This window comes from Anolis carolinensis, chromosome 1 (assembly GCF_035594765.1).
Source record: "Anolis carolinensis isolate JA03-04 chromosome 1, rAnoCar3.1.pri, whole genome shotgun sequence".
Taxonomy (NCBI): domain Eukaryota; kingdom Metazoa; phylum Chordata; class Lepidosauria; order Squamata; family Dactyloidae; genus Anolis; species Anolis carolinensis.
Genome location: NC_085841.1, coordinates 316,995,429 through 317,139,607, shown reverse-complemented (window position 1 = coordinate 317,139,607; position 144,179 = coordinate 316,995,429). Strand labels below are relative to the sequence as shown.

Genomic DNA, 144,179 nt, shown 5'->3' with positions numbered 1-144,179 from the left:
TAGCCAAAAAGTTAATGTAAATGTTAAACAAAGACGGCGCTAGCACACAACCTTGTCTTACACCTGCATGTGTTGGAATGGTCTTGGTCAAGTGGCCTACCCTGTTATATCTCACTTTCAAGCATGTTTTCACATAAAGGCTATGAATCAAAATCAACAGGCACCTGTCAATATTAGTTATCTCCCATTTCTACCACAACCTGTCTTGGGGAATCATATCAAATGCAGACTTAAAGTCAATGAACACTGTATAAAGTGCTCCCTTGTTCCTGGATGAATATTTACCGATAAGATGGTGTAAAACTATACCATAATCTCCAGTAGAGCATCCCAGTCTAAACATTGTGTTCTTTCCTATCATAACTAAATTAATGAATATTTACATTACTAGTATCCAACAAAGGTATACACAGTTACACAGGCAGCCCATTGCATTCTCTGGGGACCACTTATAAAAGTAAAAAATCATGAATTAGAAATAGATTTTTTTTTACTTGAGATGACAGCTCTTATTTTTAGGTTCTCCAACACAGACTTGATGGTCAACGTCTGCTGGAAGCTGATCATAGAATTGCACTAGAAATTCTTAGAAAGATGTTCTTTCCCCATTGTGACCAGGGAGGGGGTTAATCATGGAGTTGCCCTGGAAAACCAAGAGCGTCTTTTAAATTGTATATTTATTATTATTTTCAACAACTTAAGTATTATAATACAATGTACAAAGAGAAAATCTCCCCCATGTGATCTATATTGCTATATACATAAATTAAAACTAGTTTCCCTCACCTGCCACATTGGAAAACAATAATCAAAATAATAATAAAAGATTAAATTGGACTTCTCACTTCCCACCTCAAAGACACACAGTGAAAATATTGTTATAATCCTGCCAGTCTATCAAAAGCAAGAAATGAAGCTACCATCACCACGAGGCCAGCAAGCAACACTTGCTGCTCCAGAGGCTGGAACATAAAAAGGACCACGTCTGCAGGGCCTCAGCCAAAAGCAAGAAGTGAAGGTACCATCACCAGGGGCTTTGAGGGAAGGGGCAGTGTTTGTTTCCCTTGCTGCCCCTGGCCCAGCTCCTGGGGACTCACTCTGGCTGCTTGGTGCTGCCAGACTCCATCTTGAGCAGCCTCATTTCGGCATCCTGGGGTCAGCACAGAGATACCAGCATTTGTTTCTTTCGGCCATGGTCCTTGATTCACCTGGGCCCTCTCGAGTGAACGCTGCCACCATGACCCCAGTTTGTGTCTGATTCCTCCCCTGATGGAACATCTGCTCCATTAAAACTATGTTTTAATCTGTTTTATTGCATTTATATGTTTAAATTGTTTTATAATTTGATATGTTATATTTACTATTTGTTGTATAATGCGGCATTGAATTTTGCCATAATCTGTAAGCCACTCTGAGTCCCCTTCGGGGTTGAGAAGAGCAGGATATAAATATAGTAAATAAATAAATTATGCATTTTCTTCATTCTGTGTTACTATCTTATTTTTTATTCAATTTTCAAAACCTGCCAGTGTTTTGTCATTTCCTTTTTTCTTTATGAATGATATAAATAGTTCCCATTCCTTTAAAAATTCATCAGTTGACATCTACTTTATCAAGCATGATAACTTGTCCATTTGTGACAATTCTAAAACTTTTGTAATCCAATTTTCAATGGTTCTTTAGTCTTCCATTTTTGTGCATAGAGTAGTCTTGCTCCAGTTGCAATGTACTGACTTGAAATTCATTGTTTTTACAACCAAAGGATTCTTAAAGAGAATATTTTTTATCAAATCTGTGAATAGTCAAAAGTCAATCCCCCAAATGTGGAGAGCCACCTGTACACAGAAGAAGTGCTTGATGAGACTGAACTTGCCAAAGCAGAGAATCATGTTCCCCCAGCAACAAACCAAGTTGAATAGAACAGTCTGATATTTCCTGAAACCAATGTGTTAAGGAGTATGACTTCAATGCTTTAAAAAACCCCTCTGCATACGCCTTTCGATAAAGCCAGAGGTTGTAATCCTTTACATTGTCAGTCTACTTAAATTCAACCGAAGTCAATGAGTTTAAGTTGCCTCATTGTACTTTGGATTGCAGCCAATGAATGCCATTCTCGCTAGTTTGGATGTGCCTTTCTTGGCATGCACATAAAAACACCTCTGGTTCATGAGGTGTGCATGTTTTATCCTTTGCTCTCTATAAATTACACTCTGTGTGTATACATATAAGCTGCAGTAATTTAGTTATTTACTGTGTGCTACAAACACCATAAAATGCCACTTTCCAGGAATACAGAGGAGGCTTAAGTCAGCACTTTTATGATATCATCTGTACTGGCAAAACATTAAAGGCTCAATATTTAATAAACATAATAAACATCCCCATGAAACAAATTGTTCATAAACTACCTGTTTAATTTTTCAGAGTTCCTGAACCACATATTTTCTTATTAGTCGTGAGCCTGCTGGGTTACAGGATAGATAGGGCCTGTCAAGGATTGAATATAATGTAGTGATTTTATGAATTATTTCTGTGAGGAAAAGCCTATTACAGCTGACAAGAGGATGATATTAGCCCATCATCATTCCGATGGCACCCCCATCCCCACCCCCCTTTTTTTTCATCCATCAGGTCTCTTCTACAGGAGCTGAGAGCCAGGCGGTTTTTGCATAGCCAACACAAAGACAAATACTTCTCTCTTTTCGGAGTCCATGAAACATTTAGTATTTCATTTCGAATCATGGCAGATGACAGTAACAAATGGCCTAATGAATCTCGCTCATTGTCCCTGGTGAATCTGAAGATGAGAGAAAAGTAAAATCTCTTTCCTCGGGTTAGATGCGCTTGTTTGTGGTTTACATACTTTGCCTGCACGAAAAGGGTTTCTGCAAGATTTTAAAATAAATCCCTGGGTTGCCTGCAATTAGCAAGCATCAAATAGGGGAAGCAAAGATCTGCAATGGGCTCTGACCCTCTCCCTTTTCTGACTGTATCAGAGAGCACAATTATATTGGGAATGCATTTATGTTAGCGTTAGGACTGAATTTTAAGGGCATTGAAAAGTATCAAAGGTGTAAAGAGAGGGGGAAAGTGCAAAAACAATAATACAGCAATATAATGAAGCTGCATGTTAGATCCTGGTAGTAATATGTTGTGGATGTGCTATCATGAATTATAAACTTCCTTTTATTGCCTTTTTGTTTTATTTAAAGGGAAACTGCATTAACAGGGCTTGAATTTTTCAGCAAGGATGTAGCCAAGTTATACAAGTTTTATGTAAGATTGTTTTCTAAATGTGGTTTTCAAAGGAAGAGGTCCCTAGCAGATGTGTGAAGGAAGGTATTATTCCCATAGTAACGCTGCACTGTAAAGCAGTGCTGAGCTGAGACATTTTCCCACTTGAAGCAGCCGCACTACATAAGTTTCCACCAAAGGAAGAGTGAACATTCCAGTTAACTTCCTTATTTAAAGTTATAGTTTACCAAAACCTGAAAAATCTAGATGTAAAAGAAAGAAAAAACATAACATTTACTCATTCCCTAGAGATAAGGGAAGGCTTCATTTCAGCTCTTTTTTCAGTATTTACCAAAATGTCTGTGTAGATGGGCCTCTATATTCAAATGTGAGAAAAATTACAACTGATAAATGTTGCCACCCAACAACAGGGATGATATATTGCACCAGGTCTCACCCTTTGCTCTGTTCTGTATCTACCCTCTGGCTAGGTGCAAGTATCCTAGGGACCATCTGCATGGGCTACAAACCCTGAATTGTGCCAGAAGTCACTCCTGGGCATCCAGATGACATCCAGGGACTTCCAAACTCTGATGCAGGATAAAACTTGATAACCTTATTTTCCTTCAGCTTACAGAAGTCAGTGAATGGTCTAGAGCAGGGGTTCCCAAACTTTTTCAGCTGTGTAGCCCTTTTTGAAGCAAAAGTTTCCCATGGAGTCCCAAGAAATGTTTATATATTTTATTATATATAATGTATATACATCAGGCATGGGAAAACTTTTGAAGAACAGACATAATATTAACAGTATTTCAGTGGACGATCACAGGGGGCATACCGTTCAACCCCCCCTTCTGCCCTGCAGGAAAAGCACAATCAAAGCACGCCCAACAGATGGCCATCCAGCCTTTGTAATAATAATAATAGGTGCAACCCAGAGGCCATCCAGTCCAACCCTCTTCTGCCATGCAGGAAAAGCACAATCAAAGCACTCCTGAGCAGTTGGAGGCAAAAAGGTTTTTGGCAGCAAAGGAGGCAGGGGGAGGGGGAGAGGGAGGGGGAGGAAAGAGGATGAAAAGTTTGGAGGAGGAGGAGGAGGAGGAGGAGGAGGAGGAGGAGGGAAGCACCGAGCTCCTCAGTATGCTTCGCAGAACCCCAAGGGCTCCAAGGAGCACACTTTGAGAACTGCTGCTCTAGAGTTACCCCATAACTCTAGAAGAGCCCCATAATTTGGAGTTGATGTGAATCGATGGGCCAGTTCTAATTTGAAACAGCCCCACTGTTACTATGTTCCAGTGCCACCATTTTATTTTCCCTACATGCTGCAACACAGGGAAAATGGGATGACACTTACATTTTGCATTGTTTGTCACAGAGCCACTGCTATGACCATAAATCATTCACTACTCTCTCCAAGTCATGTGGGTGCCTTTGCTGACATCAACAAAGGGACCTGGCAATGACCACAAGGTCTATGAAGCTCCTTAGCCACTATTGTGGCAACAAACAATGCAAAAAGGTAAGAATCACTGCTCAGCAAGGCTGATCTGGGTTTGGCCTGACTGGACAGTCAGGAATCTGCTCCCACCACTATCACAGTTTAAGAGCCTCCAGTAAAAGAGGATTAATTCAAGACAAAGCATGAAAGCCCTGCTTTATCCCAAATTAATTAGATAGTCCATTAGACCCATGCCTTTGTGAAAAACCTGGGTTTGATAGGCTATCGGTCCTGTATGGACAGGCCCACAGGGAGTCCTGGGACTTCTCTGGAGCCTGTCCATACACCCATCTCACATCTTCTGGGCTCCTGGAGATCCAGAGATGCAAGATGGACCCCACCCCTTTCCCAACCCCAACCCCCCAAAAAGCCTTTAAAAAAGAAATAACTTACCAGTCAGCATTATGTTCTGTGTGCATCCTTGAATTAAAAGCTGTGAGCAACTATCATTACTGCATTATGCATCAAGCTTAATGATATCGCCAGATCTCTAGATCTCAGTTGGTAACCAGGGAACTTCATGGCCTGGGACGATCATGAACAGGCAATCCCACTACGAAAAGACAGCAAAGAAGGCGTACGACTAATATTGTTGCAGAATTTTTCTGCAGGATTCAGCCCTGATAAACCATGTTCATGGCACAGAGATAGCCATCTGTTCTACAGGCTTAAAACCAACAGAAGGATAACACTTATGTTTATTCTTTGGTGAAAGATATTTTTCCCCTTAAATTTCCTCTTTTAGTATCAGTCTCTGAAACAACTTGATAGACTCTCTTTTGAGCATTCTCTTTTCCACATCATCACTGCGTCTCCTCCTCTCCAAAACACACATACACTCACACTTCCTTCTCTCACATACCACATGGTACTTTTCTGGCTAAATGACTATCAATTTTGAACATTTTTGCTTTTTGATGAAGACTCAATAAAGCAGCTTAGTTTATGTGCAACAAATCTTGAACAGCATTTGCTGGACTCAATTAATACTTGGATCCTGCACATTAATGCACTGTTCTGTCTGATATTACATGTTCATCCCATGGTCCTGGCTTTGTGATGCTTGTGTAGGAAGGGCCTCATGAAACTATCCAGTCGATAAAATGCAGAGCCTTTCAACATTAGAAATAGAACAAAGCAACTCGAATAATTGATGGACAGCAACTTCTCAGTGAGGTTATGGCTGGGGTCTTTTTAAATTGGGTGGTGGAGTAAGTGGCAGCATGACAAAGAGATATAAACTATGCATAGAGTGGAGAAATTGGGCAGGGAGAGTTTTCTCCCTTTCTTCTAATACTAAAGCTTGGGTATCATCCAGGGAAACTGAAAGATGGAAGATTCAGAACATACTGAAGGATTTACCTCTTCACACATCACATTGTTGGTTTAGATTTGCATTAAGCAGAGGTACTAATGGCCTCCAACCGGCACAATTTTAAAATGAGATTGAACAAATTCCATGAGGATGAGGCTATTAATGGATATTACAATGTATTGCAATATACTTTGTCCAAAATCAAAAGCAGTATACTTGTCAGTATCAATTCTTGACAGTAAGAGTTGCTGGGCAATGGGATAGACTGCCTTGGAAGAGAATAGCTATCCTCTTTTGGGGATTTTAAGCAATGATTGGGTGGCCATCTTTTGGGTGTGCTTGGAAGGGGATTGGATTCCATTGCCCTTTAGGCTCTTTCTAGCTTTGTGATCCCTTATTCCTGATATATGTGCTGAGTTCTACTATCAGCTACAATTAAGCTGTTGGGGGAGAACCTGCCATGAAGTCAGAACATTTCTAAAAACTTCCAATCAAATCAGATGCTACAAAAAGCACAGTTTCTTGTAAAGGATTGTCAAAGACTTCATGTGTGTATAACTTCATATGGGTGTGTAGTTGCAACATATGCTTTGTCTTTCACCTATAATCATAATCTCCCTTGTGAAATGCTTGTAGAGAGAACAGGTAAAGGATATAGTATACAATATTAAAGAAATAACCTTGATGGAAATATTATTCCTACAGCAGGAGTTGATTTCCTTCTCTATGAAATATCTTGGGTTCTCCATATTGCTTTCCTTTTTCTCTTTATACTTAAACGTCTATGTATGGAAAGAAGGTGCTAGGAGTTCTGGGTTGAGTGAAGACATGGTATTGTCTGACCATGTCCATGTGCTATTTTTTCCTGGGTTTTGGACATCACTACACAGTGTCATGATCAGTGACTGGTGGCAGAGTTAATAGGGTTCGTCTTTACAAGATGACCTACTCCACACAGATATGCATATTTAATCTACAGAAGCCAATTGAACAAGCAGTTTTATCTTCATCCAGTACAAATGATGAGATAGCATCTGCCATGGCGCCTTGCACAGCAGGTTACTTTTTGGGATACTCCCAACCCTTTGATGAAAATAACATCCAACTAGTGTCCATTGACTACTGTAAGCACTCACCAGCCATGCAAATGAATGCTGCAGTGGCAGGCCTGGAATGCATTTCATGCTAACAAAAGACCATTTTTTGAATTTCTTGAGAAATGTCTCCTTTGTGTCTTATACATTTTATTGAATGATTCACATTTTTTACTCTCTATGCATTGCATAACCATATGTTGTGGAGTATAGGGGCTGCATTGGCTCTCTCTTTTATTAATGACTTTCTGAACAGTATTCTCTGTCACTACCTACACAAGGCAGCCCACCTTGTCCAGCAGTGAGCATACATCACCACTTCTAAGCACTGATTCAAAAGATAATAGTAGCAGTAGTTGTGAAGACAGCTGTGAGGGAGGTTCAAGACTTAAGTATCCCTTTCATGCTTCTTCAGGTATAATGTCAGAGCAATACAGGAAATCTGGACCAGTAACACCCAATCTCTTCTTATATTATCAAGTGTTCTAATCCAGATCAGGGCTGTTGTTTTCTGCTGAAAAAAATCTATTCCTAAGGTGCTTTTCATCCTAACCGATAAAATATACTTCCACAAAGATCCACATTGTTGCCTCACTGGGGTAAAGCAGCCTATTCAAACTCCCCACTATATACCACTACAGCTACATCCTATGGAAACCTGTTTTTTCAAAGTTTGGTGAAGACCTACAGTCCACTGGCAGATAATTCTATATGCTTCTCCCTAAATTGCAAATCTTAGGAATCAATGGGACACTGCCATGGCAGGTAAGCTGGAATATAGCACTATAATTGGATAGTATGAATGGGCCCAAGATGTAAGGATATGCCAGTAGAGTGCAAGCTCTGGCAGATTCTACTAAGTTAGTAAATGAAATTCCAGTGCCAACTGAGTTCAGCCCTGATGACATCTGAGGATCAGCTTAACTATTAGGCATGTGCGATCCAGGAAAAAATGGTTTTAAACTCTCTTTGAAAGCAGGGTGCACTGGTGCTTTTTTTCTAAAGTAATTTCCAAATTTTGAAGCTAAAAATTTGAAACTTTCTGAAACTTCCAAACATTTGTAATTAATTCGTTAATGGCGGATGTGCATGTGGAATAGCAAAAAACAGCACTGGGGGAGAAATTTAGGGGATTCTCCCGCCCTCATTTTATGAGCTATCCTGATCAAACATGCTACAGTGATAGAATACATTTACCACTGTTAGCTCACCAAATTTCTGAACGTTTCCCTTATCCTCTGATTTTTGGCTAATTTTCATAGCTTTTATAATAAACATTTTTAATAATTACAGAAATCTGTTCCTAGTTTGAAAGTCTTATTTCCTGTTTCATTGGATTTTCTTTACTTTGAAAACAATTGTTCTACTTCAGAAACTTTGTTTTTGTGGTTGAAACTGTTAAATTGGTGGACAGGACACTCAGCAAACCATAATGTGCTATTTATAGGACAATGTCACTTGTGCAAAGACAAAGTTTTGGCAGTGTAATAAAGTTTTGCCATGTTTTTGTGACAGAACCAATTAAGAAATGACATTTATCAGCCAGGAACAGAAATCATAGCACACCATCAAACCACTCCCGACAGATGCCCATCAGCCTCAGAATAAGGAAATCTGTTCTTGGTTTGAAAGTGTTATTTCCTGTTTCATTGGGTTGTCTTTACTTTGAAAGTCATTGTTCTACTTCAGAAACTTTGTTTTTGTGGCTGAAACTCATAATGAAATTCATAATGTTTCACTTATCCACTGAATTTTAGGGAATTATTACAGCTTTTTAAATCCGCTTTTTTAAAAGATCCTCTCTGCCTCCCCCTTGGAATGATGGGACATGGAGTGCTTTGAGGATGCCAAACAAACAAAGAGAGGGCATTGAACCCAGAGAATTCAGCTATGTAACATTTGCTGCCTTTCCCGAGACACCAAGGAGGACAGTACACCACCAGCAGAGAGGGTTTTTGGAAATGATTGGACACGTAGTACTTCGAGGAGGCCAAACAAACAAACAGAGGGCCTTGAACCTTGAAGATTTAGCTATGTAGTGTCACTGGGCTCCCCAGACTTAGGGAATCCAGCAGAGAGGGTTTTCGGAAATGATGGAACATGCAGTGCTTTGAGGAGGCCAAACAAACAAACACACAGAGGGCCTTGAACCCGGAAGATTCAGCCATGTAGTGTCGCTGAGCTCCCCAGACTTAGGGAATCCAGCAGAGAGGGGTTTTGGAAATGATGGAACATGCAGTGCTTCGAGGAGGCCAAACAAACAAACAAACAGAGGGCCTTGGACCCAGAGGATTCAGCTATGTAACATTAGCTACCTCTCCCCAGACACAAGGAGGGCAGTACACCACCAGCAGAGAGGGTTTTTGGAACTGATGGGACACACAGTGCTTTGCAGAGGCTTAGGCCAAACAAACAAACAAACCCAGATTTTTAAAATAAGCCCTTTCCCCTCCCCAAACTACCACCAACCCCCACTTTTGTCTCAAAAAATAAATGCTTCTTCTTTTACTCCTTTATTTCAGATTTTTAAAACAAAAAACAACCCCTTTCCCACCCCACCCCCAAAAATGCCTTCTCTCCTTGGTAAAGAGTCGACTCCTTTTTTTTCAATGGCTGCCCCAGTGCCTCTAGGTCCCCCTCCGATAACAACAAGCCAGGCAGGCAGGCACAGGCAGCAGGAAAAGACCAGCCACCCTCCAGCCACCCTCCTCGCTCCAGCTTCCAAGCCAGAATGAGCCTTGTGGCATGCAGCAGACGCTTTTAAAGGAGGACATCCAAACTCCTCCCCGTACATGAACATCCACATCGACTGGGCAGAGAGGCAAAACCAGGCTAGGCTGCTCCTCCCTGCAAACAAGTTTGGTTGCTTAAAAATGCTTGCTCACATATCCAATGTAAATTACGAGCCCATTAAATGAATGGGCTCCGGCACTTCGAAATCGAGGGTTAATTCCAACGTGCTAATGCGCATCGGAACCCCATTCGCAAATCGGAATAGATATGATTTTATTCCAATTTACGACGATTCTGAGGAATTCACCCATGCCTATTAACTATGCATGACGGGTATCATCACCAATAGGCCAATCATCGTGTGATGCAATAACCATAGCAAGTATGAACAAAATGATGGCATAGAACAATCTGCATCACTGAAAAGGATTGTGTGCACCAATCATGGAACTTTAAAATATTCAAGGCATGTTTCACTGAAAACTCCACAAATGTGTTAGGTAATATTTTATTCCTAAGTTAGACTGTGATGTTGCTTGAGTTAATTCTGAAATAAATATATATAATTTTCATAGTTAATTCTTACTTTTACAAATGGCTCTGTTGCTTGCACTTATAAAGATATTAACACTTTTAATTCATTCTTGTTTTTTTCTCCCCAGAAGGATTTACCGTACATTATTTTACAAAAAGGTGCTGCACATTTTTAGAAAGTTCCTGTAGGCTCAGTAAACACATGTGAGGCATTCTAAAAATTGCCCAGAATCTCTATGTGTTAATAATGTCTTTGAATCTCCAATCCATCTTAAAAAATAGAATGGAGCAGAAAGCTTTTGTTAAAAGTAGCATTTTGAAATGCTGTCAGTAACTATCATAAATATTTGAGAAGTTAATATTTTAATCTTCAGCAATCACACTGAAAATATTTTTAGTGACAGACAGTGCTTCATTAATAGAGTTCTGTATGTCTAATTGCTTTAGGCAATGAGAGATGCATTATTTTGACACATGACATGCAATTAGTACATGGTCACACGGCTAAAGGGAGATTTTACACCTTTTTTCCTTCTACATTCAGAGTGAATAATTAGCATATTTTTTCTGCTGAGAATAATCATCAGAGCCTTAGATCAGAAATTGTCTAATGAGGTAAAACTCTAGTTGTTGACATTAATACTTGTGGCTTTTTTTACTGTTATATAAAAAAACCTGCAGCTCCACCGTTCCATTTTGTTCATCTCCTTCTAAGATGTTCAGAAAACGTAGAAGTATTTTCTTGCTATGAGAGAATTGCATGCACTTTTTAAAAAGAAGTAAGCAAACATCGCTGGTAGATCTACTGTAGTGTTCACTGAGTTAGTGATAATTCAAAAAAGATGTACAGGATATTATTTTGTTTGTTGTAACACAGATCTCAGGCAACTATCATGATATTAATATATTATCTGGGTGTGGGGTTCATGTATTCTTATTTATAAGGGTATGCATACTTTTGTTACTTACCTTTTCTTATGTTAAGAAGCCCACCTCACATATAAAATGTGTTCGTGTGCACATAAGGTTTTCAGTGGAAATATGGTTTGATTATATTGTTAAATAACTTGTTTGGTATAATGCAATTGAATTGATCTGACCTGATCTAGTTGAACTGAATGCAGGTAGCTTACCATAATTTTACCACCTGATAATTTGAATAAAATCAGTTATTAAAACACATTTTAGCTAGTGTTTACTGAGAAAAGTGCTTGACTAATTTGGATACACTTTTAACAAACCTTCCTTTTAACTGCTGTTAATTGAAAACCTTCTGTGAACCTTTATACCAAGATCTGAATGTTCAAAGAAAGTGCATTAAGAAATCTGTGAAAAGTAAACATGATAATGTCAGCATTTTACTGGGGGGGGGGGGTGGATTCAGTATTTGTAAACTTTTTCTAGATGGTAACTTTGAATTCTTGATGTCAAGTTCCTTTTAGCAGACTCCAGGCCTTAGTTCATGTCTCCAACTTTTATCTTCCTTGGAAAAAGTACATTTTTTCCCTTTGACTTGAATGTTAAAACATACATATATTAAAGTAACCCACACTCCCAAAGCATAATTTTGATGTCAGAAAAGACCACATTGTGTGCTTCCATGGTGAAAAAGACACTCAAATTTGTAGTCTAAATTCATAGTGATATTTCAGTCAGTGGGAGACTCTTTCAAGAAATACATCAAACATTTAGTGTCCTTGTAACAAAGGGCTGACTTAAGACTGAACATAGTAAAACACACTTCTATTAATATTCAAGATCTTTCTGTTCATTTGCATTAATGTGTGAGTAAATTTAATTTGTGAGTGGTATAATTTATACTCCTGTCTTAGAATACATACTGGACATTCACAAAGATTTGTAAACCTCATGTCTCAGTGTGGATTCTTGAATTTTGATTTGCATGTGTGAGCATGACTTTGTAAAAAAAAATTCTGGAGGCTTTTCATTTTCACTGTACCCTCCCTCACTGAAGGCATTCACACAAGGAAAATGTGTATCGACCTTTGTTTCTTTTTAATATTTACATTTATAAGCATTATGAGATACAAAAACCTAAACAGCAATAATTTCTAGAGTCTACTTATTTTTATTTATCTTGACTGGAATCCTGTATGGGTTTGTGTATACATTAGCTCTGTCATTCCTATATTACTTATTGAGTCCAAGACCCAGGGGCGGTTCAACCATTAGGCGAAGTATGCGGTTGCTGAAGGCGCCATCCTCTAGGGGGCGCCTAGGGGGCACCTAGGGGGTGCCATTAAGGCACCTCCACCCAGGTGTGGCCTTCCTGTCTCCGCAGCCACGGCCTGGCCTCCGTAGCGGCTGGGCCATCATGGTAGTTAAAAGTTGTGCCGAGGTGGCTTCACTTTAAAGCAGAGACGCAGAGTCACTTCCTTCAAGTGCTTCCCAAGCTTCGGTGGTGACCCAGGAGTTTTGGACTCCAGTTCCCACCAACCCTGAGCATCAGCCAAAGCAGTGAGGCTATTGGGAGTTGAAGTCTTCTCCCTGGGGGTGTGGCCTGAAGAGGAGTCCATTCAAGTTTGGGCGTAGCAGTCGCAGCTTGCTCCCAGCGCTGGCGAGGAATGGAGGGTGGTGGCATAGAAAGCGGGGACCAGGGTGACGGAGGTGCCTATGGAGAGGCCAAGGCGGGCAGCCCTTTCGACCTGTGGCACTTCCTGCAGCAGCCCCAAGTCCTCACCCGACTCCTCAGCACCGTAAGCTGGACTCGGGGCAGGCGGGAGGTTCAGAAGGGGGTTGAAGGAGCTCTCTGAGCGCTCCCATGGAGGGCTGAGGTGTGGCCTCCTGATGGGTTGCTTCAGATACCTGGACTTGAGGGAGTCACCGGCCCGAAGACTTTCTGAAACTCCCAGGATTTTATAGCATTGAGTCATGGCAGTTAAAAGTGCTGCCAAGTTGCATTTGTTTACTTTACAGCAGGCATAGGCAAACTTCTGCCCTCCGGTTGTTTTGGACTTCAACTCCCACAATTCCAACCATGTAAACTATTTGCTCAACTATCTATGGCAGGCATGAGGCAACCTTCAGCCCGCCGGGTGTTTGGACTGCAACTCCCACAATTCCTAATAGCTGGTAGGCTGTTAGGAATTGTGAGAGTTGGAGTCCAAAACACCCGGAGAGCCGAAGTTTGCCTCATGCCTGATCTAAGGCAAACAACTGGCATAATAAAGCATACTGGGTTCAAGTTAATTAGCAAAGAAAGTGGGATGATGGTCATATGGGGAGTCAAGGCTCTTCTGGACTCTTGGACTGGTTCTTAAACACACTTCATGTATTCCAAGTAGACTGAAACATACTTGTAGATTATCTGCCTTGATATTCTGGGTTATATGGCTGTGTGGAAGGACCCTCAGAGTTCTTCCACACAGCCATATAACCCAGAGTATCAAAGCAGAATAACCCTCAATATCTGCTTTGAACTGGGTTATCTGAGTCCACACTGCCCTATATCCCAGTTCAACGTTTGGTGCTAAATTCGCAAATATAATAATTCCTACATAACATTACCATGTATTGAACTGCTTTTTCTGTTGATTTGTTGTAAAACATGATTTTTGGTGCTTAATTTGTAAAATCATAATGTAGTTTGATGTTTAATAGGATTTTCCTTAATCCCTCCTTATTATCCAACATTTTCACTTAGCTGATGCTTTTATTTTTCAGTGATTGGTTTGGGGGGGGGGGCAAAATTCTGTTCGCTTACACTGGAAAATTACCTAGGGCCAGCCCTGCCAAGACCGAATCATGCATCCCCACCCACACTTATCTGACAACAACTGTAGGAATGATCGGAAGCAGATGAGTGCTGTTTCCATCTCTTCCTGACAGTGATATCCGGTATGACAGGTAGAATCGGGGTTCTTGTTGTTATTCCCCCTGAAGTCAGAGATCACACACATTGGAGTTGGTGAGAACATCAGTCAACTGCTTACCAATTGAGAGGGGAACAACCCCTTGTTGATCACAGCATTTGCTGCCTAGTATGTGGGAATTGGCTGATTTTCATGATTCCTACATAACCCATAAACCAAGGGCTATTTAACTATCTCAAATGTGTAACTTCCAATTACATATTAGAGGATTCTAGCTGTTGCTTTTTGAGAGGTAGTTCTGCAAGCCATTGATATAGATGAAGTTAAATATTCATCATCTTAAAGACATTCAGGGCCCTTCTATGCTTGGAACTGACCCAGCTTTCTTGACAGGCCCTAGCTCAGCAGAGAATCTGACTCCTGCTCCAAGCACTGGATTTTCTCCAAATTAATTCAGATGCAACTTTTAGCCAATATGGGGCTGATAATGTCCTACACCAACGTAAGTGTCTTAAACATGTTTTGAATCTCTCTGTATTCAGCCATATTTGTGGTGCTAACTTAGGATCACGCACCAGATATTAGAGTGAGATATTATATGACCTTCTTTATGTTTGGATTGGCTCCAACTGATTGTCAAGTATATATTGGTGATAATTTTGTTCATTCTTCATAAAATCTTGGTGAAATTCATACATTCCTTCTAAAACAATTTGGAAAGAATTAGATATCTTTAAAAATAATATGGGAAGAAGTAAAATGGAAATTCTTTACATTTAGTTTGATTACTATGTTTGCCACTTCTGGTAGACACAATTAACTTGTCCCAGCTTCTTCTGCATAAATGAAATATAACACTATCCAATCCTCATCATGTTCTTTAATGGCCTGATACAACCCATAAATTTAAAAACATTGACATTACAAAAATTAAAAACAATTACTTATTTGTGTCAGAGATACACATTAAAACACAGTTCAGATACAATAAAAATACTCACATACAATTAAATTACATTTTAAACTACATATCCTCCCCACTCCCACCCAATATTACTAAGGATGTGCAATTTGCTTAAACCCCGGTCTGTTTTCGGTGTCCCAAATTCAGTGACCCTCAATTTCCATTTTTTGGGAGCTTCCCGATTTTGAGAGGACCAAAATCCATTTTTTGATCCTGAAACCTAAATATCTGGGATGATCTGGCCCATTGGCAGCAATGGGGAACTTACGAGGCTCCCCTTTCTGTCATTTTTAGGGCATCAGTCTTAAGAAACCCCCCTTTCTGGGATCCTTTCTCCTTATATCCTTCAATAAGACCTGGATTAAAAGCATGAGGTTTAAGAAACTCCCCTTTCTGAGATCCTATATTCTTATATTCTTCAATAACTCAGATTAAAGACATCAGACTTAAGAAACCACCCTTTCCAGGATTGTTTGCCCTCAACATATTTTCAATGAAGCTGAGTTAAACACTTATTTCAATGGGAGCCACGCCGCCTGAAGGAGCATTAGCCATTCTTTAAAAAAGATATCCATTACCTCCTCATTTTATGGCAGCTTTAGAAATAGTAAGATACCTCTACCCTACATTTGAAGCTTGGCTTGTGTGAAGGATACAATCGATGGCAGTTTCTTAAGTGTGTAGAAAGTAAACTGCTTATTTATTGCTATTTGAGTCAAAAAGCAAGCCAAGCCATGCAGAGCTGTGAGCAGCACTGAGAACTGAGATCACCAATCTGGCCTGCTTGCAATAGAAGAATGGAAACTCAGCTTGGATAAAAGACACATCATGGCTTTCGTCTGTTCTGAATTACTTAACAGACAGGGCTCACAAGGAAACCTTGTGTGGGTGCACGGCTGCTTCTCCGCGCTCCACGTTTAGCCAAAAGAAACAGGAAGCAGTTGTTTTCGGCAGCCTTGTGGTCTGTTGCAGCTGGAAAAAATGGTAGTGGAGTGTGTGCTGTGATGGGTGGCCGAACCAGCCAAAGACCATTTTTCAAAATGAATCTGTGCCAAGCTCTAATTATTACACCATTGTATGAAATGAGAATCCATGGATTTTGGTATCCACATTGGATCCTGAAATTAAACCCCAGCGTATTCCAAGAGCCCACTGTACATCCAGAGTACATATGTCACTTGACCCATTTTGGGGGTGGACTGGATGACCCTTGTGGTCTCTTCCAACTCTATGATTCTATGATTTTGTGAACAGAAACTACAGATTTGATCACATATCTACTGCATCCACCAAAATGAACAAAACAACCCTTTTAGGTTAATTAAGCTCATGTGTATGTTGCAATAAAAATAAACCGATTCTGATGGCAACTAAAGAATGCAAGTAGCTAATGTTGAACACACATAGAATTGGATAAACAATGCTGCTCCAATAAGAATAGGTTCATCTACCTTGTGAATTATAAGGGCAAAAAATCAGCCAAAAGCTTCTTTACATTTTCATTATTTGTAGTTCTCTATTTGGATTTCTCTCTGTAACAATTTCTCACAGAAATTAGGCTGCAGCTAGCTCAACCAGAAATTCAAAAAGGAGGTGACTTTTTCTTTCAAAAGTCACAATTTATAGCTACAGGGTCTATTCTTCTTTCAAAGAGCACATATTACACTAATTAAGGGTAACGGGAATGACAGGTCTGTACAGAAGAAGCTTACGGTTTCATAGAATAATCTTCAGGAAAAATAATAGTGTGGCAGGAAAGAAATGTGGCTTGGGATCTTTAAAACATACATATATATATATACACCGTTATAGATGGCATTATTCAAACATGTAAAGATAAACACTGATATAAATACTTTTGTAAATTATACAAAATATAAATACAGGCAAATATCGTCAAAGATTTTACCAGGTGTAGTTGATGGCCCTTTTTCTTAGAGATGGTGAATCCATGCTTTGTTTTACAGGAATGTGGAGGAGGTGCTGGGCAGACTTGCCTTGAAGGCAGAGAATCATGGGAGAATGTAAAGGTGGGGCTGCAGGTGAACAGGACGTAATAACAGCATAAGCATTTATGTATGTCAGACAGGGAAGGGAAGGGTTTTGACTTGTGAGAGATGGGTAGAGTTGACAGAATTGTATTGAGGAGACACAGAATAGCAAGTGGGGATTTAAACTATGTATAGTTTCAGGAAGCCTCAAAAGAATAGTATATTAGAAGTTAGTATATTGTTCTATTCTGCTTAATAAACATATTACTGTTGTTGTTTTAATATTGTCTCTGGCTGACTATCAATTCTGTGTCGAAGTCAGTTCATCATACCAAGATGAACTCAAAACAACATCATAACAACAGGATCACCTTTAAGGAGTCACCCTGAGGCCCCAGATACAATCCTGGAAGAGATTGAATGGGATAACAGGGGCAGGATTCCTAGGGTTGGAACTGCAGAGCCAGCCTGGGAAATAGGATCCATCATGAACACAATTCCTAATTTTACAAGGTATCCATGGTACTGAACTGCATTTTGGTATCCATGGTGCTGTAAAAATGGGAGTTGTGCATGTAAAATTCGGCATGAACCCACTTCCTCAAAATAACAGAGCCATCAGTAGCACATGTGGTTTACTGTCAAACAAATATACTCATTTTCTTCATTTTAGCAAAAAAAAAAAAAAAAAAGGAGAGAGAACCATTTGGGATTGGTATATCTAAATGGCAATTTCCAGTGATACCTACTGGTGTTATGTTGCAATGAAGCCAGAGGCGGGGCTAAGGCGTGGAGCACAAGAGGTGGGGCCAGGGCATGGAGCGTGGGAGGCTGGGCCAGGGTGCGCGGTGTGGGAGGCAGGGCAGTTTTGGCCCAGCCTCCTACACCACGCGCCCTGGCCCCGCCTCCCGTGCCACCCGCACCACGGGAGGTGGGGTCAGGGCACGCTCATGGCACGGCAGGCGAGGCCAGGTCTGGCCCCGCCCAGTCGCATGGCCACGCCCCCCCGTGTCACGTGGCCATGCCTCCTGTGGCACGGGGAGGGAGCACAATTTTTTTTTGCCTACCCTTTTTCATTACCTTGGGCCGGTTCTGCTTCTAATTGCACACATATGATCTTCTGGCAGTTAGCCTGAGAAGTATGATGTTCATTGGGAGAATGGTTTGTAGGCATGTGTATGTGAGAGCTAGGAATTAAAGTCCTTCTACTCAGCACCACACACTCCACTTGAAGAGTGGAACAGGCACAGCCAAAGTATATAGGGAGAGATGGCCCTGGATCTCAGTCATCCAGTCTCAGGGTTCTGGGTTTAGTATGCTATGATGGCAAAGTAAAGTGTCAGAAGAGGTACCAAATCGATGGTACTGCAGCTGAGGGTATACTTATTTTTTATGATGCACAGTCCTCGTGGTTTGTACAAAGTAAAGCAGATAGGTAACAAGTAAGTGCCCATTTATACATTACACACACAAAAGGAAAAAAGAAATGTGTCATACAAAATTTTTACACAGGAGTCATCTGAACAGTTTTTTAAACTAATAAATGCATCTTCTTTCTGTTATAACAACACTGGCCAATGCACATTTTGGTGCCTCAAATGTTAGGTGGGTATATTTGACTTGCTGATTCCAAAAATGGCACCAGTTTTCCCCTGTCAGCTCTAGTTTTTGAGATACAGAACATATGCCATTTACCAGTCGCCATCTATAGAAAATCATGATAAACATATCTAAGAAACTAGAGCTGATGTGGTCTATCCAATGCCATTTTCTGAATCAGCACCCCAAATAACCCCAGGAACAGGCCTGTGTAATCTTTCTAAATTTGCAACTAAAATATAAATTGGCATACAATATCTCATTCATACATAAATAAATTACTTTCAGTAAGGTCTATTCCCAGATAATTGCACATAGGATCATACTATAGGCAACCACTCATGGCCAAGTATGATTGTCTTGTTTGTTCAGATTTTTATGTCATTATATAATGTTGTTTGTCTATGTGTAATTTAATGTATTGATGTTAGGTTTAATTTACTGATGCTAGATTTCAATATGATGTTAGGTCTTAATATTATTTTCATATGTGGGGTTTTCCAGGATTTTAGGTCAGAATCTGTTTTATGGAAGCATTGAATATTTGCCATTGTATGTTAGAATCCCCTGAGTCCCCTTGGGGAAATAGGGCAGAATACAAATAAAGTTGTTATTATTATTATTATTATTATTATTATTATTATTATTATTATTATTATTATTTCCAAGGGTAGAGTCTTGGTGATAGGTCCATAAGTGAATGTGGATACCTATTCTGGATCTGAATGGTCTTTTGTATTAAGGACATAGATTTCCAATTGGAAGGCAGTCCCAACAAGGGTTGGCTTGATGCTCCTCCTTCTCTGTACATTTCTCTTTTTTACGCTCTATTCATACTTCAATAGTACTGTTAGTAATAGCTGATCTCCAGTTAGAACACTCAAGGGCCTGAGTTTCTCAGTTCTTGGTGTTTATGCTACATTTTAAAGGTTAGCTTTAAGTCCACCTTTATATTTTAAAAATATAGAATCATAATCTAAGACTGAAATCTAATACATACTTAGATGTAAGTGTTGGCCAGATATATAGAACTGCTAAATTCTCATTTATTTGAGAGTAAGGCCATCCCACAACACTCAAGGAGAGTTATCTCTGAGTAGAAATGTATAAATTTTGTTAGAATTATCCTTTTGCAGATGACCCCCATTACTTCCGTATTGCTACCCATGTGCATAAGTTTTATTTAATATAGTCTTGGGAGAGTTAAAACATTTTTTTAAAAAAAATCTTGCATAAATTATTTACTGTGCTCATTTTGGAAACTAGCGGTAATTACGATGACTAGTTAATTATAGCTTCTTCAGAACTTGACAACAATGCTAATAATGCAATTGAAGAGGTGTGTGTAGTTGATCTTAATTGGAGGAGATGACATTATTTACCAGAATAAGTGATGGTACATAATCTCACATTCCTAATTATCAGTGACGAACCAACATCAAAAGAAGTGGAAGCTTCACTCTTTCTGCTGAAGGCCCCAAATATTATTTATCATCCACTTGTCTGAATTATTCAACATTTGTATTAAGTGCAGCAGGCAGGTCAACATTCTGCCTATTTTAGCAGGGCAGAATGTTGCCCTATTATAGTAATCTTATTTTAATTCACAATCACCAGATGCCGTGATGTAACCTAACAAATCTTAGAGGAGGACTGGTTTAAACCAGACATCCCCAGCTCTTTAAGCCACTCCTCATAGGATGTGGCCTCCATAACTTCATTTTAGTTACCCTCCTCTGGACACATTCCAGCTTGTCAATATATCTCTTAAATCATGGTGCCCAGAATTGGACACAGTATCCCAGGTGAGGTCTGACCAAAGCAGAATAAAGGGGCACCATTACTTCCTTTGATCTAGACACTATATCTCTTTTGATGCAGCCCATAATTGCCTTGACTTTGGCTCATGATCAACTTGTCCACTAAGACTCCAAGATCTCTTTCACATGTATTATTTTTGAGCCAAGCGCCACCCATTCTGTATCTGTATATTTCATTTTTTTATGCCTAAATGTAGTATCCTACATTTCTCTTTATTGAAATATTAGCTATCCTCCCAATTTGGTGTCATCTACAAACTTGATAACCATACCCTCTAAAACTTCATCCAAATTATTAATGAAGATGTTGAGCAGCATTGGGCCTAGGACAGAATCCTAGGGCAGCCCACTAGTCACTTCTTTCCAGGATAAAGAGGACTCATTGGTGAGTACCCTTTTGGTTTGATTTTGGCAGCTACTTTCTCTAGTACCTGGTAATTGTTGGTAAACTCCCATTCTAGTATGAACAGAAAAATCCTTGCCAAGAAAACCTCTCGTATCAGCCCTGCACAAAAGATGGCACTGGTAAACCAGTCTGTTATCCTTTCCCCCCCCCCCCAAAAAAAAACCCTATGATATTTGGACAATTTTAAGAGGGGCACAGTTGCTTACGGGAAAGATTTATAACTGAATAGACACAGATTAATCAAAATTACAGTGAGCCTCAAAATGGGGGACACCCTTCATTTCCATAGGTGATTCAGTTATGCATTGAGTGTTATGAACCAAATCCATCTATTATATTTCAGGAATTATGATGCTTTAGAAGAATCATGAAACCTTTTGTGCTCCGGGTGTTTTGAACTTCAAATCAGTGGCAGTTAATGGACCAAGCGGGGGCTGACACATTTAAAAACAGTGGAGAAACATACCCACCCTGTTTCATCAATGAGGTTCGTATAATCTTTGGACTTTATCACACAAAACTACAATCCCGCAGCGTTCACAAAATTGCAGATTCCCACAACTTCCCAGGATAACCACCTAGGGTATTACATGTTTTCATGGTTTGTGACAGCCATCCATCACTCCAATGGTGTGTGGCCATACTTTCTGTTAGAGAGAAACTCTGGCTTCCTGCTGCTCACATTTATTTATTTATTTATCCTATTTCTATCCCGCCTTTCTCTACCCTGCAGGGGACTCAAGGAGGCTTACATTAGGCAACTATTAGATGCCTTAAAACACATATAACAATAAACTTAAATTAAATTAAAATTAATACATGTTAAGAATTTTAAAACATTACATTCAATATTAAAATCACACCATCCAAAAATCATAGTCCAAGGCTGTTCCATCTTCATTGTACATATTCCAGGTCTATTATTGCACCGTACTAATCACCAAAAGCCTGATCCCAAAGCCAAGTTTTTACTTTCTTTCTAAAGGAAACTTTGGACAAGTTCCTTCTGTATAACTTTTGTACAAGTTATCACTCATATCGGTATTGTTATTGTTGTTGTTGTTATTATTATACTCCCACTAAGAAGATTATCTAGAGATGCTGGCTCTTGGCTGGCAAGCAGAGATAGTTTAGTGGTGGCAAATACAGCATAGGAATTGTGCACAAATCATGCAGGGAAAATTAGCATAGCTCACTATGTATCTGGTACATTCTGTTGGAACCTTAATTGTTTCAGATTCATCCAAAGCAATGGGTTCTCTAAATTTAATAAAAACACAACTTCTCTCCAGTAACAGCATTTTAAGTTTAATTGTTGTGTATGAGTACTGTAAGGATTCTACTATGGCTATTAAATAATACTGGTGGCAGGGGGATCGGCATCTAATCTACTTTACAAGGTAGGCATAGATCCAGAACAGAAGTGCAGTTCTTTATTGAATACTATTGTAATTTAGAAACAATTTCCAGATTCTTACCACTGCTGTATTTTCACCCCTCAAAAAAAAAGGTAAAAGGCCTTGGATTATAATTTTCGGATGATGTGATTTTGATATTGAATGTAATGTTTTAAATGTTTAATATGTATTAATTTTAAATTTAATTGATTTTAAGTCTCTGTTTGTATGTATTTTAAGGCATCTAATGGTTACCATATGTAAGCCACCCTGAGTCCCCTTCGGGATAGAGAAAGGCGGGGTAGAAATAAGGTAAATAAATAAATAATTAAAGTTAAAGGGGGGGGGGATAACTCAGATCCAATTATATTACCAAGAGGATATTACATGTAATTATCTTTCTAGCAATTATTCTTTCTTCTTTCTTTAATAGTCATATAAACATAGGTGCAGGTTCATAACTTACACCAGTGTTCTCTATGACTAATGACAAGCATCATTTGAATCAATTTCAAGACAATGCCTGTATTTTAGGAGGTGATACCAACAGACATAATCTTTGCTATTGATTTTACAGGTTGAGTTTGTATCATAATATACTGAAGCAGTACTTTATTCAAGACTTGCTTCAGGGTGTAGCCACATCCCGCATTGAATAACAGGCTAATAAAAATGGTAGTAGAAAGAGCTTTATGATCCTCCATTGACTTGTGTTTTACATCATATTATCTTATTGCTGACATCTGAATTAAAGGTTAACAAACACTGTTTAATGGTTGTCTGCAAGAACATACACTACATGAATACACACCTACCTACCAATGCCTATCAGATATTGTGCTATACGTATACTCGAAAGGCAAATATTTATGCAAATGCATAAAGCCTTCTGACTGACTCTTTTTTTAGCAGTATGAAATATCACATTTTTGTTATACTTCTTCCAATTAAGTGTATATCTACCATTACAGCAATCTATCATCATTTTAACAGCATCATTAACTTCCACAATGTCTCGCAGATGCGTTGCGCTCCTTTCAAAATTAGCTGAAAGATTCATTTATACAAAGTGCAAAAGATAGAAAACAAATGCAAGAAATCATAATCTCTCAGGTATATAAATAATAAAAGGGTACTTACTGAGAAAAATGTGACCACATTGAAAGGTAAGACAAATAAATAAAAGAAAATGGGTAGTAGGGAGGGGGAAGAAGAAATAAAGTACTTACTCTGCAAAAAAAAATGTACAGTGATAAAAATGTACTAACCTTATAAAATATAAATTATTTCTTTCTCTCTCTCTTTAGTAATTATCAGGAAATATGGCTTATCATACTATAAAAATGTACTAACCCTATAAAAATACTAAAATATTTCACTATCTATAGTAATTATCAGGAAATATGTTTAACAATTGAACAAAATGTAGTAACCTTATTAAAATATACTAAATTCTGATACTATCTATGGCATTTTTTAAAAAAAAAATCAATAAATTTAGCTATAGAGAGAAAAGTTTGAAAATTCTGCTGTGATTAAGAAAATATTAGGCATCTAATTTAAGTCTAAGGTTTTAAAGGGCTTTGTCTTCCCAGATTTTCTATGTTGAAGATGCAATTTGTTTCTAAAATCCTAATTATTCTTTATAATAATAGTATGAAATTATTTTTACCAATGCTGGGGTCAATCTAAAAAGAAATATAATTTAATATGTGTGTGTGTGTGTGTATGTATAAATATTAAAAGAGAACTAAACTAGAACAGTGTATTAAAACAGTTCAGTTAAAATACTTTTCAAAAACTAAATAAGTAAATAAATAGCTGTTATTGAAAGATGGCTGTGGACACATTTGGTGGAAAAGGTACATCCTTAAAAGTTTTAATAGAAAAATGTTCACAATTCAAATGCATGCAATATTTTGGTTAAACACATTTTAGACAATGTGAGGAATGTGTTATAGAATCATATACAGTGTTCCCTCACTTATCATGGGGGGTTCCGTTCCAGGACCCCCCGCAAAAAGTGAAAATCCGCGAAATAGGGAAGCTATATTTGTGTTGTTTACAATTCACTGGCAATTAGCTCCCGCCGCTGCCGCTGCCTTGTAAAACGAAAACAAAGCTGCTTCAGGCTCCTTTTCTCTCCCTTCGGCTTCTCCTTCCTTCCTTCCTTCCTTCCTTCCTTCCTTCCTTCCTTCCTTCCTTCCTTCCTTCCTTCCTTCCTTCCTTCCTTCCTTCCTTCCTTAGACTTCTCCTTAGGAAGGAAGTAGAAAGAGGGATTTATAATATTATTTTATGATTTATACTATTATTTTAGTATTTATTAAAAAACTGTGAAACAGCAAGGCCACGAAAAGCAAACTGTGAAGTAGTGAGGGAACACTGTAGTTGGAAATCCAGTCCAATGTCCTGCCATGTAGGAACACCCAATCAAAGTACTCTTAGCCATCCAGCCTCTGTTTAAAAATCTCCAAAGAAGGAGACTGCACCATACTCCAACACAGCATAGTCTACTGTCAAACAATTACATTCAGGAAGTTCTTCCTAATGTTTAGGTGGAACATTTTTTCCTGTAATTTGAACCCAGTGTCCCAAGTCCTAGTCTCCAGAGAAGCAGAAAAGAAGCTTGTCCCATCCCCAATGTGCCATCCTTTCAAATATTTAAACAGGACTACCATGTCCCCTCTGAGCCTTCTTTTCTCCAAGCTAAACACAACCAGCTCCCCCAGCATTTCCTCATGGGGCTTGGCTTTCAATCCTTTGATCATTTTGGTCGCCCTGCTCTCTACACAATCCAACTTGTCAATATCCTTCTTGAATAGAGGAACTGCCCAGAACTGGAGAAATCAAGCCAAAATAGAATAGAGTGGTACTTACTTACTTAGGCGATCCCTCGTAGTTCGAGGATGATGGTACTCCATTTCTTGGAAGACGCCTATGCGTGATTTTTTTTTTAATGTGTGGAGGTCAGTGCACGGCCGGTCAACATACAGTCTTCACAGATTGAGGCCCCAGCAGTGGTGTGATTAACACAACGAGAGTGGCTTCTCAGTCTGTTGCAGCCATTGTAACATGTACCATGTTATCCTCCGCCTGCTCCGCCGTTGAGGTCTTTGGGTCTTCGGATTGTTCTTGGTCTGGATCCTCCCCTGTGGCCACTCCTGGGAGTGTTTGACTCCTGTGGTTGTGCCTGCAGGTTCATTGGAACACGCAAGCCCCCTCACCACGTCAAGATGACAATCCATCTGGGGGTACTATTATTTCAATCGAGACACTATACTCCTATTGATGCAGCCTAGAATTGCATTGCAGTATCACACCGTTGATTCATGTTCAGTCTGTGGTCTATGAAAACATCTAAATCTCTTTCTCATGAACTGTCACAGATCCTATATCTGTGCATTTTAGTTTTTCTACCTACTATGATTTCTGGATCCAAGGGACATTTTTTGTTCTACTGACCATATCAAAACACACCAAGAAAACAAAGCTTGGAGAAAATATGTGCACAACTTTATTGGTTATAGCTGCACATAACTCTGGTGCAATTATGGATTCAGATCCAGGTACTGAACAACTTACTTATTGGCAGGGTAACCACAGATATGAAACTTCCCAGAGCAATTGCCACTCTGTTTTTCCCTTGTCACTTGCATGTGTTGAAAACCTGACACACACATGCACACTCTGAGCTGGTCATGATCCCTACTACCAAAATCTACAAAGTCCCTAAAGGGGATGCCCTCCAAATTAGCTGGACCTGCCAACAGCCCAACCTCCTGGATCTTGAAATCAGGACATCTTCAGATTCAGAATTTACAGTTGTGCACATATGATCCTGGATAGGGACCTCAGAATAAACAAACAAAAAATGGAAAGGAAGATTGGACAGAGAAACAGCAGAACTAGAATATATCTACAAACTTCATCTCATTGGCAGCTGATCAAAAAGAGACAATAGTTTCTTGGCATATTATGCATGTTATAATGCTAGTTAACAACCCAGACTCATGATGGCTGTCTCACCCAATTTGTCATATCTCCTTTTTTTGGTTCCTAACTAATATCACACAACATTCCAAGAGCTCCCTCCATTATTATTATTATTATTATTATTATTATTATTATTATTATTATTATTATATCTCATTTATACAAACATTAAAATGGGATTAAATATAAACAGTATTAAAAAAATTCCTAGTTAAAAACCATTAAAACAAATTCAAAATTATAAACCACAGCACTCACTGAATTGATACGTATTTCAAGAATGCCTGAATAAAAAGGAATGCTGCCAGAAGTACAGCAGGGAGGGGTCCCTTCTGGCTTCACTGAGCAGGGAGTTCCAGAGTCGAAGGGCACCCACCAAGTATAAAGACCCTCTCTCTCGTTCCCACCAACCGAGCTTGAGATGGAAGTGGGACCAAAACTAGGGCCTGTCCTGAAGATCTCAAAGCCTGAGCAGGTTTGTACAAGGGGATGCAGTCAGCCAAATAGCCTGGACCTAAGCCATCTAGAGATCCAAGAGAACCAATGGGGACACACTCCCCCTATCTAGCTCTCTTCATAGGTCATCCACCAAGGCGACCAAAGCTGTCTCTGTTCCAGGTCTGAAACCGGGTCTGAAACCAGATTGAAATGGATCTAGATAATCTAGATATTTCATATGGTTATCTACTCTCCTTGGCTTTAGGCAACATCTTTCCCCCTGTCTTTGTCCTCCAGTGACCATTGGCCATGTTGATACTGAAGTTGTCACTTTTTGCATTTCTATTGCAAATTACACATACCTATCTGTGCATACATAGCTATAAAACTTTGTTGCTAGACATTTCATTCAATGTATCCAATGAATTAGACTTAAGTCTACAAAAGCTTCATTCTCTCAGTTAGTCCCAGAGGTGCTACAAGATCAGTTTGTATATGATCTTCCATATTCTGAATGACTGGCATTACATTGAATTGTTCTAAAGCATCAACAATGAAGGGAACAGCTATAAAACAAATTTTGCTATAAATCAGTGAAAACAACTTCACATGATATATGAAAGAATCCAGAACATCGGGGACTGAATTATTTATTAATTTCTTCTTCCAATTAATGTGAGTATGTCATTCTGATATAGTATTTCCCTTGTTGAAATTATAGTCTATCTTTCACATGTATTTAATCTACTGCCCTTTTAAACAGAATGTAAAACTATATAAATCAAGCATCTAATTTTGTTGAAAACTAAATGAAAATTAATCCATTTCCACAAAACATTTTAATTAGCTTTAACTGAAATGTGAAAACATGTAGTAGAGGCATATTGAGAGCACATTAAAGGAACTCTTGATTTCCAAACTGCTTTTGCCCCAAAGCAAATATCACACATTTTAGAAAAATACACTTTTCAACCATCTTAGAAGAAAGTTAAATAATACTTATATTCTCCAACATGAACAAATGATCTATGTAACAATCAAATTTAACTTTTACTTTCTTATAAAGCTCTCTCTTGACAATTCATGAACTTCACTGATTTTTTTTTGTATTTCAAGAATGTGTTACAATACCAAGGGTGTCATAAAGTGAAATGTAAGGGAAGCATGATGCTGCAAAAGTTCAGTTTGTCAATGGTCACAGGTTTATTCATTGCAGATGAACGATTTCACTTATATTAGACTAGTACAATTATGGCCCAGCAAGTTGACCCATGAATATGATGAACCTTCTTTTTTTCCCCTCCCATTAGAAAAATTGGGTGATGGCTATGGAAGGTGATGCATTCATTTCACTTTCTTTCTGAAAAGAGTTTACCAAAATCCAGAAAATGCTGAATTGGAGAGAAAGCAAAATTGACAAATTTGCTCAAAAGTTGTGAATATCCTTCTTGAATTGTGGTGCCCAGATCTGTTCACAACTTTATTGGTTACAGCTGCACATAACTTTGGTGTCATCATGGATTCAGAACCAGGCAACATGCTTTCAACATGTAAACAAACATGACAGATTTAAGTGTGTTATTTTATTCTTTCTAAGCTTACACATGTTTTGTAAAATGTTTTACACTGTTTTAACTACTTTTAATTGTTTTTAAAATATTACAGTGAATATTTTAATTGTTTTTGAAATCATCATGGGTCCCACTCTGGGAGAAAGGCAGCATACAAATGCAACAAATAAATAAAGACAAATGCAACAAATGAATAAAGAGAAACACAACAAAGACATAAATACAATTGCAACACAATAGCACAATTTACCAACGTGGGATCACAAACCTGCAAAAGTATTGGAAAATGAGCACGCAAAGATACTGTGGGATTTCCGAATCCAGACTGACAAAGTTCTGGAACACAACACACCAGACATCACAGTTGTGGAAAAGAAAAAGGTTTGGATCATTGATGTCGCCATCCCAGGTGACAGTCGCATTGACGAAAAACAACAGGAAAAACTCAGCTGCTATCAGGACCTCAAGATTGAACTTCAAAGACTCTGGCAGAAACCAGTGCAGGTGGTCCCGGTGGTGATGGGCACACTGGGTGCTGTGCCAAAAGATCTCAGCCAGCATTTGGAAACAATAGACATTGACAAAATTACAATCTGCCAACTGCAAAAGGCCAACCTACTGGGATCTGCACACATCATCCGAAAATACATCACACAGTCCTAGACATTTGGGAAGTGTTCGACTTGTGATTTTGTGAAACGAAATACAGCATATCTATCTTGTTTGCTGTGTCATACAATATAATAATAATAATAATAATAATAATAATAATAATAATAATAATAATAATAATAATAATTTTATTTCTTACTTGCCTCTCCTCATGACTCGAGGTGAATTACAATATAGTTAAGAACACATAATCATCTAAACATTATATAAAATACACATATTAAATGTATTTCTATAAAATATACATACTAAAATGTATTTCTATGGAATACAAATTAAAATACACAGAACAACAGCAACAACAGCAACAACAACAACAACTTCATCCTTATACACCACCACCATCTCTCCAAAGGGACTCGGGGCGACTCACATGTGGAACAGAAAGCCCAACAGACAAAATCTTATTAAAATAAAACCACCACTAAAATAAAATAAGAAAGTCATAAAACACAACAGTCCATATAAAACACAATTAAACATGAGAACAGCAGCATGGAGGTCCAATCAGACAATGTTCAACAAAAACCAATGACCGTCATTATAGAAATAGGTGTGACCCACACTATAAAAGGGTTGGGCATGGGATAGTGCAAAATAGCATACCATAGGGCCAGGAGATGAATGAGGTGCAGAGACTGGGCAACTTAGGGACTGAGCATTTATAACTAAGGATTAGTCATTCTCAAATGCTTAGTGGAACAAAGATTAAAACACAAAACGCAAGTTTAAAATTCATGATTAAAACTGACTAGGTAGGCCTAGTTAAAATGCCTGGGCTCCAGCTTGTTGGCATGACAGCTAGCATCCATAACATTCAATGCATACTTCCAGATGCTTGCATCTTGGGGACAAAGATGTTACCACATGGGCGTGTCAGGACATTTGTAGTTCTGTGATCAATGCAGGCTGTCATCAAGCTAATTGGGGCAGTACTTGCAACATTGCCTAGACAGGCAGTGTGCGTATCAATTACCTGGGCATATATGGAAACTTGGCCTACTTAGAAGAGTTGGCAACATACACTTTTCTCTGGAGAACTATGAGCTCTACTCCCTGATCCATCAACATCATTCAAGGGACATGGGGAAAGGGTACCAACTGCACTGCCACCCTCATGTGGTAGGCATGGAAGGGAAGAGGGGATGAATTAAATTGTGGCAAGGGAAGCCTTGTGGTGGCTAGAATAGATGGAAAATGGTCAGGGGAACTGTAGTCTGGACATATTTAGACACATACCATAGGTTGGTTGATACATCTAGTCTTACTAGATGTTTACCAGATGTTTGCAGCTTGATGCCCTGCTTAAATATTTGCTGACTTGAAAAACATAGGGCACAGTGTCCTACCTAATGAAGGCATTACAACAAACAAGATAGGTTCCATAGATTTGTTCTTAAGTTGAATTCAAAGTCAGAACATGTCAATTTTGTAAGTGTAACTCCAGCCAAATATTGCATAGGGAAGGATAGCATAGGGAAGGGTTAACACCCCTGTGGTGTTTGTTTCTCTGTCTGTGCCCATCTTTAGAAGATTTTGCCTCACTGTCTGCCCCTGTGATTGTTGGATTTTGGAGAAAAATGACTTGTGGAAACAAGGACTCGTGAGAAAGCTTCACTGGAGACCCCCTTTCCCCCGATAACTCGTTCAGGAGTGAATTTTCCCCTTCCTAAGGGTAGATTTCTCTCACTTCTTGTTGTCACCCCCCTATCCGTTCTTAACTATGAGTCATTTTGTAAGTTGGATATTTGTAACTTGGGGATTGCCTGTAGTTATGAATTAAGCTGATATGTAATTGTATTTGTATTAAAGTTGTGGCCATGCCATTGAACACTTAATATGGTGCCTGGCCTCTCTCTCTCAGTGAAGCTGCCTGGAAATCAGTGTTTGCACATGTGAATCAAAAAGACCACTAATCTTCTATGCACATAGCAACTGGGTGTTGTACAAACACCGTTGCGTACCTGTGGTCATGACCTCTGTTTGGGGGCAGTAGTTAATCTGACTATAGCAAAATATCTATTTTCAAGATTCGTTTTTGGAAATCTAAATTAAGCAATGGCAATCATCCTTTCCAAAATCTAATTTGAAGTTTATAAGCTTATATATATGCTTATATGAATCCTTGGACTCACTCTTCCTTCTTCCATGGCATTTAGCTGAATTCCATATCCTTGCACAGGCAGCAAATACATTTTTGTAAGGCTATTGACTGGACTTTACTTACGGCTTTACTTATGGCTATTGGAAATGTAATCATTTTGTTGAATGCCATGCAAGCGTGTAAAATAGCAGTGACAACTAAATATATGGAGATAAATTATGTTTTTATTTTTATAATCATGTGTTGTTTTTCAATTAATCATATGCAGATAGCCCCATAAAAGGGCATGTATATCTTCTTTTCCCTTGCCAGCTAACTGACGTCAGCTCTAATACAGCAAGGATTTGGCAACACAATCAATACTTAAGTAATTTATGATCAGCTTCAAATAATCATATCGTATTGATTGACATGCCAAGTGCTTGGCAGTTTCAGAAATTATGGGTCATGCAAATTGCTAGCTTCCCACAAGTTCAATTAAGCATCTTTATGTTGATGTAATTAAAGCAGCAGTGGCATCTGAAATTTATCAAACAAATGATAGACCTAGGAAGATAGCCTGCTAAAGTGGTACAAAGAACTTTATAAATACACATTGTAAGCATTTATCCTCAAACCATTACTGTTTGTGGCAAAACAGAAACATATTTGGCAATTCTCTGCATATTTCCCATAACAGCTGAGTATTTTTAATTCATTGGTTGTGACAGTCAGATACAACTGTTTCAAGCGTTGCCAGTAAATGATACATTCAAACCAGATCCAAATTCTTGAGTTATGTTGCTATGAAAATTCTATTCATTGCCATAAGCTCTTGTGTAATGACCTAACTAGAACACCCATGTTTCATTACAGTTAATTATGTCTAGAAACTAAAGACAACAATTTTCTTTTAAAAGCCGAGGAAATGTATTTGAAAGTTCAAATGCAAAAGCAAGCAGTTTGTCTCATGTTAAATGTATGTTTCCTGTGTATTTTAACAGATTTTTCTTGTTAAATGTCTTGAGTTAAAAAAAAAAAAAGCAACAGCCAGCATAAGTACAATATCACCTGCTCAGGAAATTTTTGGATTGTCCCATTCTTCCCCCTTTCCCCTTTCTCTAAGTTCAAAAAGGTTTGCATTGACACCATTACCTAAGGTGACAAGGGGAAACAATTCCCCACCATCTGATGAAGGAATGAGAGTAGGGCCCACTTTCTCAAATGCCATGCTGCTGCTTAAGCTTCAGTGACAGTGACTGAAACTGGTGGAATCCCTTCTGGGAATATTTTCACTGGACAACATGACAAGTTGAATTACAGCTGTATAACAAATTCTACATCGCACAATAGCATTTAGAAAACTGTTTTTGTCAGCTAAAAGTTATTGATTGAAGTTAAAACTATATTTAAGGGCTGCCATGTAAAGGTGTAAAATCAGCACATACAAGAGAACAGCTCATACATACCATTGTTTGCTATTTGGTTTGCATTTGACTGAAGACATAAGCCTTTTCTAAACTAGATAATGGCTTGCCTCTTTAGCATTTAAAACTACTGCAGTGGAATGGGTTCAGGGAAGAAGTGAGAGATAATTCGCTCAAACCCTTACATGTTGAAGACACACGGTTATTCTCTGGACTGAAATACAGCAACAGTCAGAGAGCAAGAACATATACAACAGACTTAGGACTTCATCAGATGGAGCTGGGGAAAAGCAGGAGAAATCATCTTCTTTGCCTATAGAATCATCTTCTTTGTGTGGGATTCCATCTTTAAAGAAGAGACAAGCCATTATCTAGTTTAGAAAAGGCTTGTGTCTTCAGCCAAATGCAAACCAAATAGCAAACAAGGGTTGTTCTCTTGTATGTTGAATTTACTCCCCCCCCCCCCCCACATGACACAGGATCACCTCCTCCTGCCTCTAGCTCAATCATCCATTGACGAGACACAAGGTATTATTCTTAAGACAGACACCACTTCTATGGGCTCAAGCCCATTGCTCTCAAGGAGACACAAGGCATCATTCTTAAAGATCCCATCCCACATGTTAATCACAATTTTATCCAGTTTCCATGCGCAACGGGAGCTAAGAGGAGGAATTACCCCTGGCTCAACAGGCAGTAACTGGTTTGTGTTTGCTACTTCATCTATTAACTGTTTCAGAAGTATGTGGAAATGGGGGGGGGGGTTCATGTGATGAAGTCCTTAAAATACCTACAGAAAAATAATGTTCTTCAGTTCATAACAATCAAGAGCAAAATTCACAATTTAAATCCAGCTAGTTGACTACTAAAACAGAAGAATGGCACAGGGCAATACATCAAAATCTTTTAATAAGCCAAAATGTGTTTAGGGAACTGAGTCTGCCCTTCTTCTAATTTAGAACAGCACTAATTAATTTAAAAGTAACAAACCAGGTTTTATGCAGAATGGCAGTTAAAGCAGAAGCTGTTAAAGGAAACTAGTGCTTTTTAGAGTCCTTCTGACAGTAGTAAATGTCAGTCTCTTGCTGAGATACAATATCTTTTTCAAACACCCAGGGCAGTACTCACATGAAAAACCCAACACAAACACCAACTGAAGACATGATCCCTAAGTACAGCCGAGGGACTGTATTAAATACCATAAATAATGCAGACACCGGAGGTTTAAAGGTACTGAGCAATTGTGTGACCAAAAAAAGTCATGAAAGGAGTGCAGATTTACGAGGACCTTTTAATTTGGAAAGTGGGAAATCAAACGCATATACACAAGAAAGAAATAAGGAGATGGTTGATGATGATGGATTAACAGGAAGTGATGCCAATACCTCATAAGGTAAGGATGTTATATCATCTTAAAAAGATGCTTCGTAAAAAGCAATTGTCACTGAACAAAAAGAATCTGATACTTGCTTCCAAATTTCAGGCTAGGATATAGATCACGGGTCCCCAAACTAAGGCCTGGGGGCCACATGCAGCCCATCGAAGCCATTTATCTGGTCCCTGAGGCGGGAGCTCCCTCCTCCTCCACTGAGAAAGGTGCGTGCGGCACCTCCTCCCTAGCCTGGTGCGTGCCTTCCAAAGCTTTTCTTGTTTATAATGGTATTTTAATTATTATTTAATTAATAATTAATTATTAAGGGGTGCTTTGCTAGTGCTTTTGGTGAACAAAGGTAAAAGGAGATTGGACTAAATGGCCCAAGGGGTCTCTTCCAACCCTCTTTATATTTTTATTATGATTTTTATTATGATTATGATTAACATTGAGGCTGTATTTATTCCTATTTTTTTTAATTCAAAATAAGATATGTGCAGTGTGCACTGCATAGGAATTTGTTCATAGTTTTTTTAAAAACTGCAGTCCAGCCTTCCAACGGTCTGAGGGACTGTGAACTGCCCCCCCCTGTTGTAGTAGAGCTTGTGAGTAACGTTACAAACAGTAGTATGGGTGCCAGAAGGGGAAAAAGGGTTACTCGGGAGCAGGAATCCGATGATGAGCAGCAGAGAAAGAGGATCCGGGACATACTTACAGCATCTACAGAAGAGGAGTCGTTTAAGGGATTCTCTGGGGATGATAATGTTGCAGATAGTAGTATGGGTGTCAGAAGGGGGGAAAGGGTTTCTCGGAAGCAGGAATCTGATGATGAGCAACAGAGAAAGAGGATTCGGGACATACTTACAGCACCTACAGATGAAGAGTCGTTTGAGGAATTCTCTGGGGATGATGGGTCAATGAGTGAAGGAGAAGAAGGAGACACCATGGATTGGACTAAGATAAGAGAAGTGCAAGCTATTTGTGAGGCACCAACAAATAGTAATACCTTCATGGGGTTCTCTGGGAGTGAATCAAGGGGTCCAACTGATTCTTGGGGGGATCTAAGTCTTGACAGGAGATGGAGGAATTGGAGGGAGAGTCAAGGGAATTCATGTGAAGAGCTGGGAGCAGCTGTGGGGGATAGTGATGGGGCGGTGGTCAGTTCATCCTCTGATGATGGTTTGTAGATAAAAGTGGGTTCAGGGGTGAGGGGTCTTTGCAGAAGGAGGGGTGTTGATGTGCATTCGTGTGCTGGGTATTGGAAAAGTTTCTTGTAGTCTTGCTGCTGTCTGTTTCATCTTCGGTGTTGGACTCGGATCTGCAGTTTGGACCTGAACTGGTTTGGCTGGAGATGCTGCTTCTGCAGACACTGGAGCAACGCTGCTTTGGATTCCTCCTGCTTCGACCTTGGACTTCGGCTGACGACACTTCTCTTCTTGCAACTCCCTCTGTTAACCATTTGTGTACTGTGCCTTTTTGTTTTTTTGACTTGTTGCTTTTTGTATCCAGTTTATCTGGATTACATTTCTGTTTACCCTTTTGAACCAGGTCTGGTTTGGGTTTCTGAGATTTTTACCAGTGGAACTGCATTTAAGTATCCCTGTGTCCTTTTCCTTTTATTTCAATAAATTCTGTTTTGAAGACACTTTTAAGTCTGGCCCTTTAAGGCATCTGTGATTCCAACACCCCCTGTTTAAAAAGTTTTGGGACCCCTGATACAGATTAATTTAAATCCAAGCACACTGGGCTTGACCCATTGATGGATATGTCTGAGTTTCCACCGATAATGGAGATGGAGTTTATCATACTAGGCAGGTAAGTCGCAATTACAGCAGGACAATAGCATTTTTGCCTAGGATTTATCACATGACATTGCTCCTTTCCCACTGCTCTCCCAGTGAGACACCACTGGAAAGCAGTTCTTGAAACAAAACAAATTATTTGTGTTTGTAAGGGAAACACTCACAAGACTGTTTGCCACAGAGAGAGATGGAGGAAAAGAGCAACAACATGTAATGTGTCATAGACAAAGACACGGTTGCTTCAACTGCAATTTGCCTGTCTTGTGTAATAAACTCCTTTGCTTATGAAAACTCATACCATGTAATATTTGTTTCTCCTATATGTAGCTTTTTGCCAATAGCCTCAAGGACAAAAATCCATCTTACTTTCTAAGATCTGTAAGGAGGAATGCGGGAGCAGGGTGACTTTTGGAAATAAGGCTTTCAGAAACAGGAGTGCTAAAAAAAACACCTCTTCTGTCAGGACCCAGGCTGCAGAGCACCAATAACCATGCGCAGAGACCAGAATCTATCTAATATCTTTATTAAAGAAATATATAAAGTCAATAAAAACAAGTGAAGAGTATAGTTCAGAAGCAGACCTTTCAGATGAGGTCAAATATAGTCCAGAAATATATTGTCCAATATAAGATATTAAAGTCCAAAGTTATAATCCACTTGACTGAAACACACACCTTGCCAAGCAATGGTGTGGGGAATGACAGGGTCTTTAAAGTCCAAGGAAGCTTGACAACAAGGCTGGAAAATAGGCTTGAATCTTGGCTAGATCAAACTTGAAACAAGGCAAACATGAAACATGAACTGAGTCCATAGAAGTCCGTGAAGCAAGGCAAGGCTGGAATCTTGATCTGTGAAACAAGGCTAGGTTGGAAACTTGATCCGTGAAACAAGGAACTGGGGTACGAAGTCTACACACGATCTCTCTCCTCAACCTGAACAAATTGACTCCGCAAGGTTCCCCTTGCGGCAAAACCCCTATATAGGGTCTTGTTTTCCCGCCAACAGAACACTTTCCCTGGAGAACAAGAAAGGAAACCCAACTCTGTCCAGATGCATGACTCCTTAGAATTTCCCAAGGGAAGCAGACCTAATCAGCTAATTGTCTGGCAGCGATTCTGAGGCTCCTGCGATTAGCCTCCCTGGCTCCTCTATCTCTATTATAATTATCCTTTTGGGAAAACGGGGGAGAATTCTGCCCAAGGCTTGTTTGGTTAACTTCCTGAGGACAAACATCCTCCAGGTGGCGAGGCTCCGATTCAAGCTGAACCGGTGGAAATCCCAAATTTTCCTCCTCATCAGCCACAATAGCACTAGGAACGGGACTACAAGGCCCATGAGACATCACATCTTCTATGGGCTAATCGTGGATTCCTCCTAAATGTGGGCATAACTGGTTGTTCTTCCACTTCTGTAATACAGATAATACAGTCCCGAGAGGTCCCAGATCCCAAGCTCACCTAGAAAAAAGTCCTTCCATCTGACTTGGAAGACCTCTATTTCTAAAAGATACAGCAGCCAAGCAAGAAATTGAATTCACTCTGCACATACCCAAAGGATCTATTTCTCTACAGTGCGGATGTTCTATTCTTTCTCATTATGAGGAAAAGTACCTTGAATTACAAACAGGTACTGGATAATCTCTCACATTCTAGAACTAAGTTCTGAAAAGCCCAAAAATAAGCCATGCACTTGTGATCCCTTCTTCCTCTCCAACATCCGCTGAGCTATTCATGAATCTGCAAAATTATCATATGGGTGACATCTCTTGCTGCCTATTTTATTTGTTCCTTTCAGGAAGAAATGTATTTAGCTGCATATTGTATTGCCAGGTTTTCTGTTTTTAACAACATGCTAATATCAGGACATCAGTATAAATACACATGCAATTGTCAGTATGATTTTCACAGTGCCTGAGGCAAGAAAGCAGTATTTGTCAGAGGGGGGAAATAATGTGAAAAAAGTAATACTTTTTTTTAAAAAAATGCATTTTTACATGCTCTTCCAAGAGCTCATTATCAATATGTGGTTCTGCACAATGCAATATGAATAATCCGAATGCTCTCTAATATGTAATACTATATGCTGCACAAGTGCACATATATACCTGTGAAGAAGCTTTGTGATGCCAAAGGGGAAAGCAAATAATCACCCCAAATGTCACAGGAGACGGGAGACAGGTATGAGATAGTGTATTCCTCAAGTTCTACAATCAATAGTTTAGAAGACAAATCAGAATTACCTCTATAAGAGCCTTAAACTTATCCACCATCTGACCAGCCATCACACCTGATGTTGTACAGGACTGCCAGTCCAGACCTTAGAACTCGACTGCAGGTTTCCTTCCTCTACGACTTAACACAGTAATAGGTTGAACTGATAAGCTTCACTTTACAAACTCCACAATAAGATCATGGATAAACTATTACCCAGTGTTCAGTGGTGCTTAATAATATTTATTTTTTAGAATACAACTTGAATTCCAAAAAGCATCTCCCAGCATTTCCCAACCTCTGGCTGTCAGTAACTAAGTCATAAGACAATGTTCACATTCCTTCAGCTTACCTACTGAGTGGTAAACTCATACTTTTTTTTTGTCACATTGCAATATGTCTAAGCTGGGCAGTGGAAACCAATTACTGTATGTACTCATGTACGAGTCAACCTCCTATTAAGGGCAGGTTTGGGGCCCAAAAATTATGGATTTTGATATGACTCATGGATAAGTGAAGGATCATTCCATGGAGAGGAGAAAGCACTGATGCTATCTCAGGGGAACAGCTGTCCCTGGCTACTGCTACCATTTACCCACCCAGGCATTTGATAAGGCCAAAAACAGCACCATGGCAGAGAAAGCAGAGGGGATTGGTGCTTCATTTGCGTTCTCCTGGGATAGACCAAGCTCTTGCATTTTACCTCTCTCCTCAAAGAAGGGAATAGTTCATTTTTATAAGAGTTAAAGTATAGCACTTAAAATGATCTATGAGTTGACCCAAAGGGTGGTTGTATGTTTTCTGGGCTGGATGGCCATGTTTTAGAAGTATTTTCTCCTGACGTTTCACCCCCATCTATGGCAGGCATCCTCAGAGGTTGTGAGGTATGGAGAAACTAAGCACGGAAGGTTTATATATATCTGTGGAAAGTCCAGGGTAAGAGAAGAGGAGGCCAGTGTCAGCTGGAGGCCAGTGTGAATGTTGTAGTTAATCACCTTAATTGAATAGCTTCATCTCCTGGCTTCTTCCTGCCTGGGGGCATCCTTTGTTCAGAGTCATTAACTGCCCCTGGTTCCCATGTCTGGAACTCCTCTGTTTTCAGAGTGTTGCTATCATGTCAGACTACACAGAGAAGCCACTGAAATTCACAAGCATGTGGACAACTTCAACAGAAAGGAGGAAACCATGAAAATGAACAAAATCTGGCTACCAGTATTAAAAAACTCAAAAATCAGAACAGTAAATAAGAAACAACACTCTGAAAACAGAGGAGTTCTGGACATGGGAACCAGGGGCAGCTAACGACTCTGAACAAAGGATGCCCCCAGGCAGGAAGAAGCCAGAAGATGAAGCTATTCAATTAAGGTGATTAACTACAAAATTCACACTGGCCTCCAACTGACAAGAGTTCTTCTCTCATCCTGGACTTTCCACAGATATATATAAACCTTCCTTGCTTAGTTTCTCCATACCTCACAACCTCTGAGGATGCCTGCCATAGATGTGGGCGAAACGTCAGGAGAGAATACTTCTAGAACATGGCCATACAGCCCAGAAAACATACAACAACCCTGTGATCCCGGCCATGAAAGCCTTCGACAACACAGTTGACCCAAAGTTTTTGATTGGTTGATTTTTTTACTAATATTTCTAAACTTATATATGCATATATAGAGTTATGTCTTTCCATGACAAAAATGCACCATCACTCTCTCCTGCAGCCACATCATGCTTTTCCAAATCTGCTTCACTTGATTGGAGTTCCCACAAAAGCAGATTTTGAAATGAGGGAGCCAAAGTGAAGGAGGTTTCATTACATGATCAGATTTCTCTTTATGCAAAGTTGGACTTCACCCAAGACCTCGACTTCATCACAAAGGTCACTGGAATCACCATGGATCATGGCAATTCTGGTGGTGCCCATTCAGGGGCAGGAGGAACCCATCGTACCACATTGCCTGACTCATCAGAGTCCCCATCCTACATCCATCGCCTGGCTTTCCCCCATTGATCCAAAGCAACACGGGAAGCTTCCTGTGCTGCTGCCACCGCTGCATTCACTGTTTTGCTTTCCTTTTCACAATGGAGCCCTGATACAAGTTGCAGTGCATCATGGGATAGGAGCTGCCAGGCTTCTTTGTAAAAGGATAGGCAAACCAGTGCATGCCGCCGAATTTGTCCTGATGTGATGAGGTCCCTAATGTGTTTGAATGTTGTGCATTGAATGCCACACCAATCATCTTTGTAGCATTTTAGTTAATAAAATATGGATGTACTCTATTTACATTTATGTTTGAAAAATGTAAACTGCTCTGGGAGTAAGTTTTAGAATTGTTTCAATAATATTTCTGATACATCAGCAACAGAACCGTATAATTTGCTCCATGAACGTGTGCCAAGAAGATATGATTTGTTGTATTCTGGATTCTCCCCATCTGTGTGCATGCAGTAAATCCCACAGGACAATTTGCATCCAGTGTTGCTCTCCAAATGCCTGTACACAAGTGATTTCAGCACTAGAATTTCTTCTTATGTGAAGCAGCCCTTACTGGGATAACTGACTCTTGTAAGCATGCTCTGTTGTGAATAGAATTACTTGACTGTCAGTCATGTTACTTTAAAATACCTATGTTGCACAAGCCATATGTGTCATTATAGATTTAGTAGTACTAGCAACATCCTCTTTTGTTAAACAAGGAGGCAATAAGACTAATTAACACTCACCAGGGAACCTGAAATAATGGTCCCTCTATCTTTGGAGAGCCAATTACCCCAAATATTCACATTAGCTACTTAGTGCTTCTTTGAAAGAAATGTCTTGATTTCTTCTTTTCTTTTTAATTTAAAGCATTATATAACATGTAGCATCACATTATAAAATGTTATGTCACATCCTGACAGGATACAGCGAAGGGTATGCTGAATATATTGGGAGTTTAAGAAAATTTGCTGAAATTAATAAGGAACTTAACTTAACTTAGCAAAGAAAGGTTGGGTGATATCTCCAGCTCCTTACCAGGGGGAAGAGCACATCAGAAGGGAATCGGTCTGCCACAGTGTGTCACTATTGCTTCTCACAGAGACAAAGGACAGAACACTATCAAGGGGAAACATGTAAGGTGCGCAACTGAACCCAAACCTGCACTTTTTGGTTTTGTCATCCACACATACAATGTAAAATGCAATGACTTTCAAGTTACTGCAAGCTAGATTTTTAAGTCTCCAAAGAACTTATTCAGAATGTCAGTTTCTAGAAAGCAATTTATTTGCTATACACAATCATTTTTGTGAAATAGCAGAACAGAAAATTTTATTTATTTATCCATTTATTTATTTTAAATCTGATTTACAGTACCCAAAGCATTGTACAGCACCCAAAGCACTAAAAAACACAATACAAATTTTCAAACTCTCAATACAAATGTTAAAATGCAATTAAACAAACTGATTTTAAACACAAGGGACCTTATGACACTAGAGCTTGGATCCACTTTAAATCCACTTTAGGGTGGGGCCTTTAAACAGCTCAGTCAGACAGGCCCTGGGCCTCACCAAACTACAAACAGGAGGCAGAAACTAGATTTAAAGTGGATCCATGGTCTGGTGTGATGAGTCAAAAGGAGGAGGAGGAGGAAAGAAGGAAAAAGAAAGAAGAAAGCCTTGCTGCTTGGCAACTTGGTTACCTTCAACAATAACACATGGATGTTCCTGTCTGCCCCATGGAAGTCATTTTGATCAGGGACATTCTTGAATGGGGAAGGATTATTTATTGCATAAGAAGGTTTGCAGAGTTATTTTAATTTTTTTAATTGCCTTGGAGGAGAGATCATATTTAAATCTAAGACCACCGTCCCAAGACATATTGCGTTTTCCCCCTACTAATATAATCCAAACATGGTGTGTGTGTGTGTGTGTGTGTAAAGTGCATTTAAGAAAATCATCCCTAGGCAGGGAAGACAGAAAAAGCACAATGATGGTTATTGTATTTATGTATTTACTTTGTTTTATATCCCACCTTCTCTCCCTCACTGAGAGACTCAGAGCGGCTATCATTCGGCAGCAACTCAATACCGTTCAAATACTCAAACAAAATGGATAAAAATGGGAGAACACAAACATTAAAAGAACTATACATAATAAACATGTTAAACAGTATTAGATGACATTAAAACCAATTATATTAAAAGCCAATTCATTGCCAATCCATCTCATTGCCATAGTTGAATCCAATAGCCATTTAACAGGTTACCCATTGTCTTCTCTAAAAGTTTCCTTCCAGAGAAAAACTTTCACTTGCCTTTTGAAGGATAGCAGGGAGGGATCCATTCTGATGTCTTTAGGAGGCACATTCCAGAGCTGAGGAGCCACCGCCGAGAAGGCCCTCTCTCTCGTTCCCACCAGTCACACCTGAGATGCGGGACTCTACACATTACCAAAGAGCCCTTTTAATGTTTAATAAGAGCATTACTAAACAAAATTAATGGCTGAAGAGCATAGCTTGGAAAAGTGACTTGTTTGAACTACCATTTTTAGAGCTGTAAACAAACAAACCAAAATTCCAATTCATGTAAACTGTGGAAGCATTTGAAATACTTGTCCCAGGCACAGATCTAGGCGGATCAATGGAGGTGGTGTTACAATAGCATAATTCAGATTGCTCCTAGGAGAATCATAGAATCATAGAATAATAAAGTTGGAAGAGACCACATGCATCATCTCGTCCAACCCCCTGCCATGAGGAAAAGCACAATCAAAGCACCTCTGAAAGATGGCCATCCAATCTCTGTTTAAAAGCCTCCAAAGGAGTTTCCACTACACTCTGAGGGTGTTGAACAGCTCGTACAGTCAGGAAGTTCTTCCAAATGTTCCAGTGGAATTTCCTTTCCTGTAATTTGAACCCATTGCTCCAAGTCCTAGTCTCCAGGGCAACAGAAAACAAGTCCAAAATGCTACCTGACAAAATAGAAGAAAATTGCTTAGTTCTTTGGCCACAGAGCCCATTAATCAATTCAAGTAAGGAAGCAGGTGGCCAGGTTATGCTGGCTGTGACATGGCATAAACAGGACAGATCCCCATGATTAAGAGGTCATGTTTTTTCTGCCAGTTTCTCATTCCTCTACAGGAACAGCAGCCTCATGTCTTGAGAACCATGCCATTGCATTCGGTTTGGACCACGTTATTTCTGCAGTGATGAAAAAACAACTAGGAATGATCTGCTTTCCTCTCACAGTTTCTGTGTTTATATATGACATCTGCAGATATCCTCAACTCCCACCCCATTGACAAGTTATCAGCAAAATGTGGCATCTCCACTTTCCAAGTGAACATTTACCAAGACATACATTTTCTTGGATTTTTCCAGCTGAAGATCACATCAAATATTTGGGCAGTTACTGCAGAGCAAAGATCCAGTAGTTCTTCTCCAGAAATTATTGTATTTATCCATTTGAGTTCTATATAATTGAAAGCACTCAATTATTTTCATTCTGAGGGCTGCCCTTTATGGCTTGCTTTTCTCATTCCTCCAACACAAATCCCAGGACTGATTTCCTACTGAGGCCAAATTGCACAAATCACATGATTTGCAAACAGCCTCTCCAATTATCTACTTATATTTCAAGTCCCATTGAGTTCAGCGGTAAGCACCTACTTAACCTACTTCCATTGATCAATGAGCCTCTGACCTGATTGCACCCATTGTTAGTAATGATCTAGTAGTAACAATATTTCGATGGCAATCATTTTGGTGTAAAAGTCTGCTGATTGCAATGGAGCCTAGAAGGCAGTCCAGAAAGATCTTGCAAACAAAATGTATTATGGCTGAAAATATGAATGGGCTGCAAAAATAGCTGCTTAGTTGTAAAGCTTTAAGGTGACACTTTGGGATGATTTTTTCCTTTTAAATTTTCATCTATCTGCTGCTGAGAAAAACTGACGGAGATTGACAGAGCAAATGACACCAGGATGACATGAAGCTGTCAAGGAAAAAAAATCAGCTTCAAACAACAACGAAAAAGGCCAGGCAAATATTAGGAATGTTCAACTTATGGATATTGCTTCCAGCTTCTAATGAAAGAGAAGTGAGGCCGTTTCTCTCACAGCAATGGGAATTGCAGAAAGGACTTGAAAAATGCAAGGGGGGGGGGGAATGCCTGCTTAGGATACAGTGAGAGAAACTGCATCCAGTTTGCTGAAAGCAACTTAGCATATTTCTGAGCATTTATCATTCTGTGCCTTTCATCAATCCTTTTCATCCAGAAATGCATTTGAAATTGAATATGAGCCAACAGTGTGACGTAGCATCTAAAAATGCTAGTATGATTCTAGATTGAATGAATACAGCTGTCCCTCTACATTTGCAGATTAAGCATTCATGGATGTGATTATGTGTGGATTGCTGTATTTGTTGCTGATTCTATTGCGACATACTTTTGGCTGGTAAGATAGTCAAGTTAATTAGGATTGTTGGTGTTGTGTGCCTTTAAGTCACTCCAGACTTAGGGTGACCCTAAGTCAAAGGTTTAGGGTGGGGGACGGGACGTAAATGACCTTGGAGGGCCGTATTCATCCCACAGGCTTTAGTTTGAGGATCCTTTATATATATATATATATATATATATATATATATATATATATATATATACATACATACATACATACATACATACATATATATACTTACCATGCATTCAATCCTGATTTTCTCCATGATATAGGAATTATGGGGTAAACCAGATTAATCCAGTTTAGCCCCATGTTAGGAAAATATGGGGGATGCTTCAGAGTTTACCTTAAATTTCAGAGCGACCCTGAGGGTTAGGCATAGTGAGGGTACCAGGAATGGGTCTGATCTGAACCAGTCCACTGTCCACATGGAGAAGGATTGGGCCCATGTCATCGATGTTGCTGCTCCCAGATGGCCCAAGAGCTTGTAAGAGCTCCTTATTGTTGTAGACAACCTGTGCTGACCTTCAAAGAGCACCCACATGAGGGAGAAAGAAAGGGGATCCTGTAGATCAGTGGTTCTCAACCTGTGGTCCCCAGATGTTTTTGGCCTTTAACAGCTGGTAAACTGGCTGGGATTTCTGAGAGTTGTAGGCCAAAACATCTGAGGACCCCAGGTTGAGAACCACTGCTGTAGATCGTGTCTTCTGTAAAGTCCATATTGCTCACCCAAGGAAATACCCCCAAGATTTCAGATATTTCATTCTCTGCATAAGGCATGATGATCAGCACATAAACAATAGAGGTGGGCAATGCTGTGACAATCCCCTTTCACTCTTTCACATGCATCCCACTTATAATAATATGTGCAGGACTTGTATCCATTTGCTTCTTTTGCATATCTCAGTAAATACATCCTGTAATGCAAAAGATTTTATAATATACAAGTATTTAGTAGTACAGTAAATGACATTACCCAGCTAATAGCTATACAGCAATTGATGCATCTAGTCTATAGTGGGATGCAGAATAGTTTCTTTGACCCCATTCTAGTCTAGTTTTGCCAGCAGCAAGTCTTGCTTTGGGTTTTTACTTATTTCCTGTGCAAGCTCTAAAGCAGGGTTGGATGACAGATGGGTACACACATTTCCCCAATGCACCCTCAAAACCTTCACTGCCAAAACTGGGCAACTATTTGTGTGGCAAATGTTGCTGGCAAATCAGGAACACGCCTCCAAGTGCTTATTTAATAGAATTTTGCCATTTGCTGCAAAAATGAAATAGTGTGATTTTTTGCCAAGTTTCAATGACAGGCCCATGACAGTTTCCCAGGGGCTGAAAGTGTTATAGACCCTAAATCTGCCAAATTTGCCCACGCCTGTCCTGAACCACAAACAGACTACACACAATATTATACACATTTAAATGAGAGTAAACTTTACTGCACCAAGTGATTTTTACTAATTACTATGCATGCTTATGATTACGTTCCAAAACATAACTTTGTTCCTAAAACAGGTATCAAAAATAAGGTTGCTACTTTTGCTACTGTTTTGTAACAAAACGACAAATAATTGGCACACCAGCTGGTTTAAAATTACTATGAAATTTTAATAGGTTAATAGCAAAGTTAATGCACACGGTGTTTTGCCTTTTCCAGTATATCAGTACAGTTGATACAGATGCTATTCAACATCTACATGAAACCGCTGGGAGAGGTCATCCGGAGTTTTGGAGGGCGTTGCCATCTCTACGCAGATGACACGCAAATCCACTACTCCTTTCCATCTGAATCCAAGGAAGCCCCTCGGATGCTGAACCAGTGCCTGGCCGCTGTGGCGGACTGGATGAGGAGGAACAAGCTGAGGATCAATCCTGACAAGACAGAGGCCCTCCTGGTCAGTCGCGCGTCGGATCGGGGTATTGGGTGGCAACCTGTCCTGGACGGGGTTGCACTCCCCCTGAAATCACAGGTCCGCAGTTTGGGGGTCCTCCTGGACTCAGCGCTGACGCTTGAGGCTCAGGTGTCGGCGGTGGCCGGGAGGGCCTTCGCACAACTCAAACTTGTGCGCCAACTGCGACCATACCTCGTGAAGTCTGACTTGACCACGGTGGTGCATGCCTTAGTTACCTCTAGACTGGACTACTGTAATGCGCTCTACGTGGGGCTTCCCTTGAAGACGGCCCGGAAACTACAATTGGTTCAGCGCTCGGCGGCCAGATTAATTACAGGGGCGAGCTACAGGGAGAGATCTACTCCCCTGTTCAAAGAGCTCCACTGGCTGCCGTTCACCTTCTGGTCCCAATTCAAGGTGAATACCATCATTTATAAGGCCCTAAACGGTTTGGGACCCACCTACCTTCGTGACCGTATCTCCTATTATAAACCTGTTCGATCCCTCCGCTCATCCGGGGAGGCCCTTCTTTCGCCACTGCCTTTATCCCAGGCCCGTCTAGTGGGAACGAGAGAGAGGGCCTTTTCTGCTGTGGCCCCCCGACTGTGGAATTCATTGCCCTCTGAGATCAGGCAAGCCCCCACCTTATTGGCTTTTAAGAAAGATCTAAAAACATGGCTTTTTCGATGTGCCTTCGGGGAGTAAATGTTATATACCTTTTTGATTACTCCCCTTGGATTTTATCCTTTGGACTGTTTGGACTGTTCCATCTTATACCCCTGTTCTCTTTACTTATATGCCTCTCTCTCCCGAGTTTTTAATTAAATGTTCATGTGGCCCGCCCTGTCTGCTCTGATTTGTGTTGTAATGTATATGATTATTTTTGTACTATTATATTGTGTTATGATATATTGTTTTATTTTGTTATATTGTATGGTGTCTGGGCATGGCCCCATGTAAGCCGCCCCGAGTCCCCATTGGGGAGATGGTGGCGGGTTATAAATAAAGTTTTATTATTATTATTATTATTAATGTGGCACCTACAAACTGTTGGAAGTATAGGCTAGTTGTTGGGCAAAACAATACTATGTCCCTGCAACAGGCTTTAGGTTCACAAGACATAGAGAGAGAAAAGCAAGAAAATTTAGTACTGATTACTGCTATTGCCAAACTCACCATCTCAGTCTCTTTCTACTGTTGCTGCTATTCCTGTACTTGGCCTAGCAACCTTTTCTACTCAATTCAGCTATCTTTAAACTTGACTTGGTCAGATATTCTTCAGTGGCGTTTATGACCTACAGTGTTATATTACTTGCCAGAAACATATTGTCTCCTAGACATAAAGGATTTAGTTTTATATTCTTTCATAAAAATCAGAATAGAACATCTGAGCTCTTTCAGTATTTCAGTGCCTTTATAATGAGATCAACAGGTCATATGCAGAGAACCATTATTATTCCCAATTGGAACTGAAAATAAAAATTACAAAATGTGGTTGCTATACTACATCTGTATAATTCATAACTCACCCCACTCCAATAGACTACTTTAGCACAATAACACAATGCTCACACCTCATTTATAAATAATAATGCAAAAGGCCACCTTACTGGGATCTGTACGCATCATCTGAAAATACATCACACAGTCCTAAATGCTTGGGAAGTGTTTGACTTATGATTTTGTGATACGAAATCCAGCATATCTATCTTGTTTGCTGTGTCATACTATGTTGTTGTGTCAATAATAATAATAATAATAATAATAATAAATCTTTATTTATATGCTGCTTTTCTCTCACAGTGGGGGCCCAAACATGTTAAAAATACAATACAAAATAGTAAAACATATAAATATAAAACACTGTAAGCAATCAAGGAAAAAACATGAATAGGCATTTAAAACAATATACATTATTGTACTGCCCTGTCATATCTTATTGCATTTAGCCAGAAGAGCCAAATAGGAACCAGTTCTAACCCTACTAACTTTCCTAATAAAGGAGTTTTAGGTCAGTGAATCACCAGCACTCTTTGGCAGAGAAGACAATTTGGTAAAATTACAGCTCCCATTATCCCACAGCAGTGAGCCATTGCAGTTAAAGTGGAGTCAAATGCATTAATTTTATGGTGCAGATGACTGACAGCAATGGCTCTCCAGGCTTTCAGGTAGGATTCTGAAAACCTAGTAGTCTCCAATCCAAATGGTAACCAGGTCTAACCCTACTAACTTTCCAAATTCTGATGGATCAGAGGTCTAGGGGCCAATTTCCACCATTGGCTCAATTATGGGCTACATCGATCCAATGGGGGAAACCCACTGGGTTCCTCAAAACCTGAAAATAGATGTGACCACATGTCCATCCAATATCCTATGTCAGGAGTGTGCCATGTTTCAAGGAATATTTGTGCTTCCAAAAAGACTGCAGAAATATTATTATTATTTTCCAAATTAAGAGAGATATGTTTCCCAACCTTGCTTTATAGACAGACATGATTTCAATAGAGCATTTTTGACTAAACAGAATTGTTATATTTATTGATGTGATCAGTGAAGCCTACATAGACAGGAATCAGTGGACACAATCATGCCAGGGCACACAAATCCAGACCCTTCTTCTGATCCTTTAGCCATTTCAAGAGAAACAACAGTTAAACTAGCATGAAGCTGAGCAGCCTGTACAGCTGATTCCCAACTGTCAGTATGGCAAAATCCCAAGTGGAAAGTCACCTGTCATTGGAGGGATAACTACCCTTACTTTGGGTTGTGCTCTAGACTGCAAATACGCAAACATGAGCAGTTGCTTTGCAAAAATTTCCTACAATACCCAACCATTTGAGCTTTACATTGCCATCTTTTAATTTAAAGGTACACGTTAGTATTTGAACAGTTAAAGAAATGTTGCGCCTTTCCGAACCGGTACAGCAACAAAGAAAACAGTGGGCATATTTTCAAATGTTAAGCAATTTATCTTGCTAAAGGCTACATATTTAGAGTAGGGAAGCACTTCAACTAGATTGATACAGTTGTTGTTTCAGCGCTTGTCCAAATAGCCTTTTATGTTGCAATCAAGCAATAGATACAAGATTGACAAGTTACAAAGAAAAGGAGCTTTCAGTCAACAAACAGACTAAAATCCATTATTGCCGTGTGTGCACTGTGTCCTAGACTTGTAAACACATCTTCATTGATCCCATAGAAAGATAGTAATATCTCCCCTTGTATGGCTCAATCAAGATGCCTTTCACAAAGAAATAGTGCAAACAGTATTGAAAAAGCAAAAAAGAGACTGATGTTACAGTCAAACAGTAAATAATGGTTGGTGTCAGGAAACCTATATATAACCTCTCAAAAGCCTGTCAACTGGACTGAAAGTTATAACCTCTCTATTACATATACAAAAGATCAAAATGCAAGTAATGTGGATGTAAGGCCTCTTATTGTCATTCCAGTTTTACCAGCTGACCAAATCAATGAGAGCAAGAGTCGGGCATTTTGTAGGAGGAATTTTTCTAGGACAATTTACAAAAATGTGCTTTAGGCAGAATTTTCCTCAAAATAAACAAATATAAAAAAAGACTGTGGTTCAGAAACCATGGAGTTAGAGGTGGTTGGGGGAAGGTCTGCATTTTTTCCAGACTCACTTAAATTTAAAACCCTGGGCTTACCAAAGGAACACATTTACAATATTGTTCAAATGTAGGAAATTGTAATTTTTGCTAATATTTCATCCAGTTTTGGTAGTAGTTTAGCTACTCACATCATCAACTTTAAAAAAAATGACTCCTGCTCCTTTAGAAATTACATTATTGCTACATGCCTTCAAATCAGTTTTGAACCCTAAGGAAACCTTTCCATAGTGTGATTTTTTTTTGCATTGTTTTGTTTTGTTTTTGCCACAGTGTGCTCATAGGAGATTTGTCATCAGAGGCGGTTCAACTGCCAGGTGAACCAGGCACTTGCCTGTGGTGCCATTCTGTTGGGGGCACAGTTGAGGTGTTCCCAGGTGTGCATGCATGTGTGCATGCGTGCGTGCGCACCTCCCAACTTTGGTCTGGTCCCGCTCACAGGCTGAAGCCTAGTGGGACCAGGGACCAAAGCTGAGAGGAGGCGGGGGATGCGCACACATGCACGCATGCACCCCCCGCCTCCTCTCGGGTTCGGTCTCTGGGCCCGCTTGGCTTCGGGGCCTGTGCCCAGCCTCCAGGGCCTGGCCCACACCTATGGCAGGCATCCTCAGAGGTTGTGAGGTCTGTTGGAAGCTAGGTAAGTGGGGTTTATATATCTGTGGAAAGTCCAGGGTGGGAGAAAGAGCTCTTGTCTGTTTGAGGCTAGTGTGAATGTTGCAATTGGCCAGCTTGATTAGTATTTAATGGCCTTGCAGATTCAAAGCCTAGCTGCTTCCTCCCTGTGGGCATCCTTGGTTCAGAGGTGTTAGCTGTCCCTGATTGTTTCCTGTCTGGAATTCCCCTGTTTTCAGAGTGTTGTTCTTTATTTAAGCTTTTTTTTAATCCCTCCTTATTATCCAACATTTTTGCTTATCCAACACTTAATTTTCAGTAATTGGTTTGGGGGGAGGCGCCAAAATTCTGTTCACCTACACTTGAAAATTACCTTGGGCCTGCCCTGTTTGTCATTGCCTTCCTCTGAAACAAAGTGTGTGACTTGTTCACCCTGTGGCTTTCTATGGCTAAGCAGGAATCCTACTCCAACAATCAAATCACTGCAGCACACTGACAAGGCAAACATTCACTGGCCTTTTGCTATCTAGTGGGGTTTGGTTCCATAGTCCCCCAACAACACCAAAATGCATGGGTGCCCAAGTTCCATTGGGAAGAATAAAGTTGTGTTATATAAAATGGCAAAATCAAGATTGGAGTTTTGAATATTTCAATATTTTCTAGTTATGGGTGGTTGAATCCATGGATACAGAATCTGTGGATAGGAAGGGCCAACCACATATAACTGATGATTCTAATAATAATAAAAATAATAACTTTATTTTTATAGCCCGCCTCCATCTCCCCGAAGAAATTCGGAGTGGCTCACGTGGGAACTAAGTTCAGAGATCAAAATAGATAAAAGTTAAAACACAACAACAACATAATTAAACAGTTCACAGTAAAATAAACATCATAAAATACATCAGCCAATATCAAATTACAACTATTAAAATTACATGGGAAGGGCAGGCATATGCAAAAATACAGGACAAAAATCAGGAGTAGGAATAAAGTGCTGGAGATCTGGGTAATAAACAGTTATGACTGAGCAGCAATACGTTACGACTGACCTAATATTCAAAAGCATGTTGGAACATCCACATCTTCAAATCTTTGCAGAAAGTGGATAGGGTGGGGGCCAATCTGATCTCCCTGGGGAGAGAGTTCCAGAATCAGGGGGCCACCACAGAGAAGGCCCTATCCCTCGTCCCCACCAACCGTATTTGTGACGGGGGTGGGAGCAAGAGCAGGGCCTTCCCAGAAGATCTAAGAGCCCATGCTAGTTCATAGGGGGAGATACGGTCGCAAAGATAAGCAGGACACAGACCATTGAGGGCTTTGTAGGTCATAACTTGCACTTTAAATTGGGACCGGAAAATTATCAGAAGCCAGTGGAGCTGCTTCAGCTGCTTATTCCCAGCATGAAATGAAGGGTAGAATATTCATTTAGCTCACTTATCTGACCAACACACACAGAGAGACAGATTGTATGCCAACAGAGAGAGACACAGATTGGCATTTCACCCCAGAACAGGGCAACACTATGTTGTAAAAGCTTTGTGTAATTCAGTTCAAATCATCATCATTAAAAAAAAGAAAAGGTTAACAACTATATTACCCCATGTCAGTTTATTTGTAATGTTATGATGAAAATAGCAGTGGCTTTTGATGCATGGTTTTTATCTACCAAATAACATAATATGAAATTCATCAAAATTGCATCTTCAGTGTTTGCAATAGGCAGTCTAGAGCAAAAATGTAGCAGAGGGAGAATTTCAGTCTGCAGTGATTTACTTTCATTCAAAACTCTGTAATATAACTTTATATTTGAAAGCATGTACATCTGAAATTTGAACAGTGTCTTTCATGCTGTAGTTCTCTACTGAATATCCCTAAAAATCTTGAATACTGGGCAGCTGCATCTTAGCTCTTCAGAATCTGCTGCTGAGCAATGTTATTTAGATTTTTCTCTGACACTTTTGACAACTAACCAGGTTTTGAAACTAAATAAAAATGTTTCATTAAAATACCCAGTTGCCATGAAGTATAAAATATCTCTTTTAATTTTGCAGTCCATACATCATGATTCAGCTTCATAGCTTACGCTTTCAGGAGATCATCTGCGGATGATATTGAAACATTCACAAGGAATTCAATGTTTAGAAGTAAAACAAAATTAGATTTTAAAAAAGCACACTTCCCTTCAGCAAATTAAATTATTATGGGATTTACTATAAGAGGTTTTTATGACCATCTAAGTCCCCTAATTTACAGCTAAGTTTATCTACAGCTAACTTTATCACATAATCTATATGTGCATATGCAGTATTTAATGTTTTCAACCTAGCCCCTCATGAGCAATAATCTAACACACAAAACTATCAAATGTAATTTACCTAAATAGTTAGTCTCCTTGAAAGAGTGCTGCTCAGAGCAGACACAGTATTTCAGTCACTTTCATCCTAAATTTGCAATCCCTCATGAAGAAATTTGGCCCACCTTGATGGACATTTTATATTGATTTTGAATTATGCACTTCAAATTTAGAAGAAATGTGGACATGGAAAGAGCCATACAAATTCTTGTACCAAACCCCAAATCAAATACAAACACAGAAATCATATCTTGCAGCCAGCCCAGATGCCAAGGACCCCCTTCCCTATTCTTTTTTTCTTTTTCTTCATTTTTTAAACAGAACACTTTCCTCATACTCTTGAGTGAGTCTGGACATTTTCTCTCTCTTCCTGCCTCTTTGAGGTCAAGGAAGGCCTATTTTGTTTCAATCAGAGAGTAAATTCAAAGGTTAACTTCTAATCTAAGGTATAGAAAAATTGTCCACTCTCAAGTTACCACAGCATTTTGTCAATGACCATTAATAGAGACCTATGAGTTGCTGTGAGTTTTCCGGTCAGTATGGCCATGTTCCAGAAGCATGTTTCACCCACATCTATGGCAGGCATCCTCAGAGGTTGTGAGGTATACTGAAAACTAAGCAAGGGAGATTTATATATCTGAGACCAATGTTTTGTCAATGACCAATTTTACTGTCTTTATTTTATTTCCCTCTAATCTGTGCTGTCCAGAATTAAAGTATCCACTATTCCAATAAAGTGTGCAGTTCTTGGCACCACTTTTCGAAAAGGATATTCACAAACTGGAATGTGTCCAGAAGAGGGCAACCAAGATGTAAAAGCTCAAGAAACCAAACATTATGAGGGGAGAGGAAGGCCAGGTATATTTAGTTTGGAGTAAACAAGACTGAGAGATGAGAGACTTCTTTTAATATCTGAAAACATGTCATGTAGAAGAGTAGTATTCAAAGAAGTGACCCCTGGAAAGCTTCCAGTAAAGAAGGATATCATTGTCACTGATCGGCAAAAATATGGACATATGGAGAATTGTGTAACACCTTTAAGGACTAACGCATATACACTTTTCTGGACTAGACTCAATTTTGTTGGATGCATGCAACATTATCTTATCCAGAATTGCAATTATGTACACAGTACACACATGAGAAGCGTAAGAGAGTTTTGTAGATAGGTCAAAAAATCATAAAGTTGGAAGGAGCTACAAGGGCCATCTATCCCAACCCCTCCCATGCAGGAATGCACAGTCAAAGCTCTCCTGAGAGATGACTATCCAAACTCTGTTTAAAAACTTCCAAAGGAGGAGTTCACTGCCCTCCAAAGTAGCCCATTCCACTATTGAACAGCTTTTAGAGAAAAATGGTTCTTCTAATGTGGCAGTGAATCTACTTCCAACTTCAAAGGAGCACAACCATGCCAGAAGACCATCTTCTTCCTCTGTTTTGCCTTCAAAATGTTGCCTTGGTGTAGGATCAATTCCTATTGTCATTTTGAAAGGGAAAAAGAGTTATCTGAGAGGGGTGAAGGCTCTGAGGATGTTGAAAGGTTGGTTTTTTTTTCACGTTTACAAAATTTGAGACTGCGGTGGTCTTTAGGTCTTCTGGAGTCACAAAAGGGGCCAAATGCAGCCTAGACTGCGCTTTACCCAGTTCCAGAACCATTGAATGCATTCTAAAAAGCAAGGAAATGTTTGGTCTAAATGGTTTGATATGAAGCTTCTTGAAATTATCATTGAAAGTAATGTTTTGGAAACTGAACAAAAGCTGATTAGCAGTTTTTGAGGCATTTATCCTGGTTGTTCATGTGGTAAATGGAATATTTTCCGTATCTTTATTCCAAAATGCTCAAGACTTATGCTCTCCAGAAATATTACCATAGTGAAGATACTTCTTTCATCTTTTCTTCTTGATCTTTCTAAATGCGTGAGAGTTTTAAAAATACAGGTAAAGTATAATTCTAAGAATATAATTTGTCATGGTATTCAGCTTGTAGAGTTTAAGTAGGTCACTAAGACATTAAGAGAATATTGATGGGGGATTTTTCTCCTAGAAAATAAAACCAAAGTTTATACTGAATGACTTCACATAAAACGTTGTGACTGAAGCATAACATTTTCATTATCTTAGTAAAAAATGTACCTGGAGATCTACAAAAGTCAATCCAAAGGAGAAAGGTTCACTATTAGTACACATTACTGTTGTGAAGACTGCATTACAAAACTATCATTTGCTGATAAAGTGACAGTAACTCATAACTATTTCACTATAATGCTATAGGATAGAAATACAATCAGATCATAAATTGAAAAACTTAGTTTATTTGAAATAACCCCTCGGCAATCCAGCAGGAGGGAGGCATTATCCCAAATATTAAACCATTCTGATAATAATAAAAATATTTTTTTAATGTCAGGAGTGACTTGAGAAATTGCAAGTCGCTTCTGGTATGAGAGAACTGGCCGTCTGCAAGGACTTTGCCCAGGGGACACACTAATAGACACTAAAATTTTACCATCCTGTGGGAGGCTTCTCTCATGTCCCCGCATGAGAAGCTGGAGCTGACAGAGGGGAGTTCATAGCAAGATGGGGTTAGACTGGATGGCCTGGGTCAAAGCAGTAAATGTGAAGTGAACTGTTCTATTTCTCTGTTATCTGTTTAGTGACTTTTTTGTGTGGGCCCCCTTTTCTTCCATCAGTTGTCTACAGTTGGTCTTCCATATCTACAGATTTTACATCCACAGATTAGACCTTCGATAGCTTGAAAAATATTGAAAAAAATATTGAAAAAAAACAAACAGTAAACTACTGGCCTTGCTGTGCTGATAATAAGGGAACATGTCAAAGTAATCTTTGGATCTATCAGATTTAAAGTTCATTTATTTATTTATTTATTTATTTATTTATTTATTTATTTATTTATTTACAGTATTTATATTCCGCCCTTCTCACCCTGAAGGGGACTCAGGGAAGATCACAATGTACATATATATGGCAAACATTCAATGCCATTAGACAAACAACGCAGAGACAGACATAGAGGCTATTTAACTTTCCAGCTTCTGGCTTTGTGAAGGTATGCTTGATTCCGGCCACAGGAGGAGCTGCTGCTTCATCTTCCACTGTGACAACGAGTCCTTTTGATGGAGTACTTCCTCATCCGGCAGGCACGCTGCTGGATTTTTTTTTTATGGTGTTGTAAATTAGTTAAATTAGCTTCCCTGCATAAGTGGTCCCTAAATTTTCCTACTTGACAGGTGCAACTGTCTTTCGGGTTGCTTAGGTAAACAACGAGCTGGGGCTATTTGACCGTCAGGCACTCAATCTGACTTGGGCTTTGAACTCACAAACTCTCGGTCAGTAGTGATTTATTGCAGCTGGCTACTAACCAGCTGGGCCACAGCCCGGACCCTCTGGATATGAAACAAGGAGAAGGATAAGGGAGTTAGCTTTGTTATTTTCTTTTCCTTCAAATTCAATGGGGTGGCAAATTTATAAAAAGGAAAGGGTGATATTTTCTTGTATATATGCACACACATGTGCAAATGCACATGCACATGCAAACACAAAATTCCCTGAAAGATAAGGAGAATCCTCCTTCCTACTACCACAATTTGTCCTATCTGCCAGGGGAATTCTGGAAGTTTTTTTTCTAAACTCAGATCTTGATATAGAAAGCTTTGAGACTTACTGCGGCCTTATCCAACCAATGGTTTATCCATCTCAGAAAACCTGGATAAGCCATTCACAATTTTAACAAAATACAGCTTTTTCTATTTTTGAGATGTACAGCTGAGCTAAACACTTCAGCATAATATTGATCCACCTTGATGCCCTCGAAGTGACATAAACCCAATTCCCCTTTGGAATATTACATTATCTAATAGTCATTATCTGACACCATTTGAGCCTTGGACAGGAGAAGCAGGCACCAAGTCTGAAACAGGAGCCACTATTTTAAAGCAGTTACACTGAGCGGCCCTATACTGATTCCCAATTTTGTGAGAGAAAATGGCTGTTTGCTCTGGCATTTACAGCTTCCAACATTTCACAGCTGAAAACCCAAAGGTGGCAAAATTTGGGAGAGGCTACAGCAGTTAGCTTTTGCCTGAAGCTACTGAGGCAGGTAAGATTCCATCCCTTTGCTCTTGCTGTTATTAAGTACAAGCTGTTTGCACTCTGATCTTGCTTTGCAGTAATCAAAGCAAACTGGGGAGAAAGGGGGAAACGTGAGAAGGAGAGAAACTGAGACATTTTAAAAGTACCGGAAAAGGCAAGCTGAGGATCAATAAAGACTGTTTCTGTCCATTTAGAACCATTGGAGGGTAGGAATATTTTATTTAAAATCTTCCAAGGAGCAAATTATAAATTCAAAATGTTGACATTATTATGCAAGAGCCAGAAGATTTCATTAGCTGTGGGGATTTTTAAAAACTTGGTAAACTACTCATTCCATTCTCCCTCCCTATCTTGCTTTCTCTCCCTCCCTTTCTTCATGAAGCCAAACATACCAAGAATAAAAGCACACAAAATCAACTAACTCAAAGTTCCTCAAAGCAGACAAGAGCAACGCAGACAGCAATCTCCCAAAGTGGACAAGAGCACGAGGCATGGAGACATGAGGCACAGAGGCTGCTCCCTTGAAGACCTAAAGCCCTGTTCTCTCATGCTGGCTCTTAACTCAAAATGTCAAAACAAAACCCAGGCTGAGCAACATCTAAACTCAAAACATTCCTAAGTTGGGACACTCTTAAGTAGAGGTTGCACTGTATATATATTCCTCTAAAAAAGGCCTTGTCTACATGGGCCAAATAAAATGGGCTCACCTTGCAGCCACTTCAAGTTGTACACATGACATATGGCTGGTTCACAGGAGAAGTACAACCTCCAACCAGTCATGAGGCACATGAGGCAGCTTTTTTTACCCTGTTTAAGAAAGTTCTGGAGTTATCCTGGTCTTTTTGAGATGTTGTCAGCTAGCCTGGGCTAGATTTGGCCTTATCCAGTGTCCATATGTCAAAGAGACTAATCACTGGTTTTTTTCCCCTATGTCAGAAGCGACTTGAGAAACTGCAAGTTGCTTCTGGTGTGAAAGGATTGGCTATCTGCAAGGATGTTACCCAGGGGATGCATCCTGTGAGAGGCTTCTCTCATGTCCCCAAATGAGAAGCCAAATGAGCTGACAGACAGGAGCTCACCCCACTCCCTAGATTCAAACTGCTAACCTTTTGGTCAGCAGTTCTGTTGGCACAAGGGTTTAACCCATTGCATCACTCTTGGCACGTTTCTCCCTTTTCCCCTCCATTCGTGCCTCTTCGAATTCCGCAGCACTGATGGTGCACAGTTAGAGCACTCAAGGGACAAGGGTTCCCAGTTCTCAGTGTCTGTGCCACAGATTTTAAGGTTATCTTTAAGCCCATGTATTAATTTATTTTCCTATCCATCAATATTCCATTTTCAGTTCTTGAGTTGGGAGTATAGTAACTACTTTGGGAAACAGTGATCAAGTATTTGGACAACATGGCAAGTCCAGAGGAGCTGATGGCATGGGAGCATTGCTTCAATGCTGGTGGTCTTTGCTTCTTCTAGCACATTGACATTTGTCCACCTGTCTTCCCAAGAGATTTGCAGGATTTTTCGGAGGCAATACTGATGGAATCGTTCCTGGAGTTGATTCACTGTATCACTAGCTAGAAGTAGAGCCTTGCTGCTGAAGTCACTTCTGTTGTTGGCATGTCTTTTGTGACCTCATTTAAGCTATGTCATCAACAAGGTTCTGCCAGGAAGCTGCTTTTTGCTAGTGAAATAGCAGTGGTGGTCATGACCCCACTGCACTCTCATCCTTGCTGATGAAAACAAAGGGTTCTGGGGATACTCCTTTGCTACATCCAGAGCAGCTTCACAGCACAGTACAGTGTTCCCTCACTACTTCGCAGTTAACTTTTTGTGGACTCGCTGTTTCACGGTTTTTAATAAACACTAAAATAATATTATAAATCATTAAAAAATATGATTTACAGTGGCAGTGGTCTCAGTCGGGTGCGGGTTGCAGGGTGGAGAAGGAGCCCAAATGGCAGCGGGAGGAGAAGGAGGTGGCGCCATGCTCCCCAGCCTCTTTCTTCCCTTCTTCCCTTCCTTCCTTTCTCTTTCTACTTCCTTCCTAAGGAGAAACCTAGCATCCCTACTTTGCAGATTTTCACTTATTGCGGGTGGTCCTGGAATGTAACCCCTGCGATAAGTGAGGGAACACTGTACTCCAGATTATTTCAGTAGATGTAGAGGCAGCATAAGCAGGACTTATAAAATGTAGGTTCCATCTTAAGTGTCTCCGTTGAGAGGCAGATAACACCACTGCTATTGAAATAGAGCTGTCACTATTTGCATAAAATGTTGACAGAAAAAATCCAAAGAAAAATAGTAAAACTAAAGCCAACACAAATCAGAGGACCAGAAATGTGAATAAAATTAATAGAACAAAGAATCAAGGTTGTTTTTTTTAAAAAAAAAATCCCGCAGGACAAGAGTGGGCAGCACTTAAAAACATTCAGCATTACCCGTTATACACACCATTCATTTTCACAAATGGAGTCTGTTTCAATTCTCAGCTGTTGCCTGATGATTTGACTTGGAGCAAAGGCAGCATAATTGGGTAGCAGCTGAAATGAGCTTCATTTGAGAAGGGCTGAAAGATCCATTGCTAGATTTCCAGGAGTGTGAATTAGAATTCCAATACTATATGAAACAACTAATTCTATTCTTTAGAAGTGGAGGCATAAAAGAATTTTAGGCTTTCTTATTTCAGGCTTTAATTGAGGCCTAGGTTGTAACTCATTTTCATCCTTGAATGGGTGGTAAAAACATACACAGCAGGTAATTCACACTACCTGAAAAACTGTTGGTGCTGTAAGAAGACTAATCAGGATAAGCTTCCAGTAGCAAATTATCAGCTACAAATTAAAATCTTGGCTTATGTCTGCTAAAAGCAACCTTTTATTTCCCACCAACATACATATGCCAATATGAGTAACAGTTGGATAACTCCACAATATGAGAACTAAGGTGGGGGCAGGTGGGTGTTCTGTTTTTATAGCTGCAGTCTTGTGTAGTACACAATTACAGTCAAGCAATTCATTTTGAAGATATTTACTCTTGAGTAGGTGGGCACAGGCATACAGACACAATACTAAAGCAATTTGAAATGAAAAACACGTCCGATAATACGGGAACAAAAACACGGAACTGGGTTCAATTTTTAAAAATAGAAATGTCAAGATTTTCCAAGATGAAAGCTTGCTTCCAACTCATTCTGTAGCTGTGATACACTTTTTAAAGTTGTCCTATGCCTATAGGTAACAATTGTCCCAAGTGACATATTATTGTAAAGGAGACAGCTACAGGTAAATTACTCCAATCCAGATCAGGCGCAGGTAATCTATTCTAGGAAGACAAAGGCCAAGTTTCAGCCATTCCATTAATCATTTAGCAAAAACAAATAACAAAAGCAAAAAAGGGTTAAGACAATGAATTAGGAATCTCAAGAAAAACACAAAAACAGAGAGCGCTGCCAGTTGAAAAGCAGTTGCATGCAAGGAAGAGTCCCGGCAGCTGCTGGAAAATTTATAGTTGGCTGCCTATGGGTTCCAGGTGTTTGATTGATCTTTTTAACAAACACCGGCCCCTTCTACACTGCCATATAATCCAGATTATCAAAGCAGATAATCACATTATCTGTTTTGAACTGGATTATATGAGTCTACACTGCCATATAATCCAGTTCAAAGCAAATAATCTGGATTTTATATTGCAGTGTAGAAGGGACCACTGATTCCTATGAAGTTCCTTTGTCTGTCTGTCTAAGGGTGTCTCTTTGGCATTTATCAATCCCTGCTGAGGAGAGTGTGAAATAGGCACCCTTATTTCGTTAGGAGTTGAGGATCCTTAGCCATTTGTCAGCTAATCTGTATTCTGCCTGGGGTCCTATTATCACCTTCTGGCTATCTATCACATGTTCTATCTTGTCCAGTCAAAATAAAAGTATGGACAATGCTCCATTTATATCAACAGTTCTCTTCTCCAATCAGATTATTGGAGAGAATTCCATATGCTATATCTTAGTTCTTGATTATCTTCCATCAGGTCACAACTGACGTGGCACCTGCTAAGAAATTATTGTCATTCAGCTCTGCCAAACAATTTCTTATCTTGTTTACAATTGAGTAAGTGGTCTGTCTGGGTTTAGGCTGTTGCTAGGCCAGTAAAACAAAACACACACACAACCCTTTAACATTCTGCATTATATGTTATATCATGTAAGTTATACTCTGTACTTTCTATATTTTAGGTTTCTAAGTTGGCAATCAAATCAGCCTGGCCTGTAAGAGCCCCTCAGCTGCTTGAGTCTCCAGCTGCTCTGATTTGGAGAAGAGTCATCATTTGGAAGAAGAAACTCCTCACAGTCCAAGTCCTCTACATCAGATGGCTCAGAATCCAGAGGATGGGTGTATTTGTACTGTAAAATTAATGTATTTTAACTACCATGACTCAATGCTATGGAATGAATCCTAGAAGTAATCATTTTACAAGGTCTTTAGCCTTCTCTGCCAAAGAGTGCTGATGCCTCACCAAACTACAGCTCCCAGGATCCCATAGCATTGAACGATGGCAGTTAAAGTGGTGTCAAATTTCATTAATTCTACAGCAGTGGTTCTCAACCTGGGGTCCACAGATGTTTTTGGCCTACAACTCCCAGAAATCCCAGTCAGTTTACCAGCTGTTAGGTAAACAGTTGAAGGCCAAAAGCATCTAGGGACCCACAGATCGAGAGCCATTGGTGTAGATGCACCCAATTAGTTATGTCAAAAGTCAGAAATTAGTACTCATAGTACCAAGGAGGTTAGAATGCAGAATCTTTGACAAATTGCACACTTATTTTTTTAAAAGCTGCAAATACCTTTCTGTTGTTGTTTCATGGTATGCCTATGGTGTCTTTCAGATGTAAGAGCTGCTACAGCTGAGCTGTATGTTGACAAACTTTTAATAAATTTATCTAGCTAAATATATAAACTTGTAGGCTTACAAGTTTAATTAGAAACTTTAGAGAATCCAGGAAAAAGCAACCATTTTAAAACAGAGAGCAGAGTTAATATATGCATAACCAAAAGGATTAAGGACCCATCAATAACTAACCAAAAAGGTGGTCAGTCTGTCCTCCTTAGGGAGCCATCTCGACATTTAGAAGTACCACCAGAAAGAAAGCCCTGTCTTTCCTCCTTGCTTGGTGATACAATTTAAAGAATGTACTCCAAAGTAAATCCTAAAGAAGGTGCAGATTAACAGAGCAGATAGTTTTCAGATACTCTAGCCCAAAAACAATTTTTAGGAAAGTGCTTGAAGGGAAATTTGAACCCTGGTCTCAAAAGTCCTAGATCCCCCACCAGAGTCTCTGTTGTAATTTTAGACAATATGTGCTATTTATTCAATTTATATTAAAAACTGTAAAAGCATTCCTTTTAAATGCAAAGGCTTTCTTGTGATTGACAAAAATAAATCACATTGTCTTTCAGGTGAGAGGGAAAGATGGTGTCTTGTTTACATGTGGATCAAAGAGGTGCATATTTATATGTGAGATGTGAGTAATGTTTGATGGGATTTTTTTTGGGGGGGGGGGGAAGGATGCAATTCCTTTCTAATACCTCACCTGATCTTCCTACAAAAGCTCCAGGCGGGTCTGTGTTTCATGAATACAGAGTAGGCTATGCACTTTATCCCCTGGACTGAGAAAAAATGGTTTACCTTAGTAACCTGAACATGCAGATCAACGGAATTGTGGTAGCTTATGACCTCCTGACTACAAAAACACTGTATGCTGACAAGCCATACATACCAGTGAAATCGCACACCCTTGTGATGGAATCTTTAAGTCTATTTTGGTATGTGCAAACTAGTGCTGATAGATATGTTAATATGCTAGAAGATTAACAAAAGCCAGGCTAATGGACACAGTCTGACCAAAGCTATGAGTGTCTAAGCTCGGACGATTTCAATAAGACCGTTAAGCTTGTATCTTTTCCACTGCCATTAGACTCAGAGGAGCTACTTACCTCTCCTTTCTTCTACAAAGCTCAAAACAACATGGCTGATTCTCTTATCACACATATAATACAATCCTATGAGTTAAAAGATGATGGCCAGCTCAAAGCGATCCGGTGAACTTTACATTCAATCATGGCCTTGAACTAAGGTCTTCCTGAGGCTACTCTAACACTCTAGCAGTTACTATGGTTTTAATTTAGTTGTATTCTACCACTGGACCTGCTTCTACCAGAATTGACAATTTTCCCCTCCCTCTTGCACCTTCAGAAGAACCTGCATCAACCATATGGAAGAGTAATGAGAGAAGGGAATAACATTTCCTTTCCATTTATGTTCGGTAGAAAAGGGGGTTTACTGTTGGAAAATGGCTTTGGTCTTGGTGAGACACACCTTAGTTATTCCCAAATGCCCATGTGGGTCCTCTCCCCACACACTAACATAAATTCCTCTTGTTCCTAGAAATCCATGAGCCTACAGATGATTCTATGATTCAAGAGGCTATATTCATTGATGCAGCAAGGATTTTCTTTCCCTAGGCTTAAAATACATCCAGACTGAGCCTTTCCAAAGGCACTATAACCTTTTGCAGGTGTCTGATTTTGTTTTTCACTTAAGGCAAAGAACTTCTGTGGTAAACTTTCCCTTGAGGCTTTAAAATCCCCAATCTCTTAGGTAGAACTTCCCCCCCAGTATCAAACAAGGCCTGCCACCTCTGAATTTGCTCTTAGGAGTCCTCTCTTGGCTGGGCCCTCTGTCCAGCTGCCTACAGCTGCTTCCAGTATGGTAGTCATAGGAGGTTTGCTGGGCACAGGCTCATCCAGTTCTGACCAGTTTGCTCTTACAACCAAGTTGCCTCCTTCTTCCTTCTCTGTATGTGGCCTCATCATATGGTGCTAAAATTGGCGGTATATGATGATCATCCCCCAGTCACCCATGGAGCCGACCAGCTCCCATCAGATGACATTGTGCCAGATCCGTGAGTGAAGGTGGGCAGAACCGGCGCAACACCGGCACCGCTTGAGTGAATCAGCAAGTTTTACTTTAGCGGGGCCTTCCAACTTCTGACAGCATTCTCAGCAAATTTCAGTAGGATGGATTGTAACCTGATTAGCTGTCAATATTAGGAAACATTGGTAAACAATCAAATAAAATAGTTGTTATTTAAATTAGGAATTTCTGTAGTAACAATTATCAAAAGTTTACACAGTAGGGGTATTGAAAGCAAGAATCACAATAATGATCGGTGACTTGAAATAGTCTGTTAGTAAATGTGCCCTCTTTTTTGTTTTCAGAATATGATAATCCCACGGATGTGAGACACGGGGCATGCATCTAGGTAAATGTCAGATTCAATTTGCAGTTTCATGACTTTCTATTACATTTTAATTGTGTGTTATACTTTTGTTTTTCATCTGTTTCTTCACTCCCTCTATAACCTGCCTTTTTTACTCTTTAATGACATTGTTCAAATTGTATCATAATAATTTTCACTGAATTACATAGTAATGGAAAATGCAATTAATCTGTATGTTTCAGTAAAGGGATAATTAATTGCTGCTCCATGAGGTTACATTCCTTTTTGCTTATATATAAATATATACTGCCAACTTCCATAATGGTAAATTAAACATATATTTGAAAAATATATACAGAAGGTAATTGCTTCTTCTCAGATAGTAATCTTTTATGTTTCTTAATAGCAATATTGAATATCTTTGCTGTATAGACATGCTGTCAAATTTTGAATTGTCATACCAAAGGGAATGGATATGTGTTACTATAGTCACATCGAAGGAAAGGTGTGTGTATGTCAGTTTCACCTTTTTTCCATGTTTAAAATCCTTAAATCTCAACTTCCCATGCTAAAAAATCTTAGGAGAATATTTACCAGCACTAGGTTTGAACAGCTGAACACAATGGTCAAACATGGAAGGTTTAACCAAGTTCCATATAATGAATGATTTTGTATCTGTGGAGTGTAACATGTACTGTTTAGTTGTAACTTGTATAAGAAAGAGAAAAACCAATACCTCGGGCCATACATTATAAAAAAGACAAAATGAGATCCTTATATTAAACTACATTTTTATTGGCCGGCCAGAATGCTAAAATAACATACAAAACATCCCTTTTTCTATTTAAAGCAACTCAGCTGAGAACTACATATTTGGAGTTGATTGGTGCAAATCAGTGGTTCTCAACCTATGGGTCCCCAGATGTTTTTGGCCTTCAACTCCCAGAAATCCTAACAGTTGGTAAACTTGCTGGGATTTCTGGGAGTTGTAGGCCAAAAACATCTGGGGACCCCAGGTTGAGAACCACTGGTGTAAATTATGGGGGTGATGTAGATATTTGATCTGGTTCAGGATCTTGACCCCTTGTTGTTAACAGTTTATTTTAACTTTGGTTGTAATGTGGGTTGTATGTTGTATGTGTTAAATGTGTTTGTCAAATGTTTTGATACAGCTGATAGGCTAATCCATAAAATGTACTTATCCATGCCAAATGCTGGTAAATTTAGCAAATTCCTATCCAAAAGAAAATGCAATAAAGTGTTTCGACTATGTGTAGCAGCCAAAGTAATTGCCTACAAACCCATTGAAAGGAACCTGTTCCTCCTACCTTCCACACAGATGTACAGATGAGGAATCTTTAAAGAAAAAAGTGAGAACCTCAGTTTGGAAAACTTGGTGAAAAATCCAGGGATACAAACTAAATTTCAAGGAGGTAAGCCATCAAAGTCTCCATCGGTTTGGGAAATTGATCACTTCCACTTTCCCTGATATTCAGTTGAAACACAGCAATATCAATGTCTTTCTATCCCAAATGTGAAAAAATCTGCTAATTCTGGCAATTTCCTGCTAAAACGTGTGTTGAAACAAAATTCTCAGCCATTCCCTAGTAAAGTTGCTCCTTTTCTCAAGTTGTTATGTTTGCCCTGCCCAAATTCCACCTGATTTTCAAGCTATTTGTTCTGATCTGGACTCTGAGTTTAGTTGTGCAAAACTTCAATTGGTACCAAACATTGACACATGTCAATGGTGAATTATGCAGCAGATGGCACACAGCAAAGAGGTCCTCAGCCAGAATGATCACTGGTGTCTTATTCTTGCATCATCACAGTGTTTTTGCAATATTTCCTGCTTCTTTGTTTAGGGAAGCAGATGGTTAAAATGTTCTCAGAGGGGTAAAATTATTTATACTGATAGATTTGTTGTTTTAAAGAACTCAGTTAAAACATTTCCATTTTTCCTCTACTTTAGAATTCTTCTTGTCTTGTGGGGGGGGGGGGGGAGAGAATGACTTTTAAAATATGTTAATTTTTAAACATATAAAGTTCTCTGTTGCTTTTTAAGCATGTGAAGGCAGTTATTATGTATAATTTTATAACTTAAAAATCAAAACATAGACATATCCATCCCCTCATCACACAGTACAAAGGGAATATTAATTCTAGAAATATTACTACCTTTTTTGTTTTAAAAACAAACTTTTAAATACAATGCAGGCATAACATTTCCTTGTCCATATCCGGAATTCTGAAATCTGAAATACTGCAAAACCCAAAATGATCTACACAGATGGCTGAGAAAGTATCTCCTTTGCTTTCTGGTGGTTCAAGTTAAATGCATATTTTTAATTCACAAAATAATTAAAATATTATACAACTATCTTCAAGCTACATGTTTAAGGTGTATATAAAACAGAAACAAATTTTGTGTTTAGAATTGGGTCCCATCTCCAAGATATCTCGTGCACGTATATGCAGGTACAGGTATTTGAAAACCTGAAAAAATCAGAAATCCCAAACACTTTTGGTTCTAGGCAATTCAAATTGGGATATTCAGCCTGTACTTTCCTTTACCTTAAACTCATTTTTTAATTTTTACATATCTTTCTTTCATATACATAGAATTTTTTGTTGTATCCATATTATCCAGTTCATTGTGTACAATATAGTTTAACAGATTAACATTCTAAATGTGGAATTCCCATGTTGGAAGGTTCTCTTTTTCCAAGAAGTTTTTGAAGGGTTCTCAATCTTTCTTGAATGTTGAAGGGTTTTTTGTCTATAAATATCTTGTGAGAATGTCCCCTTTACCTTAGGCCCTTCTGGATATTCTGGATTTATATAACTGTGAGGAAGGGCCCTTTGACTCTTGAACACATTTGTAACTGTGGGTGTCCTCCTTTGAGCTGCACCCATGTCTAGACTAGTTGTGCCAGTTTTTCCAGCATCTGAGGAATGACCTATAAATCAACTAAGACAACAATGTGGTATATTACACATTAGATTAAACATAAAGCTGTTCTTTAAAAATCAGTTAAATTGCTTGGAGGAACAACAAATTCCTCCATCAGCCCATTCTTTGTGTTCTGAAGAGCAATTTAGAAGGCTAAACTAAAGCATATGTCATACCCTTAATTTTGTAAAAAAAGTTATGTACAAGTCTATTATTCAAAATAATCACATAACTGGGAATTTCACTGAACAGCTACCTTTCTCCTCAGCAGGGTGCCATTTTATAGACTTTAAAATTCACTAAGTTCAAGCAGCTCTCGTTCTAAATAATACATGTGCTAAATATGTCACATTAAAAGTGCTTTTGGCATGTAAATGATCCGTTTTCACCTAGAAATGCTTTTAAAAGAATCTGAGCTCACTTTTTGGGAAATTATAAGTGCATTGCATTTCATTGTCCTACAGAACCATGCAGAGTTGATAGAAGTGAACTACAATGACAAACCAGCCCTTGTCAGCCCATATACTTATGTATCATTTGAACTGTCAGAAGTGTATGCTGTTCCATTGGCTTCTACACATTCTTTATCACAATCAGAAAAAAAGATTTGTTTTCTGGCTGGCCCTTCATCTTACCAAATGCTATTGTTTATACTTTAAAAAAAACCCCTACATATTAGCAATCCATTGTGCAGTGAATGAAAGTTAGCATTTCTGGTGCCAAACTCATTTTGCTTGCAAAAATGATTATTACTTTTATTATTTTAATTTCTATCTTCTGCTTACAGTAGGATAGTGTTGTATCTGCCATTGCTTTAACATTAGAACACAATGCAGTAGATTTTAAATGCAGTAGAAAGTGATTTTCTCCAGGAAAAGAATTCTGACTCTTTTACATAACATGAATAAAGCTTTTTAACTTATCTCTCTTCCTCCTTATATTCTCCCTATGCTACAAGTTCCCAAGAATGAGACTCATTCTTGATAACTTTAAAATTGATTGTACCTTTTTGCCATCTTCCAGAACTTCATGTAAAGGAATTTAATAATGTCAAGCTACATCCTGCACTTCTCCCTTTTGTTCTTCCTTGTTAAAATATGCAAAGTGACTTTTTAAAAAACCCATTTGGAAGCTGTTACATTGCATTTCCAGCTTTCTTTGATAGAGGGACAAGACCTTTGGAGTCCACTGCACATTTGGCAAAGAAACAAGCTGTCAGAAACACTTGGCTCTTATTTTAAGCATAAAAGCAAAATCTGTTCAAAGTCTAAAATGAAATGAAATGGACTAGTTGTGGTCAAAAACAAAACAACAAAGAAAGGTACAAAAATATGTTGCATCATATTTGGCTATCTGGGAAAACTACCTGTACTATGGCAATTTGTTTTAGTTTGCCTCCCACTGACTAATGGTAACAATTGCCAACTTTTTTTCTTAATTTAATTTGTTTGCAGAAAGTGAGAAATATGACTATTGCTATACTATACTTTTGTTTTTCATACAAGGTGCATCCAAACTGGTTGAAAAGTCCCAGGTTTTCTCCCTGTTCTTTTCCATTTTATACTGGGTTAAAATGAACCAACCAGGGTTGCATCGACACTGTAAAATCAATGTAGATTGGCACCCCTTAGCTTACTGTTATGGAATCCTGGAGTTGTTGGTTGGTGAGTCCCTAACACCCTTTGCAGAGAAGATAAAAGCTCTAGTAAAATTATAGATCCATATATGTAATTGAAACATGGCAGTTAAAGTGATGTCAAACAGCATTAATTCTACAGATTGTGTGTGTGTGTGTGTGTGTGTGTCAGGAGCAACTTGAGTAACTGCAAGTCGCTTCTGGTGTGAGAGAATTGACCGTTTGCAAGGACGTTGCCCAAGGAATGCCCAGATGTTTTGATGTTTTTATTATCCTTGTGGGAGGCTTCTCTCATGTCCCTGCATGGAGCTGGAGCTGATACAGGGAGCTCATCCGCACTGTCCCTGGGTTGGATTTGAAATGGCAAGCTTCAGGTCAGCAACCCAAACTTCAAGTCAGCAGTCCTGCCAGCACAAGGGTTTAACCTACCGCACCATTGGGGGCTCCTAATTCTACAGATGTACCCGTGCATACCTCTCACTGTCTGAAACTAAACCTCTGATTGTACTGGGAGTGAACAGAAAATATCCTAGGATAAACAAAACATGTATCGATCTCCAAAATACAATAAGAAAGAACAGGAATAAGCCTGGGACTGTCTAGTTTTTAAAATTAACTTGGATGTCCTCACACACATTGAAATAAATACTGAATAAAATGATTAAACATTAGCTTTTTTACAGATAACACTATCACAAGTAGACATTATAGCATGTCTCGAGATGATGTGCAGGAGGACAAAACAGAAGAAATTAAAGAGAAATGGTTGATCTAAATGGAATGGATGGAGAGTGGTGAAGCCAACACAAATATTGTACAGAGACTAAGAAAATTGTGTTCATTGTCAAAGAAAAAGATATAGAGGACAATATGGTAGGGGTATGTATTGGGGGTAGAGAGGGGGGGAAAGAGGAAGAAGGTGAAACGAATAATAACTTTCTAAAAAGGATTTATAGATAATATAAAAATGTTCCATTATACAGTAGAGTCTCACTTATCCAACATAAACAGGCTGGCAGAATTTTGGATAAGCAAAAATGTTGGATAATAAGGAGGGATTAAGGAAAAGCCTATTAAACATCCAATTACATTATAATATTACAAATTAAGCACCAAAACATCATGTTTTACAACAAATTGATAGAAAAAGCAGTTCAATACACTGTAATGTTATGTAGTAATTACTGTATTTACAAATTTAGCACCAAAATATTGCAATGTATCGAAAACATTGACTACAAAAACATTGACTACTAAAAAGCAGACTGTGTCGAATAATACAGAACGTTGGATAAGCAAAGGTTGGATAAGTGAGACTTTACTGTATATGTGTACAGTATATGCAATAACTGTCTATTACCTATTCACAGATTGTGTTATTATATACTTAATAAAAATACTTTAAAAAACAAGTTGTTCTTCGCAGGACACATTTATTATGATTTCTGATGCCAATCCTGCAGCTTTCCATGAAAGGTATGAAGAAGTAAACTTTGAAAGATTCTCGTTTATGAGGGTTTTTTTTTTTTAAGCGATTGGCTGGAATAATAATATGTAGCTGCCACATTGAAGTGCATAAATTTATTTCATATGCAATGTGTCTTTTGATGTGACAGCTTGGTTTGGCACAATATGGAATGGCCTTGTGTGTGAATTTTTTGCCCTCATGTCTGTTTCCACTTTGGGCGCTGGGATGCCTTGGCATTTGAAACACAAAGGAACCCGAGTCAGAGGGTCTCTAGATATCTCCTTCAGGGACTTCCCTTTCCCCTCTTTATCTGTCATTAACAGTTGGTCTGTTTTGTTAAAGTCGCTTGGTGCTTCCGGCCCAGGACTCAACTAAAAAAGGAAAATTAGAAACCACGACACCCAGGTTCAGGAAGTTTCTGATACACCTACAACAGAAAGGCTAAATTCGGCTAACCTTCAGCTGTGTGCAGCTGGCTGTGTTTAGAGATGTGCAGGAAATGATTCAGCACCCATGCGAGTGTGGCTTGTTTCTCCAGGGCAAATGACAATGAGTTCTTTTTAAGTAGCTGGAGCATCATTAAAAGAACAAGAGATAGCAAGCAGCTCAGCAAACCTGTCTTAGCTCATCTGCTGCAAAGCTCTGCTTGAAAATACATAAAAACCAGTCAGAAGTAACAAAAAAAAAACACCTTGTTCTGAAAAATCCCTCATTAAGGAAGTAAGTAATGCCGGGTCATCCAAAGCCTGTTATCTATTTCAAAATAACTAAGCTGGGTGCATCCAAGGAAGGAAATATAACAGGACTCAAAGAATCGGTTGGCATAAGTTGCAGCCAAATTAAACAATGTTTGCACTAAACTATCCATCATTTGCATGTATGTTTTTGTAGAGGAGGCAAATGTACCCTTAACCTTCAAGGAAGGGCTCTGGCCTTTAAACCACGTAATACTTCTTTAATTATGAGCTGGATGTGCTCCTCCAACTGTTCCACGGTGATGCAAAAAGAGAGAACATTTGCTACTAAATGCTTGTTTCAAAGGTGTATTTTATTACTGAAAAGATAGAAGATAATCCAGCCAACCTTAGAGAATGAAGGGGATCCCTTTGATGGAAACAAATGTGACTTCAAATTTACAGACATTTATGTAATGACAAATATGTGCCATTGCAAAACTGGAACCCAATCAGAATATTTCATTTCTAGTGAGATTATGCGCTGTGAGGAATGTGGTAGCTGACAATCATTTGCTAACCTACAGTCCATTTTTCTTAAATGCAGCTATATCTGCCTTCTGAGTGTACAGAAGCTGTTGTCTTGGAATTTAAGTTTTCTTAGATATGTGAAATTAATTCATTAGATAACTATTTTTCAAATAAAAACACAGTAGGAGGCAACATTAAAAATATAGCACTAAACCCATTATGATTTTTTGCAGGATTTCTCTGTGTCTCAAAAGTCATGCCTACTGCTTTCCTGAAAACCAGTGGGTTTGCAACCATTGATACCCTCTAACTTTCCAGATTTGGGACAATTAATCTTCTGCTATCACACTTTTCCAACTGCTTTTAAAATGTCCCTATTTCACTCCCATTTTCTCTGGGAAAATTTCCTGTGGCTCCCGGAGTAGAACCCTGCAAAAAGTGCTAATACATGTGACCAAAAAGGAGATAATGCGATAAAGGAGAAAATGTAACTAAAACAAACAAAGTTGATATTTTTATTGTGTCAGGAGTGGCTTGAGAACATACTGCAAGTCACTTCTGGTGTGAGAGAATTGGCCATCTACAGAGATGTTGCCCAGGGGACACTTGGATGTGTTAGCTGGGAGGCTTCTCTCATGTCCCCGCAAGCTAGAGCTGACAGACAGGAGGTCATCCTGTCTTGCAGATTTGAACCAGCAACCTTCAAGTCAGCAACCCCATCTTCAGGTCAGCAGTTCAGCCGGCACAAGGGTTTAACCCATTGTGCCACCATTTAATGTGGGAATTTATGTGCAAAAGACACTATTATTTTCAAGAGATAAAACAAATAAACACTATAACCCTTAAAAATTGTATCAAATATATGGTCCCCAAATTCACAAGTCAGCATTACCAGAACAGTTATAATGACTAATTTGCAAAAAAAAAGGAGGAACTGATTGAAAATAAAAGTCTACTGCAATAAATAGAAAATTGCTATTAACTTATTAGTCTCCAAATTTAGATTATTACTATCACTAGTATATATACACACACACACACACTTTTTCTATTCCTTTCATCCATTTGTCATATGTATTTATAGCAGTTAAAAGAAATCTGAAATAAAAATGTCCCATCCAAACCACCAGAGTTACACCATGGTTTCCTGTAGCCCACTGTAAATTCCCCCGTGTTATCACTTTAGAAGTATTAACTGTTACTCAGTTGCCCATGTTAATGTGATTTTGGCATCTTAATTATTGGGTACTGAAAATATCATTTAAACATGATTCAATTAATTGTGTACATTATCTGCTAAATGACTCCAATGCAATAATTAAAAATGAATTCTGCAAAACTAGTTTGCACAATCCAGTGATAACTATTACCATGAAAGGCCAGGTTAAACTATGTACATTTTTAGTCCGTTCTGTTAGATAGGCTGATAATATTTACCAGAAACATGCTCTTGGAACCTAGTTCTTAAATGTAATTACATACAATCAAAGTTTCAAGGGCTTCCCAAAAGACTTTGGCTGCTATTATGGGTACCATTTTTTTTATAGTAGCTTTATACTTTCCCATTTCTTGAACATAACTAAAGCATCTTTAATGTTTTGTTTTTTTAAAAAAAAATGGAATTCTATATGCAACACACTGTTTTCACATCCCTAATTATAGTACCTCAGCAACCACAACAAAATACCACAAAAGTAACAAAAGAGGTCTGAAGAAATAATAATAATAGTAATAATAATAAATGTATTTTTATATCCTGCCGCCATCTCCCTGCGGGGACTCGGGGCTGCTTACATAGGGCAAGGCCCAAATCAATACAATTGAAACAAGGTAAACAAAAGACATAATATACAAAGCAACAGTATCCAAATATATAAAAATGTAATGTTCGGGGGAATTTACAGTGGGCTACAGGAAACCATGGTGTAACTCTGGTGGTTTGGATGGGACGTATCCTAGCAACTCCCTCTGCCAAAATGGCGCACAGGGCAGAGGCAGAGTGCATTTAGCCCTGATCCACACTGCCTATAAAATACAGATTATCTGATTTCAACTGGATTATATGTCAGTGTAGGCTCAAGGTCCTTCCACATAGCTATATTACCCATTTATAATCTTATATTATCTGCTTTGAACTGGATTAACTTGAGTCCACATTGCCATATAATCCACTTCAGTGTGGATTTTATACAGCTGTGTAGAAGGGGCCTCATATAATCCACTTCTAAGCAGACAATATAAGATTATAAATATAATATGAAATAATTACTGTGGTATAATAATACAGAACAATATAATCTCTAAAACCAGGACAGTAAATAAAAAGCAACACTCTGAAAGCAAGGAAATTGGGAATTCCAGAAAGGAAACAATCAGGGCCAGCTAACTTCCCAACAAAGGATTCCCCCAGGCAGGAAGCAGCCAGGCTTTGAAGCTGCAAGACCATTAAATGCTAATCAAGGTGCCTAATTGCAGCATTCATACCTGCCACAGCGAGACTATTAATTGCTATTCAAACTGGCCAACCAAGGATTCCGCAAGGTAGAAAGCTGCCAGGCTTGCAAGCAGCAAGGCTATTCAGTGCTGTTCTACCTGCCCAACCAAGATTTCCCCTAGGTGAAAAATCCCCAGGCTTTGAAGCCACGAGGCTACTCCTTCCCATTCAACCTGGCCAACGAAGGTTGCCCTATGTAGAAAGCAGCCAGGCTTTTAAGCTACAAGACTATTCAGTGCAATTCAATCTGGCCAAATGATGATTCCCCTACAAAGGAAGTAGCCAGGCTTCAAAGCGGCTCTTTGATTGAGGGTACTACTCCAGTTACTCCAGAAAACGGTCAGGTTTTGAGGCTGCAAGGCTATTCACTGCTATTCCACCTGGCCAACAAATGATTCCCATAAGCCACAGCAACACGTGGCCAGGCAAAGCTAGTAAAATAGATAAAAACAGTAATACAGTATAAAACAGGAATATTATAACAATGATTAATAATATTGACCGACAGCCAGGCACAATTTCTATCATCTTCATGGGTGGAAAGAACTAAAAGGACAAGTATCCACTATTACAGTAATACAGAAATCATTAAACCTAAATTTAGTTCAATACATCAATATGAAAACAGATACAAAAGGTGTTGTTAAACAATCAAACAAAGGACAATCAATCCAAAAAGATTCACAGGAGGAGCTTCGTCTGGAAATCTATGGCTTTGGAGGGTGTGACAACTTCTAGAACCTGGACCCGAAGTGATTCAGGATTGTATTTTAGATCTTCAAAATGTTTATAAAAAATTGAATTTTCTTTTTTGGAAAGAACTAAAGGCAGTAATACAAATAGGATGATGATTAAAATCCATAAAAGGTAAGGACCTAGTACAGTACAGTACAGGATAGGATATTAATACCATCAAAAGCTGGAAATATATATGGTGACTGTCTCGCCAAAAGCCAGATGAAACATGCATGTCTTTAATTCTTTTCTGAAGGTGGACAGGGAGGGAGCTAACCTAATCTCCCTGGGGAGGGAGTTCCAGAGCCGGGGGGGGGCGGCACAGCCGAGAAGGCCATCTCTCTCGTCCCGACCAGTCGTAACTGTGAGGAAGATGGAAGCGAGAGGAGGGCCTCCCTGGAAGATCTTAGAGATTGTGTAGGTTCATAGGGGAAAACACGGTCACGAAGATAGACAGGTCCCGAACCGTTTAGAGCTTTATAGGTGATAACCTGCACCTTGAATTGGGCCCGGAAAGGTAACGGACCCTCAGCAAGTTTCAAATGCAGTACATTTTAGTTATACCTTGGCTGTTGGGTAAAGGAATCAATTACAAGAAATTACTACTAGCCATTTAAATATCAAACCTCATCTACTATTTCAGTAGATCAAGTGTCCTTATCTGCCATTTGGTCCACAAAACACTACAGTAGAGTCTCACTTATCCAACACTCGCTTATCCAATGTTCTGGATTATCCAACGCATTTTTGTAGTCAATGTTTTCAATACATTGTGATATTTTGGTGCTAAATTCGTAAATACAATAATTATTATGTATCATTACTGCATATTGAACTACTTTTTCTGTCAAATTTGTTGTATAACATGATGTTTTGGTGCTTAATTTGTAAAATCATAACCTAATTTGATGTTCAACAGGCTTCTCCTTAATCTCTCAACATATTTGCTTATCCAACGTTCTGCCGGCCCGTTTACGTTGGATAAGCAAGACTCTACTGTATTTGGACATTATCACAATAGTCAGTAAGCACCATTGGAGGCATCCTAAACATGAAGAAAAACACTTTTTACCACATGACATCATTCTAATCCTACTGCAAACCAAGCTTCAAGTTGTGTTAAAATTGTATTAAATGACCCCCCCCCCCAAATCTTTTCCTGTATTTTGGCTTCTGAATGTGCTTTTTAAGAGTTTTAGAAAACATATTTTGCAATATTAAAGTGGATAACTAGAACTGTGGATAAAAGGATCTGTGCCCAGTGAGCATATACTAAACCAAATGGGCCAGGACAGAGAAACACTCACCAGGTTAAAGACAAGCCACAGAGGTTTATTCAATTTGAACAAAAGGGATGCAAGTACAAGTGGATGCTTCAAATGTACAAGCATAAAACATACAAAGAAAGCACAACATCTTCTACAGTTTAACAGCTATTCAAAACTCCTTCTTCCTCCCTGGATTAGCCCAAAAAGGGCTGGACAGGATCTGAGCCCTGATTGGCCAGGAGTCCCACTGATGTCACCACCTCCAGGCAGGGATTCCCTCTAGCAGGAAAATTATGGCTAGAAATTGGCCAGCCAAGGAACCAAACAGCTGTTATGACACCCCCCTGGGAGGAGGCATCATCCACAAAGACAATGTCAAAGAGATGATAATGAGCTTTTGATTAGCTCAAATGCCCAGTTCCATATTGACAAAGATAGGAGCTTCCGAGGACAATGGTGAGAGGTTCCTAAGACAAAAGGTGGTGATCTTGGCAATTGGTGGCTGGGCCATCAATAAAGGGGTTTAATAGATGTACATACTCTGAACTTCTGTTTCCGCAGTTAGCAATTTCTTTGCCTCAAATGGACCATTTAACTAGACAAATAATTCTGGACTTATCTGGGCTGACACTATCTCTGCATATATAAACAATGGATTTTGATGACTGCCTAGCTGGGAAACAGCCAGAGGGATTTACCCAACCTTCCTGTTTTCATGGAAATATCTCAGCAGGGTTATGAAAAGGTGATGGTCTCTGGGCTTCACCTTGCTAAATTTGATAAAGAAGATAATACATTTTCTATAAAAATAGATACAGTACATGGAAAAATACACAGAAAGTCAAGGAAAACAGATACAATTTATTAAAGGGTTAAAAATAATAAAGTCTTTAGGGGAGTGAAGCTGCCGCCGGTCTATTCCCGGTTTCTGATGCTTCAAAAAAACAAAAGTTAAAAAAAGTATTATTTTTTTAAAAATTATTTATTGCAGGGCTTTTAGCAATGGCTCTGCAATAAATGGGGTAGCATGGCTCAACAACAATATGATCCAATATGGTAACATTTCAGCCACTCATTTGGGGGTATGATGTCAATTGTGGGCTGTCCTTCCTGGCTGCAAAGGAAGAAGTGAACCCTTTCTCCCCCTGATCGTCTAGATCGCTTCTTTATTTCTTTTTAAATGTAGACAATTGCAATAGTCCTTGCCTGCATCAAGTCATTTTCCTTGTTAATTGAATATTTTATTTCCTTTCAAGGCCATAACACTTAACATGCCTTCCCATTTGTGCATGCTTTTGCCTCATTACAAAAATTAAAAAAACCCTTAAAATAGTAATAATAATAATAATAACAACAACAACAACAACAACAACAACATCAACAAACTTTATTTCTGCCCCACCACCATCGCCCCGAAGGTACTCGGGACGGCTAACAAAATACAGCAAAGTGCCATATATCATAGATCTAAAATGATAAACCCACAGAATTACAATCACACACATACATAATTACAATGTAAAACATTAAAATTCAAAAAATGCAGTCATAGCTGCAGATAAAAACAAGTTGTTTTGATTGACACAGCCCAGTGCCAGTGTGATGCCCACACTAAGTCCTCGGACTAATCCTTAAAAACCTACGTAAAATCGAAGACTTGCTTAAAAGCCATGGTTTTTAGCTGGAACGGAAGGCTTCCACTACACAACTACCAAATAAACAGAATCCCAAAAGTATTAACATTCAAAGTGCTTATTTTAAAAAAATATATTTTAAGATGTGCATCCCTGGAGTTTCAAAATTGAAAATAGGAGAGTGCAGGGGGCGCACAGCCTTCAACCTGTGAACTATCTAAATTGTGCAGTTCTTATCTTAAAGAACAAAACAAAAAAAGGGGACATATATGATGACAGGGACAGCATGTTGTTGGGTCTTGGGGCTGTGGGGCCGCTGCCCGAGATGGGCTGGCAGGTGCTGCACACAGAGGACATGGGCCAGGTGTCACATGGCCAGCTGGGGGGGATGAGACAGAGCGGGCCTTTGTAATGGATCCCATCCCTCACTCTTTCTGGGCTCATAACTCAGATCTCAGCTCACATGCCAAATTTTAAAAAGTCAAGCAACAGCTTACATTTAAAAAAAAAACCTTGCAGGTTGGGTCACTTGTAAGTTGAGGTATCACTGTAATATGCAATAGTGGAAGGTTTGAAATGAATTTTCCACAGTCAAAGGTTTTTTCCACAGAAACTACCTGCCTGATCCCTTATGGCAAGAGCTTCAAAGAAAGGCTTCTGATGCCGATCCTAACACACAAGCAGGTTTACAATGATCATTATGCATTACTTATTTTCAATAGTTATATACCACTTTCATTTTTTTAAATCCCCAAGTGATTCACAAAATATCTCAAAGTGATTCACATAGTGGTGTGAAATGAGGCAGTCCTTCAGGTACATGCATTTGGAATCCAACATGCATCCTGCAGTGTGCTCTAGAAACACTTATTTTGTTATTTCGGATATAGAAATGAATTGCTATGTCAGAAATTCAAAATATAAAGCATTCCTTGATTTTCACTGACAGTGTGTTTTCAAAAAAAGAGAAGACAGTATAATATGAGTTGTTTGAAAACATACTCAAGCTAAAGCAACAAAAATGGTAAGAATAAAGTAAAATTGGCCCACAGAGTATTTTTACTAGCCAAAGTCACAATTTCATCTTCCACATCCATCTTGAAAATAGATATCGTATGCCCCATAATTTACAGTGATTTAGATTATGAGTTCTAGAACTCTAGCTATACCTGTGCAACTTAAGTAAATAGTATCAGTTTGTTATTATAATTTGAAAACCATTAAACCTGAGTTACAGAGAAATACCCCATTTACACAGATTATTTAATCAGATTTGTTTGCTACAGTGTCTTTTGGCTTACACTTGAAAAACCAAATAGCAACCTGAGGTCTACTTAATATTCTAGTGAGGAGGAACTGATTCATCTTCTCGTAATTTCCAAGGGGCTAGACTATTTGTTTGACAAGCACATTAGTTGTTTTCACTGACCAGGCATCAAGGTTGATCTCCAAACCCTTCCATTCATACAGTTGATTAAAAATCTTTTCTGAAATGGCATGCTTCTCTGTGTGTTCAGCATTCACAAAGCTGTCTTATCTGAAAGATGGGTGACAGTGCTAACAGAATCTGACTACAAAAGCTTTGTAACATCTGCAAGAAAATGTCTTGTCCAAACACATCTGTCTTCAGAGCTGAGAATTCCTTATATTTACTAGAAGAGATAGTAAAACCCTAATTACGTTCATAGTCGTTGGGCTTCTTTGCATGGCCCTTTCTTGTTGATGGATAATAAGAGAAAGAAAAATATCACATACTGCATGAAGCCACACATATGAAATTGCCTTCATTAATTCATTTGGAGAATTTATTATCCATTATTTGCTCTGAAAGTCTCCCAGAGTACAAAGTACAACAAAACTAAAGTTAACCATAAAGTAGCCATAATGATCTAGTATATCAGTAGAATATTTTTGCCTAGAGAAAAATTAAAAGGCCTTCACTTGGCATCAAACAAAAAAAAAAGAGATAGTACTTGGTAAGCTTCCATGGGGAGGGTCTTCCAAAAAAGGAGAAGGTTGCCACCAGCTTTAATTCCAATAATATAGAGGACACACACATATTAATTTCATGCTTTATGTCCTATATCTTACCCTCCAACGTTTTACAGATTAAAAGCATGAGACATGTGGTAAAGCAGCATCAAAATACGGCCAAGATCATAAAATAAGAATGAACACACAAGCTGCAGCAATCGACTTCTTCCTGAGCTTACTGGGATAAGCAGGTTTCTGCCCCTTCTCTCCTTTCCCCTTGCCATACTGAAGTAATTGGGTGCAAACTATTTTTGCACTTGAAAAGAAAGCCAATGGGATTCTGGCCTGCATCAATAGGGGTATAGCATCTAGATCCAGGGAAGTCATGCTCCCCCTCTACACTGCCTTGGTCAGACCACACCTGGAATACTGTGTCCAATTCTGGGCACTGCAGTTGAAGGGAGATGTTGACAAGCTGGAATGTGTCCAGAGGAGGGCAACTAAAATGATCAAAGGTCTGGAGAACAAGCCCTATGAGGAGCGGTTTAAAGAACTGGGCATGTTTAGCCTGCAGAAGAGAAGGCTAAGAGGAGACATGATAGTCATGTACAAATATGTGAGGGGAAGTCATAGGGAGGAGGGAGCAGGCTTGTTTTCTGCTGCCCTGCAGACTAGGACATGGAACAATGGCTTCAAACTACAGGAAAGGAGATTCCACATGAACATCAGGAAGAACTTCCTCACTGTGAGAGCTGTTCGGCAGTGGAACTCTCTCCCCCGGGCTGTGGTGGAGGCTCCTTCTTTGGAAGCTTTTAAACAGAGGCTGGATGGCCACCTGTCAGGGGTGCTTTGAATGCGATTTCCTGCTTCTTGGCAGGGGGTTGGACTGGATGGCCCATGAGGTCTCTTCCAACTCTACTATTCTATGATTCTATGAATTCAGTTTGCAGTCACTAAAGTAAGGAGGACAAAGTGGGAAAGTTGGAAGAAACAGAAACAGGGACATTCTAAAAGCAGCTGAAAAGGTGAGTTAACAGGATATTAATTGGTACTGTACCTGATAAATTAGGCTAGTTGGGGACTATGCTGTATGCATCACTAGCTCTATTACAAAGCAGATACATGTATAGGGTCTGCAGCAAAATGTACTATTCCTTAATATGGTCCTTTTCATGGTTCCACCAACTCGGCCATGTCATTCTCAAGAATGAACCTGTCAAACATCTACAATCAACTGGAGAGAGTGTTCTCTATGTCCCATCACTCGTTCAAGTGCATTTGATGGGAACATGGGAGAGGGCCTTTTCAGTGGCGGCTCCTAGGCTGTGGGACTCTCTCCCAAGAGATACCAGGATGGTCCCGTCCCTGCTTTCCTTCCACAAGCAGATCAATACTTTTTTCTGCCAGCAGGCATTTGGAGAAGGATAATGAGCATGCTGCTGGGGAAGTTGTGGGTGTGATGGAGGGGGGATTTTGTATTTTAAAATGCATTTTTATTGAGTTTATTACATTTTAATTGTATTTTAACCTAACATACAGTACTATTTAATTTTTTGCGGTTTTGTTTGTATTTGCTTTGTTTTTAATGGGGACCAAAATGTGTGTTTGTCAGCCACCTTGAGTCCCTACAGGGAGAAAAGAAGGGTAATAAATAAAAATACTGAGATGCTGCGACACAGTTTTAGCTATTGGTAGTTTTATGTCAGTTTGAGTGCACTAAATCTCAAAGTATATAGTAAGATATTCTGATTAACTAAAAGTGTGCCTTGTCCCAAGACCTCCAGTCATACTGCTCCCAGCCTCTTGTGCTGCAGCTATTTTTACTACACCTCGAATTTTGGATATGTAAGTCTCTCTGGCATTTGCACGGCCAATATAAAGATAGGAACAGTTGCATGGAAGTCTCTTTCTGTTTCATGTTTCAATAAAGCCCCCAGTCCCTTCCACAACTACCAAGCTGAAGAAAAACCTACTCTGGCCTCTACCTCAGGCTACTGCAGTGAAGACCTCCTGCTTCCATGTGTTATATGTAAGCTTGTCAGCCTCGGTTAAGCCTGGCTATACAATTAGGAAGCAGATTCTGGAAGTCACAACAAGGTATTAAAGGTGAGAGTCATGAACCAGGCACCTCAAGAGACAGTCCACTTCTTTCCAGTGTGTTGGAGGGAATGTTATCCCACCATGTTTCAGCCACCAGTTTTCTCTGCTGAATGAAACTGGTGCATGATTTTGCTCTTTCTCCCAATCAGCAAGATATCCTGGGCTTTGTTTTGTGGGTTTTAATCATTACTTGAATGGGAGTCTGTCAACATATACCAAGCATTGTATGTGATATTTCCAAGTGGGGAACTGGCAAAACCATCTCAGTGTACTCCTTGCCATAGAAAACCCTTTGAAACCTATGGATCACCAGAAGTCGACAGGCATCTTGAAGACACACATCATTACAACCTGTCGCTTGTACGCTGCCTTTGACTAAATGGTGAGGCATAAATCTTCAAAATAAATAAATCATAAATATTTACATAGAGCACACAGCAATAGGGCATAGCTGGTCCATGCCAACAAATTAAGAGAAGTGAAGGGGAGAAAATTGACAGTGCCATTTGAGATCTTTATATTTCTAGATTCAGTTGCATTGTTAAGTCCCATCTCAAAAGATTTATTTTAGCATTGCTTTTATAGGCCCCACATGTTAGAGCTCCATGACAATTTACAGCAATAAAATGAAAAAGGCAGAGTAAAAACAATCAAGAGGCAATACCATAAATGCCTTCAGGTATCTTTTTCCCATCTGGATAATTACTGTGCATGCCTTTGCAGCTCAAAAGGTGAGAGGATTTTCTCTTTGAATCAACCCGAGGTCTATACTTCTAATTCCACAGTGCTGCTATTTTTTGGCCTTTAGCCGCTATCAGAGTATTTACCAGCAAAGGTCTAAAACCATACAGCAAATCTCAATTCAAGGGCTACTTAATCTATAGCAAAGTAACTGGGAGTGTCTTTGTGTTTGGCTGCAGCCTGGTGGGGAACTGAGAATTGGATTGACAAATGAGACAAAAGATATTACTAATCCTATTCACTGTATACTATTAAATATGTATGAAATGGATTTATAACCAGTTTCTGAAGAGTTACTTTACCGCCAAGTTCATTTGCAAAATAATAATAAAAAGGCAAACCATTTCAAAGCAGATGCTTTCTTTTGAGCCTAGCTTCCAAAGTTTCCTGTTCATTTACTTATGTTTCATCTATTGATTCAGGAAATAATCCTGAATCAATGTCCCACCTTGTCAAATGTCCACTTTCCGACTCTCTTTTAAATTCGTGATGGTTTAGCTTCTTTGTGACTTGCCTAAATGCAAGTAAACAAAATCCTTTTGAAGTACAATTATTTTCAGTATTACATAATGGATACAAAGTTATCCCATTATATATCTGTTCTTGCGGCAAATACTTCCATAAGACAATAATGCAGAAAACCGCTTGGTATACTTTGAAAGATCCACAAGCACATAGCACAAAGAAGTTGTCTGGTAACCATCATAAGCTAGGACTTTCAAACAGCTTTTGATAAGAGTCTTTGCCAAAGGCTCCAAAGACAGGTGCTCTTTTGGCTCAATTACCAGTGAAAATACTAAATATAAACCTGTAGTGTGCCACCAATTAAAATCAGTGTCCATTTTTAATGGTCTAACCTAAAAAAGGATATTATGGTAGAGATGGAAAAGATGGAGAAAGAGAAGAACCATTGGCACAATGATGATGCTGTCTTTAACAAATAATGTGATGTTAACCCTTGTCATTCCAAGTCCAACAGCTATATCAAGACTAGTGATGGCATTTTATCTTCCATAAAATTGCTCTTTCAGGGTCATTCCAGACCCTAGTTGTCCTATGCATTAAATACTAATAGCAGTTGCTCACAGCCTGTCATTCAAACATACACACATGGGGAGCGAAGAAAAACATGAGTTTCTGTTTGAAAATTAAGACAGAAATCTTAACTAAAGAGGCTCGTCCTAGATGATGATGAAATGGGGGTGGGGTATTAGTTTTTAAAGAACATTTAATCTAGCCTATTTGCTTCTAAGCAGAAGATGACTGCAGAATAGAGCACAGGGTAAAAGCTGGCACAGCATAGAAGGAAATGTGAAAGAATGAGGGATAAGCTATATAAGTAAACAGATAGACCACCTGAAGATGCTTTGCATGTTCCAGCAGCGAAATCAGATCAGTTTTGCCAATTTAAATAAGCAGCTGCTCTACTAGCTGAGCTGGGGATCTGTAAACATCCCTGTTCTTGTGTCTGCAACTGACCACTCCAAAACTAGTGAATTTACAACCTCATCTTCCTCTTAGAGATGACCCACACACACACACACACACACACACACACACACACACACACACAAAATGGAGACACAAGACTGGGCCTTGAGAATTGGCAACCCTAATTATCCATTAGCTATGGGCACAACAGCTCTTTCACACGTCACAATTATAGCACTATGATTTCATTTTTACTGCTACAGTTCCATAGTATAGCAAATTAGCTGAGAATCCTAAATATACCCCCAATTACAAATCTCAAAATTCCATAGAATATTGTGTATCTACACACACTATCCCCAACCCACTAAGGTTTTGGGTCAGAATCAAGATGCTCTAGCTGGGCTGAGAGTGCATTGGTCCTACTAGCCCAGTGATGGTGAACCTTTTAGAGACTGAGTGCCCAAACTGTGTGTGTGTGTGGGAAGGGGGTTGGGGCACTTGGGGGGTGGCAAGTGGGGAGGGGTGAATCCAGGGGGTGAGTGGGCAAGTAAGCGGGTGAGCAGACGGGCAGGTGAGCGAGTGGGGGTGGGTGATGGCACATGTGCCAGAAGAGAGGGCGTTGCATGCCCCTTCTGTCATGTGTGCCATAGCTTCACCTCTATTGTGATTGACAATCACCTTACCATCAATGTCACCATCATTGCTCCTGATGGCCATAGAGCTTGATGTGATCTCCTGGCCATCATGGGCACCCCGTGCTGACATCAGCATTCGCGACCATGTAACCAGGAGGAAGAAGGGGCCTTTTTACCCCCATGACAGCCATCAGAAGTAGCAAACATTGTGAGGACAGCTGGGAGTGACTGTGCAGGGTGTTTACATTATTAGGCCTATGTAGACGAACCTGTAGTCTAATGGCTAAACCACTAGCTGTCCTTACTTCAACAACATTACGAATTTTCCCGGAAGCTCCAGAAGATTTGTTGGGGGAAAAAATGAAGAAGGCTTACAGGAAGAAGCAAGACAGGGAGGTGCCCAAAGGTCCCCGATATGATCTCCATTTTGTGTATTTTAATTAGGCAAGGTTAGGAAATTCTGCCACCGGTGACGCAGCGGGTTAAACCACTGAGCTAATGAACTTGCTAACCAAAAGGTTGGCGGTTCGAATCTTATGAGTCCCCTTGGGCATGCACAGTATTTAACACTGAAATGTAGCTCTTAGAGATATGTGGATTCTGATGCATTTTAGCCCAGTTCCATCTCACAATTCTAGAACAATGCAAATTGTAAGAAAAAAAGATGGTTATATGGAAATATAAAATTGGGTAAACAACACATTAAAAGTGCAATACAACTGGTAGGAGTAAAACCAAGTAAAATGGCACCTAGGTGATAATTTAGGACTTTGAAAATCTGGATGCACAAAAAGATGAAAGCATTTTAATCCAGTGATATTCTTGCAAACACCCAATCTATCAAAAATATAAATTTGTTAATGCAAGTATGACAGCTTTTTTCCCCAGAGGAAACAAGCGATTCAGAAAAAAACCTCTAGAAACTAGCTTTTATCAAAGAAGCTGATATTAATTTATTATGAAAAGTTCTAACTTCATTTCCTAATGAATTATCATTAAAACAATAAAATAACTGACTGCCCTGCAAGGGGAATGTGTAATTTGGTGGAAAGAGGTGAATTGTACAATTTCAGGTTTGACATTTCAATATCTTGACTATTACTTTTCTTTTTATTACCATCTCTATTTATACTTGCTGTGAATTAATTAATACAATGTCTCCAGCTTGAGTGTGTCATAGAATGAAAAGAGGTCTGTCATTTTAGTCGCATCAGTTTTTTTTAAAAAAAGAAAATCCCTTTATAGGTACAATTTACTTAAGACTAGTCTTCTGGTAGAAATAGAAAAGTGAAAAACCTTTTCCAGCATGACATCCATTCAATCTCAGAAGAGTAGAACAATCTAAGGTGCAAATAATGAGAGGAAGGTTGAGATCTCTCTCAAGCCCCGATAGATCACATTAGCCAGGGTGGAAGTTGGGATGGTGTTTCCTATAAATGTGTGACCTTCCCTATTGACAGCAGAAGGTGGGATTAGTTATGCCAAGTCCAAAGATTGTGTGTTCAGATTTTTAGACTGGACCCTGAGAAAATGAGGAAAACTGAATTTTATTTTGGGTAGCTATCTAAATAGTAGGTAGGTAGGTAGGTAGGTAGGTAGATAGGATAATATGGTTAGGGTGTTGGACTAGGACCTCAAAGACTAAAATCCTGCTGTCTTAGGCTGAGTCTACACTGCCCAGGATCTGATCCCAGATTATCTGGCAGTATAGACTCATATAATCCAGTCCAAAGCAGATACTCTGGGATCAGATCCTGGAATACAGCACAGTGTAGATCCAGCTTTGGTCTCAGAGGAAACCAATGACTAAACAAATCTAGCCAAAAAAGTCATGTGGTAGGTTCACCTGAGCAACAACATAAATCAGAAATGACTTGAAGGCACACAATGACTGCAGTGACTTTATTGTTGGATCTGGCCTACAATATAAAGCCATAGCATTAATAAATGCGCTTAAAAATGACTACAGAATTTAAAAATATACCAACAGAGGGAAAATATAGTACTCAATCTCTCCAAAGCCGCTTCCATTGCGAGTAAGATCAGTTGTTAAAGACCTGTCTGGAAAAGAAAGGAAAACTATAAGGTCAGTCCAAAGCCAGCTTTTCCGCACCACTGCCCTTGCCCAACACTCAGAAGTCATGGAGACATAGAACTGTCAGAGCTTTTTGCCTGCTACCAGCTGTAAGCAATGTAGTGGTGGTGGACATTTTTCTACCAGTGTGGCATAGTCATTCATCTTGCACTTCCTCCATGAAACTAGTGATAATCCTTTCTATTGGTGCTCTATAGCCATTTTGATTAGGAGTTTAGGGCTGTGATCAGGCCCTGATTCAAAATATTATCCCAAAACTTTTGCTTAAAAAGCAAACTAAGTAGAAATAATTTATATTTTCCTCAATAGGGCTTCTGCACCTAGAGAGACATCCTTTTTATTTTTATTTCCCTTTTTTCTGATCTCTCCCCATATTTACTTTTCTCATCGTCAATCATATCTTTCCCTTCCTTTCTTCCTTTCTTTTCCATTTAACCCAGCAGAATTAATAAAAGAAAAAGTAGGTAGGGGGAAAGAAAAAAAAATAAAATACATGTGATTTTATACAGTCTCCTTATAAAGCTAGAACAAAATGAAGATGATCTGATGAGATAAATCGCAGGAGGTTAATAGCTTTTTAAAAATCAATCTTCTTTTCAAAGAAAAAGGATAAATGGCTTAGTGGATGAAGTGTTGGCCTCTCACCTTTCTGACCACAGTTCAAGTCTAAACTGTGAAGGTCTGGAGTAACATGGCTTTATTGGGCTGAGATCAGTCTCTAGTGGGCAGGAATCTGTATTACAAGGTTCCTGTGTGTAATTTACCATACGGGTGGTACTGCCGCATTAAAGGAATATAGGCTGCCAGGTCACATCTATAACAAGCAACAGGAATAGGATGAGGCTTTAGGAAACTACCTGTATAAGATGGTGTTGGAGGTTGTTAGGCTGGTTCTACATGCTTGTTGCTCTGTTTTAGCCTCTTGCTAACTAGCCATCATTCAATCATTTCCAACAACAAAACAATAAGACTATTTTCAGCCTCATAACTACCTTTGGGAGAGACATTTAATAAGTGCATCTGATAGATTTTTAATGTCCCACCCAGGCCAAAGTGTAATTTACTTGTGCTGTTTTTCAAAAGGAAGAGGGAAAAACTCGAGAGGAATCATGGCAGTAATTGCAAGATTAATTAAAAAGTTAAGATAAAAAGGGAGGTGCTTTTAAAAAGAAACATGCACATGATCACGACAATTTATTATCCCATTAATCCTGTTTTAATCACACATTAGTCTGATCATTCATGTATTTGCATCCATCACTGATATGCGACAACTATGATTGGGTCTTATTTCTTGTATTTAAATTATATATTTAAAATAGAAAAGCATGAATACTAAATTAAGATCTGTCCACTGTGTGTCATAAAATAGTTTTCACTAAAGGTAACTGCACTGAGCCTGTTTTGTAAGTAAGGGTATTATATTTCTCATTACAGCCTATCATCCTCAGAGGTTCCTGACCCCAATGAAGGTTAATTATAAGAGATGGTGGACTGGGGTGATTGGGGGGAGGGGGGGGTTGTGAATTTGCATGGATTGGTGGGGGAGAGAAGGGAGTCTGTCAGTCTAAGTAGAAGCATTTTGGACAAGTTAATTCTTGAACCTCAAAATAAAGCCCAGACATTTATATACGCTGTTTCCCACAAAATAAGACCTACCCTGAAAATTAGACCTGTCATGATTTTTCAGCATTTCTGAGGGTGCTCAAAATCTAAGCCCTATTTCAAAAATAAGACCTAGATGTAGTTCATTTAAAAAGTCAATTTGGAAAAATAAAACTGACCCTGAAAACAAGCCCTAACACATCTTTTAATGTGATATAAGACCCTGTCTTATTTTTGGGGAAACAGGGTACTAATGCACTTTGTACCACTTAGGTTAGGGTGAATAAAAACTATTTTACTATTATGTGGCTTTCTGTGTGTAGATAATTCCATCAAAAAGAAAGACTGGGGTTTTATTTTAAGGTTTACAGTCTTATAATAGAATCATAGAATCATAGAATAGTAGAGTTGGAAGAGACCTCATGGGCCATCTAGTCCAACCCCCTGCTAAGAAGCAGGAAATCGCATTCAAAGCACCCCCGACAGATGGCCATCCAGCCTCTGCTTAAAAGCTTCCAAGGAAGGAGCCTCCACCACAGTCCGGGGGAGAGAGTTCCACTGCCGAACAGCCCTCACTGTGAGGAAGTTCTTCCTGATGTTCAGGTGGAATCTCCTTTCCTGTAGTTTGAAGCCATTGTTCCGTGTCCTAGTCTGCAGGGCAGCAGAAAACAAGCTTTCTCCCTCCTGCCTATGACTTCCCCTCACGTATTTGTACATGGCTATCATGTCTCCTCTCAGCCTTCTCTTCTGCAGGCTAAACATGCCCAGCTCTTTAAGCCGCTCCTCATAGGGCTTGTTCTCCAGACCCTTAATCATTTTAGTCGCCCTCCTCTGGACGCTTTCCAGCTTGTCAACATCTCCCTTCAATTGCGGTGCCCAGAATTGGACGCAGTATTCCAGGTGTGGTCTGACCAAGGCAGAATAGAGGGGGAGCATGACTTCCCTGGATCTAGACGCTATTCCCCTATTGATGCAGGCCAAAATCCCATTGGCTTTTTTAGCTGCCGCATCACATTGTAGGCTCATGTTTAACTTGTTGTCCACGAGGACTCCAAGGTCTTTTTTGCACACACTGCTGTCAAGCCAGGAGTCCCCCATTCTGTATCTTTGATTTCCATTTTTTCTGCCAAAATGAAGTATCTTGCATTTGTCCCTGTTGAACTTCATTTTGTTAGTTTCGGCCCATCTCTCTAGTCTGTCAAGATCGTTTTGAATTTTGCTCCTGTCTTCTGGAGTGTTAGCTATCCCTCCGAGTTTGGTGTCATCTGCAAACTTGATGATCGTGCCTTCTAACCCTTCGTCTAAGTCGTTAATAAAGATGTTGAACAGAACCGGGCCCAGGACGGAGCCCTGCGGCACTCCACTTGTCACTTCTTTCCATGATGAAGACGACGCATTGGTGAGCACCCTTTGGGTTCGTTCGCTTAGCCAATTACAGATCCACCTAACCGTAGTTTTGTCTAGCCCACATTTTACTAGTTTGTTTGCCAGAAGGTCGTGGGGGACTTTGTCGAAGGCCTTACTGAAATCCAGGTACGCTACATCCACGGCATTCCCTGTATCGACCCAACTCGTAACTCTATCGAAAAAAGAGATCAGATTAGTCTGGCATGACTTGTTTTTGGTAAATCCGTGTTGACTGTTAGCAATGACCGCACTTGTTTCTAAGTGTTTGCAGACCACTTCCTTAATGATCTTTTCCAGAATCTTGCCTGGTATTGATGTGAGGCTGACTGGACGGTAATTGTTTGGGTCGTTCTTTTTTCCCTTCTTGAAGATAGGGACCACATTCGCCCTCCTCCAATCTGCTGGGACTTCTCCCGTTCTCCAAGAACTCTCAAAGATGATTGCCAGTGGTTCTGAAATAACTTCCGCTAGTTCCTTCAATACTCTTGGATGTAGCTGATCTGGCCCTGGCGACTTGAATTCGTTTAGAGTGGCCAGGTGTTCCTGGACAACTTGTTTTCCTAATAATACCCAATCATTATTATAACAATTTATTAATAACCATTGTTTGATGATAATTTGAACCACCCGCAAATCCCTTGGTTTGATCAAAGCATTTATATATCTCCTATTCCCCCCCCTCCCCGTGCTCTCCCAACCCCCAACCCCAGGAGTGAGAGATGGCTTTGTAATAATATGTTAAAGGTTATGAGTTAGTGCATCCTATGGAACTTTTTTCTCTTTCCCAAATGGACAGAGGGAATCGGTCTCGGCTCTCTTTCCAGTTCTTGTAGTATTGTTTATAACTAAATTTAAAGTATTCTTGTGTGTGTGCATGTTTGTGTGCACCTAGACATATACAGCCGTCTTCTAAAAGATTATTAAAACCTTTCTATAATAATGTATTAGTACCCTCGCTTGAATCAAGTATTACTATCACCCCTTTTAAATTAAACTATCCATAAAACACGCATTTACTTTCCGCTATAGAAAATGCTAATAATGCTTTTAGAATGGTATTTAAAAAGTCTAATTATATCATTTAAAAACTGAGAGACCAAAGGGCAAGTTAAATTCTCCTAACATAAATCACTTCCCCCCCCTTTATTCCAATGACTTTAAAAACCTCAAATGCAGTAATTTTAATAGCAACGAAAGAATGAATAAGTCATAACTCCACCTGATCACATAACTGTCTATAACTGTTATTAAATGCTCGAAAATAAGTGAACTCATTATGTTTCAGTGCTGCTTTTAGCTAATCTAAGATTCTGCTCACTTAATCATGCAGAAAAGGCTTCAGCACAGTTTTAGACCCTCAGCAAGGTCACTCCGATGCCTTTTTTTCCTGGTGCTGCTGCTGCTTTCTGCTGATCATTTAAGAACAGCACTTTTGACCTGAAGCTGATGATCTCTTATAGGAGCTTGAATGTTTAACCCCAGACTAGCTGGGCTGAGCAGGAAACATGTGTACTATCCATTGTTATACATTTACACATAAAATAACAAAGGAAGGTGTAAGATGCCTATTAGAGGTATTACAAGCCTGTAAAATGGAGGTCTGCTCTCTGATACCTACCAACAGACACTGAGCTAATCATTTCTAAAATTTCTAAAATGTCATAATCCCATTGATAATTATGAAATGTATTCTGCTGCAGATATCAATTGGTATTGGCACATGCAGACATAATGAAATGTCCTGGATATGAAATCCAAATCTGAATACAAAAATTATTTATGTTTCATATACAACTTAAACACATAACTTGTAGGCAATTTTATACATAACATTTTAATAGTTTTGTGCATGAAACAAAGTTTGTGTACAATGAACCATCACGAAGGAAAGATGTCAGTATCTCACCCACCCATGTGGATAATTTTGGATTTTGAAGTGTTTCAGATTTCAGATAAGGAATGTTCAATCTGTGTACTACATATATTGTCAGTATGTGGGCAAATACTACAATATACACGGCCATATACAGTACATTTTATTTATTTGCAAAGGGTGGCCAAGTAATATCATATTGCCTGTAGGGATGCTTTTACTCTGCAGTGTATGCCTTTTATTTAGATCACAGCATCTTTTATTATAACAGTCATTAAGATTTTTCCCACTAAAGTGAATAATCCATTGGATTAGAGTGAAATCATGCGTGGAGCATAGTAACACAACAATATAATCCATGTTGCTCTTTAATTTCTAGGAAGGATGGGCATTTCTCTGTACTATCCCATTTTCCCCTGTGTCTTTAATTGAATGATCTCAGCCAGTTTAGGAACACAAAGGTATCACAGTTATCACACTGTGCACTCCATCTTAGTTTTCTAGCAAATTCTCATTTGATATTTTCTGTGATAATTGCACTTCCTCCAGCATCCTGCTCAGTTGTAGTTTACTGGCATAAGGGCCCATGAGAACAAGCTGTGATAACATTTGTTTGAATATTAATAACAACAACAACAACTTTATTCTTATATACCGCCCCATCTCCCTGAAGAGACTCAGGGTGGCTTACATGGGGGCCAGGCCCAGTGGGACAAAACCTAAAATAAAACACCATAATATACATTTATATTACATTACAAAACAAACCAGATAAAAACATGTAAATCATCATTAAAAACATACACTCAACAGCAACTGATACCAGTAGCCGAGCCTAGTAGATATGGTCAGAGCTAAAAGGCGGGCCAGGGCTTGTGCAATATACTCCAGGGATGGGGCTGGTGAAAAAGTGCAAGGCTAGATATTAAATAGGGCTTGAAAGGCCACATCAAAATATTAGACTAATTAGTGAAAGGCACATTGGAAGAACCACATTTTCAGATCTTGAAATCATTCACATTAAAAATAAAAATGTGATTCTTGCTTTAGTTCCTTTATTGGAGACAGGCCGAAAAGCCTAAAGTATGGAAACCATGCAGCGGGGTCCATACATTCCTTGTTATCATTGGAAGCTTTTGTTTATTCCCAATACCACTTGTCCAATGCTTATAAAAAAAACTTTACTTAGCTTATATTCTATTTGTAGAACATGCAGGAATCTTCTAGAAATCCTGACCCTGTGGTTACCAAGAGTGAAATTTTCATAAAATCAAAGACGCTCAAAGGAAAGGAATTCAAATAAGCTTGAAGGACAGGAGGCAACATGCCTAGTGAATGTCCTAGGTGAGGTTGGTTGGTCCCATTTTTCAATATCCCATTTTATGTTTTGTGCAAGGACCATGAAAGAAGAGCAAAAAGGCAGGGGGGCGAACCCAATGATTACGGAGCCAGAAATCCCCTTAAATGCAGCTGCTGTCTTGTCCTGCAGCCTGTCTATGAAATAAAGCCACCAAAACACTTACACAAGTCAGATTGATGCAGCCCTTTTCTCTGAAGTCTGATCAATCGTTGTGACACCATGGCACTGCCATGGGGTAGTGCCACAAAATCACAGCTGTGAGGAGAGTGTCTCACCTCAAGCTTTGTTTTTTCTTACAAAGAGGCTTGTTTTCAAAGGCACTTGAATATAGCCATGCTAAACAAATGAACAAATAACACTGCAATATCACCTCAATGACTTAGCAAAAACAAGCATAAATTAAAAGGCCAGGCTAAGAACATTTATGATCTGATCTTTTCTTTGTTCAAAAATCTTAGTATTCAGAAACTGCTTTCTGCAATTTTTCAAATCACGAGACACTTCACACATTAAATGTGTAGATGAAGTGTCTTCTTTACCAATCTGACACAACAGTTAGGGAATCTGCTGGTTTCATTTTCACCAAATTTCTTTTTTTTTCCCAACCCCTTCCTATACTGTTTATGATGCAAAGTATCAATTTTAGTAAGTTCTTATCAGAAATGGACTGAATGAAATGTCCAACCATCCAAAACACAGGAAAATGTAATCTGCACAACCAAGAGGAGAGCTCAGTGGGAGTTCCCACATCAAAAATATCCACAGCAAAGATCAAGAGTGTCATCCCACAACTGTGGTGTAAAGGAGTTTTGCTTTGCAGGGTTAGATTCACTTCAACAAGATGATCACACCATCCCTCACCCCTTCTCAAGGAGCCCTTTCACACAATACAATTATAGTGCCAAATTATGATTCTACTACAATTGTCATGGCTGCTTCCAATGGAATCCTGGCCTTTAACACCCTAAAGGCACAAGATCCCATTTGTACTTAGAATCCAAGCAGATTCAGCCCTGGTTAGGTACTGCCAATAAATATTTCAGACAAAGGAACTGACAAAAACCACCCCTGAGTGCATGGCAGCAGTTTGACTGGGTGGCCCTTGTGGTCTCTTATAACTTTATGCTATGGACTCACCATACATCAACAGGCAACATGAAAGTACATACACACACAAGATTTTGGAGCTCAGTGGTTGGTTATTTTAAATAGCTTTTCCTAAACAGAAATCCCAGTATTTCAAAAGATTTTGCTACAGCAGTTCAAGTGGAAACGTTATGCTGTAACAGCATAATATGAAAAGTCCCAAGATTCCTTAGAGTTTAGCTGCAACCTTCTCAGTAATGGAAAAGAGAGTCAACAGCTATGTACTAGTATGAACAGTGCCTATTGTGATACAGAGGATTTTAGGGTGGCTTGGTATTAAATGGGCAACCAAGATGTATTTACTTTGCAAAACACATATTTCTGGTGGCAGGAAAAATGTTTGTTGATATGGATTAACACAATAGCCTTAATTTTTGGACTTTCTTGGAGAGAAGGCTTTAGGGAAAATTATGATGAGTACCTGTACTTAAAGATTTACAATTCCACTGCTCATAAGCCATAAAGAATTTGTGGAAGAAGTAATGCCACAGTTGCACGCATTCATCCACACTCTGCTTGTAAGATTTGTAGTGATCAGCTATCACAAGGTAAAAGGTAAAGGTTTTCCCCTGACGTTGAGTCCAGTCATGACCGACTCTGGGGGTTGGTGCTCATCTCCATTTCTAAGCTGAAGAGCCGGTGTTGTCCATAGACATCTCCAAGGTCATGTGGCCGGCATGACTGCATGGAGCACTGTTACCTTCCCGCCGGAGGTAGACCTATTGATCTACTCACATTGGCATGTTTTCGAACTGCTAGGTTGTCAGGAGCTGGGGCTAACAGCGGGCGCTCATTCTGCTCCCGAGATTTGAACCTGGGACCTTTCGGTCTGCAAGTTCAGCAGCTCAGCGCTTTAACACACTGCGCCACCACCAGGGGCCTCTGTTTTTAATGTGGCTATCACAAAGCCACATTAAAAACAGACCTGGAGTCAAGATTAAAAAGAATCCATGAGAACAAAAAAGAACAAAAGCATACATAACTCCCACAAGAGGGGATAGACAACTTTGGTAGATTCATTGATACATACATGGATGAAAGTGCTTTCTAGTGAATCATAGAATCATAGATTCATAGGGAAAAAAACCCACATGGGCCATCTAGTCCATAGAAAATGCCTGTTTTTGCAAAACATATTTATTTTAGGGGAATTTATAATCACAACGTACACATTTAGAGGAAAACACTATTTAAATTAGAATGTTCACACTTAAGATGGAATTGTTGTCAAAAAGGGATAGAGTGAGCTTCTGGCTGAATATTGAAAGCAGCAGCAGTGTCAGCATGAAAAATTCCTGTATTATCTGCCATATGCATGAAGATGTAAATTATTGCTATTGAGGGTCCTGGGAGTTTTTAGGACTTCACTGTTTTCCCTGGCAGAGGGAGACAAAGACTTTATCCATGGAACAGAACGCCTTTTTAGGCCCATTTCAGAAGATGTAAAATGTAAACTTCTCCATGCCAAATGTCCACATGACTGCAGTGGGGAAAATAATATCTCAACCAGCATCACTCCATTGACAGCTGCCATTAAAAAAAATTGGTCCACGTACTCACATGAATAGCCTCTGGGAAGCAGCAGCTGTCAACGTGGTCATGCTGGTCAGATGTTATTTTTCATTCCTTTGTCCACAGCGTGTGCAATTTTACAGCATCTGGACTTCTGTCTCTTAAGTTCACTTGTACAGATTTGAGTCCAATTCTTGTGCACATCTACTCAGAAGTAGGTCTCCCTGAGTATCTGCTGCTTCACTTGTGCATATAGTATTTCATTACTTAAGATCTGCATTTCTGTAGGTGCAATTCTGTTTCCGCAATAAAGCAGTTGCTTCAGTCCCAAACTTTATATCACTAAGTTAAAACTCCAGTTAAGCATTTAGAATCAGAGTTTAAGCATCCAATGAACAGAGGCAAGCAACATTGCCAAGGGAATGCAAACACAGTAAATGTCAAAGTTCTAGATGTGGATGGTTTTCATTACCTCATTCTTTGCAATTTTAGAAATTTGGGACTGAAGAAAATTTTCACTGAGGAGAAGAATTCTTATTTAGAGGGCCAACGCACTCATTTTGACACACACACAAACACACACACACACAAACACACATACGCCACTTCATCTCCACCTATATTCATTCAAGAAATAGTAATAGAAAAATATATCTCTTTACACTTCTCAAAAGGTGGGTAAAAACAAGATCACTGTTATTTTCCTTTCGGATAATGTCACAATATTTTGAATTATTTTGTGAATTCACATCTACTTTTGCTGCATTTCATTTTAAATCAATCCAAAAATTTGTTTGTTGACCATTTGTTAAAGAGCTTCAAGACAAAGATTTGTGCGTATGAAACTACGTATTTCACCAAACACTCTCTTTGCCCATTTGCTAATTAATATTCTTGAGATGTGAAGGCTCACCCAACACATATGTTACTACTTTAGATTATTGTCTGGGTGAATGACACTTTATAACATGAGAAACAGAGAAGACACCATTGTAAACTATCTAAGAATAATGACTATTTCTTCTCACATGTGCAAAGATAATTGGGCGGGAGGGATTTGCAAAGTTCATCTCTTTTGTAGTTAAAAGTTGTTTGCAATTGATAATTATTTTTTCCTTAAAAACAAGAAGCTGAACACATTCCATTGTTTATATATATATATATATCCCACACAACTTTTATGCATAAAGTGAAATTTGCATAAATTTTGTGCAAAAGTGAAATTTGGGGTTTTTTGTCTTTCTTTACTGATATTGACCACTCTGAGTCCATACTGTAAGTTGAAAGAAACAACCTGATTTAGCTTGAGTTTAGCAACTATTGACCACCATTAAGAATTCTAGTCCCATCCCAAGATTTTAGAATAACTATCTCTGTGATATATCCACATTTTCCAGCTATAAACATGTAATTAAGCAGAAGATCCAAGTGATGATGTTGTCTAAGTAAAGTCATTGTGCATTTTCCTACTAATTCTTCCATTTTTTTCTTAGCTAAAACATCCTTTAGAGAATTTCTACAAGCTCTGTAGCTGGAGGTACCTCTAGTTGCTTGCTGAAATAACACTACTAAACTGACTACATGAAACAAATCTTCACACAGTGTTTAGCCAATACATCAATCCACAATTTCAAATGGTTACAGCTGATATTTCAGGTTCAGACCCAGGCTATGTGACAAATCACATCTCTTCTTATAGTCCAACTCAGACACTGCAGTCAGCGGAGGAAGCCCTACTCTTGTTCCCATCGCTGTCCCAAGAACGGCTGATGGGAACAAGAGAGGGGCCATTCTCCATGATCGCTCCCACCTCTGGAACTCCCCCCCCCAAAAAAAAAAATGTCCCCCTCCCTCCCCTCCTTCAAAAAGCAACTAAAGTTTCAGCACTTGGAATGATCTCTGCTTGGAACCTGGTAAAACTAGCGCCAGACTGATTTAGTATAAGGCAGTTCCTATAGGATTTGCTAGTTCTGTGTGTCAAACCTGACCATTCTGACATTAAAAACACGCAGTTTGTTTGAGGAAAATAAACTGTGAATCACATGGAATGATACTGTATATTAGTAGTGGGGAAGTGACTTGTGAGATTTAAGTCAAATAGAAAGCAGGTTAGTCTAGCTGACATTTTATTAATCTTGATGTCTTTACTAAAATATGCATAAGCACCTGAACAGGTGTAACTTGGTCCCTTAAATACTATTCTGTATTCATTTATACATAACCGTAACTTTTATTTCCTACCTACCTGGTTTTTTGATAAGTAATACTGAAGGAAGAAAGAGAAGAAGAAAACAAAATTTTCTAGGTCGTATTATTTATATTAATCTGCATTATGAGGATTAGTGATTATTCAGTATACAATTCTGTCCTAGATATGGAAACAGATTGCAAATCTTGAGTGCTTTAAGACAATTTGGCCCCATGCTTAAGTAGTACTTTTTGTTGCTTGTATCTGGAAACTAACCAATCATTTCACTTATTATTATTTTTTTTAAAAAAATCTATCTTATGCTAGATGATATGTGCAGAGGTGTAATTTTTGGCTGATCTGACTATGTAAAAATTGCCACAATTATACAGTATTAATTCTGAAAAACAATGTCAGCAATTCTTGTCCATAATCCAGATCTGAAAGGCTTTGCCAGAAATATAGTATGTTTTTGAATGTGCAAGAGCTTTAGGTAGAAAAGATGTTTAGCAAAAGAGCTCTGAAGGCTGCATTGGAACTGAGTGATTCCTTTGTGTGAGACAAGCCTATTTGTTAATTTTGAAAGCTCTCTAGAGTTAGGTGATTCATGAAGGCATGTATGCATACGCTAAGGAAATCACCGTCAATTTTCTCACATGAAATATACAGTAGTCAGATGCAGTGTTTAATCATCATTCTGTTTTATAAGACTATCAATGAAATGAAATCTGCTGGTGTGTTTAAATAAAACTGTTTAGAAGCCAAAGTCATCAGTGGATGCACTTTTTAAAAGAAATGTCATCTTACATTTATGCTTGGGGGAGAAGTAATCGACTTAAACTGGATTTGAATGGCTAGGAAGCCAAAGTATTTACAGACACCTTGGATATTCTAGTGCTCACACTCTTTCTACCTGCCACAGTGAATTTGAGCTGGATCCCGCAAGTGCTGTCAAATCCAAAACTAAGTGTGTCCTTCATCCGGAGAACTCCTACCAAGAATATCCGTCAGCAGGTGCCCCCTCCCTACACTGTCTCCACTACACCGTAGCCTGCAATTAGTTGATATAGCAGAAAAGCAAAACTGACAGAATGTGGGAATGCTGTTGTTTGTCTATCTGTGACGGGAAGGAATGGCTTAAGGGGCAATCCCCTTGTGAAAAAAAACCCGAGAGAAATGTTCACCTCCCAAGTATAGACCATGATGACAGCAAAGTATCAGCCCAACTTATTTAAAGCTACATGAAATTCTTTTTAATAATAACCAGATAGGATTTATTTAACAGTTTCCTAGGAGATAGCTATTGGCTTCCAAAATATAGTTTGGTTTTCTGATTCACCCAGTGTTGCTAGTGGGTCAAATGAAAATGGAACTACAACGAATCTCTGTTTATCACAGCCATATAGAATGGATTCTCAAACAGCAATGTGGATTTGCGAATCTCTTCTGCATAGCCTCTGATTTAGGATATATGGGCAACAAAGGCTATTGTATCATTCACAAACGTTGTATTATCATGAATATTATTATTTCTGTTGGTATTGTTACTTCAAAGTTTTTGGCCTTTGGAAATCTGTGAAAGTACTTAATATTCTTATAACGCAACTGTTTCAGACAGCTACCGTATTTCCAGAAGGACTCTGTGCTGTTTCTCTACCTTCAATATCTATGTATCAGTATCTATTGTTTTTAATACATTTATTGCCAAGGTTACGCAATGATGTTGACTTAGATTCATAAATTCCCTTTCTTTTCAGTTTTGGTCATATTATGTATCTCTATATTTACAATTTTCAAAATCTCCTCATTGTCTATATTTATTACAATTCATTTATGAATATCTTTTTTATCTAAATAATTTGGATTTGGAAAAAACATGGAAGTGGGATAAGACAGGGCAATATGGCGGAACTTCAACTAGAAATTTTTCTAATAGCTTGCCATCTAGCTCTGAAGATACAATGAGGTATAATATTTAATAGCATATTATTGTTGGGATGGAATTAAAACTAAGAATTGGACAAAAGTGTTTCTCTTACATGAAAATACAAGGCACATTCACACACACACACGTACAATGTGAATCAAATACCACCACAGTGGATAACTCTTCAGCAACATTGTTTTAGTCAGTGCAAATGTGTGGCTATACCAATTTGGGCACTTCTTTCCAAAGACTTCTTTGTATAACGTATCAGCCAGAATGCATACAGTCAGCCAAGTATTCTTTAATGAAACCTTTGCAAATCTACAGCATCATTCATCTAAGTCAATCTCTCTTGTGTCTAAATGGGAAATATTGAGGCACAAATATTTTTGTGTTTGGGAAGGATTCTCTAGGGACATGCACACATAAAATGGAAGCGGTGTGAGTAATGAGTGACAGTTTCTTAAAGGTTAATATTTTCTTTAATCTATTTCCATAACAGGAAGAAGAGAGAATATGGTGCTAAACACAAGGTGTGCTTTTGGGATTAGAAAAACAATCTCTGCTCTTCTGTATATCGAAGACCATGGGGAGCAGTACAAATAACACAAACAAATTTTATTGCATTGCATGAAATATATAACTGCTTTAAATATGTTTTCTTCTGTTATTAAAAAAATGGACTGAGGAATTCTTCTGATTTTTTTTCTGTCTACTAAAAGTAAAACTGCCCTTAATGCTGGACTAGGCTCTTTGATTGTCATGTAAGGTAATGAAACCATTAAATGCACAGTATTAAGAAGAGACAAGATGCAATTAGCTAAGAAATTACTCTGATCTCAGTGACATTTTCAAAAAATCATAATACAATATACATCGGAAGACGTGATTGACAGTCTAATCCAGTTTTGATGGAACGTAGTCCACATACTGAGAGTAAAGCAGTACATGGCCAGATAAAACTCACAGCTGTGGATCCCTGATATGTCCTTACAGCCTTGTCACCCTGGAAATTCCTCAGGTTTAAAAGATGATGAAAGTATCGACCATTAATGACAGGATCATCTCCTACCCTGAAATAAAATGTACTAATCCCTTTTGCTAGGTCTATGAATTCCTAATATAAATTATATAAACTCTGGTAATTCATCTCTGTTAGCACAGTTGTGTTTGGAAATTGTACAGCAGTCTTTGCCCTGTTTGAAATGCTAGATGAAAGCAAGACATGTTCGTTTAAGCTGCAGCATAAAGTAATTTAACACAGGGAACAGAATAACTTCTGGATAATGAGCACGAGATATGAAAAAAGAAAGAAAGGAGGAAATTTGAAAGTTCTAAAGTGAGTAGGAAAGACCAACTGAAAGAGCAGGCCACATAACTAGAATTATGAAGAGACAGGGTTAAAATGCAGTCCTCGCAATCTAAGACAATTTTGTACCTGAGAAAAATACAGTATTTGGTCTCACTTCAACGAAAAACACACAATAGAGTTATGTGTCTTACAAATAATATGGCCAGGATTCTCTCCACCCTTTGAAATTGTAATTGAAACAATAAAAGGGGAAAAGACACATGGCATGTGTGGAAGATTCACTTTCAGTATTCATTAGTTGCATTATAATAGTTTGCAATGTAACATACATAATCCTTTGCAATACTGATTTTGCTGGGGAGGAAACCATTATTAGGTTGAAAGGTCTTCTGAATGTGTTGGGACTGTGTAACCAAGTCTAAATGTTTGTGTTCTAACATCCTTCCACTTGCAAAAGTCAGCATCTCATGAGGGTGGTAAATCTCTGGGTTTTCAGCCCAGAGATCTATGGTGGTAAATCCACCCTGGGTTTTCAGCCCAGAGATCTATGGTGGTAAATCCACCCTGGGTTTTCAGCCCAGAGAGCTATGGTGGTAAATCCACTCTGAGTTTTCAGCCCAGAGAGCTATCCCATGTTTTGGACCTCTTGGGGATAGTGTTCTGCATCTTGGATAATTCCATTTATGTTCAGATACTCCCCGTAATGGAGTCACTGGCCTACTGACACTGGAACTACCTGCAAACTTCCTTAGATCAGGACAGACCAACTCTGTAGTAGTGTCTGTTCTGACTGGTAGTGGCTTGCAAGCATATTTCCATTATCTTCTGCCTGATTCTTTTGACTTGAAATGATAGTGACTGAATGTCCACATATAAAGCCTTTTCTCTACCCTGAATTATGACTCCCTTCCCATATGCATCACAGTTAAACATTGTTTGCAACATCTGATCAGAGATGGAGAAAATACAAAGACTCATATTAAGCAACAGATCATATTTACAGTGTTTATTAAGCAATGAAATGACAAGGAAAGGAAGCATTATATACATGTGTCACTGTGACATGCACAGACATCAAATACTCAAGACACAGAGCAGGAAATAATGTTGTGGGAATGAAGAACGTGGTTCAAAAATATAGGTTCATCTTATGTTATTTCACACGAGGATGTTGCTGTTTATCTATGCAATTTCAATATGTGGGAGGAGGCAGAACAAGATGGATTTGGTTCTTTTATGTCTGACTAGCTTTTGCCACTTATGTTCAAAATCATTGTAGTGAGATCAAAAATGAAAGCTATATGCAAGTTCCCACAACTTGTGGGATTAAAGGCATCCTACAGGTATGATGGGTTACGGCAGGCTGAAACTCTATAGGCTTCTGTTGGAAACCACAGTTCATTGCATACTGTTCTACTATAATCTCAAATCAATGTGGAAATAACAAAACCAAACTGTGTTTTTATAGATAAGAATGTAACAAATAGCATTTTATTTTAAAGTACAAATGCTGTGTTTCCTTTAACAACACTATGTTAAATATTACTAGAATCAATAGTATTATTTATACAGCATCCAACAAAAGAGTTCACGTACAGTAAAATAGTATTCTTTTCCATATGGTAGATGAGGCTTGAAGAGAGTAGCAAGCCAAAAAAGCTGTTCAGGGGTGAGTACAAACTCGTAACTACTATGGTACATCAGCTTTTGCTTCTTTGAAGTGTCAGGGAATGGAAGGGTTTGTGCACTAGACTAGGACCCAAGGAGGCCAAGGTTCAATTCCTCACTCAGCCATGAAAAATAACTGGCTGACCTGAGGTGGTCACATTTTCTCAATGTTAGGGACACTATATATTAGAAATGACTTGAAGGAATAGGAGAAGGGTGGCAAGGAGGAGGAGCAATGGCTGTGGCTATGAAAGTTAAGGCAGATAAGGCAGAAATGAAAAGCATATGCCCTCCTACAGTTACTGTCGCATTGAAGTTTAAACCATTTGTCACTGTGGGCTATACTGGTTAGGGCTGCTGGGACATGCAGTCCAGCTCCATTTGGAGGGCTACATGATTCACACCCTGAGACAGCCTTTTTTCATTCTTTTGGAAAGCTGTATTAAGTCAAAACCCTTATTATCAGTTTGCAAAATATAAGCAAGTTTGATCAACAAGTTAATATTTTTGAGAGCCTTTTCTGATATTATATATTCATTTTGTTCCCGCAAACCTAGGCTTCCATACTGCAATTCAGATGGATCCAAAGAGAAGTAGCAATTCTCAAATATTTCAGCTATGGTCCTTTCACACTTCACAATTATAGCATTATCATTCCACTTTGCTGTTAAGACTGCATAGAACCCCGGGATTCCTAGTTTAGCAGGACAAGGGGAAACCCACTCTGAACAAACCTTACCATTGGGTCACCGTCAGTCAGAAGTGACTTGAAGACCCACAACAACAACCATCACACAAGGCACTAGAACACTTTGACAATTCTAAATAGCCCTGTCTGAACTGCAAATCCCAGGGTCCATAGGATGGAAGTTTGGCAGATAAAATGGAATCGTAGTGCTGTATCTGTGCAGGGTGAAGGGGCTACTAGTTTTATCATATCCAAGAGCCTGTTAACTTAATTTAGTACTTCTCTCACACACCAGGATCATCAGATCTTCGGAAAAGGGGGGGGGGGTTAAGAAAATGTACAAAAATGTCTGCTTTCCCCTTTCCATGAATTATTTCTTTCCAAACAGTGAAACCTCCTCAGGCAAAGGGCTGCCAACCTATTTCACACACAAAATGATCTCTCCTTGCTTCCTTAAATTCTCTTTGAAAATAAAATACCTTTGTGTATTACTTCCACCAATTCAGCATGAAATATTACTAGGCTAGGCTACCCCCCCCCTTTTTTTTTAAATAAATAAATAAACAAACAAACAAAGAATAAGCAGACCTACTTGATGCAAATCAAATGCTAAAAGGTTACTATTTTCCTTTTTTTAAAAAAAAGGTGGATAAAGAAAAATACACTGTCAGATATATTTTTTCTAATTTCAGTATATTTCTATATTCAGTAAAATGCTAATTAGATGTTATATGTTTCCAGTGCTAGTAATAGGATATTATTAACTCAAATGACTTTAGATTATATTTAAAATTTCTCTTTTTCCAATATGTGGTTCCTCAGAGAAAAGCACTAGGCATTTTATAATATATATAACCCAGGTGAGATGCCTCCCAGTTTAAGCTGTCTTTCAAAATAGAAAAAGAAGACATACTGAAAACAGGGATTTTGCCTAAATTAGAATGCTTTGTCATTTCTGATCAAATTTTTGCAGCAGAGAAATAACAAGAGAATGTAGACAAGTAGCTGCAACCACTGCGAAGAACAATACTATTTTGCTTTTCAAGAATTGCTGGTGCAGTAAGCAAGAGAACAGTGGATGGCAAAAGGGGGGAAACAAGGCTATTAATAACATTAAAACTTCAGCTATAATTCATCTGAACTGCTTGAAATTGCAATCCCAGGTAGAATAGGAGCCATTGTATGATAAAGCTGAGCATGTATTAAAAATCTGGTAATACATTTTTCCTTTTAATTTCTTATTTCATATTAGTAAAAACAAACATCTAAAACAAAAACGCATGTAGTTCTGCTGGATCCATGTTCAAAAATTCACATATGACAAGATAACTCAAATACGAAAGGAAATTATGAGAGTGCATTCTCTCACAAGTGTGTATGCTCAGGCATGCAAGAAATGTATTGCTCCTCGATAATTATGAGCAAAACTTTTTCAATTAAAGTGGTTGTTAGTCTATGTAGAAATCATTTCCCTTTTTTAAAAAAACATTGATGCTAGGAGATATACTTTTATTATTCACCTGACAAGAATTTATTCTAGGTGTACGTTGAAGGAGCTTTTTAGCTTTTCATTCAGAAAAAAATATATTGTAATGTGCTAATGGTTTTTTGAAAGCTTTAAATAACACTTCATTGTTGTTTTTTCATGTCTACATATGTGTGTGTGTGTGTGTGTGTGTGTGTGTGTGGATGGATGGATGAGACAAATAAAGTTAGATTAGTTGTATGGTAAACGTAGTGCATCCTTAGAAATCTAGGAGAGTCGTGGTCACTTTATAATACTGTTGTTATTTGGTGATGGCTTGCTTTAATAAGAGAAAACATTTTGCTTTATGTTTTCAAAGCATTGCACAAACCCACAACCTCATGAAATATGTGTGCAAAAGAATAATTTTCTGCTGAAAGAATGAAACATCAGCTATGAATTAAAAAACAGGGTGGGGGGATTGAACGGCAGCTTATACAATTAACACAAATGGAAAAGGAGACCTTCCATCTGCTATTTTAGGGATGGGGTTGGAGGGAGGGATGGAGAGAGAGAGAGAGAGAAGGAAATCTTGTTCACTTTAAAGAAATGTTAAATACTTTTTTCCCCTGTCAACATTCAAAATAGCTATTTGACAGGGTTGTTATGGCTAATTAATTACTTTCATTTGGTCTAAGTTGTATACTCGAAGATGAATTGTACATGATAATAAGGCAAGGCTGTGTTAGGAAGACCTTTGGTAGTCTATACAGTGTGTGCTGCCTCATTACAGAACTAGCTATCTGCAGGAAGCCTGACATTGAAAGGTACCACACATCCCATAACGCCCTCCCCTAACTGAGATGATTGTAGCTTCTTCCTAAAAGTGATGATTAGGAGAGAGAAAAGCAAAACGGAATGCAGTATGAATATTTCATGTAAATGCAAGCAGGCACTTACTGGACGCAGAACTTTGATTGATGCTAGAGTGCCTCTAAATGCCTTGACATTGAAGGGTTTAGACTCCCCTTTGCACAATGAATGCTTCGAGAGCTGCAGTTAATATTAGAATATAGCTGTATTTAGCTGGAGAGCTCTTTATTACTGGCTGATATTAAACAAGACCGTAGGCCTCAGGTTTCAGTAAGTGGATCTAGATAAAAAGAGTTAGTCAAAATCTACAGAAGATGACGTATTTAAGTCTCCTAACCCAGCCGGGGTCCCAGTTGCTTAATTCAGTCTGGAATCCTATACCTATTTACCTGGGAGAGTAATTCCTATCAAGTTCAAATAGATTTATTTCTGAGGAGACATACAGAGCATTGTGCTGTTAGATTGCATCACACATTCTTTATACTGCAAAAGGTTATATAGCATGTATATTAATGCTGAAAAGGTAGAAAGCAAATATTTCAGCTAGTCTTCATTGTGAAAAGTATTTGCTTTCCATGTATTTTTTTTCCCTGTCAGGAAAAAAATAGCACAATTCTTTCAGTGACTGCTTTCTTTTGGATTTGTTCCCTATAGGATAATAGCATAGAGACAAGGAAGAAATGAATTAATCTGTAAAATAAAATTAAGTCAAAATTTGGAAATACAAAGGTAGGTGATATAATGGTTATGAAAGATTGTGCTTTGGTACCACCAGATGAATTACTTTAATTAATTAATCATTTTAAAAGCTCACGGGTAAACTTGTATACATTACAAGGAATCCAAGATTATTCTAGTCCACTGAGGCAAAAAATACCCAACAGCCCTAATTTCAATTATACATCATTGGGGTGGGTGACTGAAAGGGTTCTTGGAGTCATAATAGATACTGTACAGCTTGATGAAAACATCAACTCACAGTGCAGCAGCAATAACAAAAAAAATCTATGCTCAGGATCTTTAAAAAAGAATCTGGAAATAAAACTATTAACATCAGAAAGGCTTTACACAAATGTATGACAAACAGGCATACCTGAATAACTATAAATTTTGATTAATTGCATCTCAAAAATAGCATAACTGAGTTGAAAAATGAAAAGGAAAGCTAACAATGATCAAGAAATTGAAGCAACTCTGCAATTACAATACTCAGAGATTTTTCATTTAAGGGAAGAAAAATAACATGCAATAGCTGAGGTACAGAATTTGTGAAAGCCTGTTATCTCCCTGTAGGAGCCTGCCTGTGTCTTATAGTCTAGGGAGGGCTTTCTCTCTGGCACCATGTACACTGGAACTATAATGCATTTTCTAGAGGACTCAAAACTACAGCAGCCACAAAACACACACCACTAACAACACATTTTAAAAGTCGCAGAAATGTCCAAGTTCACCTAAATAATGCACCACAATTGGTGCCAGTGTATCCCAGATCCAGGGCAAAATTGTCCCCACAAAATGCAAAGTATATTGTAGACATCCACTGCTGCTGATGCACATTATAGACTCCAGAATTGGGACTGCCTACAAGTGCCCCAAAGGCATGGATGGACAGCAGGGTGCTAATTGATGCCCTAGGAGAGGTAATTGATTACCTATGCTCCTACCAGTCACTTTCCTTTTTCTCTGCACCTCATAAGCCTCTGGAATGCTGATGCGCATCTGTCCTGGAAGAGGGGGGGGGCTGCTAAATAGTTTGTGTTCAATGTAATCACACATCTGACCATAAACCAGTTCCAGACCTGTCAATCCAATCACCCACTCAATGAAACCAGTTCTTTCCAAACCAGTTCCAAGCTGCATCAGTGTAGATGTGACCCTCCCAACATCCTTACAAGGTAACCTGGGAAGGACATGGGAGACAACTGTTTCAATAACTGCTCTAATACTGTGGAATTTTCTCCCACCATTCTCACAAAATGGGCTTCCTCTCTGTTCTTTCTTCCCCAACAGGCAAAGATCAACCTATACAAACTCCAGTCTTTAGCCTTTGGCATGTCTACATGAGCACTTTGTCCCAGGGCCAACCTGGGGTTCTCATTCAACCCCAGGATGACTTTTACCACCAACCAGGAGGGAGTCCTGACCATCCATTGATGCTGAATCTGGTTAGGTGTTGCTGATTGGATGTCCATGCTAGAGTGAACGGGGGGGGGGGGGGGGTTAAAAAGGACTAGCCCCTCCTTTCCCCCTTACTTCTCTGATTGCTCTTGTGTTCCAACCATTGTCACTTTTGGTAATGAGTGATTGCCTCCAGCAATTATGTACCTGCTGATCACTGCTACAACAAGAACAAGAGTAGGGTGTAGGATGGTAAGTGCTATCCTGCATCCCTGGGCCACCCGGGCCCAGAATATAGGATAGCCATTTAAACCATTGCAGCCAGTTCTGTCTCAGAGCTGACCCAACTGCTTACAGAGGTTAGGTCCAGATTATCAAGGAAGCTCCAGAGCAAACTTGTGACTTTTGTTAATGTGGTTCAAGACCCTATTAAGTAGCCTTGGTCTGTGTTAACCCAGAACAGCTCTGTACATCATGTAGCAACCACAGAGATCATTCTCCATACCCTTGGAATGGTTGGGGTAGATGTTGAATGAGATGGCTGCTTTGTTGTATGCAATATGTGTCCAAATAGAATTGTTTTTGGAATTTATATTTTAAATGGATTATTGAATGCTTTTTAAATATCAAATAAATAAATAATGATATTTAGAACATAGAGCCAAATTGAATGGCACGAGATTCAAAAAAGATAACTGAACATGTGTCTTTACAATGACTCCAATTTATGGCCACTCTATCATGGGATTTCCCTGGCAAGATACAGTCATAGGTTCATACTGGTCTCTCCAATTACTAGTCCAGCACTCAAATCACTGCAATCTATTGGCCCTCTAAAATAGGAATGTTTTGTCACACAAAAATAATTATAAAATTTACTTCAACTAAAATAAATGGTACTTACAGACTACATTCAGCTTCCAGGACCAGTGGCAGCATTCCTCTGACTACCAATAGCTAGATTAGCTTTTAAAAATAGGACAGATATAGGACCTCAGGTTAGGGGCATGATAGTAGATTGCATGACTGTTGCATCCCAGAACTTCAGTGTTATCATCAGGTGGCAATGTCTTCTGCCTTTAACTTTCCATCTTCATCAGCATGAATGGTCCTCGATTAGTTACAAAAGTAGAACTATATTCTGGGACAGGAGACACACAAATGAATTAATATTACAATGCAAAATAGGACAGAAAGCAGCACATATATTTTCAGTCCTGGAATTTCAGTGAGACTAACAGCCTATTCTGACTTATTTTTAATCGGATATGCAAGTAACACAAAAAAGTTAATGATGATAGGAACACCTGGAGAGTGAGGAAGGGCTGAGGAAGAGGAACCAATTGTTTCCTTGCAGCACTGCACCCCTAGCTAGTGAAGGGCCTGGAGCTATTCCATCCAAAGAACTACTGATTATCCAGCCCTGCTGACACAGCATCACCTAAGAACAGATCCCCGTCAAGTCAATCTGGGACTAGTCTGGACCATGTGGAAATACACATTTAATGAAAAGTCTGTCATTATGTATTATAGACACAATCCATCTTAGAGTAGGACTGTATTCTTGGAGGAATGTCAGAAAATATAGAAAGATTTTGTGTTCAGGCTAGAGCATTCAAAGGGTAGGTGAAATCAACACTTAAGGATAGCAGTGCATTAATGTGATTCCATTCCATCTTTACTTTGCTCCTGTGAAAAAATGATGAGACTGAAGTAGAAATCCTTTTCTGAATGCAGTGGGACAGAGGATTTCCACATAGACCAAATACATAGAAAATCAAGATTCAGAACTGTATTCCATAACCACCACAATAATAATAATAATAATAATAATAATAATAATAATAATAATAATAATAATAATAATAATAATATAAAATAATAATACGGTAGAGTCTCACTTATCCAACACTCGCTTATTCAACATTCTGGATTATCCAACGCATTTTTGTAGTCAATGTTTTCAATACATCGTGATATTTTGGTACTAAATTCGTAAATACAGTAATTACTACATAACATTACTGCGTATTGAATTACTTTTTCTGCCAAATTTGTTGTATAACATGATGTTTTGGTGCTTAATTTGTAAAATCATAACCTAATTTGATATTTAATAGGCTTTTCCTTAATGCCTCCTTATTATCCAACATATTCGCTTATCCAACATTCTGCCGGCCCGTTTATGTTGGATAAGTGAGACTCTACTGTAATAATAATAGCTTGTCCACAATGTCCTGCCTTATGTACAGAGGAAGAATTGTTTGAGGATACAGACAATGCGGTCACTGTTGCCTGATTTTGGTCAAAATATATTTATCCACTTATTTTCCTTCTATTTTTATTAGTTTTATGCTAATTTATGCAATACTTTTGATGCAAAATAAATAAATAACTGCCAATATTTCACAGATGAAAACCAAGGCATGCATCATCAAAGTGTGATCAAAATGACAAGGTGAATAGCTAAACTAGGAGAATCTGCAGCATTTTGATTTTGCCTGGGCCTAAAGGGAAGTGCCCATCATCTCGTCCTCCACTTAGCTGAATATGAAATAGGACATTTAAAAGCAGGTGAAAAAATAGAACACCAGAGTGTTAACTTGATTTGTCCTAGAGAAATTGAGACTGTTGGCATATCACACACAGAGCTTTCATGGATACGAGCAATCCTCTTCAGGCTCTTTACTGTTATGTGAAGAAAAGGATAATGGTGATGGAAAATCTACAGCATCTCCTCCTTACCTGCCAAGTGCACACTTACTCAACAGAACTAGTCTTGTCACTTTTCCCATTATGAAAACAATGTCACAATAGGCAGGGCAGTATTTAACCTTAAAAAATACTGCCTCAATAGGGCTTAGGTCTTGACCCAGCTCTCAGTATTTGTTTCCCTAAATTATATTAAATAGTTGCATGGTATGTAAAGCCTGACAGAGTAAGAAAAGATTTTAAACTGTTACAAAGTGATGGCTGTGATGCTTCCAAAGCAGCAGTAAACTACAGTGCTGTATTTTCTCTTAAGTCCCTTCCACACAATTGTATAAAATCCACATTGAACTGGATTAAATCGCAGTGTGGACTCAGATAATCTAGTTCAAAGCAGATATTGTGGATTTTCTGTCTTGATATTCAGAGTTATATGGCTGTGTGGAAGAGCTCTCTGAATTTCGCAATAGCCCATTAGATTTGCCACTGTTTCTTAGTATTTGTCTGGAGGAGTTTCCAACTATGAACAATCCTTTTGTGTGCTTGCTCAGACCTACAATTCAAGTTAACTGAATTGTCCACAGTGCTATGGGAGGAAGTTCCCCCTTTTCAAATGTTGAAGCTTATATGCTCCCTGACATTTTTATAAAAAATACATAGGCTACTCAAGTTAAGTTTGTACAGGTGGATCAAGTCTGCAGAGCGAGCTAGCCCAACAAGACAGAACAAAAAGAACAAAGGTGGAAGAGGCAACAAGGGGATCAGCTATTTTAGATCTGATCCTAACCAACAGTGATGACCTGATTAATGGGGTGGAAGTGGTGGGATCCTTTGCTGCGGTAACATGTTCACCTGGAATTCGTTGTGCAGTGAAAAGGGGAAGCCAAGCATAACCAGACACACATTCCAGACTTCAAGAAAGCAGATTTCAGTAAACTAGGGAAATACTATGTGTATTCCTCGGTCAGGAATAGTTAAAGAGAAACATGATAAATGAAAGTTTCTTTGAAATGAGGGATTGGAGGCAAAATGTAAATAGTTCCAATGAGGAAGGAAATTGGGAGGTGTTTAAAGAAACTAAGATGGGAGTCTAAAAAACTTTCAACTGGGCTAAACTTTAAAAGGGACATGTACAAGAAATGGAAAGGGGGGGTCACTAACAGGGAATTTAAGCAAATAGTCAAATCAGAGAAAAATCAGGACTGCCCAGCATTTTCTGTTCCTTAGGCTTCCTGCCAAAAGAAAAAGAGTGTTCAGCCAGGAGGAAATTGAGCAGATGAAGCAGTAGCAGAAATGCAGCATGAAAAGATAAGGAAATTACACAATATTATCTGGCTACTCTAAATAAATTCAAGTCTCCGGGCCCAGATGAACCAACATCAAGGGATATTTTAAAAATTGGCAGAAGTAATCTCAGAGCCACTGGAATAATTTTTGATAATTCCTGATGAACAGGAGATATCCCAGCAGACTGGCGGAGGGCAAATGTTGTTTCCATTTTCAAAAAAGGGAAAAGAGGACCCACACAATTTCCACGCACAGCCCTATATCCCAGAATATCAAGACAGAAAGTCCCACATTATCTGAGTGTGGACTCAGATAACCCAGTTCAAATCAGATATTGTGGGATTTTCTGCCTTGATATTCCGGGATATAGGGCTGTGTGGAAGGGCCCTCAGTTAGCCAATCATCAATATCAGGAAAGATAATAGAGTAGATCACTAAACAGACAGACTGTAAGCATTTCAATAGGAATGCTGGAGCCAGAATAATCATTTCCTTTTTGATAGAAGACACATCTACACTGACCACTTAATGTGGGGTAAAGCTAGTATAAAAGGAAGCAGTTTCACTGTGTGGAAAATGATTACATTGCAATACCTGGGATTGGTTCAGGGGCTAGATGATGTGGGTCTGGTAACAGTAAAACATTTCTGAATACTATCTAGTGTGTTTTTATACATTTGCATGAATCTGTAAGCAATAATGTGCAATATTTACAGTGGAGTCTGCAGATGATCCAACTATACTTCACAAAAAAGGAAAATCACCCTGTTTAGCAAGCCTTGTAAATGCTGATGTGTTATCAGCATATCTTTAATTTTCTATATTTATTTTATATACTTGGGGTCACATAAAGAATTCTCAGGCAGAAAAAGGTCACAAGTGGAAAAGGTTTAAGAAGTTCTGGGCTACACTATATACAGTTAGGTGAATTTCTAGCTGGTTGACCAAGGAGGAGGCAGTCAAAGCCTGCAATTCAGTAAAGGTGTGAGCTGAGGGAAGCTCCACCATTGGCTCCTCTTGAGGAAGCAAGGGAAAGGAAGGAAGCATGTGGGCACACTTTCTCCCTTTGGCTGAGCCAGTGGAATTGCTCTCGGGAGCCCATTCTCCCAGACTGGATCTTGAAGCCCAAGAAAAGGAGCCTAATATTCGGGCTTCAAAAGCCAGTCTGGGAGTCTACTACTATCCAGCTTTAGTCTACTATTACTCAATGCCACGACATGTGCATGGCATTGAGCAATAGTATTGATCCAAGGATTCCCTACCTAGTGAAAGAAATGCATACTCAAAAAAATCACATTAATTTTTTTCATTGTCTTATTTTGGTGTTTTGTCTTTATATCACAAAATAAAACATGTATATGTTTTATTTTTGTAGAATGTCTTAATCATGAATGTTAATAGGATTGAGACATTCTAGTAATTTAAATAGTTTTAAAATTTATTTTTGTCCTGATGGTGGGGAGAGGGGTTGATTGATCTCGATGGTCCATGATGTATCCAATTTTTGTCTCACTGGTCCACTGTCTGTTAAAGGTTGGAAACCACTGGTCTAGATCAAAGGAAGTAATAGCACCACTCTATTGTGCTTTAGCCAGATCTCACCTGGGATACTGTGTCCAGTTCTGGGCACAACAATTCAAGAAGGATTTTGACAAGCTGCAAATACCTAAAAGAGAATGACCAAAATGGCAAAAGGTCTGGAAGTCATGCTCTGTGAGGGAGCTGGGTATGTTTGGAGAAGAGAAGATTAAGAGGTGACATGATAGCCACATATAAATATCTGAAAATATGTCATATTATATTCTGCTGCTCCAGAAACTCATCATCATCATAGGCGATCACTCATGGCTGAGTGTGGTTGCCTTCCAAGGGTAGAGTCTTGGTGGTAGGTTTGTAAGTGACTGTAGAGACCTATTCAAGGGTTTACTTGATGCATCTCTTGACAGTGTGTTATTCAACAGTGGAATGTGTTGCTGCAAAGTGTGGTGGAATCTCCTTCTCTGGCTATCTGTCAGAAGTGTTTTTGTTGTAATTTCCTAAATGGAAGAGTGAGGTTAGGGCTGATGACCCTTGTGGTTTTTCTAATTCTGATCCAATTATTCTGTTTGCAGAAACACTATTGCTCTGGCATGTGTGTGTATGCCCACAAGCACAATAGGCTTAAGTGAAGGGAAGGAAAAGTAGGAATGTAAAACTTTGTACTGCTCTTCAACAGGGGATGAATATTGCATGGTTTTGTTATTAAAATGAAACACATATTTAATTTAATATTTCATGTCATGCAGCTTTTTCTAATAATCAGAGCCACTAACTAGAAAGTAGTGCTTCACAAATTGCTTCCCTGTTCTTCAGTCTTGCTGTTGCTGTCTGTTGCAAACTCATAGCTGTGAGGTGAGGCTTACATTATTTGATTTGCATCCTTATCAAAGAGCTATTCTTGGTTCCTATGTAAGCCAAACTTTTTGCATCACTGTGGGGGTACAATCCTGTTACCCCAATGCCAGCTACAACTCATAATCTGTCCTTAGAAATGAAAGCTACATGCACCCCAGTTACCCTAATGAGGGGAACACCTTTGCTTGTCTAGGCTTGATCTCTTTGTAATATGGTCACTGACACAAATGTGTAATATTTATTTCTTTTACAGATGTACACATTAAGAAAAAATTGAGGTGTAGCATCTAACGTTCTGACAAACATCCCTACATTCATTGCTCCCACTTGAGATTTGTAGTGGAAATGCTACCATTTCCAAATTGGTTTGAGAGGTTACAAAAGGCATGACCCTTTTCTCCAGCATGAATTATAGAGCAATCATGTTCTTTTGCAGATATGTGACAAGTACAGAGCCCTTTATGGTGCAGCGGGTTAAATCGCTGAGCCGCTGAACTTGCTGACCGAAAGGCCGGTGTTTGGAATTTGGGGAACGAGGTGAGTTAGCCCCAGCTTCTGCCAACCTAGAAGTTCAAAAACATGCAAATATGAGTAGATCAATAGGTACCGTTCTGGCAGGAAGGTAAAGGCACTCCATGCAGTCATGCCAGTCACATGATCTTGGAGGTGTCTATGGACAATGCCGGCTCTTCAGCTTAGAATGGAAATGAGCACCAACCCCCAGAGTTGGATAAAACTAGACTTAATGTCAGAGGAAAACCTTTACTTTTATTCTATGTGACAACTGGGTAGACAAAGAATAATAAGCTATCCCTGCTGATCTATTGTGTCTTTGAGGGTGATCTGAGAAACATCACCTTAAGACTCTTTGGGCCAGTCTTAAATACTACTGCTTCGGCGTGATACATACTGATAACTCCACTCACAGAATTCTGATAGGAACAGTAGGAATAAAACTAGATGTATGTGTGTGTGTGTACTTAAAATGTGCATCTATAACTTCCTTCCTGTTTTAGGGAAGTAAAGACTCAGACATTTCCCTCTGAGAGTGTTTGTGTATTACATCCATACATAAAGGCATGATAAAACTAGAATTAGGTTTGGCAAGTGAAATAACTGCACCAGCACACCCAGTAACAACATGATGTAATATTTTAGAGACTCTGCATTCAAAGTAGAGTTGGCCCTCTACGGATTCTACCACCCATGGCTGAAAATATTCTTTAAAAAGCCAAATAGCCAACTTTGATTTTGGCATTTTATATCAGGGACACCATTTTACTATGCCATTACATATAAAAGGACTTGAGCATCCTTGGATTTTTGTATTCACGTGGGGTCCTGAAACCACAGCAAATCTTAGGACCCACTGCACAAAGGTACAAATTTGCCAGTGTTGTTCTTATTAAGTTGTAAAACATTTTACCTATATAGAAATGTATGCATACAGTTTTGGATATTGTACACATTTAATACATATTTTTGCAAGGATAAACATGTGTTTGTGTATATTTTCTGTTTAAAATATATTCTGAACTTTACCAAGTCTAATGCAAAATGCCTTCCATTGACAATTTCTGGAAATGTGAAATTAATATTTATGCATGGAATTATAAAGCTGATAAATATCTTTTCCATCCCTAATTCAAAGACACATGTGCCAACTGGCATTGGAAGGGGCACACATGTTTTATAAAGTACCTCAGTGCAGAAGTGCTTTTTGGTAGTTTCCACATGGATTTTATGACGTTTGAATTAATCCTCAAATCTTTGCACACAGCCCATTGCAACTTTCCCTTTCTTCACATGATTGCTGTAAGGCGAGTTACTTTCCTACCTGCTGGAACAGTAGTTGATGGGTATTAAGGCAGGCACCATCACATTTTGATGCCACAGTTAGATATTTATGAAAAGAGATGCATTCAATTTTATCTCAGTAGTATAGATCAATTTTCAGGACAGAGTTCCTAACAGTGTATTCATAGGCTAGGTACAAAACCAATTTTATCTGCTTCACTGGTGTGTGAACTGTATAAGGAAAGACATCTCTTTACTCTCTGATAGCTTATCTTCCCTGGTGACCATTTATGCGTGCTCTTGTAAATATACATATTTTACCGGGGGGGGGGGGACTTTTTAAACTATCCTTTGAGATGACCTTGAAAGAAGAACATTTGAATCTTCCAGGAAATTAGCAGCAAAGAGTGTTTGGGTAATGATTGGTGGTGTGAGAAATGCCACTCAAAGCCATAGAAATAATCGGTGCAGCCGGCTATTTAATAATACGGGTCTCTCATAAAGGCAGGGTTTGACGAGGAAGTATAAAAGGGGTGGGGGCAGGGGAGGCAGAAACACTACTCCAGCCTTTGGAAATTTTCCACAGAACGGGGGAAGCTCAGAAGCACTTCCCCTCCCAAGCCAAAACTGTAGTTGAAAAAAATGGAAGTGATGTCAAAAAGAAAACCCAGATTCTTCTTCATATCAAAGTTGGGAGAGGAGTTTTGTCACTGTCAAACTGGAGGGTCATGAATCTTGATTTTAAAAAGAAAGATATCACTGTTATATATTCTTTCATGTTCTCAAGTGTTCTCTGTTCTCATCTGCTTGTGGTCTTCTAATAATTTTCCAAGCCCGTGGAAGCTGACTTCTGCCTCCTGTCCAAAGTACATATCTGGGTGCATCTCAAAGTAGTAGAGTCTCGCTTATCCAACCTCACTCATCCAACGTTCTGTATTATCCAACGCAGTTTGCCTCCCGCCCCGATCCACAGCTATTTCTCTAGGCAGGCAAGGATCACAGATTTTTTTTTTTAAATCTTCACAGGACTGAACTTTTTACGGATTTAAATTCCAACAATGTTGTTATTGTAAGTTCATTTTATGCAATTCTCTTTTTATTTGTAGTCAATTTTTAGTAGTCAATGTTTTCAATACATTGCGATGTTTTGGTGCTAAATTCATAAATACAGTAATTACTATATAACATTACCATGTATTGAACTACTTTTTCTGTTGATTTGTTGAAAAAAATGATGTCTTGGTGCTTAATTTGTAAAATCATAACGTAATTTGACATTTAATAGGCTTTTCCTTTATCCCTCCTTATTATCCAACATTTTCACTTATCCAACATTCTGCCGGCCCGATTATGTTGGATAAGATAAACTCTACTATGTTGGATAAGCTAGACTCTTTGCTTCACAAATGCTTCATATCACAGCTGTAGCGAGTCTATGGCTGAGCTCTGAGAGTCAGCTGAGCTAAAACAAGGCCTGCGGAAGGAGTTCAGAATCAAAACCTCCCGCAGCTAGAGATCTTGGACATTACTTCTCTCCCTTTCACCTGACCTCAGTGCCAGTGTATTGGCTAAGTTACAGTGGTATCAAGGACAGTTGAGATTCAGCAGAACCAACATGGGCTCAACTCTAAGTAATCAAAGCTGTTTCCATTCATTCCTGAAGCCAGACTGAAATGAATCTGGATTATCTGCTTTATCCAGGAATATCTGGAGCTCGGAGATCATTATATCCACTCCAACAACTATCATGTCAGACTACACAGAGAAGCCATTGAAATCCACAAGCATGTGGACAACTTCAACAAAAAGGAGGAAACCATGAAAATGAACAAAATCTGGCTACCAGTATTAAAAAACTCTAAAATCAAAACAGTAGATGAGAACCAACACTCTGAGGGCATAGGAGCCCCAAGGACGGCTAATGACTGAACAAAGGATGCCCCTCCAGGCAAGAGACAAACATTTCCAATGCTAATTAGGGTGATTAACTGAAACATTAATGCTGGCTTCCTACTGACAAAGGACTCTTGCCACACCCTGGACTCTCCACAGATACATATTTTTTTCCTTTCCTTGTCTAGTTTATCCATGCCTCACACCTCTGAGGATGCCTGCCATAGATGTGGGTGAAACGTCAGGAGAGAATACTTCTGGAACATGGCCACACAGTCTGAAAGACATACAACAACCCTGTGATCCGGGCCATTAAAGCCTTGGACAACACGTTCTATGGAAAGTTTGAAATCTTATTCTTTACTTAGGCAAGGTGTATTTGACCTGGTTGATTCCTTTCATACGTGCATTTGTTCGTTCTGAATAAAAAGTTTTCTGAAATATATTTCAATACTTTTCTCTTTGGTGGTGTGGGGGTCTACTTTTGTTCTTTCCATGTTATTTCTGCTTCTGCTTCAATTTTTCTGTTGAAGAAGAAAATGCCCAGGAACAAAGCTACTTCATTAACTGAGGCATGTCTATAACTATTGCAAAAAGATGTCTATGTAACAAATGTGTAAATGTCATACATCTATCTGTAAAAATATTAATTAAAAACAGCATAGATTGCTTTATGTGTAGAAATTCATATCTTCCCACTTTTATTCCTAGGCTTTTGCAACATATGGAACATTGCAATAGTCTCCTGCAAGAAGGAGAGCTCCATACGCCCCCTCACTCTTCTAAGGACATTACTGAGTGAACTTTAAATCGAAACAAGGCCATATTGGCCAACATGTTAATACCGCTCTAAGAAACTTAAAGCCAAGTCACTTGCTTTTATTTTTCAATATTTCTTTTCTTTATAATGTTGTAGTCATGCAGCTGACAACTGAGAGAAGTCAACACATAGGGCTCTATTTTTCCAACCGTCATGGTCTATTAATGCTGTTTTCTTGTGGGATTTAATATGTCAAGGAAGGAATCAGCGTAGAGTAAGGTCTATGGTCTTTCTGTTCACTAAATCCCTGTTTCTCAGTGATGCACAAATGACTAAGTACTTCTGGTGCCTCTGAAAGTACAAAAGTTAAAAAATATGTCACATCCCATCCTACAGAGGAGGTAGAAATTCTGTCTTTCATATTCTGAAGGAGAGAGAATCACTGGTGTAAAAAATAATACAGAGCACTTACAAGAAGTTTTCTTTAAATTCCATTTTTACTACCTACTATTGTGAAACAGTTTAGGCATATTAATGTTTTACTGTCTCAACTTCATAAGGGTGAATGAATAATTTCCACAGTTTTCTCCTTACTGTGGAAAAAAAAACAAATATATCTGTACAGTTCTCACCGGGCATTCATATACCTCAGTGTATTTCGGGAAATTATTTTGCACAGAAATATCTGTGGTTTTGTTGTGTAAGAATTCTCAAGTTTTACATCTGGGTTTTTGGGGGTGCAGGATTGTCATTTTCTATCCTAAAGGCCACATAATAATAATATGTTGAGTTTCAGGAAACATACTATACTAAGACTTCTATTGTTCTTGCAAATTGACTTGTGACTCTGAAGAATGCATTTTCCATAGCACACACAATTGTATAAAGATCCTACTCATGGAGCAAAAGTATAATCTATCCTGTATTTATTACGGTCTTACCATTTATGTGTTTTAAATGTAATTTTTTATCCTGTATTGTTGTTTTAATTGATATATTATATTACTGTTTTATCTTTTTTATATTGCAATTTGTATTATGTTGCTTACATTTTGTCCTCATGTTGTTTGGGCCGCTGCCCCATGTAAGCCGCCCCGAGTCCCCGTGGGGAGATGGTGGCGGGGTATAAATAAAGGTTTTTATTATTATTATTATTATTATTATTATTATTATTATTATTATTATTAATATTCTACCTGTACATTTTTCTAGTTCCTGCTTCCTGAGTACACAGATCTACTGAAACTGCAGGTAACGTCAGGGAAAGTGTGGGGTATTCAGGAAGCATCCAACTGCTGGAGCCAAAAGCAAAAAGTAGCTGCCCCCCTCCTCAGTCTCCAGTGAGTTTGATGGATATCTGGGAAGGAGATGACTAGTCTTTTCTTCCAGTTGCAGATGGATACTAACATGCCCTCTCCTGGCTACTGACTGAAATATAGAACCCTTTGCAGAAGGGTCATTGTAGTTGACTTATATCCTATTTAAGTTAATTGGACCTGAAAGGAGTAAGAGGGGGAGTGACCTGATGCAGGTCCAGTTGAGGCCACGTTATCTCCCTTAGACTACTTCCTCAGACTTTCCTTGGGTAGAACACCAGAGTCCCAAGACTGGATGCTGAAGACTGTTGAGGCTTTGCAACTGAGAGAGACCTTTAGTACTCTTGAGCATGGTGCATATGTGTTAATGCAATCTTAAGGGTTATAAAATCTGTAAGAGAACCAAGTCATCAAAAGCTATGTTTCTGAGCAGGTAAACTTTTATTTCTAATGCTTGCTTTCTTTGTTTTTAATATCAGAGCTAAACATAGTTAATACATGGGAAAGTCTTACAGAGTAAAGGAGGAACACCCTTAATGTGGCTGTGGGGCCACCTTAAATACCTGTATTTGGAAAAGGCAAAATAAAAACAAAGTAAATAAATAAAACAAATGGATCCTTATTTCCAGTGGAAAGTCATCTATTTGAAGACATCCTGTGGTTGAAGGTGTGTCATTGTCTACACCAAGTCTGGTTTAAAGGTGAAGAACCTTAACAAGGAATAGCAGGACCCTGGAAGTCCTCTATCAGCACTTAGCATCTGGACAGCAGACTAGCAGGCAAACAGGTCATCTGGTCAGGGTCATCCTCTTGAGAGAGAAATGTATTGTATTTCCATTTAAATTGCAGTCATTATTTCTAAATGTGCTACTACAGATATCAATCATCATGGACAAATGCTATGTAAATTTGTACCTGCTGCTGTCCTCTCTTTTGCTCGCATATAAGTGGATGACACCATAGATATCCATCAGCTTCTTCTTTCTGCTGCCTATGTAGCTCTTGAAGATGGAGAGCCTGTCAGATGAAAGACATTTAATTTTTAATTTAGTACCACAACTATGGTTGCACACCCTGGACTTCAAAACCACCTCATAAGGGTAAAACAGTAACACACAAACACCTTCTGGGGAAAAATAAGACAATTCTCTCAGTTTCATCTCTACCAGATGTAATTTTGTTTTTTTGTTTTTTATATAAATTTTAAATTTATGAAGATATGTGTGAATCATTCTCATTGACTCTAAGGTGAAAGTTATACAATGATTGCAGTTATTGCTAAGTCCTTTTCTAGATTTATGTTATTTTTAATATGATGGTGAACAGCAACTGTTCCAGTATTATGGAAAGTGGAGTTGTCAACCAGTTAGAATCTGAACTACAAGTAACAGCAAAAACGTTTCTTATTTGCATAGATTATTTCACTAGCTATTTGTTAATTTCCAAAAAAAAAAGATAAATACTTCAAAATTCATGTCCTGAAAACCAAGGAACTTTCCGAAAACCAAATTTACATCTGTGATTCTGTGTGTGTGTCTCTGTGCTTTCAGGTCACCTGTCAACTTATGGCAATTCCATAAATTGTATAAGGTTTATTTAGGCAAGATTTTGCTATTTCTTTCATGTGAAATATAGCTTATAACACCTAAGTGTTTACACTGCTTGATCTCTTGGTGAGAGCCTGATATTTTTAATAATACCGGTTGAGTGTCCCTTACTCAAAATGATTAGAACCAGAAGTATTCTGTATTTCAGAATAATTTATTTTTTGGGATTTTGAAATACTTGCACCTACGTAATGAGATATCTTGGCAATGGAACCCAAATCTGAACACACAATTAACCGATGTTTCATATATGCCTTATACATATTTCCTGAATGTAATTTTATACACAATATTTTGATAATCTTGAGCATGAAACAACTGTGTTTACACTGAATCATCAAAAAGGAAAGATGTCACTATCTTAGCCACCCATGTTAACAATTTAGATTTCAGAATATTTCATATTCCAGATTTCTGGATATATAAGTGTAACCTATAGTTACAATTACATTTTCAAGGCCAAAACAGTTAGAGAAGACATTGCTGTAGTAACAAATATGATGTTACTTTTTATTTGCCAGCTATTGGTCTTTAATACAAAACATTTACTCCCCTTTGGTCCATATTTCTGTTACCTTTACATCCACCACATACCATAAAACATAATAAATAAACTTCCTCTGCACTTTAGTGAGGGCACCATCCCCAAAACCACAAAACTTTTAAAAGTTACAGTGACACTACCTGAAGAGTATTGCTATCCCTGCTTAAGTTGTTACTACATCTGTAGCATAATGTATTTAACACGTATTGGGGAAAGTCATTAGTTATTTGTTACTAGGTACAGTACTTTTACATTCTTCTCACTGGTATCTTCAAAAGCAATATGGTTTAACACTTATCACAGCAGACAAATCAGCTCCAGTATTTAGATGCAGATCCCATTGCAGTCTATCAATTGCTATATATTTGCCTAAATTGAAAGATTTTTAATAAGAGAGGAGGGGAGAGCCTTACTTAATAAAAAGAGAGAGAGAGAGAGAGAGACTATCAAGACCCCGGCTGTGGTTAATGTGCATAAAAAATTCAGCCTGTCAGATCCTCACTTTTCTAATTCAGTAATCTAAATAATTTATTTGACATTTTAGCTCAAGATGACCTTTCTGGGGAAAAATTACTGTTTTAAACTTTTAGCATGTGCAACCACTGCAGCGGGCTGCTGTTGAAGCTTGCATTTTCCCAAACGAGCAAAGGTTAATCTTGTACAGCTCAAACACATATATGACCCTTTTAAACAAGTTCACCAAATGTCAGTAAATTTTTTTAAATCTAATTTAAATTAGATTGTAATATTTGTGTAGAACTAGCTTTTTTCCCCCCTGCCTGAGTTTTTGTTTCTCATGCAGAGAGCACCTGATGTAAGTTCCAGATCAAAAGGATATAATGAAATGGTTTGCTTCACACAAGCCGTGTTTTTCTAAGAGGTTACCCTTTGCACAAGGTATTGTTTGTAAAACAAGTTCCATAAATCAAATGAAAATACCCAATTGATTAACAGGTGAGTAGGTTAATAAAGCTTCCAGTTTTAGACAGGGAGGAAGTATTCCTGGGGACAATGCTTCTCCCTATCAGATCATCTGACTGAGGGACTGTAGTTGAAAACTCTATCTAAAAATGAAATAAAATCATTCCTTGGTATCTTTCTTATAGTTAAGCATTGCTAATTTTTTATGGAATCTTTCATCTCTTTGGTAAAAATACTTTTGAAATCAACCCTTGCTTTTCCAGTTTTTGATTATTTATCTAGCTTCCTGACAGGTCATTCAAAAGAAACTTTCAGTAGCAAGAAGCATATCAGCTAGTTTTGTACATAATAGAGGGCATAATTTTTCTCAGGGTTAAGTGATTCTATATATGTTACTTGTCTTTAACCCTAGGACTTGACCAGAAATGTCAAAGTGGAGTACCATTACGCTTCTGGGAAACCTAAATATCTGTGTAATTCCTTTTAATTATTCACAGCATAAAATAAGCAATACACATGAATACAAAAAATACATACAGATTTGCATTATAAATATAAGGGGAGAATTGTTGCAGAGTAAATTGGTTAAACCAAATGAATTGCTTCATGTATGACAATGGGTATTTGTTGTTTCAGATGTATGATTTGCTTCATTTATGTCTTTGTCTACATTTAATTCTATATGTTAATTTCCATGTGTGAGCCACGTCCCAGATTTTTTTTTTGTGCACCATGCAATGATTCCTGGTGTGTCACTTGTCTTCTAATAGTGAGTTACAACCTGTCTAAGAGCAAACATGGTTTTGTTGTAATAACTGGGTATCCAACTTGGAAAAATATGATGTAACACTGGCTTCAATGTTGGTCATTATTGCTGGTGAAACCATTAGAGAATACTGATGGCAGACAAGAGTTTGGATCTGTATCTCCAACCCAACCAAATGCATATAAAGCAGTGGTTCTCAACCTGTGGGTCCCCAAATGTTTTGGCCTTCAACTCCCAGAAATCCTAACAGCTGGTAAAGAGACCAGGTTTTCTGGGAGTCATAGGCCAAAATACCAGGGGACCCACAGGTTGATAACCACTGAAGCCCATTCACATTATGACATTTAGATTCTTTATCCAATTGACTGCCTGGTGCTTCTATCTACACAAGCTAAAACTCTAACTATAATACACAGTCTTTTAATCAACTACCTGTATATTTGAACTGATGGAAGTATGTTTCAGGTTCTTCTGTAGAAAACCAGGTGAAGGATGCCAATCTGAACATTCAATAATATAAAACCAAATCCAAATCAATAGGATTTTAATAAATATATCAATTTTCTCATTTGGTTATGATCATATTCCCAAGGACAATAGTAACAATAGCATATGACAACAGTTGATGGAATCAAAGCCGGTGCCCAATCCAGGTAGTCTGCAACTAAGCAAAATACTATAACAGTCTATCTGTCCAACATCAATTCCCTCTATCTGTGTGTTGTTCTAGTTTCACCCCACCTTGTGCACTGCATTAGGGCTGTCTTAAGTGAGGGCCACATGAAGTAAGGCTAAGGCAAATAGGTTGCCCGTTGGCTGCAGTTTTTCTGACAGTGTTACACCAGTCACCATGGCTGTGTTTGAACAGCATTTAAAAAGAGAAAATAACTGGTGGGACATCCTGGATATGAGTGTTTACTGTTACATCAAATCTATTCACAGATCAAGCCACTTGGGGTTAGGGAAGGCAGGCTATAAATGAAGTTAATTTATGTTCTTTGTCATGCTCACCATCACCACCATTGCCAACTGAATGCTGTAATTTGGATTGACTCAATGATGTCACTAGAGGGGTACGGACCATAATAGGTAGCACCATCAGAATGGGAGACACCAAAATGACTGTGTATTAAATGTCTGTGTGGTATTTCAGCAGAAATTTGTTTTTATACTCCTAAAAATATCCCTGTAGTTAGTTATAACCACAAAAGCATGTTTGTAATCCCAGTTTACATATACTGTATCAATATACCTACAATCTTAGTTTTTGAATCTTATAATGCACATGTTCTCTTGTTAGAAATCTCATTAATATCCAATTACAAATATACTTTGAGTCTCATGGGTTTATCTGCCCATGCTACAAGCATATGCTAATGTTTTCATTGCTGCCCTTTTTAGAGTCACTGATTTTTTGTCAAAATATTCTTTGGTATATGGGAATTATGCTTTACAAGTAACATTAGTACAAAATCCATTAATAAGGATTCTGTGTGGTCTTTATGGAAGGAAATCCATAGGGGTGACACCATGGGTAACCACACAAGGTGACACCAATCCTAATGAAGTCACTGTGTTGTCTTCCAACCACTGGACCAACATAGACATAAAAGTGTATATTTAACAATATAATAAAATAGTTCTACCATCTGGATTTTTTAATAGGTTGGTAAAACAGGTTTAATATATATATCTGTAGATCAATATTTTCCTCATGTCTGGATTCACTCCTGCCCAATAAATTATTTACAAAGAAACAATCTACAAAAAATTAAAAAAATGTTTGATTTACAAACCTCCCAACCTAAACAGTGAATCATTTACTTTTATTCTTCTTAACATCTTTGTATTATGAATCTCAAAATACCTACTAGTGGATCTCCTGCCATTATCTGAACTAGGTTATGCTGATATAGCATGAGAAAGGATAGGCATTACATCTTTGTTGTCTGGTTGAAATTGAACTGGGGAATTTGATGGAAGGACAAATATATCATGGTTGCAATAATAAACTTTAATATGGAAAAAATATGTACATCCTTGTTCCCAGAATATTGCAAGAGACGAAGGCATTATATTATGCAAAAGAATACTGAGGACCAGGCCCTTTAACAAACTAATATATCTCCTGAGTTTTCTAAATATATTTTCAAAGCACTTGCCAGCTTTAAAAAAAACTCATTCCTGTCAATCTTGTTGGCAGCTTCTGCCATCTTCTTCATAATTATCAGACAGTAGACCTGCTTATGGGCTAATCTTAACTGAAATGCCCAACTTTTCAAAATGTGTTAAGTTGTACAGATAGTCTTGGTTAGTACTCTCACATGTTACATCCAACATACCATTTTACAGCCTCCTGCCTGTTTTATGGAGAGCATATTGTGAATGTGTCATTCTTCTGTAAAGCATGAACCAATGCCCTATTTCAATATGTTTGATTGTATGATGGCCTGGAGCTGGGGACTGTGGGATTTATGGAGTTGCAGTCCAAAAAGTAACTTCTTCAATGTCTGACCCAAGCCAAAAATAGGTAGACTTCAAGCTTGGTAAACATAATTCAGTTTTGTTGCTTTTACTGGAACTGCAGACTCTACCAATCACAGCCAGAAGATGCATACTTAATATTGTATTGTTGTATTTTCTTGTTGCGACTCATACAGATCTACTAATCTATTGCAAACCACCAAAATCCACTAGTAGATGTAGACCTACCTTTGGCCTAATGGTGGTTGAAAGGTCTAACTACTTGATCTGGAACATTTTGGTCCAAATCTCTAGTTTTCATCTTGGACATCCACTCAACATCTGCATACCAAATATCATCAGAAAGGCCCTATTGCAACTGCTGATGAGATGGCAGAAACCTCCATGCAAGATGGAAACTATAATGGTTCAATATAATATAACTGCAAGTGTGAAAACACTCCCTGCAGATATTCATGTTATATTGACAAATATTGGAGAAGCTGAGAGATGCTCAGACTTTGCAAACAGAAATATTCAATCAAACTTCATTTGTTGCTAGTATACTATTCTCAGCAATTTAAATAAATTAGATCAGGGATGGAAATTCAATAGTCCTCCAAATGTTGTTGGATTGTAATTTCCAGTTATGAACCGTTTTGGTTTTTGTTTGTTTGTTTGTTTGTTTTTTGACTGAGTTACAGTCCAGCTTCATCTGGAAAGCTGCAGGGTTACTGGGAGGGATATCAACTATATCCTAAGGTAATAATAATAACAATAATAATAATAACTTTATTTTTATATCTCGCCTCCATCTCCCCGCAGGGACTCGGGGCGCCTAACTTGGGGTCAAACCCAAACATCCACAATGAACAAAATAAAATACCTTTACAATAAACAAATATAATAAACATTTAACATTACATAGATTAAACCAACATTATAAACAACAATAAAATGGTGAGTAAAACCACCAAATAAAAACAGAATATCAGGTTAAAATAGTAAAAGGCTGGGCTGGTGCAAAAAGTGCATGGATTAAAATCTGAAAAAGTAGATAAAGTGCTGTAGCAGAAAGGAGAAATTTGAGGTGGGAAAAATGAGAATAGTAATTATCAAATAACGGCGGAAAAAACAATGCATCTGGCCCGGTCATATCAGTACTGAGGAAATTAATTCCTGTGGTCAATTGTTGAAAGCACACTGGAAGAGCCAGGTTTCTTTTCAAAGGAGACATCCACTGAGTTAGACATAAAACATGGACACAAACATGGAATGAGAAGGTGAAGCCAATGTTTCTAATACAGGAAGAATAATCTGAAATGAACTTTGAAACCCTGAAGGAAATTGCCATACCATGTGAATTAATTGGATATTGATTACAAATGAGGGTTGCTTCTTTTCTTCATAAGTCTTCTGTAGAATAATTTACTCATGATTAAGTTACAGTTCCATATCAGCAGAATTGACTAGTATGCCACAGAGGGGAAAATAAGAATGTAGCATGTCAAGAAAAGAAGTGTCATAGCCACACAAACAAATATTTGTGGACTGAAAACTGAACATATTAAATTTTGACTGCTGATGACATTGACTATCTGGTCATCTAATTATTTTAATATGTATTATATATATATTTATTAGAAATCTTCACCAGCTTTAGCTAATTCACAGTCCAAATCAGGGCACATTGTTCTGGTTCTGGGCTTCTCAAAGGTTCCACTCCAAAGTAAACAGAACCAGCATTTGATTCTACATCAGTGATTTTCAATTTGGAGTCCCCAGATGTTTTGACCTACAACTCCCAGAAATCCCAGCCAGTTTACCAGCTGTTAGAATTTCTTGGAGGTGAAAGCCAAAACATCTGGGGACACCAGGTTGAGAACCACTGTTCTACATGAAGTTTCTTATCATTTATGTGTCTGAAAGAGACACATTTATCTCCAGAGATAGCATCTTCTTACATTTCAGTAAAATGATGTGGGAATGATGGCAAAAAAGGGAAAAGAAATGGGATTGAATTACCAAAACACTGCACTTTCTGCTCCTGGGGGGTATTTTATTAGGGGCTCTCTGATAGTACACTGTGGGGGAAGGTATTTATTTGAGATAAGATACTGTCACTTTCATCTTTCTTTAATCAATTGCTAAGCTATTTATTAACAGTTTTGTTTCTATTTCCACCTGCACTTAATAGAAGGCGCAAACCATTACATTTCTGAATCTTAATTTGATTTCAGAATCTGTGATGAACTGGATAGCCTCTATGATTGTGAGAACATCCCAAATGTCCATTTTCCTGTGTGCTTCCCCAACTGCTGATCTGGGGTCCAAACTGAATTTTATAGTTGTTGTACCCCTTGCTGGTATGTCTATTAAATATATCATGCCTTTCCAAAAACAATATTTCTACTGTTGCTGATTCAGGTCACTTATTTTCAATCAAACTTTATTTATACCCCACCCCATCTCCTCATGGGGACTCAAGGCGGCTCTATTATGATCTCTATTCCTTTATTTTCATCTTATTAGTGAACATTTTTTGGACCTCACTGCAAGGTACCTGTAAGACTACTACTGTAATGCTACTATTTTACCTGTACCTGCAATGTTACTATTTTATTCATAATAGAAATCTCCTAGAAGTCTCTGACATAGGATAATACATTTAACTGTAAACAACTATATGTACTATCCTATGTAAAGGCATGTTCTTTACAGCTTGCCTATACAGTGGAGCCTCTACTTCAGAGCATCCCAACTTAAGAGAATTTTGAGTTAAGAGCTGCCACTTTACCCAGGTTTTATTTTGATATAAGAACAGCATTTTGAATTAAGAGCTAGAGCCGGAAGGCACACTAGTGCAAAAGTACAGGGCTTTAGGGCTTCGTGTGAGCAGTAGATTTTGTGTGGTTTTCATTCCTGGTATGTTTGGCTTCATGAAGAGAGTGAAGGAGAGAGAACAAGAGAGGGAGGGAAGTGTGATGTCTCATGGGCCATGTAGTCCCGTTCCTAGTACTATTGTGGCAGACGAAGAGGAAAACTTGGGTTTCCCACCGATTCAGCCAGAATCGGAGCCCCTGCACCTGCAGGATGTTTGCCCTCAAGAAGTCAGCCAAACAAGCCTTGGGCAGAATTCTCCCCCGTTCTCTCGTAAGGATAATTATAATAGAGATAGAGGCGCTAGGGAGGCGAATCGCCGAAGCGCCAGAATCGCTGCCAGACAATTAGCTGATTAAGCCTGTTTCCCTTGGGAAATCTTAAGGAGTCATGCATCTGGACACAGTTTGGGTTTCACTTCTTGTTCCCCAGGGAAAGTGTTCCTTGGCGGGAAAACAAGATCCTATATAGGTGTTTACCCGCAAGGAGATCCTTGCGGAGTCAATTCGTCAGCTTCGGGAGTGAGATCGTGTGTGGACTACGCTACTCCAGTTCCTTGTTTCCAAGACCTTGTTCTAGTTCCAAGCCTGCCTTGTTCCCCGGACCTCGCCACGGACCCTGTTCTTGCTTCTTGCTTCTTGCTGCCTTGAATCAAGTCTTGTTTGCCAAGAATCTAGTTTGTTTTCCAGCCTTGTTGTCAAGCTCCATTGGACTAAAGGACCTTGTCATTTCCCCACACTTTGCTCGGCAAAGTGTGTGTTTCGGTTATTGGATTAAAACTTTGGACTCTAATATCACATATTGGACATTGTTTTCCTGGACTAATTTTGACCTTTCCTGTAAGGTCTACCTCTGAACTATATTCTTCACTTGTTTTTATTGACTTTATATATTCCTTTAATAAAGATATTAGATAGATTCTGGTCTCTGTGCATGGTTATTGGTGCTCTGCAGCCTGGGTCTTGACAGTTTGACTCCGCCACCTAAGCACCAATTAACCTAGACCAGAATGTCTACAGGAACCGGGGCGGACGCCCAACCACTCAGCTACACCATTTCCAGGGATGAATTCGACAGAATCCGTGATACACTCCGGACGCAGGAGGGAGAAATACGGCGCTTGAAGGAACGAGGTATCCGGCTCCCTGGCCTAGCGCTTCCAACCAAGTTTTCTGGAGAAGCCTCCAAGGTTCATGTCGCCAATGCCAGGCGTACATAGAAGCCCGTCAAGCCGAGTTTCCCCAAGAAGAACTCAAGGTGGCATGGATTTACAGTATCCTAGAAGGGCCAGCGGCCAATTGGGCGACAGCGCTATTTGATGCGGGTTCCATGCACCTAAGTTCCGTGCAAAACTTCCTGAATCACCTTAAGGCGACATGGGGGATCGAAGACAACGTGGAGGCGGCCGGCCACAAACTCCGGCGCCTTTTCCAAGGGGACAGGCCGTTGTCCCAGTACATAGCCGAGTTCCGGGTGCTGGCCCAAAACACCGGTTGGAACGATATAGCCCTCAGAGGACAGTTTCGCGAGGGTCTCAACTTCGAGATGCAGGAAGAAATCTCCAAGGTGGAGCCTCCAAACTCTCTTGAGAGACTTATCGATCAATGTTTACGAGCCGAAGTCCTGCTTGCCAACAAAAAACAGTGGCTCCGAGGCCAGAGTGGAAGAGCCGGAGTGAAACCTCCCGCTTCCGCCAGTATTCAGCCACGTCCAGTGTGGAGACCCCCACCACCAGCCCCATACCCCAGAGGAAGCGAGGAGGAGCCGATGCAGTTGGGCAATGTGCGCCCCAGACTAGATGTTGCCGAAAAGGCCCGCCGCCAACGTTTAAACCTCTGTTGGTACTGCGGGAACGGGGGCCACTTCGCCAGAGAATGTCCAGCCAAGAGAAAGCCCGCCGCTCGTTTGGCGGCGGCGTCCTCCGCGGAGACAGAGACGGCCAAGGCGGCTGGAGCAAAGCCGGCGGGGGAAGCCAGCGACCGGGCGTAGAGAGGCTCGCCAACCCGGTCAAAAACCCCACTCAAGAGCCGCAAACTGGGGTCCTATTTCTCCTAGTGGTCACGTTGTGGTCAGCGAAAAAAGGACCCGTCATGATCCATGCCATGATAGACTCAGGAGCAACAAACAATTTCATCGATAGAGAGTATGCCGACTCTCTGGGATTACAATATCACGATTTCAAGAACGCCCGGGTGGTGCAGGCTATTGATGGCCGTCCCCTAAAGACGGGTCCAGTAAGCCAATGGACTGAACCCACCAGAATGTGGATAAGGGAACACATGGAAGAGATTTCCTTCTTCGTTACCGAGGTGCCCCACTTCCCTGTGATTTTGGGAATTCCATGGCTGACGCTCCACGACCCAAACATCTCCTGGACCAACAGAGAACTACAGTTTGCTTCAAAATATTGCCAAAACCATTGTCTAGTAGCCAAGGTCTGCCATGCCACAGACGCTGAGCCCATCATCACCTTGCCCAAGAAATATTCAGACTTTTGGGATGTTTTTAATGAAAAGGAAGCCGAGAAACTACCCCCACATAGACCCTACGACTGTGCCATTGACTTGGTGGAGGGGGCCCCGATCCCGCAAGGACATCTCTACTCCCTGACTGAACCAGAGCAAGAAGCTCTCAGGGAGTTTATAGAGTCAAATCTTCGCAAGGGATTCATCAGACCCTCTCAATCCCCAGCTGCCTCCCCGGTGATGTTTGTGAAAAAGAAGTCAGGGGACCTACGCTTGGTTGTGGACTATAGAGCATTGAACAATATCACGAAGCGGAACCGCTACCCCCTGCCTTTGATCTCGGACCTATTAGACCGGCTTCGAGGGGCCAAGGTTTACACCAAGCTGGATCTACGGGGGGCTTACAATCTAGTTCGCACCAGAGAAGGGGACGAATGGAAAACCGCCTTCCAGACCAAATTCGGATTATTCGAGTCCCTAGTCATGAATTTCGGTTTATCCGGAGCTCCCACAACGTTCCAGCATTTTGTCAATGATATCTTTCAGGATTATCTTGATCGGTTCTTGATCATATACTTGGACGATTTTTTGGTGTTTTCTAGATCACAATCGGAGCACGAGAAACATGTCAGAATGGTGCTACAACGGTTGCGGGATCATGGACTATATGCCAAGTTAGAAAAATGCGCCTTTGATTTGCAAGAAGTAGACTTCCTGGGGTACCGCGTCTCGCCTCTAGGGCTCTCCATGGACCCAGCAAAGGTCTCAGCAGTATTGGAATGGCGGGTGCCAACCAACAAGAAGGAAGTGCAGCGCTTCTTGGGGTTCGCAAACTACTACCGCAAATTCATCCCAGACTTTGCCCGCTGGTCTGACCCAATCACCAGCTGCATCCGTGGAAAACAGCCTTTCCGCTGGACGGAGCAAGCAGAGAAAGGGTTCCAGCAGTTAAAAAAGTTATTCACGACCCAGCCAATTCTTCAGCACCCTGATCCTAAAACCCCTTTTGTTGTACAGGCGGACGCCTCTGATGTGGCAATTGGGGCTATACTCATGCAACCAGTGGGAGAGCATCTCCATCCTTGTGCCTATTACTCCCGTCAACTAACAGCCCCAGAGAGAAATTACACTATTTGGGAGAAAGAACTTTTGGCCATAAAGGCCGCTTTTGAAAATTGGAGACATTGGTTGGAAGGGGCCAAATTTCCCATTGAGGTTCATACTGACCATCGTAATTTGGAACATCTAAGAACTGCCCGCAAGCTAAATCAGAGGCAGCAGCGCTGGGCTTTATTTTTTGAGCGTTTTGACTTCCAGATCCATTATGTAACCCCAGCTCAGACCAAGCAAGCAGATGCCCTATCACGGAAACCAGAGTATGCTGCAGGACGCAGAGAGACCTTCGAATCCCAATTGCTACAGCCTGAAAACTTTGCCACGCTCACAGTGGGAAACATCAAATCCACTTCAGTTGGTCCAACTCCCTCTACTCCAGGACCCCTTTGTGCTCAAGAAATTAGAGCCAGTCAACAGGCGGATGCCTGGGCTCAAGATCAAATTCGCCAAGGACTACGTTTCCCTTTCTCACTTAAGGATGGGCTATTATGCTATAGGAATCATGTCTACATCCCTCCAGGACCAGGCAGAGAAAAGGCACTTCATCTGTGTCATGACTGCAAGCCAGCAGGGCATTTTGGACTTTTCAAAACCATGCACTTGATCCTACGAGATTTCTGGTGGCCCAAGATCCGCAAGGATGTGGAGAAATTTGTCAATACCTGCCCGGTTTGCCAGCGTTCCAAGACAAGAAGGGAGAAGCCCTCAGGGCTACTACATCCCCTTCCTACTCCATCTCGTCCATGGGAGATAATTTCTGCGGATTTTATCACTGACCTACCACCTTCCCTTGGATATACCACGATCCTAGTGGTGGTGGACCTTTTCACCAAATTGGCCCACTTCGTTCCTTGTGATGGCCTTCCCATGGCCAAACAGACTGCAGATTTATTCCTTCAACATATTTTCCGGCTACATGGATTGCCCAAGAGTTTGGTCACTGACCGTGGATCTCAATTCACCTCTCGATTCTGGAAGGCACTGCAACAACTACTGGGCATAGACTCTCGTTTATCTTCAGCTCACCATCCCCAAACAGATGGGCAAACGGAGCGCACCAATGCCACTTTGGAACAATACCTTCGCTGTTATGTAAACTATCAACAGGACAATTGGGCCTCCCTATTACCTCTGTCAGAGTTTGCCTACAACAACGGTGTCCAGGCTTCAACCAAGGAAACCCCGTTCTTTGCAAACTACGGATTCCATCCACGTTTCTTTCCTTCTGTCATTGAAACCTCAGAAGTCCCCGCAGTGGAGGACTGGCTGCAAGAACTCACAGCGGTGCAACAACTATTGCTCCAGCAACTGGACCAAGCCAAGGAGGACTATAAACGCCACGCTGACAGTCATCGCCAGCCGGGCCCCAAAATCAAGGTAGGAGATCGGGTTCTGCTGTCCACTCGCTTTTTGCCCTCCCACCGTCCCTTCCGGAAGCTAGATGCCCGTTTCATTGGTCCCTATCCAGTGGTGGCGCAACTTAACCCCGTGACTTTCAAACTCCAACTTCCGCGCTCTATGCGCATTCATCCAGTGTTTCATCGTTCCCTGCTCCTTCCGGCGGATGGTGTACGCCCTGATGCAGACCGCCCGGCCCCCACCCCTGTTTTGGTGGACGGGGAGGAAGAATTCGAGGTTCAGGACATTTTGGATTCTCGCTTCCACCGCCGCCGCCTTCAGTATCTCATTGACTGGGTGGGTTTTGGCCCCGAAGAACGCTCTTGGGAAGACGCTTCCACAGTCCATGCCCCCGACTTAGTCCGCCGCTTCCATCAGGCCTACCCTGCCAAGCCGCGGCCCCGCACCTCGGGAAGAGGGCCCATTTTGGAGAGGGGCCTTGAGGAGGGGGATAGTGTGATGTCTCATGGGCCATGTAGTCCCGTTCCTAGTACTATTGTGGCAGACGAAGAGGAAAACTTGGGTTTCCCACCGATTCAGCCAGAATCGGAGCCCCTGCACCTGCAGGATGTTTGCCCTCAAGAAGTTAGCCAAACAAGCCTTGGGCAGAATTCTCCCCCATTCTCTCGTAAGGATAATTATAATAGAGATAGAGGCGCTAGGGAGGCAAAGCGCCGAAGCGCCAGAATCGCTGCCAGACAATTAGCTGATTAAGCCTGTTTCCCTTGGGAAATCTTAAGGAGTCATGCATCTGGACACAGTTTGGGTTTCACTTCTTGTTCCCCAGGGAAAGTGTTCCTTGGCGGGAAAACAAGATCCTATATAGGTGTTTACCCGCAAGGAGATCCTTGCGGAGTCAATTCGTCAGCTTCGGGAGTGAGATCGTGTGTGGACTACGCTACTCCAGTTCCTTGTTTCCAAGACCTTGTTCTAGTTCCAAGCCTGCCTTGTTCCCCGGACCTCACCACGGACCCTGTTCTTGCTTCTTGCTTCTTGCTGCCTTGAATCAAGTCTTGTTTGCCAAGAATCTAGTTTGTTTTCCAGCCTTGTTGTCAAGCTCCATTGGACTAAAGGACCTTGTCATTTCCCCACACTTTGCTCGGCAAAGTGTGTGTTTCGGTTATTGGATTAAAACTTTGGACTCTAATATCACATATTGGACATTGTTTTCCTGGACTAATTTTGACCTTTCCTGTAAGGTCTACCTCTGAACTATATTCTTCACTTGTTTTTATTGACTTTATATATTCCTTTAATAAAGATATTAGATAGATTCTGGTCTCTGTGCATGGTTATTGGTGCTCTGCAGCCTGGGTCTTGACAGTAAGCTGAAATGAGTACAGTATGAAGAAAATGATGCTTCTACCTCTTCACTTTTTGCTTCACTTTTTATCATTTTACCATTTTAAAGTTGATCTTTCTTTTTTATTGTTCTATGTGAATGTGCATTTATACATTATTTGCTATTTATAAAGTACATTTTCCTATTTAAAACCAAATAAAAAATTGGGGGCAGAATGAATTAATAGCATTTCAGTGCATTTCAACGGGAAAATTTGCTTTCAGATAAGAGCTTGGTCATGGAACAAATTAAACGCTTAAGTCAAGATATCACTGTACTTTTTAAAGGTCAGTGTTAAAAACAATGAAATTTCAATATAGAATAGACAATATTGGATGCTTTCATACAAAGTTTTTACTGTGCAATTGATCTGGAATTTTCAGAATTCCAAGAACTGCCATTTTACATTTATAAACATCTTGTGTTTTTCTATGGCTTCTTCCTTCTTTTGTCTAACTTGTGGGGGGGGGGGGTTGAGGAAGGGAAGAGAAGGTAGCTGTCTTTGACTGAAAGCATTAACAGCCATCTATCTGGAAGCACCCCCAGCATGCAGATAATATCAGGATAGAAACTGATTGAAATCAATTAAGTTATCAGTTAAGTCGGACATTTTCTAATGAAAAGGGGCAACTTAATTAAATGTATTTTATCTGAAGTGATTGTGTTAAGTTGCAATGTCTACATGAAGCTAATTTCAAAATATGTTATTAATTATTAATTAATTAAATGAGAAAAAGTGCTAAAGAGGTAACAAATTGTACATTTCCCTGTTGATACATTACGTAAAGCCAAATTGTCTTTTAAGTTTTGGAAAAACCACTATCTTAGAAGTAGTCCAAGCAAATTTATCTAAAAGATTGAAATAAAAAACAGTAGCAAGTTCTGGGCACCTGAATTCAAGAACAATATTGACAAGCTGCAATGTGTCCTGAGAAGGGTGACCAAAGTCTAGAAGCCAAGCTCTATGAGGAACGGCTCAGGGAACTGGGGATATTTAGTCTGCAGAAGAAAATATTAAAAGGTGGCATGGCAACTGTGTTAAATTTTGAAAGGATGTCACATTGTGGAGGGGGCAACTTGTTTTCTGCTGCTCTGAAGAATAGGACATAGAGAATGGATTCAAATTGCAAGAAAAAAAAGATTCAATCTAAACATTAAGCAGAACTTCCTGGCAGTAAGAGCTGTTCAACAGTGGAATATATTGCTTCGGGGTGTGGTGTAGCCACTTTCTTTGACAGTTTTTAAGCAGAGGCTGGATGGCCATTTGTTGGAGTACTTTGATGTCATGTGGAGCCTCTGTGAGATAAAAGAGATTTCCATCAGTAGAGGAAACAAACTGAGAACAACTCTGGAATCTACACTATAGAATTAATGCAGTTTGAAACCACTTTAACTGTCATGGCTCAATGTTTTGGAAACTTGGAATTTATAGTTGGGTGAGGCCCCAGAACTTTGTCAAAGGAGTCTAAAGACCTTGTATAACTACAACTCCCATGATTCCAAAGCATTGGGCTTTGGTAGTTTAAGTCGTGTTGAACTGCATTGATTCAATAGTGTAGACATATCCCTTGACAGGCATGACTTTCATTTTATGTGTCTATTTTGTCCATGTACAAAATAAGTGATGGGGGAGGGTTTTCAAGAAAAAAAGAGAATGTGGTATAAGGCACTGATCCTACCTTCCCACTAAAATCAAGTTAACTGTTCCAGTTCAATTTCTCATATTCATGAGTTTTTGGGTTTTTTAATGTCCCATTGTTTTCCATCTCATTTGTGACTCAGTGTGCCATTTTAGTAAGGTCTTTCCATAAATGAACTCAATGAAATTTCCTGCAATCTTCATTGGCCTTTTTTAACAGGCGCAACTATTTCTGTGTGCTTAAAAATGATGGGAGAGAGAAAAGAGTTCCTCCCAACATGGGTAAACTCACTCACTCAATTGCTCTATGCTGAATCAACATGAAGGTAAATCCAGTTAATTCAATGGCTTCAGTCTAATCTAGTTAGGACTAATAATAGGATTTAGTCTATTGTTGAAAACACCGGGATACAAACTTGTACTTTTAAAAGGTACATATTCAAAGTGTTCTGCCCAAAAGGGTGAATCTTCTGTTTTGCTTTTTCTTACAATATTTTGTTTCATTTTTTAAAAGCATAGTAATTTTCCACCCATTTAGAAAGACATTTGCAAATTTTGGAAAACTCTTATCAAGAAGTAAAACAAATTAAAATTTCCCCCCACTTCTATTCAGTCATTACTGTCTTGTTGCTCTAGTCACATTTCTCATTTCTGATTAATTTTCAACATTTTGTTCTGGAAAAGAAGGGAAGTGTCTGAAGTAACTATCAAATTAAAGTGAAAAGTTCAGTGTCCTTCTACCACGCACAAGCTTAGATTTACCCACACTGTTCCCCTTCCTCCCTCTGCAGTATTATGACATTCAAAATCTTCTAAACCAGCTGCTTCCCCTCTTTCCTCTGTGAGTGTGTGTGTGTGTGTGTGTGTGTGTGTGGCCATTCCATGCTGAAGTGCTGAAAATAGCCTTGTGAGTCAGGGGTAATAAAGTGTTTAAGTAAAACAGGTTCTCTTTTGTACATTTATTGTTATAGGAGTTGGCTGCCTGAGTAAAGCACCAAAGTGTTAAACCTCGCATTTCAATTGTAAAAGGCTCCCAATATGTTTTCCTGCTGTTGCTCCCATCAGTCTTCTTTCTGAAGTCCTTCAGTCTAATTGATTTTGTTTCCCATTATTTCACTCTCCTTGCCCCTTGTCACATCCCTGAGTGAAGTAATAATGTCATTTTACCAACAGATGGTGATGTTTATTTTAGTGTTAGTGACAGACATCTTGCTAGGCTTTTACAAGGGAAGCGGGTGAGAAGGAAATATTGAGTTACAGCAGGCTGGGCTTCCTAAGCTTTTAGCAGCATGAGAGTGAAGAGCCCTTCTTTCCTCCAGCTAACCAGAACTCCTTGACTCTACATTTGTTGGGGATGAGGAGGATATCACTCCTCACTTGCACTCCCAGAACAGCAGGGAAGGTACAAAACAGCCAAGGCTAAACATATTCTATGTCTGGAACTTGCTTGCTTTTTCACACTGAGTGTAGACCTTTGCTGAAAATGTGGCAGATGCATTCAAAGTCTGCAGTAGCCACACCACCTCTTGCGAAGAAGCAAGAGAGTGCTACAACTAAGTTTCAGTTATTTGACACTGAGAAGTTCAGCCGTGATGGTTTGCACTTTTGAATTCTTCCTGCTCTGCTTGGTCAATACAAAGAGCATGCCAACCTAATATTAGAAAGCTGGCATCAGAGCTTGGATCTGTTACTCTATAGCTTCCAGAATTCCCTATCCAACATGGATCTTGGGAGATACAAAATTAAATTTCTCCAGCTACTCTTAGTATACAGATTAGCCATTTTCTTTCTGTCAGTCTTTGAGGCAAATCAAAATGTCCATGTTTCACTGATCAATGTTTTCAAGTTAATCCTGGCTCCGGATGACAGTGTATACCACACATATATAGTAGTGTCTACATCATGCCTCTGCAAAGATATGCAGTCACGTTTCGGAAAATGTTAGGTGTTATGTGCACATGGCCATGTTCACATATATATGTGACCAAAGGAATATTGTAATATCTCACAGAGAAAGGCTATGCATGCCAAACCTCCTACCAGTGCCGCCACAATGTAATGAGATTTAATAGTGTGCTGGCTCAGATGCAGAACAGTGGGATATGACAGGTAAAATGGAAATGCCATTTCTATGGCGAAAAGGAAATAAGGGTGAAACATGGAACGTGACTACAGCTGCCTGTATCTTAGAGCTCAGCAATGAGACAAAATATTCAACCAAGCAAAAGCCTGCAGTCCATCTGCTGTCATTGCCACCTCAGGAAGTATGATAAGCTGCAGCAGAAAGACATTAATAAGGACTGGAGGAGAAAACCGAACAGTTGCTGCAGCCTCAACAAAATGGAGACAATGAGTTTTTCTCTCACTGATTTTTTTCGATACCCTAACTTTGCTTTGCTTTCCCTAGATTTTGGTCTTGAAATAGTATGCCCTAAAATGCTAGCTATTTCTTTTTTTGATCATCCCTCTTCAAAACCAGCTTTTCCATTAAGTCCCAGTTTTCATGCCCATAAAAGATTTGTAAGAACATGGTGTAGTGGTTGGATTTTAGACTATACCTCTGGACGCAAGGGTTCAAATCCCAGCTCAGCCATGGAGATTCACTGAGTTCCCTTGGTCAGGTCAGACTCCCTTAACTTCAGAGGGAGGCAAAGGCAAGCTCGCTCCTCTGAACAAATCTGGCCAAGAAAACCCTGTGATAGCATCATTTTAGGGTTGCCATAAGTAGAAAACAGCTTATAGGCACACATCATCAACAACAATTATTTCCTTCTTTAGCCCTACCTTCATATATCAACCCTATCTCCATTGATCTGTTCTATTCCTAGAGGATATAGTTCTTGAGATGGAATCCGGTCCTTTTGCATGTGGTAAAACACATATGAAGATGAATTTATAGTTTTACACCTGTATCCATGGATCAGTATCCACCATTTTATTTATCAATGTCCAACAAAATATGTTCCCTCTAGGCATTTTCTAGATCCTCCAGTGCAACTCTGTGGCTTTCTTGGACCTGAAGCCTTTCATGTCAATAGGATAAATGAGAAGGAGAGCAGATGCTCCAAAACAACAATGTGGTGTAATAGGGATAACAACATAGAGCTTTCATTTTCAGAGGCAGTACAGCAGTATTTCAACCCATTGGTTGTGGGTTTCCTATACTTTTGTGGCCGACCCTCATCGGTGCAGGATTAGAAAACATTTTTTACAATTTTGTATTAAAGTTGCATGGACAATAAAACAGATAAAATGCAACTAATTAATGAAAAAGAAAAAGAAGGAAAGGAAAAACAAATAATACATATTTGCCTCTATATCAGCTGTTTCAAAAATGTCTTTCATCAGTCTGTTCATTCTAACTCTCAAAACCATCAATCGCTAAATCACAATCCTTTTTCTGAAGAAAATCAATCAGGGGGTTCCAATTTTTTATCAAATATTTCCTAACCAATGCATATAATGTCTAGTTCGTTCAGTTCTATCAGCCAGTCCTCCTTTGTGGATACTTGAATCCTTCCCTCTGTGAGCATATATTAATCTTGCTGCAGTGGTCACATATCAGAGGAATCCACCATAGTCTTCCCCCAATTGTTCATCCATTAAACCCAGCAAAAAAAGTTCTGGTTATAACTAAATATTAACCTCTGAAACTATTTGCATCAGAATAAGTCTTTGACTCGATTTTGCAAAATTTTGTCACATGTCCACCATATATGATAAAATGAGCTTTCCATTTGTTCATACTTTTCAAAAAAAATGGTATAATAAATAAACAATATTTCATTTTATACAAATTCTCTTTAATATCAGAACATGATGTACATTTTAGCTTTTTTCCATTGTTCCGTCTGGATGTTATATTGTTCCTTCTGCACATTATTTGTCCATTTTATGATACAACATTATACTTGTTCTTTTTCTATTTCAAACCTTGATAAAGGTTTATATATTTTACCCATGTATTTTACAGTATCATCATATGAATATAACTTCAGTTTAAATTCTGATGTATTCTGTTTAAAGTGATTATTTATTTATTTAATTACTGCACTTATATACCGCTTTTCTCACCCCTAGGGGGACTCAAAGAGGTTCCCAACATAATCAATGGCAAAATTCAATGTTTTACATGTAGAAAACTTTACTTTACTTACTAAAACATCACATATCAAAACAACAACAATAAAAACAGATTTAAACCATTAGAATTATAAAACTATAAAACAACAATCAGACACAATACATACAATGTTTAGGCCTTGCAACAATCCCAAGGTTATCTAACTATTTCCATATTTCCATGTTTATGTCATTCACTGAATGCCTTCTTAAATAAGCAGGTCTTAAGGTGTTTCCTAAAAGCTAGGAAGGAGGGGGCCGATCTCTCTGTAGAGGGAGTTCCATAGCTGAGGGGCCACCACCAAGAAGGCCCTGTCCGTTGTCCCCACCAATAGCACCTACGAAGGTGGCAGGACCAAGAACAGGGCCTCCTCAGTAGTTCTTATTGTTCTAGCTGGCTCATAGAGGGAGATGCGTTCGGACAAGTAAGCTGGGCCAGTTTAGGGACTTATAGGCTAAAGCCAGCACTTTGAATTCTGCTCGGTACCAGACTGCCAACCAGTGGAGCTCACGCAAATGTTTGTATCTGTCTTATACCTTTCTGAAAAACACTGAAAACTATACTCTTATTTAAGTAAATGTTCTTTTGATTTAATTGTATATTTTTTCTTGACAAACTTTCAAAAACTTATGATAAATTAACCATCTTTCTCATGCCCTCATATAACTACACTATATGGTCAGTGGAAACTCATAATGTAGTTCAAACTGCATAAGAAGAAAAAAGCCTCAGAACTCTTTTTAAAATCCTGCTAAAATGTTCTTAAAAGGATCTTTAAATCTAACTTTAAAAAGTAACTAGAAATAACAACATTACACTAATAAAACAACTCAGCTTTGAGTTGTTTTACCTTGAGGCTTATACATAGTTTGTTGAGGTACTAGAGATATTTGGCTGAGAATCCTACCTAATCTCTTTGAACTCCATATCCCAGGATTTCATGTAATGTTGCCTAATCATACTATAATAGTATAGTATGAAATAGTACAGTATGAAAACCACCTTGAGTCCCCATGTCAGGAGAAAGATGGGATATAAATAAATAAATACAAAAGGGTCCAAGGTTCTTTTGGACAGCATTTCAATGCTTTAACTTTTTTTCTACTGTTGACTAGGAAAAACATGAAATCATAGAATCATAGAATAGTAGAGTTAGAAGAGACCTCATGGGCCATCCAGTTCAACCCCCTGCCAAGAAGCACAGAGAACATTAGAATACAGACAAAAGTGTCTCAGTGTCTCTCTCTCTCTCTCTCTCTCTCTCTCTCTCTCTCTCTCTCTCTCTCAAAGAAAAGCCCCAAAATACTAATAGACCTAGTAAAAATACACTCATTTTTCACATCAGGGCTGATCCGTTATGAGGCAGGGTGAGACAGCTGCAAATGCTGTAGCAGATTTCAGGCGTTGTGAAAGGGCTGTGTTGCTAGGTGTTTAATTTGTTGTCTATGTACATTTCCCATCAGGGATAGGGGGAAGCACTTATGGGATTATCTATGCCATATGCTAAAATAACATTTTAAACTTTGGATGCTATGCACCTCAACTTGAATGTGCTTGAGATAGCCAAATGCATTGGGCCAGCCCTGGTGAACTCAGTTGCTTTCTGCCAAGCAAATGCCCATTAGAGCAATAGGAACTAAGCTGGGTGTCAAAGGGTCAACATGCTCAATAAAAGCTTTTCCACTTCACCTTGGGCTATTTGGAACATTCCTGGTCAACAGCATCCAGTTTCCAACCATGTCTATACATTCTGAGGAAACCAGCGATATAGGACCCAAGGCAAGATGGAAAGGAATGCTGTGTGCCAGAAATATTTTGAGAACACTATAAGTCAGAGGGCTAAATGCTTCCTTTAGTCCTCACCATGACTTTCCTACCATCAAAGTATGCAGTGAAACAAAAGGTTCAGGCATACCTTGTTTATCTTAAGCTTGATCTAGACTTTTGATCGGAAATTCTCCCCGAAAGACAGGCAGCCTGGAAATAGGATCTTCGCCCATCCTCAAATGTCTGGCAAATGCTTTTGTGCAGCTGTACTAAATTATTCACCACCTTCATTAGAAGGCTTCTATATTTAATCCTCTATTTGATGAGTAGCCTAATAGGTTAAAAAAGGGGGGAAAGATCACAGCTATGGAGCATGTGTTTAGATGTTTTGACTTGTTTGAACAGGTCATAGACCAAGAGGTGGAACGGTCACAAGACTGCTATTCAGAGACAAAACGTAGTGTTCTAGTGTGTTACATTTCCCAAATGGCATTAAGTCCACAAATGAGACAAAATTAAAATGCATGTTTTGGTCATCTTACACTATGGTTGAGTTTGCCAACTTTGTAATTTAATAATGGAAAAGGGTGGATCAAAAATAATACTTTAAAAAAGAAAAGTCTCCCACTCCTTAAAATCCAGCTTGTTTCCAGCTCCTCTCTATGTGGCCAACATGAAATGCAATGGGGAAAGAACTCATACATATAAAGGAACTGAAACATTTTATTACTTACTCACAGTATAGGGAAGCAGTGGGGGTAAACACAAGTTTAAAAACTGTTTAAGAACATCAGTACAACTGTTTAGATGACATTTAATGAATTAAATAAACATCCTCACTGGATAAATGTTCAGTGGCATGAGGAGGGGGAGGTGAACTTTCCTGGAGAAATCAGCAAAAAGTTTCAGATATGTAGCACAATTGCTGTTATTTCCAAAGCAACTTTGAATGCTTTGATCCTCTATTAGATCACTGTTGTCAATCCCTCTCCCATTGTTTAAACACATTTTCAATGAAGTTGGTGAATTTAGTTTATCTGATTTCCCCAACCAGAAAATGTACCAGAATTCTGTAAATGTTTCCTTGCTGTCATACTTGCCAGACTTTAGAGGCCTGAATCTGCCTTTGGTCACACTATTTGCTCCTCTATGGTCACCTCTGAGAAGATTAACCCTTTCATT

At 39.1% G+C, this 144,179-nt stretch overlaps 1 long non-coding RNA gene across 1 annotated transcript; it reads right to left on the bottom strand.

The window, feature by feature from the left end:
- Window positions 1-42,018: 42,018 nt before the first annotated feature.
- Window positions 42,019-120,985, bottom strand: LOC134295473 (uncharacterized). The gene is made up of 3 exons (XR_010002061.1): window positions 120,882-120,985; window positions 108,715-108,951; window positions 42,019-42,939 (listed from the first exon to the last, which is right to left on the bottom strand). It is a non-coding gene; the product is annotated as an uncharacterized LOC134295473 (long non-coding RNA).
- Between the last annotated feature and the right edge of the window lie 23,194 nt (window positions 120,986-144,179).